At 46.0% G+C, this 139,314-nt stretch overlaps 10 protein-coding genes across 25 annotated transcripts in view; 3 read left to right on the top strand and 7 right to left on the bottom strand.

The window, feature by feature from the left end:
• Positions 1–2,544: 2,544 nt before the first annotated feature.
• mat2b (methionine adenosyltransferase 2 non-catalytic beta subunit methionine) lies at positions 2,545–13,414 on the bottom strand. Of its 2 annotated transcripts, none has more exons than XM_086178985.1 (7): positions 13,150–13,414; positions 12,304–12,498; positions 5,849–5,963; positions 5,609–5,761; positions 4,893–5,089; positions 4,710–4,823; positions 2,545–4,384 (listed from the first exon to the last, which is right to left on the bottom strand). In XM_086178985.1, exons 1-7 carry the CDS (start codon positions 13,177–13,179, stop codon positions 4,211–4,213), a joined length of 978 nt encoding a protein of 325 aa, XP_086035111.1. In that variant the 5' UTR covers positions 13,180–13,414; the 3' UTR covers positions 2,545–4,210. The 2 variants fall into 2 exon arrangements, with proteins under 2 accessions (XP_086035111.1, XP_086035110.1); XM_086178984.1 differs by lacking the exon at positions 13,150–13,414 and adding an exon at positions 12,763–12,945.
• Positions 13,415–24,390: 10,976 nt separating this feature from the next.
• slc23a1 (solute carrier family 23 member 1) lies at positions 24,391–52,531 on the bottom strand. The gene is made up of 14 exons (XM_086179050.1): positions 52,481–52,531; positions 42,889–43,062; positions 42,472–42,629; positions 41,276–41,364; positions 41,128–41,195; positions 40,567–40,748; positions 40,358–40,478; positions 39,059–39,215; positions 38,645–38,792; positions 27,894–27,999; positions 27,569–27,698; positions 26,263–26,406; positions 26,045–26,140; positions 24,391–25,547 (listed from the first exon to the last, which is right to left on the bottom strand). The coding sequence occupies exons 1-14, from the start codon at positions 52,529–52,531 to the stop codon at positions 25,315–25,317; spliced, it is 1,857 nt and encodes a 618-aa protein (XP_086035176.1). The 3' UTR covers positions 24,391–25,314.
• Positions 52,532–54,214: 1,683 nt separating this feature from the next.
• pwwp2a (PWWP domain containing 2A) lies at positions 54,215–61,321 on the bottom strand. Its single transcript, XM_086226071.1, has 2 exons — positions 60,365–61,321; positions 54,215–59,752 (listed from the first exon to the last, which is right to left on the bottom strand). Exons 1-2 carry the CDS (start codon positions 61,288–61,290, stop codon positions 58,003–58,005), a joined length of 2,676 nt encoding a protein of 891 aa, XP_086082197.1. The 5' UTR covers positions 61,291–61,321; the 3' UTR covers positions 54,215–58,002.
• A 1,364-nt stretch (positions 61,322–62,685) lies between these two features.
• oatx (organic anion transporter X) lies at positions 62,686–69,714 on the bottom strand. Of its 5 annotated transcripts, XM_086226075.1 has the most exons (17): positions 69,444–69,714; positions 69,115–69,200; positions 68,767–68,783; positions 68,619–68,683; positions 68,467–68,549; positions 68,269–68,398; positions 68,016–68,119; positions 67,763–67,917; positions 67,495–67,663; positions 67,279–67,402; positions 66,590–66,705; positions 65,322–65,376; positions 65,022–65,181; positions 64,553–64,661; positions 64,064–64,142; positions 63,358–63,485; positions 62,686–63,256 (listed from the first exon to the last, which is right to left on the bottom strand). In XM_086226075.1, exons 1-17 carry the CDS (start codon positions 69,444–69,446, stop codon positions 63,109–63,111), a joined length of 1,731 nt encoding a protein of 576 aa, XP_086082201.1. In that variant the 5' UTR covers positions 69,447–69,714; the 3' UTR covers positions 62,686–63,108. The 5 variants fall into 5 exon arrangements, with proteins under 5 accessions (XP_086082201.1, XP_086082200.1, XP_086082198.1 ...); XM_086226074.1 differs by having other exon boundaries at positions 68,619–68,783; positions 69,444–69,708; XM_086226072.1 differs by lacking the exon at positions 69,444–69,714 and adding an exon at positions 69,260–69,336 and having other exon boundaries at positions 68,619–68,783; positions 69,115–69,160.
• Positions 69,715–72,885: 3,171 nt separating this feature from the next.
• Positions 72,886–86,236, bottom strand: LOC147248048 (deoxycytidine kinase 2-like). Its single transcript, XM_086226196.1, has 8 exons — positions 85,995–86,236; positions 74,705–74,823; positions 74,537–74,620; positions 74,302–74,411; positions 74,042–74,189; positions 73,845–73,960; positions 73,624–73,723; positions 72,886–73,538 (listed from the first exon to the last, which is right to left on the bottom strand). The coding sequence occupies exons 1-8, from the start codon at positions 86,095–86,097 to the stop codon at positions 73,512–73,514; spliced, it is 807 nt and encodes a 268-aa protein (XP_086082322.1). The 5' UTR covers positions 86,098–86,236; the 3' UTR covers positions 72,886–73,511.
• Positions 86,237–87,748: 1,512 nt separating this feature from the next.
• pfdn1 (prefoldin subunit 1) lies at positions 87,749–89,502 on the top strand. 2 transcript variants are annotated; one of them, XM_086226656.1, is made up of 4 exons: positions 87,749–87,891; positions 88,884–89,050; positions 89,208–89,292; positions 89,359–89,502. In XM_086226656.1, the coding sequence occupies exons 1-4, from the start codon at positions 87,823–87,825 to the stop codon at positions 89,440–89,442; spliced, it is 405 nt and encodes a 134-aa protein (XP_086082782.1). In that variant the 5' UTR covers positions 87,749–87,822; the 3' UTR covers positions 89,443–89,502. The 2 variants fall into 2 exon arrangements, with proteins under 2 accessions (XP_086082782.1, XP_086082783.1); XM_086226657.1 differs by having other exon boundaries at positions 89,362–89,502.
• ttc1 (tetratricopeptide repeat domain 1) lies at positions 89,489–97,062 on the bottom strand. Of its 4 annotated transcripts, none has more exons than XM_086226654.1 (9): positions 96,284–96,764; positions 93,410–93,814; positions 93,278–93,338; positions 92,798–92,910; positions 91,093–91,122; positions 90,954–90,990; positions 90,726–90,874; positions 89,987–90,041; positions 89,489–89,781 (listed from the first exon to the last, which is right to left on the bottom strand). In XM_086226654.1, the coding sequence occupies exons 2-9, from the start codon at positions 93,797–93,799 to the stop codon at positions 89,654–89,656; spliced, it is 963 nt and encodes a 320-aa protein (XP_086082780.1). In that variant the 5' UTR covers positions 93,800–93,814; positions 96,284–96,764; the 3' UTR covers positions 89,489–89,653. The 4 variants fall into 4 exon arrangements, with proteins under 4 accessions (XP_086082780.1, XP_086082779.1, XP_086082778.1 ...); XM_086226653.1 differs by lacking the exon at positions 96,284–96,764 and adding an exon at positions 96,775–97,062 and having other exon boundaries at positions 89,490–89,781; positions 93,410–93,811; XM_086226652.1 differs by lacking the exon at positions 96,284–96,764 and adding an exon at positions 96,775–97,061 and having other exon boundaries at positions 89,490–89,781.
• A 1,752-nt stretch (positions 97,063–98,814) lies between these two features.
• On the top strand, positions 98,815–103,442 carry LOC147248051 (uncharacterized). Of its 3 annotated transcripts, XM_086226990.1 has the most exons (7): positions 98,815–99,157; positions 101,501–101,893; positions 102,015–102,119; positions 102,453–102,752; positions 102,825–102,962; positions 103,059–103,163; positions 103,301–103,442. In XM_086226990.1, exons 1-7 carry the CDS (start codon positions 98,971–98,973, stop codon positions 103,363–103,365), a joined length of 1,293 nt encoding a protein of 430 aa, XP_086083116.1. In that variant the 5' UTR covers positions 98,815–98,970; the 3' UTR covers positions 103,366–103,442. The 3 variants fall into 3 exon arrangements, with proteins under 3 accessions (XP_086083116.1, XP_086083117.1, XP_086083118.1); XM_086226991.1 differs by lacking the exon at positions 101,501–101,893; XM_086226992.1 differs by lacking the exon at positions 101,501–101,893 and having other exon boundaries at positions 102,465–102,752.
• A 2,407-nt stretch (positions 103,443–105,849) lies between these two features.
• On the bottom strand, positions 105,850–126,481 carry LOC147248052 (arf-GAP with Rho-GAP domain, ANK repeat and PH domain-containing protein 1). Of its 4 annotated transcripts, none has more exons than XM_086179149.1 (26): positions 126,215–126,481; positions 125,817–125,896; positions 125,701–125,738; positions 122,293–122,778; positions 121,645–121,743; positions 121,373–121,568; positions 121,196–121,288; positions 120,799–120,903; positions 118,160–118,220; positions 117,954–118,074; positions 116,135–116,399; positions 114,699–114,832; positions 114,546–114,631; positions 114,237–114,419; positions 110,704–110,772; positions 109,968–110,067; positions 109,831–109,887; positions 109,604–109,730; positions 109,335–109,434; positions 109,064–109,265; positions 108,457–108,502; positions 108,183–108,373; positions 107,886–108,095; positions 106,929–107,034; positions 106,107–106,248; positions 105,850–106,031 (listed from the first exon to the last, which is right to left on the bottom strand). In XM_086179149.1, exons 2-26 carry the CDS (start codon positions 125,894–125,896, stop codon positions 105,975–105,977), a joined length of 3,354 nt encoding a protein of 1,117 aa, XP_086035275.1. In that variant the 5' UTR covers positions 126,215–126,481; the 3' UTR covers positions 105,850–105,974. The 4 variants fall into 4 exon arrangements, with proteins under 4 accessions (XP_086035275.1, XP_086035274.1, XP_086035272.1 ...); XM_086179148.1 differs by having other exon boundaries at positions 109,064–109,250; positions 114,699–114,898; XM_086179146.1 differs by having other exon boundaries at positions 114,699–114,898; positions 126,215–126,477.
• A 729-nt stretch (positions 126,482–127,210) lies between these two features.
• Positions 127,211–139,314, top strand: part of csf1rb (colony stimulating factor 1 receptor, b) — a 20,259-nt gene continuing 8,155 nt past the window's right edge. The window contains exons 1-14 of one of the 2 annotated variants that reach the window (XM_086179151.1): positions 127,211–127,285; positions 133,958–134,224; positions 134,554–134,859; positions 135,011–135,147; positions 135,232–135,391; positions 135,469–135,844; positions 136,069–136,184; positions 136,258–136,366; positions 136,444–136,610; positions 136,683–136,783; positions 136,851–136,977; positions 138,154–138,255; positions 138,346–138,456; positions 138,622–138,781. In XM_086179151.1, the coding sequence (XP_086035277.1) occupies positions 127,234–127,285; positions 133,958–134,224; positions 134,554–134,859; positions 135,011–135,147; positions 135,232–135,391; positions 135,469–135,844; positions 136,069–136,184; positions 136,258–136,366; positions 136,444–136,610; positions 136,683–136,783; positions 136,851–136,977; positions 138,154–138,255; positions 138,346–138,456; positions 138,622–138,781 (2,291 nt within the window). In that variant the 5' untranslated portion in view covers positions 127,211–127,233. Of the gene's footprint in view, positions 127,286–133,957; positions 134,225–134,553; positions 134,860–135,010; positions 135,148–135,231; positions 135,392–135,468; positions 135,845–136,068; positions 136,185–136,257; positions 136,367–136,443; positions 136,784–136,850; positions 136,978–138,153; positions 138,256–138,345; positions 138,457–138,621; positions 138,782–139,314 lie in introns of both variants that reach the window. The other variant, XM_086179150.1, reaches the window with a different exon arrangement.

A 139,314-nucleotide genomic window follows, 5' to 3' on the forward strand; every position in this document is an offset into this window, starting at 1 on the left:
CACAACACAACGTAGGAGAGCAGAGAGAAAGTGGATCAACCTCCTGGATACTCTTCAGCCATTGGGTCTAAATGATAAATAATAAAAAGATGATGAATAATCAATATTTAAAATATTATAAAGGATAATATTACAGGTGTATATGTAATATTCATAATGCCTATTTAAGTGAAATAATTATGATATGGATTCCCCTTTCTTTTCTCCTTTCCTTTTTTCATGTCTGACCCTCAGGAGTGGAATTGACCTTTGACCTTTTACTTACTCTTACTGTGTCTCTCTCTCATTTTATTGCTCCTGCTATAGACTAATAACATAATTTAGCCTTAACCCAACCCCAAACCCTAAACCTAACCAGATCCACCTTCTTGCCTAAACCTAACCAAATTTGAACCCCTAACCCTAACCCTAACCCTAACCTAACCCTAACCCTAACCCTAACCCTAACCTTCTTGCCTAAACCTAACCAAATTTGAACCCCTAACCCTAACCCTAACCTAACCCTAACCCTAACCCTAACCCTAACCTTCTTGCCTAAACCTAACCAAATTTGAACCCCTAACCCTAACCCTAACCAGATCAACCTTCTTACCTAAACCTAACCGAATTTGAACCCCTAACCCGAAAACCTAACCGATTTAACCTTCTTGCCAAAACCTAACCGAATTTGAACCCCTAACCCTAACCTCTAACCCTAAACCTAAGCGAATCAACCTTCTTGCCTAAACCTAACCGAATTTGAACCTCTAACCCTAAACCTAACCGAATCAACCTTCTTGCCTAAACCTAACCCTAGTTGGAAACCAAGTCGAAGAATTATAGTCAGGGGAATTGAGATCGGAGGAGGGAGAATGGCCTGTGCCTTGAGTGTCGTCCTCGAACGACGCTCCAAATTTTATAACCCTAACCCTAACCCTAACCCTTAACCCTAACCCTAACCCTCAAACCTATCCTCTACCCTAAACCCTAACCCTAACCCTAACCTATTCTATTCTATACCTAACCCTAACCCTCAAACCTATCCTCTGCTCTCTACCCAAACCCTAACATCCTCCCTTTACGCTTGCCTAACCCTAACCCTCACGCACGCACACGCGCACGCGCACACACACACAAACACTCACCCACACACTTCAGCACACAAGTGCTATCCACCCCATACTAACTTGCAAAATTCATACCCAACAAAGTACTACCAATACACTCCAAATCACCCCAAACATGCTCCTAGATACTTTCCACAGGACACTTTTCACACAAAACACTTTGTCAAATTTTCACTCACTCCCATTCACTTGAATGGGGGAATTTAAAATCCACATTACTCAGGCTAGGAACATCCTACAGACTCGGGACTAGGCTCGTTGGAAAGCCCGTGCCCACATTTGGGGGGGGGGGGGGGGGGGTAGCCAGACTCTCAGCACTCTGCCCCCTACAGCTCAAAAGTGCACCGCCAATCAAGCTCAAAATAGGGGCTTATTCGCCAATAACTCCGCCCCCTTTGCTCCAATCAACTTGAAACTTTAACCAATCACTCCACCGACCATCACAACCCTATGCACCAACTTTCAGCCTCCTACACCTTACGGTTACAAAGTGCACCACTTTGGGTGGGGTGGTACTCTTACCTTATACTTAACCCTCACCCTAAACCCTAACCCTAACCCTAACACCTAACCCTAACCTTATACCTAAACCCTAACCCTAATTTAATCTTTAACTGACTAAGGTTCACCACAACCGATTTTAATATTTTCCCGTCACCTTGGTTACTAAGCTACTGCTCAGAAATGAGCTCATTTCACACGTGGACATCTGGATCCTTGGAGGAAAATCCAAACTTCTTCAGTGAGCATTTAACTCTGGAAGATGTGAGATCTTTATAAACACGTGACACTGTTTAGAAGATAAAAACAGTTTCAGGGATCTTTTGACCCTGATCTTTTGGAGAGGATCAACACAAGGACCGAGAACTATTAAATGACAGTCGTCGGCCCGTGCATTTCCTTTGGCTCCCCATTTCAACTGCCGAATCGTCAGAGGAGGTGGGGGGAGCCATCGAGAGAGATTTTTTTACCCTAACCTCTTTGGATAACTGCTTGGAACTCTCCCATTGAAATACCTTGGAGACCTTCATCATCCACTCCAACACCATGGAACTTTGAAGACTCTTTTCTTTCACTCCTCCTCTCGAAATGGAGTGGACAGGGATTGGAGTCGGCCTATAAAGGACAGGGAGAATGTAAACCATGGATGAGGATCCTCCTTCCCACTCAGCTTTACCTTCTCTTCTCTTTATTTCCCCTGCCCCCCCCCCCCCATTTGAAGGACCTTCAACACTTTCTCTGTTCTATCTCCCCCCCCTAAATGGGGAGATCCACTTCTTTCCACTCTTTCCATTTTGCACTAAGACTACTGACATCAGGCCATATATTTTGCAACATTAATACACACAGTTCACTTATACTTGGGTAATATTTTGTCCTTATTTTACATCTCATTCTCATGAGGGTGCATGACACTTCAGTTGACAACATATATTTCAATGGTATTTTTATTTCACATAAAGTACTTCACTACCATGTTAATGACATGTGCATAAACAGAGGCTGTTTGACCGTGACATAAGATGTAACCTAATATATAAAATCTTCATAAAAACAAACTATGATTTATGAGCTACAATGATTACATTCACTTATGACTCATGATCAGAGTAATGATCAGAACGTATAATACATTTCAATCATGTCACATCCACATTTGTAAAATTTAGATAATCTGTACCGGATGCTGTGGTTTATCTCTACTATTGACTAAAGTGGATTTTTCTCTCAGAGAACAAAACTTAAAACAAATTCTCTTTTCTGTTTTGCTCATCAAACCACATGAGAACAGAAACAGCCAAGCATTTGAAAAACATTAGCATGCGTCATTCTTGTAATAGCATCACCGCCATCCTTCATTTACCATGCACAATAACATCAATTAAGAAATCACGAGACAGAAGGCTTTTATGATTATCAAGCTCCTTGCTTGGTTACCAACATTAGTGTGGAAGTTATTAACCCAGTTTTATGTCTGCCTTACTTGTAATATTTGTATTGGACATGTATCTCAGGGTTAGACAACCAGTATACAGGTAGTGGTCATATAATTGTCATATCATGTAAAAGTTGATTTATTTCAGGAATTTCCACCACCAAACATTTCTAAAAATCCTTTTACGTATTGCTCTGAAGTAATATTCCAATATTCTGAGATATTCCATTTGGGATTTTCATTAGTTGACAGTTGTCATTAAAATTAAAAGAAAAAAAACACTTGAAATATATCAAACTGTGTGGAATGAAAGTATACATAATACAAGTTTCACTTTTTCAATGGAATTCCTGAAATAAATCAACTTTTTCATGATATAGTTATTCTAGTTATATGACCAGCACCTGTACTGTTGGCAAATGTAATGAGCTATCCTGACACTTGGAACATGTTTACCTGAAGGAGCTGATGAATGCCATCAGTCATCTGAGGAATTTACTTTAAACTTCTTGACTTGGTCTTCGGTGTCAGTTATAATTGGACATCATGCCAGCCAAGCCTGGAAAAAATGACTGCAGACTAATAGCAGGGACATTTATGTCTCTGTCACATTAAGTCCCTCACCTTGACCTCCTTTGTGGGCATGGCCTAAACTCCCTCCATCTTAAATTACTGTAGCTTCACATGTTCACTGGTCCACTTCAAAACCTGGAAAATAACACCTCATGACTGTCCGTTTACGTCACCTCACTGTTGCACAAAAGATGTTGGGATATTGAGGAAACACAAAAGAAAGTGTCCAGGCTACATTGGACATCATCAACAAACATCCTTGTTTTTCATTATATCTACAACCTTCAACAAGTGTTCTTATAAATAAAACAATCAATAAAACAATAAATTAAACCCGAAATTAGGACTAACATCTGATAACACATTTTGAGCTCTCAACTGGCACATGGTGCATGGTTCTTCTTTCAAACGACCATTAACATTTAACTTTATTCATTTCAAAAACATTTCACATGAGGCTGTAACCATGTAGCTCTGATTTGATTTAAAGAAAGAAAGCAGATGGCAGAACAGGCGATTCCAGATGCAGCCTAGCAATTGGCTCGGACCTCATCCATTGAAGATGATGTCACGTCGGAGGGGGTGACAATGACCATTAGTGAAAGACAGTCTGTCGCCATCGTTTGTCAGGAGTGAACGGCCACAGGCAGTCGGTGATGGCCGAAGTGAAAGGTCGGGGAGCAACACTCAGGTTCAGCAGCTCCAGGCGAGAACAGTTCAGTTGACTGTTTATCGGCCGAAGCACAGATGTCGCAGGTTGCTCCGTAAGCTACGGACACAAAAAAAAACATTCATATTCAAGGAGTTCTACACCTCCATCATGCCAGCTTAACCTCTGACATCAGCTCAAGGCCACATGGAACATCTGGAAAAAAGGATCCAGAACAATAACCTTCTAATCTTGAAGATTACAACAACAGGCTCATTAGAGGTCGAAGTAGACTGACTACGATTAATCTTTATCAAGAACAATTCTGCTTTGGCAGTTTTGTACAACTCATGGTAATCATCAGGTAAAGTGTACAGGCTTTAGGTTGTCATGGGTTTTAATTGTCTGGTTAATGAATGAAAGAGGATCCAGTGTTGAGACTTACAGGAATGAGGTGGCTGGACGGCAGTTTGAAGGCCTGAGCGATTGCCACAGCCATCTCATATTTGGTCATCTGCTCTTTTGCTGAAAAATGAAAAATTCCCTTGATGGATGAATCCTGTAACAGAGACAGGTGTTGAGACATGCCCAGACATAGAAAGGCAGCATATCACAGATAGACACCTACCTGTCTACTTCTTTCGCACAGCTTCCTGCAAACAGCTGCAACATCTCGGGCATCCGTTGGAAATCTCTGCTGACAGTGATCCAATGTGCAGCTATCCGTTGCCCCCTCCTGTACTTTAAGCCACAACGATGTCACGGCACTCTCCATCACTGACTCCACCTCCCCATACAAGACCGGCACTCGCAACACCGCCGCCCCTGAAGCCCAACACCAAACACTCAGAGGATGACAGTGACAATCCCTCCCCACCCAAATACATATCTGCCATCAAGCATTGTGTAATCATATTATGGAGAACATTTTCCAGAGTCATTGACCATAATAACACCATGGCTTTGTAAAGTGTTATGGCATCATTGCATGACATGGCAGCAGGCAACCTCACAGACACTAAACTTCTAGTCTATAAAAGATGTTTGTACCCTACAGATTCAACATCACCAACCTGTACACACACGTGAAGACACATGATTCAGATTTTTTCAATGACATCATTTACAGTCATACTGGTCAGGTTGATTTTGTGATCATCATGTTTTTCATCATTTACAATGGGGCACTTGGGGACAGAGAGACATTCGCCATCAGCAGATATTGTTGATCAATGTATGATCAATCAGTTCTTGTCATCATAATTATTTCTCTGAGAAGACAGATTAAGCATTACAATATCCCACCCCCACTTGACTTGAAACAGAGACAGTTAAAACATGTACCTGGACAGTGTCTCAGAGTCTCTCTCTCTCCTTCCATCTTGCTGCGTCCATACAGGTTTAGGGGGTTGGGACAGTCGTCTTCGCCGTACGGAGGATTTCTTCCGTCAAACACATAGTCACTGCTGATGTAGAGGAAAAAGCTTCCCGCCGCAGCTGCACACAAACATAGTTATGACATCCAGTGATTTAATCCCAATCTCTTAGTATAGGTTAGACAGGTAGCTCAAAGTCATAGGTTACCTGCCTCCTTGGCAAGCGTGCCTGTGGCGTGCACGTTCAGATTGACAGCTGCCTCAGTATGTCTCTCCACCACATCTGGACGTCTCTCTGCTGCACAGTGAACGATTACATCAGGCTGATGGAAAAGAGGGGACATGTATAACTCCTGTACCCTGGCCTGGTGCACACACCCATGTATATGCCACATACACACAACATAAACCTGTGACTTAACAGTTGAACCAGAAGTAGCATTAAAAAATCGTGAAGCCGTTTCTGCGGTCAGAGTGCCAATTCCATGCAGATGTATGAATCTGTGTCAGATATAATGTGAAGTCACCAAAGTTGCATGTTTCCAGGTCCGAACCAGGCAGCAAATTACAGTTCACTTGGGGTTTGTCAGTAACACCCACTAACTCATGTGTCCCTATTTTCATACAGTACCAGACTTCATTAGACTCATTTTGTTGACAACACCATGTCAGCAGGTAACAGGTCAGCACAAATAAATGGAACTGGTATTGATGTCAAGCTGACATTCACTGCACACCTCCTCCTTGATGACAGAACTTACAATATCTCTAAGGGAGAGCTCAGCCACCCTCTGGAGGAGACTCATTTCCACCACTCATAACCGCGATCTAGTCCTTTCAGTCATTACAATTCCACAATTTCATTTCGCAGACGCTTTTGTCCAAAGCGACGTACAACACAAGCAAGAATTCAGACTTAAGGAAAAACCCATAGTAAGCGCAAAAGTGCTTCAGTTGTTCATTAGCCAAAGCTCATGACCATAGGTGAGGGTAGGAACATACCACAACCGGTAAATTGAGAGCTTTACCTTTAGCTTTAGCTTCTAGCCTCTAGCTTTACCTCGGCTCAGCTACCTCTTCACCACAACAGACTGATGCAGAGTCCACATCATTGTAGACGCTGCAACAATCCACCTGTATATCTCACGATCCACCAGTCCCTCACTTGTGAATAAGACCCCAAATTACTTGAACTCCTCCACTTGGGGCAGGGTCTAATCCCTGATCTAAACATAGCACTCCATCTTTTTCCAGGTAAGGACCGTAGACTCAGAATTGGAGGTGCTAATTCCCGGCTGCTTCTCACTCAGCTGCAAACCAATCCAGCAAGAGCTGAAGGTCATGGCCAGATGAAGCCAGCAGGACCACATCATCTGAAAGAAGCAGAGACCTGATCCTGCAACCACCAAACCAGATCCCCTCAACACCCTGGCTGCACCTAGAGATTGTGGCCATAGGCATGGAGCACCCCCCTCAGGATTCCCAGAGGGACACAGTAGACAGGTTGACCAACTCCCATGCACCCTCAATGACCCTGCCTAGAGTGTATAGCTCCACGACAAGTACGAAAACCACACTGTTCCTCCTGGATCCGAGGTTCGACTATTCGATGCACCCTCCTCTACAGAACCCCTGAATAGACCTTACCAGGAAGGCTGAAGAGTGTGATCCCACAATAGTTGGAACACATCCTTCAGTCCCCCTTCTTTAAAAGCAGAGCCACTACCCAAGTCTGCCAATCCAGAGGCACTGACCCAGATATCCACACGGACATGCTGCAGAGTCATTTCAACCAAGACAGCCCCACAGCATCCAGGTCCTAAAGGAACTCCAGGCAGATCTCTTCCATCCCCTGCGACCGAGGAGGTTTTTGCCCACCTCAGCAACCTTAGCCTCAGAGATAGGAGAGCCCACCATAGTGTCCCCTGACACTGCTTCCTCATTAGAAGATGTGTTGGTGGGATTGAGGAGGTCTTCGAAGTATTCCCTTTCCAGGTCCACAACATTTCGAGTCAGGTCAGCAGCACACCGCCTGCACCATGCACGGTGTTGACAGTGCACAGCCTAACTGTAGTAATCTTGTAGTAATATAATGGGCAGTTATGCTGATTTCACCCCCTCGCAGGTGGACTATCTTGTGGACAGCACTGAAGCAGCACTCCTTGGGACACTTGATGCCGTAGCTCCCCTGAAGAAGAAGGTTATCAACCAAAAAAGAATAGTTCCCTGGTACAGCCCAGTGCTGCATGCCTTAAAACAGAAGACCAGACAACTGGAAAGGAAGACACATTCCAGCCAGCACGAGGAAGTCCGCCAAGCCTGGGAGGAGAGTTTATTAATATATAAAAAAGAACTCCGTAATGCTAGAAGCGCTTACTACTCGTCCCTGATAGAAAAGCATAAGAACCACCCCAGGTTCCTCTTCAGCACCGTGGGCAGGCTCACCAAGAACCATAGTGCTGTTGAGCCATGCATCCCCCCAACTCTCAGCAGTAACGACTTCCTATCTTTCTTCACTGAAAAGATTGTGAATATTAGAACAAAGATTGCCAGTAATGGAGGACAAACTACAGTCCCCACAGAAGCACCTCCCAGACTTGGTGCTCACTTGGACAGCTTCTCCCCCATCGACCTGTCAGAATTAACTTCTGCAGTCACTTCCTCCAAGTCAGCCACTTGTCTGCTGGATCCCATCCCAACAAGCCTCCTTAAGCATGCCTTCCCTCTAGTCAACACTTCTATATTGAACCAAATTAATCTTTCCTTAGTCACAGGTTATGAGCCACAGGCCTTTAAGGTGGCTGTCATCAACCCTTTACTTAAAAACCTTCTCTTGACCCAGATGTGTTAGCCAACTATAGGCCGATATCCAACCTCCCCTACATCTCCAAGATCCTTGAGAAGGTTGTCCTGGAGCAGCTACATGAACATCTGCACAGCAACGAGCTCTTTGAAGCCTTCCAGTCTGGATTCAGGGAACACCATTGCACCGAAACAGCACTGGTCAGAGTCTCTACTGATCTTCTTACAGCTTCAGACAGAGGTCTCGTCTCTGTCCTTTTGGACCTCAGTGCTGCATTTGACACCATCGACCACAGCATCCTGCTACAGAGACTAGACCATGAACCTGGGATTAAAGGAACTGCCCTAAAATGGTTTAAGTCCTACTTATCAGACAGGTTTCAGTTTGTTCATGTTAATAATGACCATTCAGAGTACAGTAGAGTTACATATGGTGGACCACAGGGTTCAGTTTTAGGGCTGATTCTCTTCACTCTTTACATGCTCCCATTAGGTGACATAATACGGAAGCACTCAATCAACTTCCACTGTTATGTGGACAACACACAACTCTACTGGTCGATGGAGCCAGACGACACAAGCCAGTTTACTCATCTGCAAGACTGCCTGAAAGACATTAAATCCTGGATGTCTTCTAACTTCTTAATGCTAAATTCAGATAAAACTGAAGTCATCGTGTTTGGACCTAAACACCTCAGGGACACACTCTTGAATCGGATCACTACTCTAGATGGCATCACCCTGACCCAGAGGACAACTGCAAGGAACCTTGGGGTCATTTTTGACCAGGACCTTTCCTTCAGCTCCCACATAAAGCATGTGACCAGGACCGCCTTCTTCCATCTGCGAAGTATTGCTAAGATTAGGAATATCCTTTCCCAGAGTGATGCTGAGAAACTGGTGCATGCATTTATCACTTCTCGGCTGGACTACTGCAACTCTCTCTTGTCAGGATGTCCTAAATACTCTCTAAAGAGTCTCCAGCTGGTCCAGAACGCTGCAGCGAGGGTTTTGACAGGAGTTAAGAAGAGAGAACACATCTCTCCCACTTTAGCTTCTCTCCTTCCTGTAGGATCTAGAATCAACTTCAAAATCCTTCTGCTGACTTATAAGGCTCTCAATGATAAAGCCCCATCCTATTTGAAAGAGCTCATTAGTCCCTCCTGTCCTACCAGAGCACTCCGCTCCCAGAATGCAGGTCTGTTAGTGACTCCCAGTATCTCTAAAACAGACTGGGAGGTAGAGCCTTTAGTTACCGGGCTCCTCTACTATGGAACCAGCATCTCTCCATGGGTCAGAGAGGCAGACACTCTGACTACGTTTAAGTCCAGGCTTAAGACTTTCCTTTATGACAGAGCCTTCAGTCAGGACTGGTTCAGGTAGCTCTGAACCATTGATAGCTATGCTGCTATAGGCTTAGACTGCTGGGGGACACATCAGGTTACATGGAGCCCTTCCCTTCCCTCCTCTCATCTCCTCTCCCCCTCTCTCCTCCTCTCCTCCCTGCACATTTTTGGAACTGTCATTACCATTACTTGTTGCACTTTAGTTTGGCCTTGGTGTCTCGCAGTCTCTCTGTGTTTCCACAGATCCACCAGAGCCCCAACCGCTGCCTGCATCGCCCCCCCAACCCCCCCCCCTCTTATTCCCTACTGTCACACCGGCCTCACTCCCCTCCCATGAACCAGTCTACCATCCAGTCCCCCATCAAGCTGGCTTGCTCTCCCTGCCTCCCCTTCCATGAACCAGTCTACCATCCAGTCCCCCATCAAGCTGGCTTGCTCTCCCTGCCTCCCCTTCCATGAACCAGTCTACCATCCAGTCCTCCATCAAGCTGGCTTGCTCTCCCTGCCTCCCCTTCCAGAAGCTTCCTTCTTCAACTGTTATTAACATTTCCATGTTTCTCACATTCTGCATTGTAAACTGTTTTCTTGTCTGTACCAACATCTCCTGCACATCTGTCCCTCCTGGTGAAGGATCCTCCTCCCCTCCTCACCCTGAGGTTTCTCAGATTTTTCCCTGTTAAAAGGGTTTTCTATGGAGTTTTTCCTCAGTCGATGTGAGGGTCTGAGGGCAGAGGATGTTGTTATGATGCCATGTGAAGCCCTTTGAGACAAACTGTTTGTGAAAATGGGCTATACAAATAAAATTGCCTTGCCTTGCCTAACTGAAAGCCGTCCGGAAGTCATTCTTCATTGCTTCGTCAAACTGCTCATGTCCAAGTTTTTGCCTCAGCAACTGCCAAAGCCACACACAGCTTTGCCTGCCAGTACCTGTTAGCAGATTAAACTGCAACAAGCAGGCACTGAGCTGAGAGACAACAAGTATAGCCACCCCTGCCTGTCACTTCTTACTGCTGGCAACACCAGAGTGGAAGAAAGTCTAACCGCTTTTCAAGAGGACTGCTTCTACAGCCCTTGCCATGCATTAAAGTGAGTCCAACTATATCTAGCCAGAACTTCTCAACCTCAACCACCAGCTCAAGCACCTTCTCTACTAGAGAGGTGAAATTCCACCTACCCAAAGCCACCTTCTGCAGCCAAGGATCAGACTGTCAAGGTCTCTGCTTTCGGTTGGGACCCATCTCACTTCATGCCTGACCCCTTTGGCCCCTCCCATCAGTGGTAAGCCCATTGTAGGAGGGACCCATGTTGCCTCTTCAGACTGTGCCCGGCCTAGCCCCATGGGTCCACGATACATTGCAAAACAAGATAGATGAAACTCTACTGTGCCAATAGTGATCCAAAAGGGCTTTCATGAGTATCAAAAAAGCCAGCACAAACAATCTTTCAAATTTCTTCAATTACTTAACAGGTTCTGAAACTTTTTAGAGTTTTTCCTGTAACTGGAAATATTTTCGGAGGGTGGGTCTAAAAGGTGGGTCAATGTTAATTAACCAGCACAAAAACTTCTGCTGTAGTAGAAGCAGTACCACCAGCAGTAGAAGTCTGTTCTACTGCTGGTGTAAATTACTCACATCACTGATCCATCATAAGAGCAGATTGCTGTTTTTACGTCACCAATCTCAGTTCAGTCTCACTGTTCATCCACTGATGCTAACACAGGAAAATAGGAAAATATATGAACCGTGCTTAAGGTGGGCCTGAATGCACTACAAAGCCATGAATTTGCTGTGTTGGAGAGGCTCAATGGATCTGGTTCAGAGGAGGAAATCGAGAAACTGTATCTCTCAGGTGTGTATGTGACGTGTTCTGCAGGGACGCTGATGTGCAGCAGCGGAGAACAAGTCACAATCCAGGTGTTAACTCCTGTACGGGAATGTATCTGCGTGGGAGAGCGGATCCACAAGTGGGACACAACAGAGAGGTCCTTGGTCTGATCAGTCCAACGTCATTTATTCAGTTCAGCTTTTATCTGCCAATGGGGGGCTCGTCCTCAACTATTTCCACATTGCATTAATTTTGGACCCTGCTCTAAAATCACAGTTTTGGAACTTCTTAATTACCCAATGTCCCCTGGGCCTCTTTTAGGGGGTCTCTGAAAGCCTACAAATAGCAAAGTCGTTGAAGCTTTGCTATGATAACATAATGGCCAGTGTAATGGAATATATGGAGGTTTGGAGGCATTTAATTGATGATGGTAAGTATTAATTGGTTCCAGCACACTGTTCTCTTCTGGTCACTTCAAGCATATTTCATGGCGGTAATCCAGTTCTGTCATCTATCAGGATATTTGAGAATCTGATAAGATGTTTACCCCTTTCCCAGATTTAAAATAGTTAGCTGCCACAATCATTCTCCTGCAATCATTTGAACATCAGCATTCTTGCTAGTTTGGCTGCCTTTTTATTTGGACATTTGCCAATTTTGGCTTATGGGAGGTGCAACAGTCCTAGCCTACCTTGTATTCAAACAGTAGTCCTTTAACAGCTTCTTCATCTGTGAGGTCACAGCGAAGGAGACGAGGCCTGGCTCTCCTGTATCCAGTCCCAATAACAAACCAGCCATTGTCCTGGAATTCCCTGCAGACAGCTCGACCCAGAAGACCAGTCGCACCGGTCACCATGACACGGTCAACTGGGACTAGCTGATCCTCCTGAAAGAAATGGTGAACACATACAATGGTCATAGGTCAAAGTCATGTTTATGAAGTTTCCACTAGTTTCCATAAATGTCTCTAAATGTCTCATTTCACTCTGCAAAAAAATCAACACAGCAAAAATGTACATTGCACATAACGTTGAACAGTTTCAAATGCCACAGTTTTTAAAACAATAAAGGTCATAGGTATATTTCCACGATGTTCCGGGACCTTTTCCAGGTGTTGTTCGCCCTTGGGTGCTAGCAGGTGTGCATTTACCTTTGCCAACTGCACACGGCCCGGGCTGAAGTTCAGCCTAATTTCTGCTCCTGCGCGCTTCATTTCCTCTCTTTGCTCAAATGGTAAGAACACGATAATTGATCAACCGCCATTCCTCCGATATTTTAGCGCACCATTTCATGAGCTTCTCCTCCGCTTCCGCTCAGCGCTGATCATCTGTTTGCCGTAAAGCAGCTGTCGCGGTGAAGCTACATGTTACCATACAAGCTAGCCCCCTGCTACTTATAATTTCCCGACACGTCACGTCTCGCTTGGGTTAGAGTTTGTTAATTGATTCGGGGTTTTTTTCGCAGCGGAGAAGCCCAGGTTTGGTTACTGTGCTCCGTTTGAACTGACACCGGGCTTCGGATAAAAACACAGACTCACCCCTGACAGTCGAAACCCGAATCCAGGCATCTGATCCAGCACCAGATAACAGTCCAACCTAGAATGAAGTAGAGACCAGTAGAAGCGAACAGAAGCCAGTATAAACCAGTAGGATCAAACAGAAGCCAGTATAAACCAGTAAAGTCAAACAGAAGCCAGTAGAAGCACAGCAGCAGCAGGGAAGGCGTTTTCTTCTTCTTCTTTGCTGTTTAACGGCAGCTTGCATCCAATAGTTGCATTTCTGCCTCCTGCTGGATCTTCACACCACTACTCCCACTACACTCTGACGCAGTCCTGTGGCTGTTAAAAACTCAAATAGCCAGCGCTTGCCCCCCTCCCCCCCTCCTCCAGGATGGCTACAACTGTCACCTCCCCAAGCCCCACTTCCCGCAACTGACTGATCAGCACCTGCCTCTCCCGGTTGTAACATCTACACGAAATAAGCACATGCTGCACCGTCTCTGGCAGCTGACACACAGAGGACAAGCCATCCGGGTGTTTTCCAATTAAAAACAGTGAACTATTCAGAAGTGTGTGTCCTAATTTCAGCCTAGAAAATGTGACTTCCTCCTTCCTCCTCCACCCACCCCCCTTGCCGACACCCGTAGACTGTGAGACAACTCCACTAACTGAAAATAAATGTCTCCCCTTGCTTTCCCCCTCCCATCGCTGTTGCCACTGTTGCAGTATTTTCCCAAACACTACACTTTTCCCCTCAGACTGTGACAGACTCAGAGTGACATCCACCTGTTCCCGTTTTACCGCTTCTTTTGCCAGCCTGTCCGCCCTCTCATTTGCCCCAATCCCCACATGTGCAGGCACCCACATAAACGAAACCCTCACCCCCCCGTCCAGGACACATCTCTAAGAGCCAGCTTCTTCTTCTTCTTCTTCTTCTTCTTCTTATTTTTCTTCTTCTTCTTCTTCCTCTGGCTCAGTGTAACAGGTGTTCCAACTTGAGTCTGAGGACTTCTGGGGTTCTTTACAAATCCAAGGGATAATATAATGTCAGTTTGAGTGAAACATTCTCACATCATCTCAACAGAACAAGCTGGTGGTGGACGATAGAACCTGTTATATTCTGACTCTGAACATCAGCTTTAATCATTTCCATATCAGATTGAAAAATATCCATCCATTTCTATACTGCTTATACGTTAAGGGTTGAAGGGGGGGCAGCTGACACTGAGTGAGAGGCATGGACAAGGTTACCAGGGGAAGTGGGGATCGAACCAGCGACCCTGCAGTTACTAGACAGCCACTCCACCTCTGAGCCATGCCAACCCTACTGAAAAACATAATTAAACCATATAATAGCAAGAGCAACTCCCTGGACAACCAGTAAAAAAATAAAAATTCAGAAGAATGTAACAATTTGCCACCAGACAGCTAAGATACAATCACTAGAGGGTGCTGTCTCCTCCCCTCTCTCTCACACTCACACACACACACACACACACACACACACACACACACACACACACACACACAAACACACACTCAGACTGTGTTAGTTTGACATACATTAGCGAAAACAGCAGAAAAATCTAAACTGCATTTCCTTCACTTAACAGTCATGCTGTTGTTACCATACCAACAGTGTCAACTATCTGTCACCATGAAAACAGCTAAAAGTCATACCAATCAATCATTTATAGTTCCATCTTACAAAAAAGAATAATATTAAGAGATGAAAGGACAGCTGTAAGGAAACATGGGCTCTGATTGTGAACATGCCCCCATTTGAGGGCAGCATTACATCTCATTAGTAAAAAATGGACCACAATTACTCCTCCAGGATAAACAGATACTACTTTTCCAATTACTTTGTTTCTTTGTTCCCAGAATTCCAACTCTCAGAGGATTACAGGGTTCTGGTGAATCAAACTAAACTGAACAGTATACACAGTATGACTGAGCGATTTTTGCCTTGCAATTTACATAGCTGCCAGCAGGGCAGAGCAGCTCAATATTGTGCATGATCCTCAACTCACTGTAACTCACATACACACACACACACACACACACACACACACACACACACACACACACACACACACACACACACACACACACACACACACACAGGCATGTCTGTCAATCACCTCCCAGAATAGAAACCTGCAGCCTGACACCGAAGCTCTCTCTCTCTGCATGTCTCTATGTCTCTCGACCATTGCTTGCACTTTGTCACCAACACTCCATCTCTTGCGCTCTAGCTGACGGGAACATTCTGCCACAGGACCAGAACGCCATTCAGACTTGGTCACACTGGTATGGAAATGTTCCTTTCCTTTTAGTTCTGGACAGACACTCAGCCCAGAACCTGTATCAGGAGCAGCCTCTCTGAAGGTCTGACCCATAATCAACACAAACTTGAAAGGTGAGCAGCTTAATGGGTTAGATAGTTTGGATGTTTTCTATCATAAATATCTAATAGATTTTGAAACATCAGCAACATGAGTTCTCATCCAGGTCAAGGGTCAAAGGTCAGAGGGTTTATTATGTTTTGCCTCCAGACTTGGAGAATACACGATGAGCAGCAGACTGGACGGCAGAGGGAGGGGCTTGTCTTTCCTCAGCGCTCACCGCTGCCCTGAAGTTGACCTGCTGCCTCCAACCCATCCACAATGTTCCTCCAGTCCAGTGGACATAAACACTGAGGTCACCTGCACAGGTGCAACTGAGCTGGATTATCTGGATGTCTCCCCATGCCGGCATTCTGAGGAAATGGAGCATGACAAGGATGAAGAAGAGAGTATCAGTGGTTGGTCAGAGGAGGATCTCTCCCTCCACTTCTCACCATCTGTCATCCTTCCGTCTGACGAAGAACAGTCTGATCCAGAAAGTGGCTTTGAATGTGTTGCTGTTACTGTGGAGACCCAAGTGAGATAGTCTGTCATTGTCACTGCAGAGGGTCACGGCCCTAAGCAATCACATAACTGCCCCCACATTTCCAAATGTGCAGATGAAAGCAAGTATATGACCAGCTGTTGTTTTGTCACCTGGTCTACAGGTCAAAGGCCAACAGGGGGAGCGGCTAAAGATGGTTCCCAAACGCCAGATCCAACTGAAAAAGAGGGACACCGAAAGCAGCAATACAGATAAAAGACAGGTAGTAGCTCCTCATGAGCAGGTGGATGCCCTGCATAGCAGCGGAAGCCAACTTTTACCTGTTTGTATCTTGTCAGGTGATACTGAAGGACAGCCTTGGTGAAGGGGGGGGACCTGACAGTGACTTGTCCAACAATAAGCTGCTTTGTCACCCCATCAATCACCGCCCTGAGCTGTTGTTACGGCAACATAGCATGCCCACTTCCTTCCACTCTCGTACAATGATGACCAATGAGACTGACAGCTTTGGGGTCTACAAAGGCCTGGTAGCAGGGGCCAGCCAAGGTAAGCAACAAGACTCCAGCGCCCCTCTTGAGGAAACTCATTCAGACCACTTGTACTCCCAAGCTTGTTGTTTTGATCTTAACCCATATTTCATAATCATAGGTGGGAGGAGGGGCAAAGACTGGCAGACTGATCCAGAGCAGAGGATTTCATTGCTGCATGTACTATTTTGAATCAAATGCTAAAGATGTGTGTTCTCTCTGTTTGTCATTAAGTCATTTAATGACTGTGGACGTTCTAGTCTCGGCTCAGGCACGGGGTCTTTCTGTGTGAGTCTGCATGTTCTCCCTGTGCCTGCATGGGTTCTCTCCGGTACTCTGGCGTCCTCCCACAGTCCAAACACATGCAAATCGGGACTAGGCTAATTGGATACTCTAAATTGACCGCAGGCGTGGCTGTGAGTGTCAATGGTTGTCTGTCTATATGTGTTGGCCCTGCCATGGACTGGTGACCAGTCCAGGGTGAACCCCGCCTCTCGTCCGAATGCCGCTGGGATAGGCTCCAGCGCAACCCTTAATAGGATAAGCAGAAGAAAATGGATGGATGGGTAGATGGAATGACTGTAGACATACATGTTACTTACATGCTGTGATACAGTGTCAACGACAGCAGTAAATTCAAGTTTCTAAATTTCTTGACCATGAACACAGTTATGTTCCTCAACATTTAAAGTCTGAACAAAACCAACCAAAACAAATTACAACAGCAAAAATTAAACAAAATTGTCAGTCCCTAGACAATCTGACACTGTATGTCTGTATTTCCATTCAAATATAGATGTGAAGAAAATATTATAATTAATGACACACAGAGACGTCAGAGTAAAGTGTAAAGTGTAAATTTGCCTATTAGAATAACAAGTAAGCAGCGTAAACCATGTACAAGTGTTCGAGGATGAATGGTTGGAGAATGTGGCCTGATGAACAGCTGATCAGTTGTGTCATTAGTTATGGAAAGGCTCAAGAAGGACATAATTCTATTGATCAAATAAAGTATCAATTATCTGCTGCCATTGGATTCAAGGATCTTTATTGTCATGCCACTCACATTTCCATGTTTGTGGTACAAAAATTAGAACTCAAGTCCCAGGATAGCAAGAGATAGAATAATAGTAACAATACAGTAAGAACAGGATAGGTATTTAAATGTATCAATATAAGTGAGGTATAAAATCTAAATGTAAACTTTCTGTGTAAATAATGAAGCCCTGGAGGATATATATATATATATATATATATATATATATATATATATATATATATATATATATATATATATATATATATATATATATATATGTGTGTGTGTAGGGGGATGGGTGGAGTCCTTCATGATGCAGAGGGCCTTCCTCTTGCATCGTGAGGTGTAGAGGTCTGAGATGGAGGGAGGACTGCTCCCCACAGTTTTCTGTGCAGCCTTACCACCCTCTGCAGACGGTCCTCAAAGCGGGCATAAAAGAGGTTGAGTGCCTCTGGCAAGGAGGGGTCCCTTGGGCATTGTGCATCCCTGGTTTTGTAGTCCGTGATGCACTTGATGCCCTTCCACATGCGCCGGGGGTCATTTGTGTTGAAGTGACCCTGGATTTTCTGGGTGTATGTGGCTTTAGCACCCGTGATACCTGCCTTCAATTTTTTCCTTGCCTCTCTGAGTGCTGATGCCTCACCTGCCTTGAACGCAGTGTCCCTTTGTCCATTGGTTGGAGAGATGCCCTGAGAGGTGAGATGCAATGTTCACCCTGGACTGGTCACCAGTCCATGACAGGGCCAACACATAGAGGCAGACAACCATTGGCTCTCGCAGCCACGCCTACAGTCAATTTAGAGTCTGGATTAACCTGGTCCCCTCTTGATGTCTTTGGACTGAGGGAGGAAGCCGGAGTACCGGAGAGAATCCACGCAGGCACAGGGAGAACATGGAGACTCCACACTTCTTGTTGTGAGGCGGCAGTGCTAACCACTGCACCACTGTGCCGCCCTGGTTGGACAAGTGTACACAGAGAATTAGATGTGATGCAGCAGTCTGTGTTTGTCCATCAACTGATCTGAAGAAAATATTTTACTAGATTAGTGTGTTGAGGATTTCATTGTGAGGTAACAAGACATTAATGTCTGAAAGCAATTAATGATGCTTCAGATACAGACACAGAAAGTCTTATTGACCCCTGAAGGTCAAATCAGTTTCTTTTCCACAATCATATACACACAGTCAAACTGCACAGATGAAACACAAGAAATGGTGTTTGTGGAAATTTTGGCAAAACAGATAAAACATTCAAGAATAGCAAAACAACAAAAAACAGAATAAATATTAAAAAAGCAGGGAGGAACAAAAACATAAGAATAAATAGAATAGAGTGCCTAAGGGTATTGCACATAGATAATTACGTTCCATGAATGTACATTGTATGAAATTGATGCAAGGTTCTTCACTCAAGGTTGCAACTCAATTCATGTATGACTTATTCTTGATTGACCATTGTCATCTCACAAGAATGTTCATGACATCATGTCACACAACCACCTGACATTCAAACGGCCTGCAAGTGCCAGGGGTTCACCAGTTGGTTAATATGAGTTTACAAACCCTATTCATCATTCAGCCTTCTGCTTGTTGTGTTTCTTTCAGGGTGTTATTTGCGTGGAAATCTGGCACCCAGACGACTTCACAAGTCCTTCTCACTGGATGAAACCAAAACCAAGATGGCTTCATGCATCATCAAGAATGTCCTGACCAAGAAGATGCAGGGGGAGCAGAACACCTCCTCAGATAACCATAACTCTACAAAAAGCAACACAAAACCCTCCAATGTACAGACACAAGCTGTGGCAGTCTGCATCCTAACCCCAACTGATGACCAGAAGAAGGGGAGGGAGGGGGGAGGAGCCAGGAGAGCTCCAGTTCATGTGGTGAGAGACGTGAGGAGTTTATTGAAGAATACCTACAGCTCCTCATTCAATAACAGCAAAACCCGGACACAAGCCGAAGACTACAAGCCAACAACCTTCAAGGTGGTTGGTCAGGGCAATAGCCCTCCCCCCAGCTACCAGCAGGCTGTTGGGGTCAAAGGTCACCAAGGGGCACAAATGGCCTCCAAAGGATTTGTGGCCAAGGTGGCTGCATATTTGTCTCAGGAGCAGGAAGAGCGCTGTCCATTCAGTCGTCCAATCAGCCAACACAGAGGAGTCAGTGGACCAATCACAAACAGAATGAAGGTGGATGATGACACCTGGCCTGAGCTCAGCCAAACAAAGAGAATCGCTCCACCTCCTCCTTCAACTATCCCCCACAACATCACCCAGGGCGTCAAGCAGCCCCTCAATGCCCAGGGACAAAGCTCTGTCCCTGGTGTGTCCACTCCATCCTTCCCTTGTTCCATCCAGCCAGTCCTCAGCTCCTGCTTCTACAGCCCCAGCACTCTGCCTCCTCACCTGGGAAAGCTCAACTATGTCCAAAGCCCCCTGAGCTACATCCAGACCCAGCTGGAACTCCAGAACCTGCCCCCACCTGATGCCACTTTCCATCTGCTGCACACGTCACAGTCTGAGGGGACTGGGAACATCCGTGCAACAGATCACTTGAAAGGTGTCACCAGGAACAGAATCATCAGTGCAGGAAACTCAGAGAGCAGCTGCAACTCACCCAAGCAGCCATCTGGAACCCAACGGCCATCTATATCACAGCAGCAAGTTCTGGGTCCTTTACCTACTCAGATACAGAGGGAATTTCTCCATGATGTCACTGGTTCTACAGCTGTACCCAGAACCCTGTTCAATGGCCCCACCCCTTGTCACATGATGTTAGACCCTCAAAGTGGGAGGTGTTTCTATGTGGACACACCTCTACAGCCACAGAGGAAGATGTTGTTGGATCCTGAAACTGGTCAATATATTGAGGTCCTCTTAGCTTCACCTTCTCCTGCCCCTAAAAAAAGTTTCCTTGCAGTGTGTGGGACTAATTCAGCCCCCACCATGCTAAACCCCACCCCTGCCATGCTGTCAGTAATGCAGTTCCAGCAGCCGCTGGGCATGTCCTCCCTGTATTCTTCTCCCTGCCTTCCGTTCACTCTATGTCCATTCTCATTGAACTACACTCACACAGCACCATGAAGACATCACAGTGGGTATGAAATTACATTTGCCAGCTTGTTGTGAGGACTTGCCTTCTCTGCTTGTCGTGTCTTGACTAAGAACCAATAGGAAGAACTGAATACAACATCAGGTATGTGAACTGACATTCATCAGCTCTAAATTCAGGTCCTGGGTGATGGTTCATGGGATTAGTGAGAATGTAGAAGTAGTTTATTAAATCTGCACACAGCTGAGCTTCTAAGTCATAAAACCTGACAATAATTTCTCATAATATAACTTCTGGTTCTTTGGTGTCCAGGTCAGTGACCTGAAATTAGGTGTGTGGTTCCCAGCAGCTGAAGATATCTGAGGGTTCAGTTCTAGCATCAGATCCACCAGTAAACACCAGACTGGGGGATGTTGAAGTGTTGGAGAGTTTTAAAAAATTTGGGTTGCTAACAAGTGTTTAAAGGAGCCTACAGATTTTGTGGAATTCAGTCAAGGTCATCAGTGGTAGTGACCTTGAAGTCATGTGACCGTGGTGTGGTTCCTTCATAGGCTAACATTGGCTTAGCACTGCTAACTGTTGCATTCACGCTTCCAGCATCATCAGAATGATTCATTAGTGAGGATGATCTTGATGAACTGAACCTGGAAGATCATCAACTTTTGTTCACCACAGAGCTTATTTACTGATTCATTCACCCACAATCACATGGAGCAATCCTATTGGCTGAAATCGAATCAATCACATTTGATCTATTAAGCCCAAAATCACAAATTGCCTCAATGATCTTTATCATGTGTACATAATGCTACATCCTCTGTACTTAGACCCTTGCTCAGGGTGAGGAACAACTTCATAAAAAACAGGGGAAACGGAAAAAGGCAGAGACCTCAGAGAGTCACAGAGAAAGGTTCCTTCTCAGACTACCTACTATAAATACAGTAGATGTCGGAAGTACAGAACAGATTAACACAACCACAAAATACAAAACAGGGTGACTATTCATCATTTTTAGAATAATTTGTTACTAATAGATTATAAATTTGTCAAAACTTTCCTTTACTGTCAGATGACTCGGTGTGGCCATCTGCACTTGATCAGAGTAGCACACCTATGCCTTTGCTTTCCTGTCTCATATCATTTCCTGTTCACCTCCAGCTGTTGATGGTGGCCGTTACATCCTGACTATCCATCTGTAGCCACGTCTCTGTCAAACACATCACACTACACCCACGGATTGTCTTGTGATTCCTTGTCATCATCCAGCAGCCCTGGATTAGTGGTAATAAAAGAAGACCATCCTCTCTATCTCTTCTGTCATTGCTTCACTCCTCCTTTGCAAACTTATGGGTCTCAAAATGTCTGAGGATGTCTTTTTCCACAATGACCAGCCTCATTCTTACTGGCTGTAGACTATGTGACAATTCTATTGTGCAAGGCTAGACAAATTTAGCCCATGACATTTAGGGAGGGTGGAGCTTACATAGATTACTCATAACATTTAGAGAGGAACATTTAGAAACACAAAAGATTTAGCAAGGGAAGATTTGAATAAGGTTATTACTATCAATTATGAGAAAGGGTGGAGCTTAAGTAGTTATATAGATATTGAATACTTTTACTCTTATTACATCCATTTCAGGGATTTACAGACATGTCCTCAATGTCAAAGGTTCCAAGATTTTTGCTTTTCCCCTCATTTTTTTGCCAGCTCGATCCCATTTCCAAGCAGTCCTGGGCAATGCTTGAAATCCTCTGCTGCTCTGAGGAGTACAGCAGACAACCACATGCTTCCTCCATCAAGATTCAGATTCAGATTCAGATTCAGATAACTTTATTTATCCCCGAGGGGCAATTAAAGATCACAACTCAAAGCCTGATACAACTATCACAAGCCGTCACAATTATTACAGATTGAAAGTAATAATGGTACACTTAAGAAATTTAACAACAGCACATATACATTTGTTGTGTATGTACGCTAAACTTGAGCAGTCCGTTGACCCAATGGAGGCAAGTGAGAGTGAGGCGTCACAGCAAGAGCCGCGCCAACCAAGCCCGGGCGGGGCAGGCTGCAGCCAACAGGCGCTGCCACCCCAAGGGAGGTGCAGAGGGCAGAGGCGGGGGTCAGGAACACACGGGGGAGGGGGGGATAGTACGTGCCATTTGCATCACCAAGGCAGAAGGAGTTCTCCTGGAGGATAAACAGTGGGCAGATGACCTTCAGTAGCCGATAAGGTTGCTGTGTTTGGGTTTGGGCAGAGGAGCACACATTCCAATCCGTCTTCTCTTTCAGTCCAGTCCAAATTGTAAGTTAAAAATTTTCTAGTCTTCAACATCACTCTCCTCTTCGCAAAGCGGCCAACTGCTCCGAGATGGTTTCCATCCTGCGTTTCAGTTCAAGAGTCTGTTGTTTCAGTTCAAGAGTCTGTTGTTGCCCCGCTTTGCCAGCCTCAATAATTGCGTTGTAAATGACGGTCAGTTGGATAGGAGTTGAGACAAAGAATGATAGTCAGACAGAAAAGAAGAGGAGGAGAGAAGACGAGTGCGACTGCTCTCGCCGAGTCCCAACCCAGACTATCTATCAAATGGGGTGTTATTGGCTGCATGTTTTCAGCTGATGGTGAGGAGTTTCACCAGGGTGTATTATGTGTGAGGACCACACTATTCACCACTATTCCTCTTGTGCTAGAGCATCAAACACAACACACATCCTCAACAGCACAGGCTAGGGAACTGATAATATGTGTTAGCTTTAGCAACAATGCTCAACCACGGTTCATATGGCAACACACGTGCAACTAGGTGACTGCCCATGTATGACAGTCTGCGCATTGCCGTATCCATCCATCCATCGTCATCTTCCGCTTATTCCTACACATTAAGGGTCGCGGGGGGGCTGGAGCCTATCCCAGCGTCAACGGGTGAGAGGCGGACAGGTCGCCAGTCCATCGCAGGGCCAACATAGAGAGACGAACAACCATTCACACTCACATTCATACCTATGGTCAATTTAGAGAATCCAATCAGCCTAGTCCCCTCTTGATGTCTTTGGATGGTGGTAGGAAGCCGGAGTACCCGGAGAGAACCCACGCAGACATGGGGAGAACATGCAAACGCCACACAGAAAGATCCCGTGCCCGAGCTGGGACTTGAACCCGGAACCTTCTTGCTGTGAGGCCACAGTGCTAACCACTGCACCACCGTGCAGCCCCATTGCCGTGTCATTAGTAGGATATACAAAATTTAAAATGGGTTAATTGTTTGTTCCATCTGATTAATTTAATATTTTGGTCAATATTTGAAAATCCTGTAATCTGCATCAAGCTGAAGATGATCCAAATCTGCTGCTACATGTTTATGTTTTCAACTTGAGCTGTGGGAACATCAATGGGTCCGTACCAACACAACACAGCCATTCATAGTTTGAGTTTTCTGTAGGAGCCACATTGACAGGACGTCTGCTGAGATGGTCCGAGGCTGTTAACAGGCAGATGTGACTGTAAACCTTTGAAATAAAATTCTGAAAAATGATGACGATGACTTGGACTACTCAGGTCACTTGATATCCTCCCGAAGTCTACATCTATCTCATCATAAATATATCATCATAATCTCAGATAAATAATGCACTACTTTCTGACTACAGAAAGAAATAATGGTGATGTTGAACTATTCAGTGATAGTGTTTATTGCAAGTTCATAGTTTTCACAGAAAGACGATGACATTATTTCACATCAGATTGGTTTTCTTTGTTGTTAGTTCACTTTTAAAAATACTTCTGCACATTTCATGCTAATTTTTCTTCGGAAGTTGACAAACTAAATCCCTCAAAATATGAGCAGATGAGAAGTGACATTTTCTTAATTTCTTTAGTTTCTCTTCCAGCCTCTCACAAACTTTACAGTAACAGGATACATATTCATAAAAAATCATGATAAGAAAACAAAAAAACATGAATGTAAATTGGCATGTGTTAATAGTTTTACCCCAAAAAAAGTAATTTACAAAATTAAATCTTTTGTTACAATTCTAACTATTCATGATGTGAAAACTGCTCTATAAATGACATGAATTCTGAGAGACAAACACATGGTCCTGTACTGGGTCCCAGTATCTTTCAGTGCTGGGATGTAAGAAGAAAACTCACAAACATGATGCTTTACTGTCTTGTTATACTGATGATATTCTTTTATACATGACAGAGGAAAAATGCTCTGCTGACCTTTCATATTTGAGCATCATATAAATAATTCAGGTTTATTTCATGTCAATGTAAAACACTTTAACATTACTTCTTTAATAATAAAAAACCTTAAAATGATTACTTGTGACTTGATTTTTATTGTTAACTTACAACATAATATTTTGCTTTCAATAGGGCGATATGAAGCAATTAACTGTATGCCTTTTGAATATTTTAAACCTTTAAAATCACCTTTCGAGACCTTTTAAATTCAAAATAAAAATGTTTTCATTGTTGATAAAAATCATGAACATATTTCAGTAGAGCTCCTTCAGCTTCTGAGGTCACAAAGCCAAGGATGGCGGTCAACCCTGTAATTACTTTGTATTTCCCACGGCAACCAAGGCAAAAAACTTTTATATGGTCCTACTTGAGTAAGAAAAAATAAAAATAAAAAATTAACAGATTTGTAGTTGGTATGAAATAAAACTGAATTTAAAGTCATTCACACCTTGGTCGATACTTCAGCTTCCTCGTCTCGTCTTCTTTGCTCCCCCTTAAACTCCTCCTCAGGTGAGAGGTCATCAGTTGTACGCCAACCCCTGAAGGTGGGACTAATTGGAAACCGTCTTAGCCACCAAACCCGTCGGACAGCCTCCATCCCCAGAGGAAAGTCATAGGATGAGGAGGAAGACGATGAAGATCTCCACTCGACTAGACCACGTTCTTGTCTGGAACCTAAATATACATAAACAAGAATTATCTGTGAATCATAAAAGTCACGAGGTCACTGAAGTTCATTAAAGGTCACAGGAACATAAACGCAAATGTACAGACAGTTGAGTTGTGTGCGTGTGTGAATGCATCACCAAGCATGTGTGCATCACACATTTGTCAGGAGACCCCTGACATTGGCACTGATCTGATGTGTGCGTAATCAGAATCAGGCACTCATGGAAATATAATTAATTTTGCTCTGGTAGGGGATGCATGTTCATTTAAAGCAGGTGGGAATCACAGATTTACATATATCATTTATACATGTGTCCTGGCAATGTGATTGTTAGGTGAATCTGAGGGTTGAATTGAACATAGTGTTAGGTATCAGTTGGTTAAGATTTGGGTTAAGGGTTCACTCTCCATACAAACATAAATTGATAAAATGTCCTAATGAGTGTAGAGGTGCGTGTGTGTGTGCGTTTGTGTGTGTATGTGTGTGTGTGTGTGTGTGTTACCTGGAATTGTGTTGTCAAGGCAGAAAGCCAGAAAACCTCCAACAAACATCTCAGTCGACAAAAGAACCGTTAGGATCTGATCCAGTTCAGAAAGACCTGAACACAAAGTTGAGATATCAGATCTACATTTCAGGACTTACCACAACACACACACACACACACACACACACACACACACACACACACACACACACACACACACACACACACACACACACCTGTGCTAATTGAGTTTGGGTGTGTATCCAGGTATGTGGGCAGAGTCAGGCCAAAGAACATTGAGAACCCAAGGACAAAAAGATTTCTGGATGAGTTGAGATCCACCAGCTGCAGGTTGGACAGCCCGACAGCTGTGATCATACCTGAGAACAGGGTTAGGGTTATACATAAAATCAGATGGTTAAATCACACATACACATTGATGGCTACATTACACATACACCTGGTCGATCATGATGTAGCTGGATGGAAATACCGCCATGTCCCACAGCAACTTCGAGAGATTATTTCCTCTCATAGCCCTCCCACCTCATCTAGTCAAGTCAAGTCAATTTTATTTGTATAGCGCCAAATCCCAACAAAAGTGATCTCATGACACAATACAAGTAGAGCAAGTCTAGTACCTCACTCCTTCAATGAATTTACACCCAACAATTCTCCATCAGCAAGCACATCCTGCAACAGCAGCCACCAGAACCTTCCTTTACCAGGCAGGAAGGTGGAGCAGATCCAGGCTCAATGGGACAGCCTTCAGCTTTGACCAGTTGGGGGGGGGAAGCGAGCAGGTTAGCGGTGCAGAGACAAAGACAGAGAATGGAGGAAGATAGAGATATAGAAGGAAAGAGAGGGACAGAGATAGAGAGAAAGGAGGAGAGACTGATGGACAGATAGGGATGTAAGCAGTTGGTGCTATGGGTGGCAGCTTAAGCCTCTTAAGGGTCTGTAGCCTCCTCCAGCAGCACCCAGGATCTGGGATGTGGGGAGCCCAGAGGCTCCAGAGAAGAAGACCAGGTAGTAACAAGTATGAATTTAGCACCAATGGAATCACTTCCTTAAATCCAGGTGTGGCCTGATCAGACAAACACCTGGAAACTACAGTTTTCCTTAGTGGAGTGTAGTTGATAACAAATTTTAAAACTCGAATTCCCAAATTGAGATAAAAGTGAGTTCTGTGGAAATACAACTAGATGTTCAGCTTCAATTCCATAAATTAGGACAAGGTCAAGGATGTGGTTGTGACAGTGAGTGGGTTCATGAACAGACTGATGGAAACCAATTGAGTCTAGAAGAGAGAGAAATGAAGCACCCAGACTGTCGTTATCAACATAATTCTCGAACAGGTCAGTACCATTCAACCTTTCTCAAGTGTTTGCATGATAATGAGGGACTTCACCAGAAGCAACCCCAACCAGGGATCATTCTCTGTTCCACAAATACGGGTCTTGGATGGTTATGTCCCTAACACACCAGATCACACCTGAGAAATAAAAACTAAATGAACAGTCAAACATTCCAGTGATTCACCAAACAGAGTGCAGAACATTCCTCCAAGGATCGGATCTGGCAGAGAGGCAAAGAGAGCTGAGAATTTCCCAATAGATCCCAGCAGGAACATGATGCCTGCTCCATACTGCACCACCCGCCTGCTGCCCACCTGCACACAATTCAAACATCCACATTATTAACTGACTGGAATGGTCTGGTCTAGGGCCTAGCTGACGTGCACAGGGACCAGCTGATGTGTACAGGGACTAACCAAGGTGGACTGGAGACTAGCTAAGGTGGACTGTAGAACAGCTGAGGTGGACAGGAAGCTGTCTGAGATGGGCTGTGGACTGGAAAAGCATACCTTAGTGATGCCCAGGACACCAATATTTGGGCTGGAGGAGGTGGAGCCATTTCCTGTCCCTAAGAGACCAGCGATGATGCAGCAGACACCCTCAGTGAAGATTCCTCTGAAAGAAACCAAACACTGTCAAATAGCGATGAGCGGGTCACCAGTGTCTTTCAAGACCTGAACCTGCCCAACCCTTTATAAGAGTAAAAATGCACCACAAAAAGAAAAATTAACAGTCCAGAAACCAGCAACCTGAAAATTTCTGAATTTATGATTTATTTGTGTGTGTGTATGTATGTATGTGTATATGTGCAGACAGACAGATAGCTCAATAAAATGTGTGCTGTCCATGTATGAGTACATTCATTTATCCTTTATGAATTACAGTGTTCCAATTGTTGGACCTGGTTTTCTCATCAGAAACACAACTGTAAATGTATGAAGACTCAGGATAAATGCATATTATTGATGACAGGACAAAAGTTGAACATGTCTCACTAGTCCAGGAATACAGTAACCTGATGTGAATATGAATTATGCTGCTGTAGTTTTTGTTGGTATAACTAGGAACAGTGAAAGACAGGCTTCAGGAGGATGGACTCTGACCGTGCTCCATGCAGCTGCTACTAGGAAGCTGGGAAATGATCAAACCAACACTGATCTACTCTCCCACATAAAGCACTGCCCAAAACCAAGAGGTGCGTTTGTGTGGGGTTGCCCTCCATTAGAGTGTATAGTGCAGCCAACTCTATCAACACCACTTGTCCTTAGTGCAACGGTTAATTGAGAATGGACAAAACATCATTCCAGCCTGGAAGGGTCACTTTTCAGCCAATTCCTTGTGTTTGCCTTTTTAGCCAGTGTCAAGTGTCAAGATTTTGAATAGGTAGATATCTTATGGTCCTACAATATCCTCCAGCATCAGTCCCAGATATGCAGCCAGCGTCAGTGGGCCAAAACTTCCTCAAAAACATGGAGGACCCTGTTGTGTCTAATAACACTGCTACTTGCCTAGTTGTTGATTTGTAGTAAAACTGGTGTTGAATTCCTTTCATAATTTCTGGTTCATAGATATGTCATCGTCGTCGTCGTCATCGTCGTTGTCCTCCTCTTATCCAGTGGGTCCAGGTCACGGAGGCAGCAGCCTCAGCAAGGAAGCCCAGACTGTCCTCTCCCCAGCCACTTTCACTAGCTCTTCTGGGGGAATCTCGAGGCATTCGCAGGCCAGCCGAGATATATAATCCCTCCAGCATGTTCTGGGTTGGCCTCGAGGCCTCCTCCCGGTTGGGCATGCCTGGAACACCTCCCGAGGGAGGTGTCCAGGAGGCATCCTAACCAGATGCCCGAACCACCTCAACTGACTCCTCTCACATGGAGGAGCAGCAGCTCTACTCAGAGCCCCTCCCGAATTACAGAGCTTCTCACCCTGTCTCTAAGGGAGAGCCCAGCCACCCTGCGTAGGAAACTCATTTCGGCCACTGATATTTGCTATCTCGTTCTTTCGGTCATGACCCAAAGCTCATGACCAAAGGTGAGGGTTGACTGTAGATTGACTGGTAAATCAAGAGCCTTGCCTTTTGGCTGAGCTCCCTCTTCACCACAACAGACAAATTAACGCCCGCATCACTGCGGACGCCGCCCCAATCTACCTGTCAATCTCCCACTCCATCCTACTCTCACTCATGAACAAAACCCTGAGATACTTAAACTCCGTCTGAGGTAGGACCCCCCCCCCCCCAACCTGGAGTGGGCAAACCACCCTTTTCCAGCTCAGGACCATGGCCTCAGACTTGGAGGTGCTGATTCTCATCCCAGCAGCTTCACATTCGGCTGCAAACTGTCCCAGCAAGAGCTGGAGGTTGTAGCCTGATGGAGCTAAGAGAACTACATCATCCACAAAAAGCAGAGACAACATCCTCCCACCACCAAACTCGACCCCTCCACCACCCGGCTATGCCTAGAAATTCTGTCCATAAAGGTTATGAACAGAACCGGTGACAAAGAGCAGCCTTGGCCGAGTCCAACCCTCACCGGGAACAAGTCCGACTTACTCCCGGCAACGCGGACAAGACTCTCACTCCTCTGGTAGAAAGACCGAATAGCCCTTTGTAAGGGGCCATCCACCCCATACTCCCGGAGTACCCCCCACAGGGTGCTCCTGGAAACACGGTCATAAGCCTTCTCCAGATCCACAAAACACATGTGTACTGGTTGGGCAAACTCCCATGCCCCCTAACCAAAAACTACACTGCTCCTCCGATTGAGGAGGTTCAACTATGGCCCTGACCCTCCTCTCCAGTACCCTGGCATAGACCTTACCAGGAAGGCTGAGGAGTGTGATCCCCTGATAGTTGGAACACACCCTCTGGTCCCCTTTCTTAAAGATGGGGACCACCACTCCGGTCTGCCACTCCAAATGCACCGCCCCCAGTGTCTACGCATTGTTGCAAGGCAAGGCAAGGCAAGGCAATTTTATTTGTAGAGCCCGTTTTCACAAACAGTTTGTCTCAAAGGGCTTCACATGGCATCATAACAACATCCTCTGCCCTTAGACCCTCACATCGACTGAGGAAAAACCCCATAGAAAACCCTTTTAACAGGGAAAAATCTGAGAAACCTCAGGGTGAGCAACAGAGGAGGGATCCCTCACCCAGGACGGACAGACGTGCAGTAGATGTTGTTACAGACAAGAAAACAGTTTACAATACAAAATGTGGGAAACACAGAAATGTTAATAACAGCTGAAGAAGGAAGCTTCTGGTAGGGGAAGCAGGGAGAGCAAGCCAGCTTGATGGGGGACTAGATGGCAGACTGGTTCATGGAAGGGGAGTGCAGGCCGGTGTAACAGTAGGGAATAAGAGGGGGGGGGCGATGCAGGCGGCGGTTGGGGCTCTGGTGGATCTGTGGAAACACAGAGAGACTGCGAGACACCAAGGCCAAACTACAAAGTGCAACAAGTAATGGTAATGACAGTTCCAAAAATGTGCAGGGAGGAGAGGAGGAGAGAGGGGGAGAGGAGAGGAGAGGAGGGAAGGGCTCCATGTAACCTGATGTGTCCCCCAGCAGTCTAAGCCTGTAGCAGCATAGCTATCAATGGTTCAGAGCTACCTGAACCAGTCCTGACTGAAGGCTCTGTCATAGAGGAAGGTCTTAAGCCTGGACTTAAACATAGTTAAAGTGTCTGCCTCTCTGACCCATGGAGAGAGCTGGTTCCACAGTAGAGGAACCGGTAACTAAAGGCTCTACCTCCCAGTCTGTTTTAGAGATACTGGGAGTCACTAAAAGACCTGCATTCTGGGAGCGGAGTGCTCTGGTGGGACAGTAGGGACTAATGAGCTCTTTCAAATAGGATGGAGCTTTATCATTGAGAGCCTTATAAGTCAGCAGAAGGACTTTGAAGTCAATTCTAGATCCTACAGGAAGCCAGTGGAGAGAAGCTAAAGTGGGAGAGATGTGTTCTCTCTTCTTAACTCCCTGGCTCCATCGACAAGTAAAGTTGTGTGTCATCTGCATAACAGTGGAAGTTGATCGAGTGCTTCCGGATTATGTCACCTAATGGGAGCATGTAAAGAGTGAAGAGAATCAGCCCTAAAACTGAACCCTGTGGTACACCATATGTAACTCTGCTATACTCCGAATGGTCATTATTAACATTAACAAACTGAAACCTGTCAGATAAGTAGGACTTAAACCATTTTAGGGCAGTTCCTTTAATCCTAATGTCATGGTCTAGTCTCTGTAGCAGGATGCTGTGGTCGATGGTGTCAAATGCAGCACTGAGGTCCAAAAGGACAAGCACAGAGACAAGACCTCTGTCTGAAGCTATAAGAAGATCATTAGAGACTCTGACCAGTGCTGTTTCAGTGCTATGGTGTTCTCTGAATCCAGACTGGAAGGCTTCAAAGAGATGTGTCAACCAAGATAGCCCCACAACATCCAGAGCCTTGAGTTACCCAGGGCAGATCTCATCCACCCCTGGAGCTCTGCCACTGCGGAGTTTGGGCCTGCCTGGTCTGCGCTGCGTCTTCCCTTGCCACCTGATCCAACTCACCACCAGATGGTGATCAGTTGACAGCTCAGCTCCTCTCTTCACCCGAGTGCCCAGAACATGCGGTCGCAGGTCAAATGATATGACGATAAAATTGATCATAGACCTGCGACCTAGGATGACCTAGGATGTCCTGGTACCATGTGCACCAGTGGGCATTCTTATGTTTGAACATGGTGTTAGTTGTGGACAACTGAACACCACTTGGGTTAAGGTCGGGCTTGCCGTTCCTCCCAATCACGCCCTTCCAGGTCATGCTGTCATTGCCCACGTGAGTGTTGAAGTCTCCCAGTAGTACAATGAAGTCCCCCAGCCGGGGCACCATCCAGTACCCTTCCCAAGGACTCCAAAAATGGTGGGTACTCTGCACATAAGCACAGACCACAGTCAGGACCCATTCCCTGACCCGAAGGCACAGGGAAGCAACCCTTTCGTCCACCGGGGTAAACCCCAACGTACAGACAGAGAGTCTGGGGGTGACCAAAAAGCCCACCCCAGCCCTCTGCCTCTCACCCGAAACAACTCCAGCAATAGAGAGAGTCCAACCCCTCTCAAGGACTTGGGTTCCAGACCTGGAGGTATGTGTCGAGGTGAGGCCAACTATATCTAGCCAGTAATGTGCAACCTCTTCCACCAGCTCCGGCTCTTTCTCCACCAGAGAGGTAACATTCCGTGTCCCAAAAGCCAGCTTCCATGCCTGGGGATCAGACAGCCAAGGCCCCCGCCTTGGACTACCACCCAAGCCACACTGCACCGGACCCTTCCAGTTCCCCCGATGGGTGATGGGTCAATGGGAGGATGAGTTCATGTTCCCTATTCGGGCTAGGCCCGGCTGGGCCTCATGAACCAAGGCCCAGTCACCAGGCACTCGCAGTCAAGCCCCTACCCCAGGCCTGGCTCCAGGGCAGGGCCCTGGTGCCCCTCCAGGCTGGGTACAGAAACTCTTTGGTGTTACTTCCATAAGGGGTCTGTTGAACCGTTCTTTGTCTTGCCCTTCGCCTGGGACGAATCTGCCTTGGGTGACCCTACCAGGGGACAAAATGCCCCCGACAGCATAGCTCCTAGGGTCAGTAGGGCACTCAAACTCCTCCACCACGATAAAGTGACGGTTACAGGAGGAGCATAGATATGTCATTACTATAAATACCTGAACAGATCAAACTCCCTCTTAGGATATTCAAAAGCTGTGAAATATCCTTCTTTATGCGTACATACGGCTGTTCATCCTTTTTCTCTAAACTTTAGATGTATTATCAAGAGTCAAAGGAGACAGTTGAGGTGGTTTGAGATCCAGTGAGGATGCCACCTGGGCACCTACCCAGGGAGGTGTTTCAGGCACGTCCAGCTGTGAGGAGGCCATGGAGCAGCCCCAGGACCAGGTGGAAGAACTAAATCTTTACACTGGCCTGGGGATGTCTCATGAGCCCCAATCAGAGCAGGTCAATGTGGACAGGGAAAGGGAAGTTTGAAGTTTGGGGTTCCCTCCCGGAGTTGCTACCCCTGCTGTGCCATTTCAAATAAATGGTTAAAGATGGATGGATGGATGGATGGATGGATGAATGGATGGATGCATATCAAGCTGTCAAAGCCTGAACCTGGGTCATTAAGAAGGCCCAATCAGATGTGTCTTTGAGATGTTCAGTTTACAACCTGATAAAAGGCTGTGGTCATCTGACAGCATTGCAAGTGTGGGGATAATTGTGTTGGAGGAGAGCAATAATGCCATCAGCCAGAAGGGCTGTCCCACATTATCTCTTGCTGCAGTGATTCTAGTCAGCTCTTGTCTCATGATGTGAGCAAACTGCTAGCGCAGCATCTCTTGTGTCTGTCAACAGCTTAACAGTCTGTCAGGTGGCCATTGATCTTGACTTTGGCAGATAGGTCACTCATCAGAGATTGTAGGCATCAATTAAACGGATCATTAAATCACATCCTTTTGATCAAACGCTTATTGTGCATCAAAAGTGATTGGAGGACTATTTATTTAATGGATTTCTTACCTACTCAGTGAAACCCTGATGGTAGGTGGCAGGTAAATACTCTCAATAGGAGAGGGCCCTAAAAGGGATACTAGGTATTCTATAAAGGCTGACCATGCCATACTGTAAGTCCAACGCATCCTACCTAAAATGAAACTGAGTCTCCCAGACACTTAAATGATCAATACGAATAGACAACAATGAGTCATTCGTAAAACATTATAAAAATGGTGAATAAGCAGTCATACCATCACATATAACTTGGATTTTTATGTTTCCTGCAGTCTTCTCCTCTGCTGACCACATTCTCCCTAGTTGGTGTGCCCTCTCTGGAAAACTTGATCATTCTATCTCCGAACATCTCCAGCACCCATGCTCCCATCTTGGAAGCATGGGTGCCAGTTCCATGTCTTCTATGGTGAATCCATGTCTCCTCAGCTCTCGCCATACCTCCTGTGCACTGTGGTAGGTCTGGAATCCCCTGTCCAAGTGGATTCTTGGAAATGGTGTCTGCAAGTGAATCCCATTCAATAATAGTGATTTCTTTATCCCTTTGTTTCTTTACGCTTCTTGGCAACTTCGATGACATAGTCCTGCTTGAAATAGTTCTATTACCGAGCTGATTTTTTTCTTTTTTCCCCTCCATTTTCTTTTCAACACCAACTCCTTGAATGTAAATTCTTGGAAGTTGATGATGATGGGTCTTGGGGACCGATCAGATGGAGGTGTGTGCGCAAGGGTCCAGTGGTCCTTGCATTTTCAAGTCAAATTCTTCTGGTATCGTACTCGCTAATGATAATCCCTCTGAAACCACTACAGTCAGTTATGGCGTTCCACAAGGGTCTGTTCTTGGACCAGTCCTCTTCACCATATACCTGCTTCCTCTAGGTCAGATGACAAGGAAACACTGCATTAATGTTCACTGTTATGCAGACGACACACAGCTGTACTCATCAATGATCCACATGGAACAAACCAGCTGACTGAACTGGAGGTCTGTCTGAAGGACAGAAAAACATGGAGGACCCATAACTTAATTTTATTAAACTCTGACAAAACTGAAGTTATTGTGGTGGGCCCAAAACAACTTAGGAACTCCTTATGTAATGAGATAAAGTACACTGGATGGCTAACCCTGGACCCAAGCACTACCGTAAGGAACCTGGAAGTTCACTTTGATCAGGATCTGTCCTTTAAATCTCAAATTAAGCAAATCTGTAGGACGTCTTTCTTCCATCTACATAACATCACGACATCCTGTCTCAAACACAAGCAGAAAAACTAGTCCCTGCTTTTGTCACTTCCAGGCTGGATTACTGCACCTCCCTCCTATCAGGCTGGACGGATAAGTCTCTAAAGACTCTCCAGCTGGTCTAGAACGCTGGTGCCGCGTGTTGACTAGAACTGGTAGCAGAGACCAGGTCTCTCCTGGACTGCTTCTCTGCATGGCTCCCTGTCAAATTCAGAATAGAATTTAAAATTCTCCTTCAACCATCAAAGTCCTCAACAATCAAGCTCCTTCATCCCTGACAGAGCTCCTCGTCCCCTATGATCCAGCTAGAACCCTTCACTCCCAGGATGCAGGGTTACTGCTGGTTCCTAGAGTTCTAACAGTAGAATGGGAGCCAGAGCCTTCAGCTATCAGGCTCCCCTCCTGTGGAACCATCTCCCAGTTTCAGACCAGGACCCAGACCCCCTCTCTAGGTTTAAGAGCAGACTTAAGACCCTCCTTGTTGATCAGGCTTATAGTCAGGACTGCTTAGGCTGGCCCTTAGATCTGCTGCTATAGGCTCAGACTGCTGGGGATCTCCCATGATGCACTGGGCGTCTCTCTCCTCCTCCTGTCCTCAGACGTGTTACTAACTCCTCTTATTCTCCCCACATCCCAGATCCTGGGTGCTGCTGGATGAGGCTACAGACCAGAAGAGGCTGCCTGTAGCCACCCAAAAACCCGGTTGGGACTCGGCGAGAGCAGTCGCACTCGTCTTCTCTCCTCCTCTTCTTTTCTGTCTGACTATCATTCTTTGTCTCAACTCCTATCCAACGCAGCTGTGAGCTCTCTACCTAAAAACTAATCATGGAATTGATCAGCTGGTCTCTCAACGCTATTGACACCATATTTTCGACAAGGAAATCAGGACCGGAGGAACCTGCCTGTCCGCATGGAACCAACCCTGCGGGCTACATTCTCGATTCCTGGGGGAGATGGCGTACCGCGTGCTTGACGCCTCTCTCCGTGGAGGACATCGAGGATCTCTACTTATTTGGGTTCATGGTTGTGGGGCTTCTCCTCCTCGGACTTGGAGGTACCCTCACATACCGCAAAATTGGCAGGACGACGGCTGCCACCCGATCTGGATCTCCACAACTGACCCTCATTTAGAACGCAATTATTGAGGCTGGCAAAGCGGGGCAACAACAGACTCTTAAACTGAAACAACAGACTCTTGAACTGAAACGCAGGATGGAAACCATCTCGGAGCAGTTGGCCGCTTTGCGAAGAGGAGAGTGATGTTGAAGACCAGAAAATTTTTAACTTACAATTTGGATTGGACTGAAAGAGAAGACGGATTGGAATGTGTGCTCTTCTGCCCAAACCCAAACACAGCTTCCTTATCGGCTACTGAAGGTCATCTGCCCACTGTTTATCCTCCAGGAGAACTCCTTCTGCCTTGGTGACGCAAATGGCACGTACTATCCTCCCCTCCCCCGTGTGTTCCTGACCCCCGCCTCTGCCCTCTCCACCTCCCTTGGGGTGGCAGCGCCTGTTGGCTGCAGCCTGCCCCACCCGGGCTTGGCTGGCGCGGCTCTTGCTGCGACGCCTCACTCTCACTTGCCTCCATTGGGTCAATGGACTGCTCAAGTTTAGCGTACATACACAACACATGTATATGTGCTGTTGTTAAGTTTCTGAAGTGTACCATTATTACTTTCAATCTGTAATAATTGTGACGGCTTGTGATAGTTGTATCAGGCTTTGAGTTGTGATCTTAATTGCCCCTCGGGGATAAATAAAGTTATCTGAAATCTGAAATCTGAAATAGCACCACTTGGTCATATCACCATCTGTCCATCAGTCTCTTGCCGTTTCTCTCCCTCTTTACTTCTGCCCCTCTCTTTCCTTCTGTATATCTGTCTTTCTCCATTATATGTCACTGACTCAGCCCCGCTCTCCTGTTTTCTTTCCCCCCCCAACCGGTCAAAGCAGAAGGCCGTCCCCATTGAGCCTGGATCTGCTCGACGTTCCTGCCTGTTAAAAGGAAGGTTTTCATCGCCGCTGTTGCAGGATGTGCTTGCTGATGGAGAATTGTTGGGTGGAGGTTCATTGAAGGAGTGTGGTACTAGACATGCTCTACCTGTAAAGTGTCATGAGATAACTTTTGTTGTGATTTGGTGCTATATAAATAAAACTGACTTGACATTAATTTCTTGTCCCCAGTGTCCCCAAATTCTTGTCTCGATCTGTTCATTCACCATTAGCTTTCTTTGTCACATTTCTTTCATCTTCAGTTTTGGAGTTCCATCCATCCATCCATCCATGCATTTTCTATTGCTTATCAACTTAAGGGTTGTGGGGGGTGGAGCCTATCCCAGCAGCCCTCAGGTGAGAGGCAGGGTTCACCCTGGATGGGTCACAAGTCCATCACAGGGCCAACACATATGGACAGACAACCAACCATTCACACTCACAGCCAAGCCTACGGTCAATTTAGAGGATTAACCTCGTCCCCTTTGCATGTCTTTTGACAGTGGGACCCGGGAAGCCAGATTACCAGAGAGAACCCATGCAGGCACAGGGAGAACATGCAAACTCTGAGTTTTGGAGTTGTTTTACAAAAAGAGAAGTGCAGCCACACAATCTTGATGTAACCATTGTGATGAAATCTGTTACGCGGAGAGAGTGGCAAGGGTCTCCCAAAGCTTTTACACTCTGCCACTCAATAAGGTGCACCCACTGGTGGTTGGAAGTGTGACTGCATATGGAGTGACATTAATGATAAAGGGCAAGTGAATGGGGCAGCTTTGAGATTGGGCCCAGCTGTCAGCCATTGCGCTCTTTGGTCCCACCCACAAGTGTGGGACAAAAAAAAATATTCCAAACAATGTTTTCTTTTATTGTTGAGGCACAAAACATTGATTTTAATTAAAGACATTAACTCTGTCTTCTTCCTCCCCTTTTCTCTCTTACAAAAACACACACAGACATACATATATACACTCATTCACATGCACACTCATCATTCTCATACACACACACAACCTAACCTAACAACCAAACCCTAACCCACATACACACATCCTTGTACTGGTATCTTTTTGAGGACTTTCATTGATGTAGTATATTCCTTAGCACCTTACCCTAAACCTAACCATCTCAGATGACTGCCTGACCCTAACCTTCACCCTAAACCTAACCAGAACCTTATTTTAATCTCAAACCTAAAACCAAGTCTTGACCTTCAAATGTCCATTTGACAATGTGATGACCAGCTTAAATGTCCTCACGTTCCAAAAATGTCCTCATTCTGTTGGTTAAATACATATTCTTGTCCTTAAAATGTAGTAAGTACAAGAACACACACACACACACACACACACACACACACACACACACACACACACACACACACAAACACACAGCGCTCACCCTGTGGCCAGCCCTGGAGGCCATGGGTTTACCCATGCAACATCTGCCATGTCATATGACACTTCTACCTGTTTGCTCCCTGTCTCACCTGTTGATAGCATGGACTGGTGGTGGTGTGGCTCCTGACAGACGAGCACAGGCATAATAATCACCAATCGACTCTATGATACCCGCCAGGGTGGCACTCAGCATCCCCAACACCCCGGCAACTGTTACCACCGGCAACCCCCACTGGCCTGTTAGAGGCAGGAGAGGCACGAGGTCAGTTTTACAACTAATGCTAGGCTGTGCATCATTATCATAATCTGTGACCTCACATCTTACTGGTAACCTCTGACCCTTGACCACTTTATTGTTTAACTTCTGGTTACAGCTGAAACACAGAACACCTGTCAGCCAATGAGGACAGACCTTCACATGACACATTTCTTGTCCAACATTTACTTGAGACTTGCTGACTAATGACAGACAATGCATAATTGTATCAATTCAGTGTTCTTACAGGGGTAGGGCATCCTGAACCAGGGCGATGATGCCATGATGTCACCACGGGCATCTGTCCGCGCTTTGTGGCCATAGTGTTCAGGGTCGCTTGGCAGCAAGTTGGTCAGGGTGAGGATGTAGCAAACTAGCCAGACCACCATGATAGCAAGGATGATCTGAAAGAAAACAGCAGAGGGGTCATTAGAACAGAAATACATGGAAGACATAGGGGACCAAAACACCAGTTCAACTGGAGACAGTATGACATAGCGCCTGAAAGGCCAACACACCACTTGACAGTCAGGATGATTCTCTTGCTACCAAGGTTATAAAGTAAAAACTACCCAGGATACTGTCATACAGCTCAATTACAAATTTAAGCTGGTGGTATTTATATTTGGAAGCCTGAGCAGTGTCATAGTCATCCTGCTTGGTATTGCACATCAAGTTTTTTTATTGTGGTTTTCAAGTATTTTTCCACCAGAGTGAACCGAGCAAGGGGTCACCTATTTTTGTTACATGTTTCCCTTTTCTAGTTTCTGCCTTGCTGCCTGTGTTCTTTCCATGCTTCCAGTCGTTTGGATTTTTTTGGTCAGCTCACTATCTGTCACCACTGGGAATAAGCAAGTACACCTTTATCTGTATTTATAAACCCACCAAAAAGATCTGTATCCCTATCTGTTCTTGAAGGGGCGAGCTTACTCTGTACACAGAGAAGATTAATACAGGATTACAGACTCAGCAATGAGAAAATGTTTCCATCTTCTGTGTGATGATGGAGGCAGCTGCAGCATACAGAACCTCTCTGCTGGGTCTGTGTTTGCAGGTTTCTCAAAAAAAAAAACAACAACACCCAAGCACAAATAATGGCACCTTGTTATTTGTTGGTTTCTCCACCTCATCACAACCGCAATATCAGAACCAGATACTTGTATCATCTAAGTAACCAACTCATCCATTGTTGCTACCACGTTGTAATTTAGTATCTTTTGTTGGTGGTTGTTTTCAGTTTTTTCTATTGTTGCATATTTATGATTTGAACATTAAATACCTTTGAACACTTTTCATGTGTCCCTCTCTACTACTGCTTTTGAAAACCTGACAGGTAGTCTGGTATAGACTGTTGGTAAGTAGCCTGTAGATGGCTGAAATTTAAATTTATCAAAATTAAAATTAAATTATCTGTGATATTTGTCAGCTGTCACATCTGGAGGAGGAGCTGCTTCCTCCATCCAGAGACTCAGACCAGATGAAAGCATCATCAAGTTCCTGGTTCTTTGTGTAGATGTGAACAAAAATAAAGATATTAAATTTTTACAGGAAACATTCTGAAGATCTGGACTCTGGTGGAAGTCAGTCCCTTCCTCTTGCTGTAAACAGGAAGGGGAAATGATGTCGCCCTCAGGTACTGAGCAAACAGTACGATCAGCAGAATGCACCTGCAGAAAGACAAAAAAAGATAGACAGCGGTCAAAGAAACAGATGAATGGACATCCAGGAAGAACAGGTGCACAACAACAAACTCACAGTGCTGACAGGCCCCAGTGAGACCCAGCTCTGTCTCCAGCGGTGGTGAAGACTGACAGGCCAATCAGTGAGATGGTCGGCGTTATGGTGAGTGGGCCAATGTACTCCAGCAACAAACCTGGCAACCCACATAGTCCAATGACCAGCTCCACAATACTGGACACAATTATGGCACCCTGGATCTGAAACAGGCAAGCACACAAAACTGATGCTAGCTGGATGTGGGGAGTGGTCACCTCTCCCGCCAAACGCTCCACCTCTTGTGAATCAATTCATGTGAGAGAAAGTGAGAGAGTGAGAGTGTGAGATGTGTCATGGAGGGAGGGAAAGTCTCTCCCAATTTGTCAGACAAACACTAGCCTTGTAACAAAAGTGTTCCTTGAAAAAAGGGGTCAAATGTGTCCTTACGTAGCGTTTAAGCAAAGAATTGTCCTGTGACCTCTAAAAAGGTCTCTCATTCAAGTTAATAGACTCAGGAGTTGCTGTTCATCTCCTAATGGGGAGGGGCCATGAAATACCATGTGATGCAGACACCGGTGGTTGTCTTCAGTCACAACTTACCTCTCTGATACGTGGCTGCCAGATGTGTGAGGTGTTAAGTGGAAGACTCCAGTTCCCATAAATCTCCACTGAAGAAACAACAACACCACCATCCACATTTATATTCTCTCATGTTGTTCGATTTCAAATACAAGTGACAGTGTCTCACCATCACTGGGACATCGCCAGCGGTCCAGACTGAGAATTGCTTGCGCAGGAATCAGAAAGGCAAATGCACTGGCCTGAAACAATGGCAGTCTACAAGACAACAGCAATAACAGCAATGCCAAAACAATAACCACAACAACAATAATGTAATCACCAGCAATGACAACAGTGACTCCAAAAACAGCAGTTACAACAGAAATGAAAACAACAAGTACAATGACAGTAACAAAATGATATGTATACAAATATCCTTTGGGTATGTCCAAGGAAGCAGAGTAGAAGCCTAGGCAGATAACTTCAGGCTTATCAGGACTTCCTGTATCACAAAGGCAGCTGACGTGTCAGCTAAATAAATCACTAGTAACATATGCGGAGAACTAACCTGCTCTGGAGCAAGACACAAGCTCCATCCACTGACCAATCAAATGTCATGACGTTGTCATCATCTTTCATCCATTGATAATTTGCCATCAGTTTGGAGATGATGGGAGGGGCTCACAGGAGTTTGCGAGGAAATAAACTATTGGTGTTTCATCTATGAACAACACTGATGACTGGAATAATTTAAATTAACCAGTCAGAGGAAGGAATTGACCTGTGACATAATCACAGTCTGACACTTGATGAATTAAGACCCAGCTGCAGCTGAAAGAAGGGCACCAATAGTGATTGATGTCAATCAAAGGTGTTCCGGGTCTGGACTGACTGGTGTCTGAAGATCTAAGACTGATATTAGAGGTCAGCTGACACGAGTTGCAGCTATCCTTCCTGCTTCGGCCACAGCAGCTGTGGTTTATGGATTCATATGCCTCATATTTGTGAGGATTAAGTGAGTTAAATGAATTTATTCTTCTAGAACAAAAAATGCAGCTCTCCACCACTACACCTTGGTCATGGTCATGTAGCGCTGGCCCTGCTCCTTTCATGTGAACACCCACACAAACTGGTAGGAAATGCTAGTTTGATGTTGTGAGTTGAAAACCAGTGTCAGGGTACAGCCGATCCTTGACTGGACAGCTCAATTACACATGTAAACTGGTGGTATTTATATTTGGAAGCCTGAGCAGTATCATAGTCATCCTGTTTGGTATTGCACATCAATTTTTTTATTGTGGGTTTCAAGTATTTTTCCACCACAGTGAACCGAGCAAATACACAAATTGAAAATACTGCAGAAATGTGGATTTTGCATCTCACCTGACTCCCAGCGTAGTCTGAATCAGGGTCGTGATCCCAACAGTGGTGAAAATGGTGCCAATCAGCTGACTGATGGTGTTCTGGTCTCGACCCACGCACATGGCCTCAGCCAGGAGGAAGGGTACCGCCACAGTACCACTGAAGCATGTCAAGTAGTGCTGAGGAAAAGCAACATCAGCATTAACCTTTCTGTTATCTGATTGGACAGCACATCTCTCTGTGGCCTGTCATTGGTCCACCTAGTTGGTTGGATCCAGCTAAGACATTTGGTTCTTTATCAATGATTGAACTTATTTTTCAGTCATCTGAAGTTGAAAGGATTTCAGTTCTAGGGTGTACAACTAATGACTGATTTGGTCAAATTCCACCCTAATCCCAATCTGATCTCAATCTATTACCTAGGTAATCCAAGTTTACCTGTAGGCCCAGTAGAATACACAGGTACCAGGGTGGGACATCCTCTATTGTGTAAATCATATCTGAGCCCAACCCCTGCATGCCTGTTGGCTGTTTAGTCTTTTGGTCTTCTCCCACTGGCAGGTTATCCTGGTCTGCCTTGTGGCTCCGCCCCTCGGCCAAGTGATGCTGAGTCTGATTGTAGAGACAGACACGTGTTATGGTCTTTAACACACTGACTGAGCAACTCTATCGTCTTACTGAACTGACTGGATGTTACACATCAGGGACAAGAGCATGAGATGCGGGAGATGCACGCAGGGTTTACTTTTATGAGAGATGGCCAGCAAGCTACATGCTATTGTGCTTACTAAACTAGCATCATAATAGGACAGCCATGGACTAAAAAGTAGTGGGACTGTTCTTAACCCGCTGCACCATGAAGATCTTGCATTTAAGGAGTAAAATGGGAAACATGTTTTAGCTGTACTGGACATTGCCATTTTATGTACCAAGCTGGAAACACCACTTTGAGACACCAAGGACTCTCTTGATAAAAATAATTTGGAGCTTAGTTTATTCAGCTCCAAACAAAAGCAAAATGATACAAAAACAAATGTAATATTAAAGCTGCAAGCAGCGTTGTTAGGGCCTGAGCCCCTGCGCGGCCTATGGCCGCGTCCTTGACACCGGCTCTAATCCAACGGTGTAATTGGCAAATCCCTAGGCCTTGTAGTTTAGGAGATACGAGCCTCAGTGCGCTGCCCAATGTGAGAGCAGAGCTGAGAGCCGGCCCTTTAAGAGCCCCTCCCTTCTCTGCTCGCTCTCTGCCATCTCTGTCAGAGCTGAGAGCAGAGCTGAGAGCAGAGCTGCCAGCTGGCCTATTAAGAACCCCTCCCCCACTGCTCTGTCTCTGATCTGTGCTAGAGTGAGAGCAGAGCTGCCAGCTGGCCCTTTAAGAACCCCTCCCCCACTGCTCTGTCTTTGATCTGTGCTAGAGTGGAGAGCAGAGCTGAGAGCTGGCCCTTTAAGAACCCCTCCCCACTGCTCTGTCTTTGATCTGTGCTAGAGTGAGAGCAGAGCTGAGAGCTGGCCCTTTAAGAACCCCTCCCCCACTGCTCTGTCTTTGATCTGTGCTAGAGTGGAGAGAGCAGAGCTGAGAGCTGGCCCTTTAAGAACCCCTCCCCCACTGCTCTGTCTCTGATCTGTGCTAGAGTGAGAGCAGAGCTGAGAGCTGGCCCTTTAAGAACCCCTCCCCCACTGCTCTGTCTCTGATCTGTGCTAGAGTGAGAGCAGAGCTGAGAGCTGGCCCTTTAAGAACCCCTCCCCCACTGCTCGGTCTTTGATCTGTGCTAGAGTGAGAGCAGAGCTGAGAGCTGGCCCTTTAAGAACCCCTCCCCCACTGCTCTGTCTCTGATCTGTGCTAGAGTGAGAGCAGAGCTGAGAGCTGGCCCTTTAAGAACCCCTCCCCCACTGCTCTGTCTCTGATCTGTGCTAGAGTGAGAGCAGAGCTGAGAGCTGGCCCTTTAAGAACCCCTCCCCCACTGCTCTGTCTTTGATCTGTGCTAGAGTGAGAGCAGAGCTGAGAGCTGGCCCTTAAAGAACCCCTCCCCCACTGCTCTGTCTTTAATCTGTGCTAGAGTGAGAGCAGAGCTGAGAGCTGGCCCTTAAAGAACCCCTCCCCCACTGCTCTGTCTTTAATCTGTGCTAGAGTGAGAGCAGAGCTGAGAGCTGGCCCTTAAAGAACCCCTCCCCCACTGCTCTGTCTCTGATCTGTGTTAGAGTGGAGAGCAGAGCTGAGAGCTGGCCCTTAAAGAACCCCTCCCCCACTGCTCTGTCTCTGATCTGTGTTAGAGTGGAGAGCAGAGCTGAGAGCTGGCCCTTTAAGAACCCCTCCCCCACTGCTCTGTCTCTGATCTGTGCTAGAGTGAGAGCAGAGCTGAGAGCTGGCCCTTTAAGAACCCCTCCCCCACTGCTCTGTCTCTGATATGTGCTAGAGTGAGAGCAGAGCTGAGAGCTGGCCCTTTAAGAACCCCTCCCCACTGCTCTGTCTCTGATCTGTGCTAGAGTGAGAGCAGAGCTGAGAGCTGGCCCTTTAAGAACCCCTCCCCACTGCTCTGTCTTTGATCTGTGCTAGAGTGAGAGCAGAGCTGAGAGCTGGCCCTTTAAGAACCCCTCCCCCACTGCTCTGTCTTTGATTTGTGCTAGAGTGAGAGCAGAGCTGAGAGCTGGCCCTTTAAGAACCCCCCCCCCCACTGCTCTGTCTCTGATCTGTGCTAGAGTGAGAGCAGAGCTGAGAGCTGGCCCTTTAAGAACCCCTCCCCACTGCTCTGTCTCTGATCTGTGCTAGAGTGAGAGCAGAGCTGAGAGCTGGCCCTTTAAGAACCCCTCCCCACTGCTCTGTCTTTGATCTGTGCTAGAGTGAGAGCAGAGCTGAGAGCTGGCCCTTTAAGAACCCCTCCCCCACTGCTCTGTCTTTGATTTGTGCTAGAGTGAGAGCAGAGCTGAGAGCTGGCCCTTTAAGAACCCCTCCCCCACTGCTCTGTCTCTGATCTGTGCTAGAGTGAGAGCAGAGCTGAGAGCTGGCCCTTTAAGAACCCCTCCCCACTGCTCTGTCTCTGATCTGTGCTAGAGTGAGAGCAGAGCTGAGAGCTGGCCCTTTAAGAACCCCTCCCCACTGCTCTGTTTCTGATCTGTGCTAGAGAGAGAGCAGAGCTGAGAGCAGGCCCTTTAAGAACCCCTCCCCACTGCTCTGTCTCTGATCTGTGCTAGAGTGAGAGCAGAGCTGAGAGCTGGCCCTTTAAGAACCCCTCCCCCACTGCTCTGTCTCTGATCTGTGCTAGAGTGGAGAGCAGAGCTGAGAGCTGGCCCTTTAAGAACCCCTCCCCCACTGCTCTGTCTTTGATCTGTGCTAGAGTGAGAGCAGAGCTGAGAGCTGGCCCTTTAAGAACCCCTCCCCCACTGCTCTGTCTTTGATCTGTGCTAGAGTGAGAGCAGAGCTGAGAGCTGGCCCTTTAAGAACCCCTCCCCCACTGCTCTGTCTCTGATCTGTGCTAGAGTGGAGAGCAGAGCTGAGAGCTGGCCCTTTAAGAACCCCTCCCCCACTGCTCTGTCTTTGATCTGTGCTAGAGTGAGAGCAGAACTGAGAGCTGGCCCTTTAAGAACCCCTCCCCACTGCTCTTTCTTTGATCTGTGCTAGAGTGAGAGCAGAGCTGAGAGCTGGCCCTTTAAGAACCCCTCCCCACTGCTCTGTCTCTGATCTGTGCTAGAGTGAGAGCAGAGCTGAGAGCTGGCCCTTTAAGAACCCCTCCCCACTGCTCTGTCTTTGATCTGTGCTAGAGCGGAGAGAGAGGAGGATTAAGAAAATTGTAGTGTGTAAAAGCTGAATAACTCGGCATACGTTGGTCAAAAGTCACACATAATACCATAGTTTTATAGGGATTTTTGTCAGGAATACAGTGGTGTGTTTTTAAAAGCTGTGGGATGTATGGTGTAGACGTGAGAAGCATTTGTTTGACAGTATGTACCCTGAGAGGACACGCTCTCCCCATAGACTTCCATTGTAAGCGTGAAACGTGTCTCCCCCTCTTTGAGGGCTTGTAAAATGGGAACCGAGCGCGTAGTATATTAACCTGTAAAGATTTTGAAGAGCACAGTTGGGAGAGTAATGTGTGAAAGTTTGGAAGCCCTGGCATTTACAGTTTAGGAGGAGATAGATTTTGTTCGGGGAGTAAAAAAAGTCCTGATTTTGACAGTTTTGTCCAATTTGTGGACATTCTGTTGTAGACAGGTGAGGGGTCAGAGTGTAAGAATTGTTGGTGTTGATGAGACAAGTCCAACGGTGTTGGTCCCATGTTTGTGGGAGTTTCGTGTGCGGAGTTACAGCACTCGAAATTATAAAAAATTATCTTTTTTTTGTGTGGCTCCCTAGGTGGCGCTATAGACTTTTGTGGTGTTTTGATTTTTGATTAGTGAATGTTTAACCAGACCGGACAATTGTGCCGAATTTCAGCGAATTTCATGCATGTTCAGGGGGTCAAATTAGATTATGCGCGTTACGCGCATTATGCACATATAGCGCGCGCTCATTGACAGCAAGAACAGTCCAGGACCAGGTTTTGAATGGTGTGGATGTGAAAACCGGCTCCAGGCCGTCTGGCCCAGTTGCCTCATGGGTGTTGGGGGGACCTGGGACACTGGTTAGTGGGTGTTTTTAGTGTTTTTAGTGCTGCTAATGTGTTGCTCTGCCAAGCAAACTTAATAGGGTCTTCGCCTTAACAACGTGGCTTACTTAGACAATTGGAGATCCGTCTGGGGAAAGCCTGGTCTGATTGGGAGAGATGGCGTCCATCCTACTTTGGATGGTGCATCTCTCTTATCTAGGAACATAGGCCAATTTATTAGCAATACTAATCCCTGACAAGCAACCAGAGTTCAGACCAGCAGGCAGAGCTGCAGTTTAACACACCCCTCTGCTGGTTCCTTGGTGTTGTCACCCACCCAGCCTATAGAAACTGTGTCTGCCCTGAGGCTTTATAAGCCTGCACCCAAATCTGGAGGAGTAACTTATAGCAACTAAGTTAAAATTAAAACCACTGCTCCAGCAAACCAACCCAGTAAAACTATTAAATGTGGTTTGCTTAATATTCGATCTCTTGCATCCAAGTCTCTCCTAGTGAACGATTTAATTACTAATTATCAGATTGGTGTATTAGCACTCACTGAAACCTGGGTGCAGCAAGATGAGTATGTTAGTTTAAATGAATCTTCCCCTCCTGGTTACATTAACTACCATGTACCTCACACCACTGGCAGAGGAGGAGGAGTAGCTGCAATCTATCAGTCAAATTTGGTGCTTAACCCTCGACCTAACAGTTCATTAACTCATTTGAGAGCCTTATTGTCAGCTTTTCCCACCCAGACTGGAAAGCAGAGAAACCACTCTTACTTGCTGTGGTGTACCGTCCTCCTGCCCCTTATTCTGAGTTCTTAGAAGAATTCCCTGACTTTCTCTCTAACTTGGCATTGAACTCAGACAAAGTCATTGTAGTGGGTGACTTTAACATCCATGTGGACGTCAATGATGATTCTCTGGCCACTGCGTTTAAGTCGCTTCTTGATTCTGTTGGCTTCTGTCAGAGGGTAAACAAACCCACTCACACTTTTAATCACATCCTTGATTTAGTACTCACTTATGGAATAGAAGCTGACCTAATCATAGTTCTTCCTCAGAACCCTGTCTTGTCTGATCACTCCTTAATTACATTTGAATTTACTTTAACAAATTATATTCTACCTGGGAAAAAGTCCTGCTTCAGTAGAAGTCTATCTGACACTGCTGTTTCTAGATTTAAGGAGCTTATTCCAGCAGAGCTTGCTGCCACATCTTGTAATAATATATTGGGCAGTTATGCTGATTTCACCCCACCCAGGTGGACTATCTTGTGGACAGCACTGCAGCAGCACTCCTTGGGACACATGATGCCGTAGCTCCCCTGAAGAAGAAGGTTATCAACCAGAAAAGAATAGTTCCCTGGTACAGCCCAGAGCTGCGTGCCTTAAAACAGAAGACCAGACAACTGGAAAGGAAGACACATTCCAGCCAGCACGAGGAAGTCCACCAAGCCTGGAAGGAGAGTTTATTAATATATAAAAAAGAACTCCGTAATGCCAGAAGCGCTTACTACTCGTCCCTGATAGAAAAGAATAAGAACAACCCCAGGTTCCTCTTCAGCACCGTGGGCAGGCTCACCAAGAACCATAGTGCTGTTGAGCCATGCATCCCCCAACTCTCAGCAGTAACGACTTCCTTTCTTTCTTTACTGAAAAGATTGTGAATATTAGAACGAAGATTGCCAGTAATGGAGGACAGACTACAGTCCCCATAGAAGCACCTCCCAGACTTGGTGCATACTTGGACAGCTTCTCCCCCATCGACCTGTCAGAATTAACTTCTGCAGTCGGTTCCTCCAAGTCAGCCACTTGTCTGCTGGATCCCATCCCAACAAGCCTCCTTAAGGATGCCTTCCCTCTAGTCAACACTTCTATATTAAATCAAATTAATCTTTCCTTAGTCACAGGTTATGTGCCACAGGCCTTTAAGGTGGCTGTCATCAACCCTTTACTTAAAAAACCTTCTCTTGACCCAGATGTGTTAGCCAACTATAGGCCGATATCCAACCTCCCCTACATCTCCAAGATCCTTGAGAAGGTTGCCCTGGAGCAGCTACATGAACATTTGCACAGCAACGAGCTCTTTGAAGCCTTCCAGTCTGGATTCAGGGAACACCATAGCACTGAAACAGCACTGGTCAGAGTCTCTAATGATCTTCTTATAGCTTCAGACAGAGGTCTTGTCTCTGTGCTTGTCCTTTTGGACCTCAGTGCTGCATTTGACACCATCGACCACAGCATCCTGCTACAGAGACGAGACCATGACATTGGGATTAAAGGAACTGCCCTAAAATGGTTTAAGTCCTACTTATCTGACAGGTTTCAGTTTGTTAATGTTCATAATGACCATTCTGAGTATAGCAGAGTCACATATGGTGGACCACAGGGTTCAGTTTTAGGGCTGATTCTCTTCACTCTTTACATGCTCCCATTAGGTGACATAATCCGGAAGCACTCGATCAACTTCCACTGTTATGCAGATGACACACAACTTTACTGGTCGATGGAGCCAGACGACACAAGCCAGCTTACTCATCTGCAAGACTGCCTGAAAGACATTAAATCCTGGATGTCTTCTAACTTCTTAATGCTCAATTCAGATAAAACTGAGGTAATCATTTTTGGACCTAAACACCACAGGGACACACTCTTGAATCGGATCTCTACTCTAGATGGCATCACCCTAACTTTGAGTACAACTGCAAGGAACCTTGGGGTCATTTTTGACCAGGACCTTTCCTTCAGCTCCCACATAAAGCATGTGACTAGGACCGCCTTCTTCCATCTGCGAAGTATCGCTAAGATTAGGAATATCCTTTCCCAGAGTGATGCTGAAAAACTGGTGCATGCATTTATCACTTCTCGGCTGGACTACTGCAACTCTCTCCTGTCAGGATGTCCTAAATACTCTCTAAAGAGTCTCCAGCTGGTCCAGAACGCTGCAGCCAGGGTTTTGACGGGAGTTAAGAAGAGAGAACACATCTCTCCCACTTTAGCTTCTCTCCACTGGCTTCCTGTAGGATCTAGAATCGACTTCAAAGTCCTTCTGCTGACTTATAAGGCTCTCAATGATAAAGCTCCATCCTATTTGAAAGAGCTCATTAGTCCCTACTGTCCCACCAGAGCACTCCGCTCCCAGAATGCAGGTCTGTTAGTGACTCCCAGTATCAATAAAAACAGACTGGGAGGTAGAGCCTTCAGGTACCGGCTCCTCTACTGTGGAACCAGCATCTCTCCATGGGTCAGAGAGGCAGACACTTTAACTACGTTTAAGTCCAGGCTTAAGACCTTCCTCTATGACAGAGCCTTCAGTTAGGACTGGTTCAGGTAGCTCTGAACCATTGATAGCTATGCTGCTACAGGCTTAGACTGCTGGGGGACACATCAGGTTACATGGAGCCCTTCCCTCCTCTCCTCTCCTCTCCCCCTCTCTCGTCCTCTCCTCCCTGCAGATTTTTGGAACTGTCATTACCATTACTTGTTGCACTTTGTAGTTTGGCCTTGGTGTCTCGCAGTCTCTCTGTGTTTCCACAGATCCACCAGAGCCCCAACCGCCGCCTGCATCGCCCCCCCCCCCCTCTTATTCCCTACTGTTACACCGGCCTGCGCTCCCCTTCCATGAACCAGTCTGCCAGTCCCCCATCAAGCTGGCTTGCTCTCCCTGCCTCCCCTACCAGAAGCTTCCTTCTTCTTCTTCAACACATTTTGTATTGTAAACTGTTTTCTTGTCTGTGACAACATCTACTGCACGTCTGTCCGTCCTGGGTGAGGGATCCCTCCTCTGTTGCTCACCCTGAGGTTTCTCAGATTTTTCCCTGTTAAAAGGGTTTTCTATGGAGTTTTTCCTCAGTCGATGTGAGGCTCTGAGGGCAGAGGATGTTGTTATGATGCCATGTGAAGCCCTTTGAGACAAACTGTTTGTGAAAACGGGCTATACAAATAAAATTGCCTTGCCTTGCCTTGCCTTGCCTGAAGTACCTTCTGGCTCAGGCCCTAATTATCAAAGACAATAGAATCACTGTCTTCCAAGAGTGGTAAGAACTTTGCCACATTGGTCTTAATTTCATTATCACCAACATCTGACTTGCCAAAGTTAATGATAATGTCAGTCACTTCATTACAGGAGGTTCAAAGCTTTGTATGGCAGAGAAGAAGCCGGTGACATTATCAGTCAGGCAGTCACTAGTTAGAGGAATTTGATCCACAAAAGTGTTTCCCACACTGGCAAAAAAAAAAAAATCTTTTCATCCAATGGAGGGAGAGGGACTTGAGGACTTGGACGACAGCAAATCACTCCTATCAGGCTGGACTAATAAGTCCCTAAAGACTCTCCAGCTGGTCCAAAATGCTGCTGGAGCCTAGGAGTTCTCTTTGACCAGGACCCTTTAACTCCCACATTCAGCAAACCTCCAGGACGCCTTCTTCCATCTACGTAACATCGCTAAGATCAGACACATCCTGGCTCAAGAAGATGCAGAAAAACTAGTCCCTGCTTTTGTCACTTCCAGGCTTGATTACTGCACCTCCCTCCTACCAGGCTGGACTAATAAGTCCCTAAAGACTCTCCAGCTGGTCCAGAACGCTGCTGCCCCCCTGACTAGAACTGGTAGCAGAGACCAGGTCTCCCCTGGACTGCTTCTCTGCATGGCTCCCTGTCAGATTCAGAACAGAATTTAAAATTCTTCTTCTCCCATCAAAGTCCTCAACAACCTGGCTCCTTCATCCCTGCCAGAGCTCCTAGTCCCCTATGATCCAGCTAGAACCCTTCACTCCCAGGATGCAGGGTTCCTGCTGGTTCCTAGAGTTCTAACAGTAGAATGGAGCCAGAGCCTTCAGCTACCAGGCTCCCCTCCTGTGGAACCGTCTCCCAGTTTCAGTCCAGGACCCAGACCCCCTCTCTAGGTTTAAGAGCAGACTTAAGACCCTCCTTGTTGGATTGTCAAGAAAAAATTAACAAAGATGGTTGACTGTAGTTTCGAGGAATTTTGGTCAATTTAGACTGAACGTGAACTTGGGTTAGGGGTAACCACCTTATAACCAGAGTTAACTTCACCAGTGACCAACATTCTTTATCAACAAACTTTTTTCAAACTAAGACAGGTGCATTCTCTTCCTTCACAAGCTGTTGTCTCCCAGTTGATTGACATGACCCTTGGTGCAACAGCTTGACAGACATAGTAAAAGTAGCTAAGGGGGGAGAACTTACTGGTCAGCCACCTAAATACATCAATAGCAAAATGGCATCCTGCAAATGTCTCCAGAAATTTTCTTGACATGCTCAGAGTTTATTTGCCTGGAAAATGATGTGGACAAGTGACGCTTTGAGTTAAATGAATAACCTGCAGAAGCGTGAAGCCACTCTTGGGGGCTGCCAGCCACTAAACCTCACCACACACAAATCCTCTTTAATCATTTCTTCAATAATCAATGATGACTTTACCTGACAGTCATCATCCATTTCTCCTGCAGCTGTCTGGTGTCCAGGGCACATGTGCGGTGTCTTTGGAAGAGAGTGCATGAGATGGTTAATGATCATCTCTGTGGACTTTCACCTGAAACGCAAAACAGGTGTGTCAGCTGATATGGCTGCCATAACTGATTACTGATGGTTAGTGCTGACACTTGACAAGTGTAAAATAGGCATAACTAACTATTTGCTTCTGGACAACAAATTTTCTTTACAGTCACAGATAACAGTACAGAAACATCTGCAACATCCTTTAATTGGCAGCTGTAGGCTTTTCCTCAGTTAGTATCAGGTCACATCACATGACATCTTCAAAGTTTTTGACATTCGGGTTTTTTGTTCTTATCTGTGTGAACTCTACTGTTTTTAATAGCGTTTGTTTTGGGGTTTTTTTGGGGGGGGGGGTCCCAATGTACCTGAACATGGCCACATGCTGCTTCATGCCATGTGCCTCCTCCAGTCCAGAACAGTCCACCATGCCAGACTCTTGGGTGGCAAATACCAGCAATGGCTGCAACCCAATGAGCTGTATGACCATGGCATGAAGATGTAGAACTTTCATAGTCCCACTGAAAAATATTAATTGAGTCATGGCCTCAATACTCCATCTAGTGACCATGAAGTCCCTGTGGACGGAGAACACTGTGGCGCAACCAGAATAAACTGATTTCAACTGACACAACACCTCTGACTATCTGGATGCTGTTGTGTTCAATAGAATTGGAGCAATAAGAGGCGTATGAGGCAAGCAGCCACTGCTTTTTCATGGCATTCTCATGGGACTTGTGTCATTGCCATTTGACCTTGTGGCATCTTCTTTACCTTATGGATGCAGTGAATGTGCATATAGTTTTGTAAAATCCACAACTAATAAAAGGGAAATAAGACACTTTCACATATGCAAACTTTATTGATCATCTGCAGTTTTGACAATAACAATGATCATGTGATTTTCATCACTTTCATCAACATTTGGTGTGCGTTGTATCATGTGTTCACTTGCTCCAGAAGTTAGCTGAGCAACAGAAAATACAGTAGCTACAGTATCTGGTCAGCCAGATGGTAGCTAGAGCTCGAAGCTGGAAACATCTGGTAGACTTCTTCCACTTTGGCAGCTGAGAGAATGAATCAGAAATATTTAACATTTCAGAATAACATTTAGATGAACTAAAGCAGCCATGGCGACACCCACCATTGATTATCTGGTAGACGTCTTGACCAACTGGAACACAATGTTAGAGACTGTTCACATGAATATATTTGGTCTGTCATGAAAAGTGACATCCACATATTAAGTGACCTTTTCAGATTTTAGAGAAAAAAATTTGTCCAACCAACACAACAAAAGCATTTTTGACCGATCACAAAGACTATCTCCCCTTGTTGCTCATACACTGTAGCTCACCAGTCCTTGAGCTTGATTGACTTAATCAATGATATCAATAACAAAGCTGATTTCAGGAAACGAGAATAACCCTTCAACACAAGGAGTAATTGATCTGAACATGTATCCATGGAAATGGCTTCTGATAAAGAAAACTGTGACAAGATCAATATTGGTTGATACATATCATCTTTATAAATATAAACTCTTCAATTTCATAAGTTATTGATTGATTTTGTTCATGTGATTGGCTGGCGATTGGTCAGCAAGGCAGTGCAGGATTCTCAGTGTCAGCAACTCTTCAGAGAGGCGGTGCTGCAGGGAGAGAGAGAGAGAGATGCGTCATCGTTGATGTCAGGAAAGACGATTGTCTCATCATCAACCAGTAGACTTTAGAGGAAACCCTGATGTCTTGCATAGGAATCACACTACAGTAGCCTTTTTATTTGAATATTTCAACACCACCACAGTGGTTTTGCTGTATGTTGGTGGCCAAAATGGTGGCCATTCCTCGGGGCACTAAGCGCTGCCACCTCTGATGGTCAAGATGTTCCACCTGGTTTTCCCAGTTTTTTTTTTTTTTTCATTTGGTTTGTTGTTTTGAACTCTCTTTCCATTTTTGTTGATACCGTGGCAACAGACAATCAATCAGAAGCACTTCAGTGTCAGTAACGCCAAGTAGCACCATGGCACCACGACACTCCTCCCCATGCTCACACGACCAGTCACTCATTTACCTACAAACTCACATTTCCAAGTTGACTCAATGCCCCACAAAAACATGACATCACTTGCTTGTTGTAAGAGACGTATAACATTACTCTGATGATTCACTGAAAAAAAGCACGACTTCACAAATATTTTTTTAAATAAATTGGGTTACGCAAACATCTTCTGCTTGAACAGGTCATTGCAGGTGCATCATGGCAAGTGTTGTTTGCAGCTGCTTCCAAAACCGTCGAAATAACCAACACCAAAAACCTATTCCAGGATTTATCAAGCACCAATATTCAACAACTTTCTACTGCAGATTAAAACAAACCAAAAACTATCTAATCTTCAAGGACCTTTAGTCATCAGGCTCTTCACCTGCCTCGCTGTCCTTCCACTGGTCCACAAATTCATCTATTTAAATTTGGCTTCTACAATTTAGCAAGAAATACCTTAAAATTCTCTTAGCATTTCCCCCCAAAATGTTTGTCAATGTTTAACATGTCCTTGTCTTTCCAGTGGTTGGCCAATTTATTTCACCAGCAACTAGCCCCATCCTAACAGGATTTATACATTAGTATTAGCCAGTACCGGCAGGTGCTTGTGCTGCATTTGACCAGTGAAATTACTTTCCAGTATTTAGTTAGTACCTGTAGGTATTTTCCCACTCTGGTTGTCATTGATGTTTTTGGAGAAAATCCGCAACATGACATAGTAAAAAAAAACAAAAAAAAGTTTCACAGATACATGTTCAACTGTGATATTGCTGATATTTTGGGATAAACACACATCTGGAGACCCATTTACCAAACATCTGTTTGCAGGTGAGAAAATCTGAGGCAGCTGAAGTAACGCCACCAAGAGTCCTCCAGGAAAATAAGCACAGAAGAAGAATGACGATGACCATTCAAAGACAAGTTTTACCATTTATTCAGATTTCAAACATCAGAAAAGAACACGGACACGGGTCGATTCTGGTTTCCGGTTTTTAGTCCAACAGTTTTAGTTCAGAATCTCTGATCTGCAAACAGACGGTAAAAAGAGTCTGACAGCAGAGAGGGAATGCCATCTTCCTCCTCCTCCTCCTTCAGAGAAGCTGTCAGCAATGTCTCTGAGCTCCCGATTAGACAAAGGTCTCCTGATTGGCTGAACAGTCACATGATCAAGCCTGACTCTGGCTGTGTCTGACGTCACCTGCCTCTAAAGCGCTGCAGGGATGAGGTATTTTTGTAGTCCAACAGGAAGTGGTCATCTCCTGGTTCCTCCCAGCAGCCAATAGGATCGCTCCATGTGATTGTGGTGATTGAACCAGTAAATCAGCTCTGGTGAACAGAAGTTGATGATCTTCCAGGTTTAGTTCATCAAGATCATCTTCACTAATGAACCCTCTGATGATGCTGGAAGCCTGAAGGCAATGGTTAGCAGTGCTAAGCTAACGGTAGCCTAGGAAGGAGCGACACCAGGGTCACATGACTTCAAGGTCACCACCACTGAGCTTCAGGCTTCTTCTGTTTCCCCTGATGACCTTTAATGACCTCCACGACCTCTGTAGGCTCCTCCAGACTCTTGTTAGCAACCCGGGTTTTTAAGACTCCACCACTCCAACATCCACCAGTCTGGTGTTTACTGGTGGATCTGATGTAGAACTGGACCTTCAGATATCTCCAGCTGCTAGGAGACACACCTGATTTCAGGTCTCTGATCTGGACACCAGGGAACCAGATGTTTGAATAGGAGAACTGATTTATTCAGCCGACCGCTCAAATCACAGCCCCTTCTTGTACCAAGTACAGGTATGTGGTAGAGAAAAACTGGGGGTAAATAAGTGGATAGCATTTTAGCTGACTGTTGTAAAGTCAGACGGAGTACAACGTGATAACTACGACAGACAACTGAGCCGGCAGCAAATTGTCAGCAGGCCATCATGAGCACTGCCAGCTTACTCACCAGCTGCCTGTGAGCAGCTCGGCATACCAGCAGTGTCTGCTAGCCTGATGATATTGATTTCTCAGTATAATCTGATACTCAGGAAGATTTGGCAAGGTTGAGCCAGGCTCTAGTAAACTTGCCTGGAACTGACTGCAGCTAGTCAAAGTGAGCTTGGCGAGGTATGCTAGGTAGTACACATGGCTGTTGGCCAGTGGACAGCGTAGGACAGCAGCAACAGCCATACACTGGGATTGACGCTCAAACAGGCTCTGTCATTGTTAACAGTGACATCCGAAATTGGCAGTACACCCTCAGGATATGAGCGCTCCAATCTTTGTGACTGCAACAGAATCATTGATAATAGTTGGGGGGAGCTGCCTAAGGTGCCGCGACCACATTGTTGTCACGTGATTGAGGATAAGTCTGTTATTCTCAAGAGCATTTCAAACATGCTCGCCGCCTGCCTCTCCTGACACTCACCTTAACATCCCTTCATTTGACCTTCCAGCGCCCTTGGCTGGCAAAAGCAGAGACGACTACTGTTTCAGGGAGTCGTGGGGCCTGCCGGGCCATGGCCAGCTGATCATTGCAAGTGATATCAGACACAGCTCGAGCCAATCAGAGGTTTTGATAAACATGATACCTGACCAGACAATAATTCACTTCCTGTGTCAATCAGTATGTTACCTGCTCAGACTTGATCCTGGACCTTAACCAGACTTCACAGACCTGATCTTGGACCTGAACCAGACTACAGAAACCCTTATCCTGGACTAGAGAAACGTCACCCAGACTTTACAGACCTGTTCCTAAACTACAGACACCCAATGCAGGTAACTCACTCTGTTGATCAATCAGTGTCAAATGACTAATCAGAGATGCAGCCTTGATCATGTGATCAAACCAAGAACACATAAGAGTCTGGACCCTGCTTGGGCCCTGGCCTCTGAAAAATGCAGTCTTTAAATCTGGATGTTAACAGTCTTATTTTCAGGAGAACCGTCACAACAGGAAGAGACACATCAGCACTCTAGGTTCACTCCACCGGACGGACCCGGGTCACATGCTTGATGTATCGCAGCGTCCAAACAGAACTCAAGCTGTCGCTGTTGATCAACATTTTGAACACGGCTGATGACATCACTGTGATATCATGAAGATGTGTCCGATATAAATATGATTTTGTGACCATTGGTGAACTGAACAAGCAATGAGTGGAAACCTGCCACTGACTGACACCTGCTGAAGCTGAGATGAGGCCCGCCTCCTGCTCCCCTCAGCATTGTCAGGTGACGCAGAAGCTACACCTTCTCTCCCAATAGGAAGAACAGCACAGGAAACAGAAACAGAAATGTCTGTCTGTTGGTGTCAGTTTCAGTCTGAGCTTGAGACGGGCTTCTCACATTTCTTGTAATGGACAGGGCTGTGGCCAAGAGGGTGGGGCAAGACGGGGAGCCAGGAGTAGCTAGTGCTACGTTTCAAATTGTGTGAGCAGAGCCCGCACTTCAGGTGTCAGCTGTTTGGCAGCGCTGGCTGCTTCAGCAATGGCGCGGCGGTATGGCCCCTTCCTCTTCCTGTCAAACCGGGACTGGAAACTCTCCAGGAAGGGGGATAGCTGGGAGAGCGGCAGGAAGGAAGTGGTTGGTGAGCCAAACCAGGAGACACGTGCCTCCTGACGCACTGCTAGCCCTGTGTCACCACGCCGTGCCACCGTGATGCCAAGCACACGTGCTGGCCACCAGGGGAAGCCATAGATCTTTGCCCAGACGATATCCCCGACACACACCGTCCGCCCATCAGGGAGCAAACACTTGGACACGGACTTCGAGAAGACAGACGACGACGACGACGCTGAGGAGGACGAAGATGTGGAAGACTTGCGACGCCTCTTCAGTTCACCTGCTTCCTCTTCCTCCTCCTCACCGCCGCCGGCCTGCGTCTCTTCAATATCAACTCTGGGGGGGGGAGGGGTGGATGACTGAGGGGGAGCAGGGGGAGAGCAGGAGGGGTTGTCTCCAGGAGGGGGGAGGTCAAAGGTCTCTGAGGAGCTGCACTCTGAGTGGGAGGAGTCTAAAGAGGAGGAGGGGCAAGGCCCCTCCATTTCCTGCTCCGTCTCCTCCTCATCAGCAGGTTGCATTTCCTGCATCTCCATGGCAGTGGAGTGGGGCACTGGGGCAGAGGGAACGGGCGGGGCTGGATTTAATGTGGGGGCGGGATTTGAAGTCATCTGTTTTGGCGGTGAGGGGGAGGAGGAGCAGGGCGCCTGACTGTCATCTGTACGGTACCTTTGTGGTTTGAGGCGCATTCGTGGCGGAAGCGGGGTGTGTGAGCTCGGGCTGACGTTGGTGGAGCTGCAGTGTTGCAGGCGGCGAGTAAAGTGGACCTTCTGGTTGTGGTTCTGCAATGCAGCAGCTCGGGTCATGGCCTTGCTGCAATCCTGGCTTTGGCTCTGGTCAGTGGACCGGCGATGTGGTGGTTGAGAGCTCCTGGCCAGCTTCTTGAGGACCTGTCTGGCTTTGGAGCGGTCCACAGCAGAACCTTTGGCCAGAACCTTCTTAGAGTTCAGCTTCAGGCGCATGTGGTTGGACGTAGATGATGATGATGATGATGATGATGATGATGCTACGCCCCTAAGGACACGGCGAGAAGAAGATGACGATGATGTTGATGACACGCGTAGCCCTGATGGCGTTCGTCTGTCACCAGCACCACGCCCTCCTTTGTCATCACTCCTCAGTCTTTTAAGCTCCAAGGAGATTGGTTCATCCACCACCGCTGGCCTCCGCCGCCGAGAAGTATCCTCGCCCCTCAGATCTAGTGGACCCCGCCGGGCCTCTCTGTGACCAGCTGATGCCACCACACCTTTACACTTGTCACAAAGCACCTGACGAGGGCGGAGCTTGATGGCATTCATGATAGAGGTTGGCTCCTCAGAGCGGTAGCGCCGCTTTGGCCGTTTGATCTTGCGTGGTGGCGGCTGAGGTAATGCCTGGTTGTAGGTGTCCCTGATGAACAGTGGAGGGGGGTACGGCGCCCCCTCCTGAAACAGCGGTGGTGGTCTCGAGGTCCAGGGATGAGGAGGGGGTGTGCTAACAGAGACCTCTTCCATTTTGGAGGGTGGATCATCATTTTGTCTGGTTTCAGGTTGGAGGGACATCTGAGGCCGACTCCGGTCGTCCCGTCTGGGAAACACAGTGATGGGGATGCCGTAAGGTCCAAACCTGCACACAGGACAGAAACTTAGAGACTCCATACCCTCATAGTGACACCCCTGTTAACTTTCAAAATGAAATATCAACGTAACACAGGTGACACCTTTGAAAATAATAAAATAACTCAGTTGTCTTTTGAAAAGAAACCTTTCATCTTCTGACATCTCGGCAACTTTGTGCGTCTTTCATTCTCTTTCAGTAGAATTTCATGTGTTAGAGCGTGACAGCAAGGAACAAGACTTGTTGTCCAACTGCTTCATAACCATAATGGATAAGGACACACAAACAAAAGGGTTGTTTTCTTCTGATCAGCTGATTAGTCAAGATCAAAGCTGAAAAGAATCACGGTACGGATGTCATCATTTCACCAACTTCATTCAATGGCCGCTCACATTACCAGAGTCAGAAACAAGGATAACAGCAGTTTGCGTACCCAGTAGGGTGTTTAATCGGAACCTTGTTACTGCGGTACTACAGTATTACACTACACTGATGTGATACTGTGTTCTCACAGTAATATGTTTGGAATATTTGGTTAAATGTACTAAATAAACATACAGTCATTGCATACAAAACACTTGTTTTACTGCACATTACTGGACTATGACGTCATGCCTTTACCTTTTGGATACGTCCATCAGCACACCCGAGAACACCTTCTCACCCAGCCGAAAGGAAACCACCAGCGCGTCATCGATGACGTGGTCCAAACAGACACGGACCTCAGAGCCCAGACTCAGTTCCTGCGCACAGCCCAGCAGCGGAGCCGCGCAACCGGGCTCCGCCTCTCCGGGGGGCCTCTCCTGCTTCACGGTGTCCGTCATTAGCCGTCTCTTTGGAGACCGGCAAGGGGGGGAAGAGTCCGGCAGGCCGAGACCCTGAAGCTCCTCACAGCTCACTGGATTTTTACTGTACGCCGTCTCCGTCTCAATGCCAGGCATCGAACTCCGTTCCGCGGTACCGTCAGACAAGGCGTCTTCCGCGGGACCGGGCGTCAAGTCTGGTTGGACGAGAGCCGTGTAGCCTCGGTCTCGGCCCGCGGATTCTGCCCGATCCGTCGTCACATTGGTGGTCGGTTCAGCCGGTTCCGCCAGAGACAGCCCAGCCTCGGTGGCGGGCGGGGGAGCCGGGAAGGAGTGCAGGAAGACGGCAGAGGGTTGCGGGTCCGCCAGGATGCTGCGGTATGCCGCCTGCCCAGACATGTTACCACCACCTTCTGGATCTCCCGGTACTCCGCTAAGTCGGTCCACCGCGAAATTATTCACAGGCTCGTCGTTGCCGGTGGTATCAGAAAGGGCTTTTCCCGCCGCGGGCTCCAGCTCCGGCCTGACATGGCGGCGTTCCTCTGAGTCCCCACCATCCCCCAACCGGGGGACAGCTGCCTCCTCCGCCGTGCGGTGCTCCCGTGCCCCGTCGTTCTGCTGTGAGGCACCGCCGTGTCCTGGGCCAGCTGGAACCGGTTCCAGCGAGCCCTCCTCGTCTGTCGCTGCGGTTGATGTTGTTATTGGGACCGCTGCAGCTCCTGGCTCTGCAGCCACGGCCGCCATTTTCTTCCGCTGTGTTCCTGAGCTGCGCCTCGCCCTGCCCCCAGAACGCTGCCAGCTGCGCAGGCGCACTGCTAGTGGCTAGAAAGCTCGTCAATCAAATCAAACAAGCCAAATGCCCCTTTTTGGTTGGCTGATTTAGTTTGACCAGATTTTGTACATGAATCGAATGTCTGATCGATAAACAAATCGAAATTAATCTACTAGACAGCCTCATAGTATTTATCCAGTCAACGTGAATTTAATTATATGTCATGTTAAATGTATCAAATAAACATGTACATGTTGGCAGCAGTGTCTTATCAGTCAAATCTCAGATCAGTAGCTGAAAGGTTATATTAGACATCCAAGTTCCGGCTCATCCAACACGTATAAACAATCAGGTTCTTTGACCCGACTGATGATGTCGTCACTGGACTGTCCAACATCTCCAGTCAGAATCATGTGGAGCCCTGCAGGGTGAAGGTGTGGTTATGATGGACAGGTCATGACCTCTGACCCTCAGACACAGCATGTGTGAATGAACACTGCACCAATATCAAGGCCACAGTAGGTGGTGACTGTTATACACACCTGAGAACAAACTGGCTGGTTCATCTTCAGGATGCAGCTTTGAAGCTTCATCCTGCTGGGGGCCCCAGCTGAGCCTGTCCAAGCTGCTGCAGTCAGCTCTGCTCTCCTACGCTCTACTCTGTTCTATTTGGCTCTAAACCACTCCACTTTACTACAGTCAGTCGACTGCTCTGCTCTAATCTGCTGTATTCTGTTCTGCTCTGGTTGACCATGGCTCTACTCGACTACAGTCTACTCTGCTCTGCTACGTTACACAGTAGCCGTTTTCAGACTCAAAGACCTATGAACTGCCATAGCGGAGTATCTGGCTTTTTGGCCAGATAGATAATGTGACCACGTTATACTGTAGTTTCCCTCCAGGGTGACACAGCAGGCCACAGGAGGCGTAGTCTAGTGGTGGCCTGTTCAGATCAAACTTGCTGGTAAAAAGACCAGTGTTGGAGGAGGGTAAATTGGCGAAGCACATCTTTGTAAAAGAAGTGATTTTCAAATATAAAATTAATTTGTGACTTTTTAAGGTTTTTCTCACTCCCACATGGAGACTTTACTTGTATATTATAACACATAAACAGCAGATAGGGTCCTGGTCCCTCGACAACGAGAGCCTCCATCCTCCTCGTCTGCCAAACTGAAGTGCTCCTAAGTGGGCCTGGTACAGCACCACTGGCCCCCTGGAGAACCACAACACCCATCCATCTGTCCTGCTCAAGGTCCCCAGACCACAACAGCCACTGGCAGATGGTGGAATCTGCTGCCAGCTGGAAAGTCTGTCATCAGCCCCCATCATTTTGACCAAACTGGACATCAGTCGGAAGAATCTTCATGCTAATTGTTTATTGCGACAGTGTTGTGAACAATTTTCGTTCAAGCTGAATGAGGCAAAAGCATCAGACCCACATATTTTTCACTATTTGCAGAATGTTATTAGTTTTGCATCCACTCTTTTGTAATTTAATCATTCAAAAACTTGCTTCACATTTGTTGTTCTTCTACAACCTTGTAAATCACTTTTAAATAACTCTTCGAAAAGTGCTACATGAATGCAAACCATCATGATCAATACACTGCTATGTTTTTATTGTTGTGTGATTAAAATGTATCCTTACACATTCAACCCTATATTTCGGTCACCTTCATTAATATCTAATCAAACAAACAATCATCTGAGTTCACTGATTAATAAAACTCCTAAAACATTAAGTCCAACAGGATGTCGGCACAGACGGTGATGCAGTGTCATCTGATTGGTCAGAGGGCGTTGAGGCCGCTCCCTTCAACTTCTTTCAGCTCCTTCAAAGATACACCTTCCTTTGGGATCACATGGTCATCTTCAGAAGCCACATCCTCTTTCAAGGTTACATTATCTTTTGGCTGGTGGGCCAGGCTTCCTCCAGACCTCCAGAGAGACAGATGGAGTAACAGTTACTGCTCAGGTAAGGGTTGTTTTTTGGCATCACAATCTCTATAGTGCAAATGCTGCGAGTAAACTTAGCTAACCATTTCTCCTCCACATCCTCAATGGTGTCAGGAAGTGGAATATTCAGTGTTTCTGGTAGGAAGCAAGCAAAGCCGCCAGCAAGCACAGCTGCTCCCCCATACACCACACTGGGCAGAGCAGGGAGTACCTGGGAAATGGAGTCCATCAGCATTGTTAATGGAGCCACATTTCTTCCTTTGGTCTTGTTTTGGACCTGCCTTTACTCAAAAAAATTCTATGCTGATGATGTGATATTCTAAATGAAAGATTAGTACACTGATGATGTGATATTCTCCATGATGAATCTCTGTACTGGAGATATTTATTTAATTTCAGATAAATTGTGAGTGGAGGGGGCGGCCCGGTGGAGCAGTGATCAGCACTGTGTCCCCCCAGCAAGAAGGTTGTGGGTGGAGCCCCGGCTGGAGCACGGGGTCTTTCCTGCATGTTCTCCCTGTGCCTGTGTGGGTTCTCTCTGGTACTCCAGCTTCCTCCCACAGTCCAAAGACATCAAGAGGGGACCGGGTTAATCCAGACTCTAAATTGACCGTAGGCGTGGCTGGGAGAGCCAATGGTTGTCTGTCTCTATGTGTTGGCCCTGCCATGGACTGGTGACCTGTCCAGGGGGAAGGCTGCTGGGATAGGCTCCACCCCCACCACCCTCAACAGGAATAAGTGCAAGAAAATGGAGGGATAGATAGATTTTTATTAAAGAGATTATCCCACCTCATCCAGGATAAGGACTGCAGGTGCTGCCATGCTGCCAATTCTGGCCATGGTGGACACCAGACCCATTCCTGTCTGCCTGGAAACAACACATGTCACATGATCAGGACCCTCAGGGATTGGTCAGTTTTCACTGACATCATCAGCTGTTTGAAGATTTATTTGAACAGGAAGCATTCAGTGATGATGCCATACATCACAAATACAAACATGGCGAGACTCGTCCATAAAGTCCCGCCCACCACTCCACAAAACCAACACTACTGCTACTGACAGTCACCCTCACCCACTGGGAGTGAAAAATAGTACCTATCCCTGCACAATGCACACTCAAGTCAGTCTCTGTCTCTCTTGCTCTCTCTCGCTCTCTCTCTCTCTCTCTCTCTCACACACACACACACACACACACACACACACACACACACACACACACACCTTCATGAACCTGAATAATTGACCTTGATGATGTTATTGGAGAGACTCTCTCACCTGATGACAGTAGGGTAGAGCTCTCCTGTGTACAGGTAAACAGTTGTGAAGGATGCAGAGGTGAAACCTTTACCAAGACACGCTAGCGTTGTCCTGACAACTTGCATGTCTGGGAGAGAGGGTGGGCATGGATCACCTCACAGATTACTGCGTATTACTGTGTGTAGTAAGTGGTGACACTGTGTGTTGGTGTGCTAGTGTGCATTACAGTATATTACTATGTGTTATTGTGGACAGTAACAGACAGTAACACTAATCATAACCCTTATTTCACTTCTTACACTCTAAGTCTGTGTATATTTTTATTTTAATATGCGCAAATTGTAAAATGAAGGAAACAAACTATGTATTACCCTGTGTTAGTGTGTTTTATTATGTATCTTTGCTCACTTTGTGTATTCCTCTACATTGGTGTGCATCACTGTGTAATATTGAATATTACCTCACATATTAGAGTGTTCTGTGTTACCTGAAGGGACAAAGATGTTGGCAAAGATGATGAAGGCGGACAGGAAGAGACACGCTGCCTGGGACACTCTCCTCCCCAGGTAGCTGAGCATGCCCAGAGCCAGAAGCTTGGCAGGAAAATCTACTGCTCCAAAGATGATCTGCATCAGGTAAATACTTACCTGGACAACCAATCAGACCATTCATTAAAACTCTGTTTTGAGAACTGGAGCAAGCTCTATGGAGTTTCTGGTTCAGTGTAAAAGCTGCTGCAATGTTTGGCATGGCAGACAGACCTGCTGGAATATGATGGAGAACTCACCCCAAACTTCTGCAAGTCCATGGCCAAACCATAGTAGGCGAAGCTGGTGGAGAACCTGCGAAAACCAGAAACACACAGTTTAGTGCTGTTATCGTACGATGAAATAATCAGTGGTATGAAGCCCAGTTTACACAGAAACTCCAATCATATGAGTCTTCGATTGTTCACTCAGTTCTAAAGAATGCTGGTGTTTACACAGCATTCTATGTTCCCCGCCGATTTAAGAATGTCAGCTCACTTGTCAGGTGACCCTCAGCTCAAGGATCTCAGGATTTCAGACTGATTGTCCAACTTCTTACAGTCTGAAATCTGTTGTTGTTGTTCCTTGGGTATTTTCTCGATGTTGTGAATCACACAAATGCACAAGCCACTTTCAGACTGCTCTCTATGGTCCAGTATTGCAGCTCTATCATTAACCCAACCTTGCCCCAACTTCTGCTTCCTGCCAACCAGACCACAACTGCATTGTTTCTCCACAGGTTCTGCCCTCTTCCAAGTGTCCTGCAGAAACACACCTACATGTCTTTAATTATATCAAAGGCTTGATTAGTGCAACATTCTCATCTATGGAACTACCAAAGCCCTCAACTAACTACAAACTGCCCTGAACTCTTCAGCATCTGATCAAGAGATCACACCATGCTGGATCTCTGGGTCCTGCTAACCCCGACAAGGCCCTGAATGACCCATCTCCCTCCTACCACTCCAACCCCCTCCATCACCATGTCCCCTTCTAATTCCTGTGGTCCCATTATGCTAACCTTCTGCTCACACTGCCCATGGAGTGTTAGGACCTTCTCGGTCACTGCCCCCTCCCTGTGGACCTTACTTCCAGGCCTCATCCAAGATGCCGCCTCCCTCTCCTCATTCAAAACGCATGTTGCCAGACCAGCTAACCACAAGCCCACCATTTTCCTTTGTTTTTGCTTTTGTTAAGTTTGCTTATTTTGTTTTAGCTCTGTGCAATTTATGAAAAAAAGCTTTTGGTACTGAGGAAAGTGCTAACCATCAGTATGATGATAATGTCAGAGCCAGAGCTGTGCTCACCCACATCCAAAGACCTCCCTTCACCCCTGACTGCCTCCTCTGGTCATAATCTGGCCATCACAAGCCATCAACCACTTTAATGTCAGCATACTGTAGGTTGTTGTTGCATCTCAGATCTGTCAGGATCCATTGTAGGTGCACCGTCCACCGCCATGAATGTTGAAACATCACCTGACTCAATCCCCACGACTCAACTTGTTCTCAGAAGTATATTTTCTCACCAAACGGCGATGAGACAGATGGAGATGCGTCTCATCCCTCGTGTTCTCAGCAGATCGTACGCGGTGAATGTCGAACGACTGGATTCAATCTCTTTACTCATGTGAGAATGCAGGACCTGTTGGTCACATGGTGCCGATCTCAGTAGCTGATTGGGTATCAGACATATGAGCAAACAGCAGAGCTTCAAGCTGCACACGAGAAACAGACTTACACAAATCATTTGTTGCAAGATTAAAATATACATTTACAAAATTCCCATCTCTCCTCTTCTTCTTAGCTCTTTAACCTGATCATATCAGAAGAAACATCAAAGACCCTTTTTTATTTTTTTAAGTTCATCCATTCATTTTGTACAACATTGAGTGAGGGTATTTTTCATCAAAATCTAATTTTCATACACAAAACTTTTTGTAAAAAATTGTTAAAAATTGATTTGATATTTGTATTTAGAAGGCTTAGGGTTTTTGCTCTAACCCATATAGTAACTTTGATCAGAAACTATAAAAAAAACAACAACAACAACAACAGCAGTACTGGTCCTGGTACTTCCAGACCACCAGAGCGTCCATCCTCCCCCTCAGTGGGCCTCCTGGCTGGAGGAGTTTACAGAATAAAATCCCATTTCCTGGAAACCTCAAAATAAAATCACTCTAAATTAATCTTCCATTTTAAGAACTCTTCATGTTACCTCCAGAGTTAACTTGTCAATCATTTCTGGCTTTCCATTTATTCGAGCAACTCTGTGAAGAGTCTTTAAGGCATCCCCAGACCTTCGCTTCAGAACCAGCCAACGGGCTGACTCTGAATACCACCTGACCAGTTAGAGAGGAAGATTAAGGTGAGACCAATCAGAGAGCAGATCACTCTAAAGTACCTGACAGTTTTATTTTAAAAGATTACTGACCAGCTGTAGGCAAAGAACAGGAAGTGGGGGGCACAGACGGCCACCTGCAGCTTCCGCCAATCGCTCAGCCAATAGGCGAGCCCTGCCAGGATCATCTGACCAAAAGTGAAGAAGAAGGAGGTGAGTGTGCCCACTAGGGTCCTGGCTTTGGTTGGGATCCATTCCACCTCTGGTGATGGACAGACAGACAGAAAGACAGGTTGATCCAAAATGCAGACAGGTAGCTAGACAGGCAGACGGGTACAAGGACAGACAGACAGACAGGTACTCAGTGAGACGCCGTTCAGGATGACACCGGAGACTGCCATCCCACTCAGAAACCTGAATATGCAGTAGGTTGAGTAAGAGGGAGAGAGGGCGGAGCTACAGCCAAGGATGGCCAACTGCAGGTACGACCAAATAAGGACAGACCGCCTCCCAAACCTGAGAGAGGGAGATTCTGATTGGTTTGAATGTGAACAATTGATAGAGGAAACATCAGGCTTCTGGTCCAAAATGTTCTTTGAGCAAATGATTCTCACCTGTCAGACAGGCCGCCATAGATGACAGCTCCGGTTAAAACTCCCCCCATATAGATGGTCTGAATCATCTGTTTCAGGGGTCGCAAAGAACACACCAGGTCCCACTGGTGAGAGACAGAAGAGAGACAGTGACAGTCTCCCTCAGCTGTGGTTCCGGCCCCCCACCGGATCACTTTGAGGTTCGGCTGGATCACAGCTGTTTCCTTTTACAGAGGCATGGCGAAACAGACTGGGGCAGGTTTTTCCCTGTTACCTCTGAAACAGTGGTGGCAAGGAACTCAGAGCGGTCGAATGTCCATCCATTCACACATCCTTCAGTCGGCAGGTGGCTAACATTGGCAGAGGTGTTAGCAGTTAACAGCTGCCACTGAGGGGTCACGTACCTGGAAACAGGTGAGTTTACTATCGGCACAAACAGACGCATCTGGACAGAAGAAACTGATGGTGATACCTCCGGCAGCGGTCCAGTCTATTTCCTGAAGAGTCCAGAGGGATGAAAGCTTTCAGCAGCTGCTTTTCCTCCACCTGAAACAGCTAGGTGTCATTCAATTAATCAGTGCCAGTAATGAGGTAATCAGATTATTTGAAAGGCAGACATGTTACCTGGTGGCCAGACAGGTTATAGATGCTTTGATTGGCTGGCAAGCTGCAGTGGTGGGCAGGGATTCCTGAAACAAAGTTGTTCAGCAGGTTCTGACTCGCCATCAATAAACCAGGTAGACTGATGAGAGTCACATGGAGCCACTGGTACCTGCCAAACCCTCCAACCTCGCCATGGCAACAGGGAGAACAAGAACCACATTACATGCCTGCATTATCACCTCTCTTCTGATAATCAGATTACACAACACTGTAAGATTGACAGCAGTAATCAGATTACTAGATTACAGTAAACAGTTTACATGACAGAGTAATCAGATTACTCGATGATGGTGTACAGATCACGAAATTTAAAATTGTAGTTATAGTTTGATTACAGTCATCAGCTCCCAAAACAGTGAATCAGTCGCATTATATGATAAAATTGAGATCATCTGTCCAAGCAATCAACAAACATCAGAGTAATCAGATTACAAAATAACAAGCCCGCGTTGCTCACCTGGTCCAGCAGGTCAGCAAAGCCCATCTTTGAATGTTTTCTAAACCTGAATGTTCCAGAAGAAATTCAGCTCCATCAGAAAGAACCTGACAAAAACAAATATGACTTCAACCAAAGTCTCCAGTTACGTGTTCTGGTGTCGGACCTTCCTAAATTATTCCAAACATCACTCATGTTACTGGCATGTCAACGGCGTGGAGTTCTCTACAGTCAAGGGTGAAATACTTGCATGGAGTCTGGTGAGAGTTCTTAACGGATTAGTGAGGCTGCATCTGGAATCAAACAGTGCAAAGAGGCTTTTCTGGTTAAATGAGTGGAATGCTACTCACCATCCGCAGGCTGACGGACGACTGGACATGAACAGGAAAGTCAGCAGTTTATGGCGATGGCAGTGCTCAGTGACACACCTGACCTCTCTGTTGATCTTGGCTTGACTGTCATTGAGCTCTCCGTTAATGGTTGAGCTGCTCCAGAGGATCAGAACATCTGAGATAATCAAGAGATCAAATGATCGTCTTCCTGAAAAACTTTACATTCAAAAGTCAAAACAGACTTTTCTTTGGAAATGAAGCTGACAGAAGCTGTTGGGTTCCGTATCTGTAGGTTTTAGATTTAAGAAAAGTAAATTTGAGTCAAAACCTTGAGTTTCATCAGTTTGGACTCTAAATTCTAAATTAAAAACCAAACTTCCTGTTCACATTTACACTATAAAAGCATGACAGTCATGTCCTGCTGGCGTCCATCCCGCCGTCTGCTGACTTGTCTGTTTGTTGTTGTGTCCTTGCTGCTTGCTGAGAGTTTCTCTGCAGGAATTCATCTGACTGCGTTTGAATCGACAAACATCTCAGCAGGTTTCAGAGACTGACCATGCAATCATGTCACCATGGCAACAAACGTATGTTAACAGATGTAGAACATGGATACAAAGCACATGAAAGCCTAGGTCACCAGCAGGTGGTCTCCGACATCAACTTTCCAGAAGGAACGCTGCTCCACTTGGAGCTGCTGGAGAGGAAACCAAGGTGGTTCTGGTTCTGGCTTCAGTTCTGGTCCAATCTCTGATGAACAGAACCCAGATTCCTCTTTTCTAGAACAGCAATCATGGAGGTTTGTGGGAGCTGTTCTACCAAACCAGAGGAACAAATCTTCCCTGGAGGCTCAAATGTATCGGATGATGGTGTTGATTGGTTGTTGTGGTGAACAGCTGAGTGGGGCATCACTGTCAGAGCTGCTGCAGCAAGGAATTGTGGGACGGCATCGTCTCCTCTCCTGGCAGAAAGACACTCCAGTGTATCCATGTGAGGGGAGCTAACAGAGGAAGCTGGAGCTCCTTCCTGAGAGTTCTAGAAAGTTCCAGCAGCTCCAATCATGGCCTCCACACAGACACATCCAGGTCACGTGACTCTGATGGATCCTTCCATAGCTGAATAAACTGAAACACAACCCATGTGAAAAAATTAGGCTTGTTAATGCTGATGATTGCCAGGTGGGACATCCTTCAGCAGCCTGTAGTTCAGGGCAGGTCAAATGTGGTTGTGTGTGTGTGTGTGTGTGTGTGTGTGTGTGTGTGTGTGTGTGTGTGTGTGTGTGTGATGTATGTGATGTATGTGATGTGTGTTGCTGAGATGAGCCAACTGCTGCTGTAACTGCTGTGTATATCCACCCGTGAGCTAATGCTAATGTAGCTATAAGCAGGCTGCATGATACCATCAGCAGGCAGCAGAAGAAACACCCATAGGGCTTCTTCGTTGAGGCCGGAGACTTTAACCACACCAAAATCAAAGACCCTAACTCAGACCCAAACCCTGATTCCCCAGATTTTATAAGAATGTGGACATTAAAACAAGGAAGGGCAAACACTAGACACTACACCAACATCTCTGGAGCATACAAAGCCTGCCCCTCCCTTCCCCTCAGACACTTAGACCATCTTTCCCTGTTCCTGACACCAGTTTACAAGCCCCCCATCTGCAGGTCTAAACCCTAGTACAAGCCAGTGCAGTGCTGGGCTGAGGAGGCCACACTATCCTTTCTGGACTGTTTTGAGGATACCATATGGGAGCTCTTCCAGGACCCAAACACTGAGCTCCACACAGCCTCTGTACTGGCATACATCAGTTTCTGTACAAACAATCTGACACCATGGGAACAGGTGTAAATATTCCCCAACCAAAAACCCTGGTTCAACAGCAATATCAGGGCACTACTCCAGGCCAGGGATGCAGCACTGAGGTCAGGAGACAGGGAGGCAAACAAGACGGCCAGAGCAAACCTGAACAGAGGCACCAGGGCTGCTAAGACAAAGTACAGAGAGCAGATAGAGGCCAACTTCAGGGAAAACAAACCCCCGCTCCATGTGGAAAGGCATTCAGGACAGCACTGACTACAAACAATGCCTCAACCCAACCCCCCCCCCCCCCAACTGACTTCTCCCTCTTTGAAGAGTTAACATCTTCAAACAATCACTGCAGCAAGCCACAGTCCCAACTTGCCTGAAAACAGGGCTGAATGATTAGCGGCCTGTGGCCCTGCCACTGGTGATCATAAAAAGTATGGAGAGACTGGTGTTACAGCATGTTAAGGCCCATATCCAACCAGGTTGGACCAACAACAGTTTGCCTACAGGTCCAACAGATCCTTCGCCCTCCACAATGCCCTCAGCCACATGGAAATCCCCAACACCTACACCAGGATGCTGTTTGTTGACTTCAACTCGGCATTCAGCTCCATCAGCCCGTCAACTGATCAACAAGCTGGAGACACTGCAAATTGGTGCCTCCCTCTGTCTGTGGATTAAGGACTTCCTCAGCAACAAACTCCAGCAGGATGTCAGGATGGGCACCTCCACATCTTCCACCATTGTCCTCAAAACCGGTGCCCCTCGTGGTTGTGTTCTGAGTCCAGTCTTGTACACACTGTACACCCACGACTGTGTTCGCCACCCAGCACCATAGTCAGATTCGCAGATGACACAACCACTGTGGGGTTGTTCACCAATGGTGACGAGAGATCACACTGGAAGGAGGTCCAAGTACTGGCAGCCTGGCACAGGGAAAACCACATCAACCTCAACACCAGGAAGCCAAAAGTCATCATTGACTTCTGGAAGTTGAGGACCACACTGCACACAGGCCTGAAGAGCCACAGGGCAGAAGTGGAGCGGGTCAATAGCTTCAAATTCCTCATACTTCACATATCAGAGGACCTGGGCCAGACTGTGAACACCACCCTCATTAAAAAGGCCCAGCAGCTTCTCTTCTTCATGAGAACACTGAGGAGGAACAAACTCCCCCCACCTCAACTGAAAAACTTTTAGCACTGCATAGAGTGCCCTGACACATGGCTGTACAATGTGGTATGGGAGCTGCACTGCATTCGAGAAGAAACTCCAGCAGGTCATCAAGATGGCTCAGTGGATCAACGGCTCCTCACTCCTACACCTTGAGGAGATCTATTCCAGCAGTCTTCTTTGATGGCTTTTGAAGATCCAGGATGACCCGCACACCCAAGGACACTCTATTCTCCAGCCTTCTCTCTGGCAGACTCAGAGTCACGAGAGCCCACACCAACAGGCTGAAGAACAGCTTCTTCCCATGGCTGTTAAAAGACTGCTGCAGGAAGAATACTTCCCTGGAACTGCACTTTAGCACCCTATCACTTTATTGTTATTACTACAATGTGAACATATACACACACATTATATATACTTATATACACTGTATATTGTGACTGCGTCATAGCTATGTGTGAGAGATGCTGCCAAACAGAATTTTGTTGTACACCTGTGTACAATGACAAAGCTTCTCATCTTATTTTAACTGATCATGCATCAGCTATTGATTTAGATGCTATTTGTCACTCACTGACCATGCACTGGTCAAAGGTCATCCGTTATTCATTACTGTTGGGCAGGCGAGAGCAGGAAGCATGTATGAACCACAAAACGTGTTTAACAGGCAGGTTCATGATGAATAAATCAGCTGCAGGGTCAGAGGTCATCCGTGAAACACTGTTTCTCTGTTAAAGTTGAACATCAGCAGAGCATCTCAGTTTAATCAGTGGTAAAAATGACAGAATCAAGTTCAACCACAGTTTGGTCACGTTTGAAAATTAGCGAATAGCATTGACGAGTACTCATAGCTGTACAATAAGGCACTGAGTAAAACTCCTTTCAATAAAGTTTCAAATAATTGAATTCAGTCATTTGAGTTTATTTAAACAAAAGCAGAAGATAATTCCTGCTGTTCGTGATGCATTCACTGACCTGCTCCAAACGACACACAGAAAATGAAAATAGATTTAAAATCAGCAAAGATTAAAAAAAAACAGAAAACATTGGATTTTCCAAACAGAGAAGTCGGCCGCTGACATCACTGCTGCGTTTCGTCGATGATTTTCTACAAGGTGAAGAGGAACTCTCGGATCTGAGGGACAAAACTAGGCTGATGAGGACAACAAAAGTAAATACAATGTTCCAAAAAAAAAAAAAGAAAAAAAAGAAAACCTGACCTTGTTGACAATGACTTCCTGTTTGATGTGGTCATTCTTAAAGTCATCATTGACGTCCAAAACGAGAACAGGTAGATGGTTCAGGTACTCAAAGTCCAACCTGCACATATGGAGGGTTGAGACAAGTCTGTTTCTGGAGGTCCTCTGAATGCACCATGAATACCATCATTGGTGCACAGGTGAGCCCAGTGGTGCTGTCATTTGGTGCCAAGCGCTGGTACCTGAGGTTCCTATGGAAAAGCCAGCTTTCATGTTTGAAGTGCAGCTGCTCCAGATACTCCAGAGGAAGCCCATCCTCCTCCTGCCGACCACGCTGGATCAGCCGCTGCATGCAGCACTGAAACACACGCTAGTCATGTAGGAACTGTAGTAGTGTTATCTGCAGAAGTATAACATGTAGGAACTGAGGTAGTATTACCTGTGGCGGTGCTCTCAGGTAGATGATGGCGTCAAGCGCAATGTCATCTTCAAACTGGTTCAATAACCAGGTGTGCCAGTCCTGATAAACACTCCACTCGGTTTCTGTCAGGTTACCACACTCAAAGAGGTTGGATGCAAACACATACCTGACGCACGCACGCACGCACACGCGCACACACACACACACACACCAGATGAGGCTGTCATCTCTAGGGCTGATCAGATGTACTAGTCACCTGTATCAGGCGTAGGTGTCACCTGTCAGAGTAGACGGAGCGTTCGTAGAATTGAACAGGGTTTTCTGCTTGCTGAAGTTTGGCTGACAGACACTGAAGCTGAGAGCAAACTCTGCTGAGACACGCGTAATTCTGACAGGTGAGACAGGCAGGTAGAGCGTTAGTTGCAATTAAACAGGTTACCTAATAACACAAGACCAGGAGGCGTACAGAGCATGGTCAGGTGGGTCAGCATCACATTGATCAGGGGGAGGTACCTGGAAGGTGTAAGACCAGCGACCAGGTTTGTTGTAAAGCATCTGCAACAGGTTCCCTCCGCTCTTCTGAGAAGAGCTCAGCTCCTGAATAAGACACAGGCCAACATCACTTCTTTATGCTGTCCATCAGTGATGTCATCGTGTGACATTGCTACCCAATGTATTTACCTGGTAAATATTGTCACTGTCATTCTGGACGTTGCACCATTTTCCAATAGGTTCAGGAATCACTTCCCAGTCCTCAGACACCCCATGAAGGAGACGCACAAAGGTGGACTTTCCTGCAGCTAAGACAGATGGAGGGGTGAGAGAGAGACAGATGGAGAGGGGAGAGATGGATGGAGGGTGAGAGAGAGACGGATGGAGGGGTGAGAGAGAGACAGATGGAGAGGGGAGAGATGGATGAAGGGTGAGAGAGAGACGGATGGAGGGGTGAGAGAGAGACAGATGGAGAGGGGAGAGATGGATGGAGGGTGAGAGAGACAGATGGAGAGGGGAGAGATGGATGGAGGGTGAGAGAGAGACAGATGGAGAGGGGAGAGATGGATGGAGGGTGAGAGAGAGACAGATGGAGAGGGGAGAGAGAGACAGATGGAGAGGGGAGAGATGGATGGAGGGTGAGAGAGAGACAGATGGAGAGGGGAGAGATGGATGGAGGGTGAGAGAGAGACAGATGGAGAGGGGAGAGATGGATGGAGGGTGAGAGAGACAGATGGAGAGGGAAGAGATGGATGAAGGGTGAGAGAGAGACAGATGGAGGGGTGAGAGAGACAGATGGAGAGGGGAGAGATGGATGGAGGGTGAGAGAGACAGATGGAGGGGTGAGAGAGACAGATGGAGAGGGGAGAGATGGATAGATGGAGAGGGGAGAGATGGATGGAGGGTGAGAGAGAGACAGATGGAGGGGTGAGAGAGAGACAGATGGAGGGGTGAGAGAGACAGATGGAGAGGGGAGAGATGGATGGAGGGTGAGAGAGAGACAGATGGAGAGGGGAGAGATGGATGGAGGGTGAGAGAGAGATGGATGGAGGGTGAGAGAGAGACAGATGGAGAGGGGAGAGATGGATGGAGGGTGAGAGAGACAGATGGAGGGGTGAGAGAGACAGATGGAGAGGGGAGAGATGGATAGATGGAGAGGGGAGAGATGGATAGATGGAGAGGGGAGAGATGGATGGAGGGTGAGAGAGAGACAGATGGAGGGGTGAGAGAGAGACAGATGGAGGGGTGAGAGACAGATGGAGAGGGGAGAGATGGATGGAGGGTGAGAGAGAGACAGATGGAGAGGGGAGAGATGGATGGAGGGTGAGAGAGAGACAGATGGAGAGGGGAGAGATGGATGGAGGGTGAGAGAGAGACGGATGGAGGGGTGAGAGAGAGACAGATGGAGAGGGGAGAGATGGATGAAGGGTGAGAGAGAGACGGATGGAGGGGTGAGAGAGAGACAGATGGAGAGGGGAGAGATGGATGGAGGGTGAGAGAGACAGATGGAGAGGGGAGAGATGGATGGAGGGTGAGAGAGAGACAGATGGAGAGGGGAGAGATGGATGGAGGGTGAGAGAGAGACAGATGGAGAGGGGAGAGAGAGACAGATGGAGAGGGGAGAGATGGATGGAGGGTGAGAGAGAGACAGATGGAGAGGGGAGAGATGGATGGAGGGTGAGAGAGAGACAGATGGAGAGGGGAGAGATGGATGGAGGGTGAGAGAGACAGATGGAGAGGGAAGAGATGGATGAAGGGTGAGAGAGAGACAGATGGAGGGGTGAGAGAGACAGATGGAGAGGGGAGAGATGGATGGAGGGTGAGAGAGACAGATGGAGGGGTGAGAGAGACAGATGGAGAGGGGAGAGATGGATAGATGGAGAGGGGAGAGATGGATGGAGGGTGAGAGAGAGACAGATGGAGGGGTGAGAGAGAGACAGATGGAGGGGTGAGAGAGACAGATGGAGAGGGGAGAGATGGATGGAGGGTGAGAGAGAGACAGATGGAGAGGGGAGAGATGGATGGAGGGTGAGAGAGAGATGGATGGAGGGTGAGAGAGAGACAGATGGAGAGGGGAGAGATGGATGGAGGGTGAGAGAGACAGATGGAGGGGTGAGAGAGACAGATGGAGAGGGGAGAGATGGATAGATGGAGAGGGGAGAGATGGATAGATGGAGAGGGGAGAGATGGATGGAGGGTGAGAGAGAGACAGATGGAGGGGTGAGAGAGAGACAGATGGAGGGGTGAGAGACAGATGGAGAGGGGAGAGATGGATGGAGGGTGAGAGAGAGACAGATGGAGAGGGGAGAGATGGATGGAGGGTGAGAGAGAGACAGATGGAGAGGGGAGAGATGGATGGAGGGTGAGAGAGAGACAGATGGAGAGGGGAGAGATGGATGGAGGGTGAGAGAGAGATGGATGGAGGGTGAGAGAGAGACAGATGGAGAGGGGAGAGATGGATGGAGGGTGAGAGAGAGACAGATGGAGAGGGGAGAGATGGATGGAGAGGGGAGAGATGGATGGAGGGTGAGAGAGACAGATGGAGGGGTGAGAGAGACAGATGGAGAGGGGAGAGATGGATGGAGGGTGAGAGAGAGACAGATGGAGAGGGGAGAGATGGATGGAGGGTGAGAGAGACAGATGGAGGGGTGAGAGAGACAGATGGAGGGGTGAGAGAGACAGATGGAGAGGGGAGAGATGGATGGAGGGTGAGAGAGAGACAGATGGAGAGGGGAGAGATGGATGGAGGGGTGAGAGAGACAGATGGAGAGGGGAGAGATGGATGGAGAGGGGAGAGATGGATGGAGGGTGAGAGATGGATGGAGGGTGAGAGAGAAACAGATGGAGGGGCGAGAGAGACAGATGGAGAGCGGAGAGATGGATGGAGGGTGAGAGAGAGACAGATGGAGGGGTGAGAGAGACAGATGGAGGGGTGAGAGAGACAGATGGAGAGGGGAGAGATGGATGGAGGGTGAGAGAGAGACAGATGGAGGGGTGAGAGACAGATGGAGAGGGGAGAGATGGATAGATGGAGAGGGGAGAGATGGATGGAGGGTGAGAGAGACAGATGGAGGGTGAGAGAGACAGATGGAGGGGTGAGAGAGACAGATGGAGGGGTGAGAGAGACAGATGGAGAGGGGAGAGATGGATGGAGGGTGAGAGAGAGACAGATTGAGAGGGGAGAGATGGATGGAGGGGTGAGAGAGACAGATGGAGAGGGGAGAGATGGATGGAGAGGGGAGAGATGGATGGAGGGTGAGAGATGGATGGAGGGTGAGAGAGAAACAGATGGAGGGGCGAGAGAGACAGATGGAGAGCGGAGAGATGGATGTAGGGTGAGAGAGAGACAGATGGAGGGGTGAGAGAGACAGATGGAGGGGTGAGAGAGACAGATGGAGAGGGGAGAGATGGATGGAGGGTGAGAGAGAGACAGATGGAGGGGTGAGAGACAGATGGAGAGGGGAGAGATGGATAGATGGAGAGGGGAGAGATGGATGGAGGGTGAGAGAGAGACAGATGGAGAGGGGAGAGATGGATGGAGGGGTGAGAGAGACAGATGGAGAGGGGAGAGATGGATGGAGAGGGGAGAGATGGATGGAGGGTGAGAGATGGATGGAGGGTGAGAGAGAAACAGATGGAGGGGTGAGAGAGACAGATGGAGAGCGGAGAGATGGATGGAGGGTGAGAGAGAGACAGATGGAGAGGGGAGAGATGGATGGAGGGTGAGAGAGACAGATGGAGAGGGAAGAGATGGATGAAGGGTGAGAGAGAGACAGATGGAGGGGTGAGAGAGACAGATGGAGAGGGGAGAGATGGATGGAGGGTGAGAGAGAGACAGATGGAGGGGTGAGAGAGACAGATGGAGAGGGGAGAGATGGATAGATGGAGAGGGGAGAGATGGATGGAGGGTGAGAGAGACAGATGGAGGGGTGAGAGATGGATAGATGGAGAGGGGAGAGATGGATGGAGGGTGAGAGAGAGACAGATGGAGGGGTGAGAGAGAGACAGATGGAGGGGTGAGAGAGACAGATGGAGAGGGGAGAGATGGATGGAGGGTGAGAGAGAGACAGATGGAGAGGGGAGAGATGGATGGAGAGGGGAGAGATGGATGGAGGGTGAGAGAGAGACAGATGGAGGGGTGAGAGAGAGACAGATGGAGGGGTGAGAGACAGATGGAGAGGGGAGAGATGGATGGAGGGTGAGAGAGAGACAGATGGAGAGGGGAGAGATGGATGGAGGGTGAGAGAGAGACAGATGGAGAGGGGAGAGATGGATGGAGGGTGAGAGAGAGACAGATGGAGAGGGGAGAGATGGATGGAGGGTGAGAGAGAGATGGATGGAGGGTGAGAGAGAGACAGATGGAGAGGGGAGAGATGGATGGAGGGTGAGAGAGAGACAGATGGAGAGGGGAGAGATGGATGGAGGGTGAGAGAGAGACAGATGGAGAGCGGAGAGATGGATGGAGGGTGAGAGAGAGACAGATGGAGGGGTGAGAGAGATAGATGGAGAGGGGAGAGATGGATGGAGGGTGAGAGAGAGAGATGGAGAGGGGAGAGATGGATAGATGGAGAGGGGAGAGATGGATGGAGGGTGAGAGAGAGACAGATGGAGGGGTGAGAGATGGATAGATGGAGAGGGGAGAGATGGATGGAGGGTGAGAGAGAGACAGATGGAGAGGGGAGAGATGGATGGAGGGTGAGAGAGAGACAGATGGAGAGGGGAGAGATGGATGGAGGGTGAGAGAGAGACAGATGTAGAGGGGAGAGATGGATGGAGGGTGAGAGATGGATGGAGGGTGAGAGAGAGATGGATGGAGGGTGAGAGAGAGACAGATGGAGAGGGGAGAGATGGATGGAGGGTGAGAGAGACAGATGGAGGGGTGAGAGAGACAGATGGAGAGGGGAGAGATGGATAGATGGAGAGGGGAGAGATGGATAGATGGAGAGGGGAGAGATGGATAGATGGAGAGGGGAGAGATGGATGGAGGGTGAGAGAGAGACAGATGGAGGGGTGAGAGAGAGACAGATGGAGGGGTGAGAGACAGATGGAGAGGGGAGAGATGGATGGAGGGTGAGAGAGAGACAGATGGAGAGGGGAGAGATGGATGGAGGGTGAGAGAGAGACAGATGGAGAGGGGAGAGATGGATGGAGGGTGAGAGAGAGACAGATGGAGAGGGGAGAGATGGATGGAGGGTGAGAGAGAGATGGATGGAGGGTGAGAGAGAGACAGATGGAGAGGGGAGAGATGGATGGAGGGTGAGAGAGAGACAGATGGAGAGGGGAGAGATGGATGGAGAGGGGAGAGATGGATGGAGGGTGAGAGAGACAGATGGAGGGGTGAGAGAGACAGATGGAGAGGGGAGAGATGGATGGAGGGTGAGAGAGAGACAGATGGAGAGGGGAGAGATGGATGGAGGGTGAGAGAGACAGATGGAGGGGGGAGAGATGGATAGAGAGGGGAGAGATGGATGGAGGGTGAGAGAGAGAGACAGATGGAGGGGTGAGAGAGACAGATGGAGAGGGGAGAGATGGATGGAGGGTGAGAGAGAGACAGATGGAGGGGTGAGAGAGACAGATGGAGAGGGGAGAGATGGATAGATGGAGAGGGGAGAGATGGATGGAGGGTGAGAGAGAGACAGATGGAGAGGGGAGAGATGGATGGAGGGTGAGAGAGAGACAGATGGAGAGGGGAGAGATGGATGGAGGGGTGAGAGAGACAGATGGAGAGGGGAGAGATGGATGGAGAGGGGAGAGATGGATGGAGGGTGAGAGATGGATGGAGGGTGAGAGAGAAACAGATGGAGGGGTGAGAGAGACAGATGGAGAGCGGAGAGATGGATGGAGGGTGAGAGAGAGACAGATGGAGGGGTGAGAGAGACAGATGGAGAGGGGAGAGATGGATGGAGGGTGAGAGAGAGAGACAGATGGAGGGGTGAGAGAGAGACAGATGGAGAGGGGAGAGACAGATGGAGGGGTGAGAGACAGATGGAGAGGGGAGAGATGGATGGAGGGGTGAGAGAGAGACAGATGGAGGGGTGAGAGAGAGACAGATGGAGGGGTGAGAGAGAGACAGATGGAGAGGGGCGAGATGGATGGAGGGTGAGAGAGAGACAGATGTGGGGAGAGATGGATGGAGGGGTGAGAAAGACAGACAAGAAGATTTAGCTCCTTTGCCAGGAAGCTGAGACCCAGGCTAGTTAGCTTAGCACAGTGACAGGTAGTGGGTGGGAAGTGTTAGCATAGCTCCGTCTCTGCCTGCATTAATATCAGGAAGGTTGAGTGTAACCTCGGTGATGAATACCAGTTTAACATGAGGAGACGTTGTAGTGGTAGAATCAGACACGTAGCCGGAACTACTTTCCTGACTGGGCGCAGTGATTTGACGCAACACCTCCAAAGCTCCACTGGAACTTGGGTCAACAGAACCAAACGTTTGTTGAGGACTAGAAGAGCGACTGCTGCTACTGATGATGAGGAGGAGGAGGGTTCCTGCTGGACACACCAGCATCCTGGACCAGAGCTAGCTGATGCTAACACTTCCACCCACTACCAGCCATTGGGCTAAGCTAACTAGCCTGGACCTGAGCTAGCTGATGCTAACACTTTCCACCCTCACCAGCCATTGGGCTAGGCTAACTAGCCTTGACCTGAGCTAGCTGATGCTAACACTTCCCACCCACTACCAGCCATTGGGCTAAGCTAACTAGCCTGGACCTGAGCTAGCTGATGCTAACACTTCCCACCCACTACCAGCCATTGGGCTGAGCTAACTAGCCTGGACCAGAGCTAGCTGATGCTAACACTTCCCACCCTCACCAGCCATTGGGCTAAGCTAACTAGCCTGGACCTGAGCTAGCTGATGCTAACACTTCCCACCCACTACCAGCCATTGGGCTAAGCTAGCTAGCCTGGGTCCAAAGACTCTGCACCTTAGGGAACCCTAACAACTTCAGTCTGGTAGCCTTAACTTCCCATCTGATTAAAGCCATCGAGAGGATAACCCTGAACCACCTCAAATCCTGGTGAGCAGTGATCTGGACACCCTTCAGTTTGCTTATTGACCAGCATCGGTGTGGAGGATGCAGTCATTGACCTTCTCCACCGCTCACTTTCCCACTTGATGATAGAGCCATCACTGGATGCATGTCACAAGGGGCAAGCTAAAGAATGGGGGGGTCCATGACATCCTTCACTGAGTGGTGTGGACAGATTCATCTCCACAGCGGCAAGAAGACAGAGATGGTGACTGAAGCAGCTCCTCCAGTACCAGACTGCTGTCCCCACATCAGGAAGGAAGGAAGGAACCCCACCGCAGGTCCTTCATGCCAGCACCCATCAGACGGTACAACACCCCCTCGTCTCCTGCCCAATCCACCCCACACCCAGCAACTCTGAAATATCCAGTCATTCATATTTATCCTCACATAGTTTTTAAATGGTTTCATAGTTCTTGATATTTCCATTTTGTCAAAAATATATGAGTCTATTTTTCTCTTTTGTATATAATGGGCGCCACTTGTCTACCTCTCCTGACTGCTGCTGCTGAAACAAGTAATTTTCCGATGTGGGATCAATAGTTAATCTTTTTTTTTTTAATAAGTCGTTTTATTGAAAAATCAGATAGCATCAATAAATCAACAGCATGGTCACAAAAGATTTTTCTTTTTTCTTTTTAACTCTTGGAAGACACTCAAAACCACCCCCTCCCATCCCTCCCCCCACCCTGACTGGACCAAAACAATATATAAACAAATAAATAAATAATAGAAATAAATTGACAGAAACTGTACCAATAATAGACCTTAGTTTTTGTGTTTGGTAGACATAGGTAGATGTCAAAATAAACAAATTAAAACAGTGAATAAATTGCTCAACCTGCCTTCAGAGACCTTTATGGACAACAAAGTGTACCTGTGTGTGTTGAAATTATGAGTCCGAACCCACAGAATCTTTAATTTACTGCAATGCCTGTGGGAGCTCTTGGAGGCCCCTAAATTATGAAAAAAAGGGTTCCCAAACTGATTGGAATTTGTCTGAGCACCTTATAGCAAATTCGATCTTTTCCAAATGCAAAAATAGCATTACAGCCTTCAACCACTGAGAGACAGTAGGTGGCGCACTTGACTTCCAATGAAGGAAAATTTGCCTTCGTGCCAGCAGAGTAACAAATGCTATAATGTTCCGTTGGTTCTTGGTTAAGTTTGATTCCTCGTTGGGTACCAAATCATGCTATCATTGCACAGGGCTGTAAAGTAACTCCAAAGACTTTTGACTTATCAGACCACAAACATGTTAACAGATGGCAAGACCAGAACATGTGAGTCAAATCTGCCACATTAATGTGACATCTAAGACAATTGCCGTCAATATTTGGGTGAATGGAAGAGATCCTTGCTCGACTCCAATGCAAGCAGTGGACAACCTTGAACTGAATGAGACTTAGTTTTGCACAAGACATGCTACTGTTCACTCTTTTTAAAGCGCCAGTCCAAGCGTCTGCTGAGATTTCAGTTCCAAGTTCGTTCTCCCAGTGATTTCTGATCTTGTCCAGGTTGACAGTGTCCGTTTTCATAATGACTGTATAACAGTGTGTAGGAAAACCCTTCAGAAAAAAAGGAGCCTTCAAGATTAACTCCAAGAGTGATTCACTCGGGAGGGTAGGAGATTGTGAGCTGTGGTTTCTAGCAAATTGGCGAGCTTGAAAATAGTGAAACAGGTCCTTTAGCTGAAGCTCATACTTGGAACGCAACTCCTCGAAACAAGAAAAGGATCCATTCATATACAGATCACTAAACCTCTTAATTCCTTTCCTATGCCATATGGTAAATGTGTGGTCAAGGTTGGCTGGTAGGAAGTTGTGGTTATTACAGAGTGGAGTGTAAGCCAAAAGAGTATCCTTCCAGCCAAGATGCTTTCTGAATTGAGCCCATATTTTGAACGTAGGTGTTACCACGGGGTTGGACGGAAACCTGGAAATCTTCATCGGAAGGCTGGATGAAACCAGAGCAGGAAGGGATGATGATATGCATGACTTGTACTCCCTTCCACACCAGTCTGTATCTGCAGACTGAATCCAATATGCTATTTTGTGGAAATTTGCTGCCCGATTGTAAACTCCGAAGTTTGAAAGGGCCAACCCGCCTTCCAACCTCGATCGTTGTAAGAAGCCCTTCTTAATTCTAGGGATCTGACCTTTCCATATAAATCTAGATATAAGTTTGTCAAGTTTACAGAAAAAAGACTTTGGAAAATAAAACAGGAATGCATTGAAATAAAAATAAAAATTTTGGCAAAACATTCATTTTAATGCAGTTCACGCTGCCTGCCATAGTTAAATGTAGAGCATCCCATCTTTGCAAATCTGAATTCAATTTAGAGATGAGTGGTGCAAAATGTTCATCAAAGAGGTTATTAAATGAAGGCGTGATATTGATACCCAAGTATTTCAATCCTGACCTGGAGATATGCGATGGTAGAGCAGGGTCTGGGATTTGCACAGCGAGCTTATTTATGGGGAAGCATTCGCTTTTCGTTAGATTAAGTTTATATCCAGAGATCTGACCAAACTTGTGTGACACTGAAATAATTGTATTAATAGAATTCAGTGGATCTGATAAGCAAAGCAATAAATCGTCTGCATACAATGACAGCTTTGATTCAAATCCCCATCTTCTGATACCTCTTCTTGAGGGCGTTGATTTGAGAGCCAGAGTGTGAAGAGTAGAGGGCTCAATGGGCAGCCCTGTCTGGTGCCTCTTGACAGAGGGACATTTTGAGAGCGGATGCGATTTTTGATAACTGAGGCGTCGGGAGAAGAGTAAAGCAGTTTAATCCACTTGCGGAACGTTTTACCAAAACCAAATTTTTTTAGAACACAAAAAAGGAAATCAATTTCAACGCGATCAAATGCTTTTAAAGCATCTAAAGACACCACAATTTCTGGAACACTGCTTGATGAGGGGCTGTATCGCACATTCAAGAGGCGTCTTGTGTTTGAAAATAGATGTCTGTTTTTAATAAAACCTGTTTGGTCAGGTGATATGATATGTGGTAGTGATTTTTCCAAACGGGTAGCTTGTAGTTTGGACAGGATTTTTATATCTGTGTTTAAAAGGGATATTGGTCGATATGACCCACACTTTGACGCATCCTTGCCAGGCTTTGACAAAAGAGTTATGGTTGCTTCATGAAGAGACTCGGGTAATTTGCCTTTTGACATAGCATCATCAAACACATCTAAAAGCGGTGGGGCTAGTTGCTTCGAGATTCTTTTATAAAAATCGATTGGGAAGCCATCAGACCCTGGAGACTCACCATTTTGCATGGCTGAGATGGCAGAGCTGACTTCCCCCAATTGTTTCATCCAGGCATTCCTTCTGATTAGAAGATAAGGTAGGGACTTCTAGATTTTTGAAAAAGTTGTGAAACAGTGTTGTGTCCTTTACAGATTCTGAACTATATAAATCATAGTAAAATCTTTGAAAATGTTGATAATTTTTAAGGGGTCTGTTGTGGTCCTCCCTGTTTCATCTTCAAATTCTGATATAATCTGAGCCGCCGACTTAGACTTAAGTTGATGTGCCAAAAGGCGTCCTGATTTTCCTCCCTGCTCATAATAGAACCCTCGTGATCTCATAATAAGTCGTTCCGTTTCAGATGTAGATATTAGGTTGTACTGTGATTGCAATGATATTCTTTCCATATGAAGTGATTCACTTGGAGATGTGGAGTTTTCCTTATCTAATTCAAATCTGGCTTCAAACAACTGTTGTTTTTGTTTCTTTCTTTCCTTATTAATATAAGAAGAATATGCTATTATTTCTCCTGTAAGATAGGCTTTCAAGCTTTCCCATAGCAGTGTCAAGAGTTAATCTTACCTCATCTTACGTCTTCATTTGTCACGTGTAAATTGTGCAGTGACATTCGTACAGCATCGACTGCAGCGAATGGGGACCAGCTCCAGATCTGCCAGCACCTTGGTGAGGAGCAGCGACAGGAGGAATTCACCTGAGCGACATGTTTTTGATGGTGGGGGAAGCCCGGAGCATCAGAAGCAAACCCCCAAACCCACGGGGAGAACATGCAAACTCCACAAGAGAGGACCTGGGAAGGCCGGGACTCGAACCTCCGACCTTCCTGCTGAGGCAACAGTGCCAACAACGATGCCACCACATGAAAATTGGGGCGAATTTTTCAAAATACTCAAAAAAATTAAAGGGTGGCCAAATGGACCTGGAACCTGCGACCATACAGCCACCTTCCACCCTTCGCCAGCTGATGTTGGTCAGGAAATGAACCGCTCCTCAGCGGTCGGCGAGTGGTCACTGATCACAAGTGTTTGGGGAGATGACGTAGGTCCCTCAACAATTACTTTAGAAAACATCCTTTGTATGTGTGGAGGAAGGTTTGGCGCCAGCTCTCCTTCAACCGGAGGGCGCCTCACTGTCTCTCTGGCTACCGAGGCGCGAGGGGAACTCACCGATGTTTCCCTCAACGGAAATCTTTTTGTGTCTGCGGGAGAAGCTTCCTTTCAGAGGCGGACTGGGGGACTGCCGACACGGTCTCTTCGGGGGGGTCGCCATGTTGTTCAGGTCTTGTTGCTGATGATTGTCGCGCGGGAAAAACCGGCCCACCGCCAGCTGCTTCTTCTACAGTTGAGTCCCGCGCGCGCCCAGTTGGACTTCCTTCCGTTTCCGGGAGTGGAGATCTGACCCAAACCCAAGCCGCGGTCAGCCCATCCATCCCTCCATCCATCCCTCCATCCATTCATCCACCCATCCATCTTCCATCCATCATCATCCCTCCATCATCCCTCCATGTTCCCCCTCTCCTCCTGTTCAGGGTGGTGGGGGTGGAGCCTATCCCAGCAGCCTTCCCCCTGGACAGGTCACCAGTCCATGGCAGGGCCAACACATAGAGACAGACAACCATTGGCTCTCCCAGCCACGCCTACGGTCAATTTAGAGTCTGGATTAACCTGGTCCCTCTTGATGTCTTTGGACTGTGGAGGAAGCTGGAGTACCAGAGAGAACCCAGCAGGAACAGGGAGAACATGGAGACTCACCCAGAAAGACCCCGTGCTGCAGCCGGGGCTCCACCCACAACCTTCTTGATGGGGGCCACAGTGAGGACCACTGCTCCACCGCGCCGCCCACTGTCAGCTCTCCTCCTGTTAATCATGTACTTACTGCAGGGAATGATTGACACCTGAATAACTGACAGGTTAGACAGCGTCTGCATCCTCTGGCTGCCGTGGTCACGCCTCTCTGTTGCCAATCTCTGATGAACAGAACCCAGATTCCTCTTTGCTAGAACAGCAATCATGGAGGTTTGTGGGAGTAAAGGAGGAACAAATCCTCCCTGGAGGCTCAAGTATATCTGATGATGATGTTGATTGTTTGTTGTGGTGAACAGCTGAGTGGGGCGTCACTGTCAGAGCTGCTGCAGCAAGGAATTGTGGGACGGCATCGTCTCCTCTCCTGGCAGGAAGATGCTCCGGTGTATCCATCGTCCAGAGATGAGCTGAACTCAACATTTCCCCACACACTGGTTCCTTTAGCAAGTTTAACTCTGGTGCCGGTGCCGCAGGCTCACAAATATGTGATCAGGCATTTTAGGGAGGAAGAGAACGAGGAGGGAAATTAAAAATCCCTGATGACTAATTTGTTGTGCACTTTTCAAGGTTTTAAACTTTACAAGGCCTGTAGCACCACAATCAAGTGGAAGTTTTACTCAGGACGTAATAATAGTAGCAATAATGAAGCTGATGATGTGGATCCATAATGAGCTGGGAGGAAAAGCCTCTAAGATGAAACATCACCAATATTTGACTTCCTGTCTGGAGCTTAACAGTTTTACAAATCAACTGGATCAGAGTTTTGGCTCCGGACAGCTCAGATGGTCTAAATGGCAGCCGGTGCTGCCGGGGTGGAGCCTGACAGTCTGACAACAGCAGTAGCTTCATCGTCACCTTCATCAAAAACCATCTGGTGCTGTTGGTTCACTATCACCATGACAACCGAGATGCCTTACAGCCTTGTGTTCAAGAAAAATATCAAACTTTTATTCATATTTTTTTTTACCAAGTATCACACAAAACGACTAAATCCTATTATATTTAAATGTTCGTGGGTAAGGAGGCCTAGTCGTATTTCGGCACATCAAGACTCTTTATTTTTGTATTTTGTTACAAAATCCACTTTATTTTCTGTATCTGTTGGAACCTGTGGAGGTCAGTCACGTAGCTGCGTGCGAGGAATCGTAGCAGAAGTAGTCAGAGGACCACTTCCACTTCCTCATCCTTGCACATGCGCAGTGCTTGTGTAGCGCCTGTAGCAGAGAAGATGGCGGCGCCCGTCGACTTGGAGCTCAAGAAGGTAAAACATGTTTTCATCGCCTTTGGATCCGCGAGCCCGATATCACCTGCTGTCACGTTACCGCCATGTGTGCCCTGTCGTGTTCTGACGTCACACTCGAGAGCCTTTCCGTTAAATGTTAGCATGATGAGCTAATCTCAACACATGCACCCGACACAAACGAAGGGCCGTAAATAACTGAGATTAAAAAAAGATGCGAGTCAACTGTTTCGACCATTCACGGATTAACGCAAAAAAACCCACACGTATGGCCACCCGTGGCGCATGCGCTGTTGGTGCCTTTAACAAGCACTGCGGCTTCTTCCATGTCGTTCATGTCAATCGCCTGTCCGTCTCACTGCTCGTCTCCCTCCTTCCCTCTCCCATCCATCCATCCATCGTCTTCCGCTTATTCCTGTTAGGGGTGGAGCCTATCCCAGCAGCCAGTGCTGAGCACTGCACCACCGCGCCGCCCCTCACTCTTGTAGTTCTTTTATATCATTCCGTTTCTGTCCTCCGTCTCTTCCTCCCTCATGTCTTTACTGTCCGTCTCTCTCTCCATCTCATAATCGCAGCGTCCATCAGAGGAATCACAATTAGACTTTTGTGTGAATTATTGCAGTCAAGATGGATGATGTGTTGTTGGCTCCATCACCATGAGCTCATTTGAAGGAACGGAGTTTTGTTGCCTGGTCTGCGACGGATCGGAAGCCGCTACTTCAAGTCCAGTTTACACCACAAACTACCGGCTCCTGGCATGACAGTATACTACTACATAATACTACTATCGTCTACATTTAGTAGCATCATGAGTGCTTGATTCCAGGACACAACTGTGGCTCCTCCCCCTCCTCTGCTTTCAACGCAGGTGGGCGGGACTATGACGGGAAACAGGATGTGAAAATGAGGGCAATGTTGGTCGACACATCAAAGCAGATGAAACCCACATCACCTCATGTCTGGCCAGAGTGGGACTTCCCTCTGCTCCTTAACATGTGACCTTTCACCCTCAGGCCTTTTCAGAGCTGCAGGTGAAGATGATCGACACACAGCAGAAGGTGAAACTGGCCGATCTGCAGATTGATCAGCTGACACGTGTTCAGAAACACGCTAAGCTAACTCACACCGAGATCAGCTCACTGCCTGACAACACACGACTGTATGAAGGCGTTGGACGCATGTGAGTCTCCCTGACAACCATCAGGATGTTTGTCTCAAGTAGTAGTCAGGTGACCAGCGAAGAACTAAGTTTGAGACAGAAGTTACCTGTGCACGCTGGCCAGGCTCCTACACCGTAAATAGCCAGAGCCTACAGAAACCATGACGATGTGTTTCAGGTTCATCCTGCAGTCGAAGGAGGAGATAAATAATCAGCTGATGGACAAACAGAAAACAGCGGACGAGAAAATCAAGGAACTTGAGGTACCAACACGCTCTGACTAGCTATTGTTTGATACCGTAAAGCTGATTTTGTGCGTTTTCTTCCAGCAGAAGAAGGTCTACCTTGAACGTAGCGTGAAAGAAGCAGAAGACAACATCCGAGAGATGCTGCTGTCCAGGAGAGCCCAGTGATTGATCTGTTATCAGTGATCAATGTGTGTTTGCTGTTCATAATAAAGTGTTCGGACTCTGGTGGTGGTGAGTTGGCACCTTTTATTGATCAGTTCATCACACGGAGGAGAATCAGAGTCAAAGAAATCCATCCGTTTTTATGTGTAAACACTTGCAGGTTCATCGACATGTTGCTACACTGGATGTGATGTCATCACCGCCGTCAGTAATGTCATCTGTTGTTGTTCTGGACAAAGTTGATGGAGTAGGAACCCGAGGCAGTGTCCTGTGTCACCTGAAAGTTGTTGGTGGAAAGTCCAAAGGGTCTCAGGATCGTGTTGCCCAAGTCCTTCAGTTTACCTACAGCAGAGGTCAGAGGTCACAGCACTGTCTGTTGTCCTGGCTTTCATTGATCTTTTATTTTGTAAATCCTTAGTGTATCTTGCAAAATTCGTTAGATTTAAAGCAAACATGGCTCATTCCAATAGTAGTTAAGCTTAGCGAGGACTTGATGTGCAGTTATTTCTGGCTGGCATGACAGGAGCTGTTCAGGTGCTGTACGTACTCAGCATCTCCTCCTTCAGCTTCTCGTTTCTCTCCTGGATCTGCGACGGTAACCTCTGAAAGACAGGTGACATTATCTGACTGGCGTTTGTGCTCAGACACCTGAACCTTGCTGGACAGTTTGACATCATAGTTTCGAAAAAAAAAAAAGTTTGTGTCCACATGAAAATCAACTTCATCAAGAGGACATAGTCTCCAGGCTACTGCTTGTCATAGGACCCTCATCAGCTGAAGCCCCCAACACCAATAAGAACCGCTGCAGCGAGGAAGAGGAGAGACAAAGCCACAGGTCTTCATAATGACAGGGCAATTCTCCCTCTCAAAGGTTCGTGTCACCTCCAGCACAATCGAGGCATAACACTAGAGAGCTGCAGGAAGAGGGACTGCAGCACAGAAGAAAGGTGAAGGACAATGGTGTGAAGCGAAGCTACGCCCGCCGATGAGGAGAGCAGGAGTCGTGACGAGATCCATCACCTTCAGATGGAGGTGGCAACACAAACATGTAGAATTTAGGTACTGGTGGAAAATGGGACGTTGTGTTCAAGCTAGACAGGCCTAAGACAGACCACCCTAATCTCGTGGGACCTTCCTGACAACACGGTGATGCGCATGGCCACTTTGTCTAGATCTGCAGGTCCTGCCCAGGAACTAATGACATCACCTGCTGGTTCTTTCCTCTCACACCGGCGCTTGTCAGTATTGGTCAAAAACAGACATGTTCCAGCTGTCCCTTCACTCACCACGCAGGCCTGCCTGGCACTGGTTTGGTTTGGGTCTCGTTCCAGAACTTTCCTGTAGTCCTCTAGAGCTTCATCCAGCTTCTCAGTCTGCTCGTAAAGCTCCGCCCTCCTCAGCAGTGCCCGAACGTAATCTGGATTCAGCTCTATTGCTAGTGTGACCAGATAATTGGTAAATCGACAACTGATTAATATTCAAGCAATCAAGTGTAAAATGATGTCATCACTCACCTCTGGAGCAGTCCAAGATCGCCTGATCCTTTCGGTCCTGAGGAAGATGGGCAGGGTTACTTTTGGGATGTTCTAGCATTGGGTGGTGACCTGAGGCTAGCTTTACCAAGTCCATGTAACAGATGAAGCAACACCTTACTTTGGTAGAAGCTCCGGCATCCCCCTGTTGCTATGAAGAGAGATTTGTGTCAGTCTTTACAAGAAGGAAAAAAAATTGAGAGCAGAAAAAAATTTAGTGTGGAAAAAAGTTGAGAGCAAAACTTTTCTCTGAGGACAAAAAAAAGATTTGAGAGCAACAACTGACAAGACGATCAAAAAAAGTTTATTAAATGTACAAAAGTAATGGACGGATGGATGATAAAGGAATGGATGGATGATGGATGGAGGAATGGATGGATGGATGGATGGAGTTTGCCCACTGCGAGCAACACTCGTTCTCCTGGTCCTCCTGTTCTCCTCTCGGCAGTGCCACTCATCAGAAACCCCGCTGACTCAACAATCAGACAAAGCCTCGGCCGACTGTGCTGCGGTTCATTCTATCTCTCTCTCCGTAGTTCCCGTGAGAAACTCCTCACCCAGCTGTCAATCTATCCCAGACTGACCAACAGGGACAGGGTCCCGCCCACAGGATTCCACCCAATGGCGAGCAAAGAAAAAAAACAAGAGCAAAGACTTCGGTTTTGAGAGAGAACTTTTGAATTAGCGGGCAATATATTTTTAATCACACATTAATAAACTTTTTTTGATCGCCTTGTCAATAGTTGCTCTCGAACCTTTTTTTATTCAGTGTGAATAGTTTTAATCACCAATTTTTTTCTGCTCTCAATTCTTTCTCTTCTCATGTAATCCTGACACAAATCTCTCTCCATACGTTGCTGCCATGTTTCTGAATCTACCACATGGGTGCGCCCTGCTAACTTACCTGTGTAGAGCGTTGGGGCGCATTAGTTCCGCTTTTGACGTTCTCATGTAAATTAAATAATAACAAATCGATTTTCATACATACACATTGTCCTGAACTGTAAATTTGAATCAATTGATCAATCAAACAGAATTCCAATAGAGAAAACTGATGATTGACGTGTTGTGGTGTGAGAGCCGGACACACACACACACACACACACACACACACACACACACACACACACACACACACACACACACACACACACAAAGAGGTCAGAGAAGGAAGCAAAGACACGTCAATCACAAATCAATTGGCTCAAAACAGTGACTATGAACTTTTGAGTTGTTTAACCAGATAAAGCCAAACATTTATGAAGTTAGTTGTGCGAACTCCACCCCCCCGCCCGGAGTTGGATTTCACGTAAGTGATCTTGAGCTCGGCGGAGCCTTTTAGATGTGGAATGCAGCGTAACCCATGGTTAGCATGAGGCTAGCCAGAAGTACTAGGGTAGCATGTCTCACAGTGTAAACACGTCGCAAGCGTCAGTCGTAGCATGACACCAGGTTGCTAGCATGTTATTGGCATATTGCTGTTACCAGGGGTTACTGCCTTGGTATGTTTCCTATTTCTGGTGTTCGTGCCTTAGCATGCTGCTGTTACAGGAGTAAACATCTTGTTACCCTGTAGGTGGTACAGGATTTAATGGGTTCTTGGAGTGTTAGTATTACAGGAGTTAGCACACTGTTAGCTCAATATTCTCAGATGTTAGCATGTTACTGTTACAGGAATTAACATTGTTAGCATGTTGCCATGACTTGATGGGAGCATGTTGCTGTTTCAGGATGTTAACATGCTAGCATGTTGCTGTGACCAAATATCAGCATAGTATAGGAGTGACAGGAGTGCTGCCTTTACCACGTTAGCATATGACTATTACCAGGTGCAGTCTTGCAGCAGCTCTGTTGGAGAAAAGCACAGCTCGTTCTCTCTGGAAACACACCGGACACAACACCAAGGCCTCAGTGTAGCTTTGCTCTGCCTCCAACCAGCCTGAAGAACATACATGAGAGCAAACATTGTCTTAATCACATGAACAGAATAAAAATTCAACCCATAACAATTACATTTTTTTTCATTGTGTTTTTTAGTTTCGGAGACCCCCATGCGTAGCAGCCTAGGGCCTTGGCTAGCAACACTGGTGCAGCTGGACTGGTTCCTTGTGGGTTAGGGTTAGATTATGAGGGTATGTGTCAGGAGGAGAAACCACCAGGAAAGCTTTTCATGGTGACTTGGGTGAAAAAAGTGGACAAATAAACATCTTGCTACAATAATACCTCACTGCTGGTGAACAGACGCCAGCAAACAGCAGACCGTCACGTCCACACCCGCCTCCTACAGCGCGACCCAACAAACTCACCTCCAGCTTTAAACTGATGGTTTCCTTTTTCCTTCAACGTTAAACTTTGCTGCCGTCGACTCTGAAAGAAGAAGGACAGAAGTCAGTGTTCAGATTGCTCCAGGGGGGTGCCGTGAACAGGTGAGGCGTTACCTCCTTCTCATCCTCTGTCAGCTCCTTCTGCTCCTCCCTCAGATAGTCGTCATCAAACTCAACACCAACGTCCGCCTTTATGACAGCATCAGTGTCACCCCCCATTGCCTCATCCTGCCTCCCCCCATTCTGTGTCCTGTCCTCCAGTGTCCACTCATCCCGCAACCCATCACCTTGTGTGTCCCCCAGTTGCTGTCCTATCTTGCTGTCCGTGTTCCGTGTCGTGTCCGTCAGTCTGTGTGAGCATCCACCAGCAGGCCGCGTCTCTCTGTCCACACCTGATGGCTCCAGAGTCTCCTGGCAGTCATAGAAGTTGTCCTTGACATCTTCGGCGTTGTCGTCGTTGTCCTCCTCCTCCCCCTCGTCTCGCCGTGTCTGCACGTTGCTCATGTTGAATTTGATCTACTGAGGACCACAGTGGTGGTTAAAGGTTCTCAACATAAGGCCCGGGGAACCCCAGAGGTCCTTCAGACTTATGGTGTGTATAGTTAATATTTCCACAATGCTTGATGACTCAGTTAACAAAAAACCCTTTAAAAGCTGAATTTATATATTCGTTATTATATTTGGTTCATATATATATATATATATTCACAAGTTTAAATCTTCAGTCACGTCTACACTGTCACAGAAGAGAATCAACAGATTATAGTAACCCATATTAATTAAACCAGAACACCCACAGAGCCTGGATACAAAGTCAGACAGTTGTTCAAGAAAAATTGTGACAAAGTGTGAACAAGTGAAATCGTCACTCGTCAGACATTATCAGGACACTTTTTCTTGAGTTAATTTGTGTTTTTTGGTCAACATGGGTTGAGAGAATAACTGAGGATACTCGCTCATGACCTTCAACCACACACAAAACAGTACAATATAGCAGACCGCTGCCACATGCACATCTTAACGATACAAAGTACTGGCTTCAGAGGACTAATCATTATCAATCCAGCAGGAAAAAGGACTGCAGGTATGACCACCTTACTTGAAGCTGTCATTTAGCACAACATGTAAATCCAAAGTCCAACTACTCAAGTACAAAGTACTTCAAGTACCCTCACCTGTACCACTGGGGCTCCAGCAAGAGTAATACATGTCCACATGGTCTAACTGCACCGGACACAACTTCCATGCCCTCTGGCTCCGCCCACAAGTGCAACAGTTGTGGTCAGAGGTCAAACCTGTACATATCCTCAGGTTCCCTGTCGCTTCCACATCATGTTTCATTAACCCAAACATCTAAAATCATTTATACTGATGTAGCTAAAAAGACTTGAACTCAACTGGAGAGAAGGAACCAAAGTCTCCACAACAGTCCAGAGGGGTGCACTAGGAAGTGAGATGTGTTGAGACAGAAGCCGGGGTTGTCAGTGTCACAAAGGTGGCTCTCTTTTAACCTGACTTGATCACCGTGGCAACTGATGCGGTAAACCTAACCTGGTCCGGAGCAGGTTATGTTCCGAGGGTTAGAGTAAATCGGCCATAAAAGAGTTAGGCTGAGAGTAAATCAGCCATAAAAGAGTTAGGCTGAGAGTAAATCAGCCATAAAAGAGTTAGGCTGAGAGTAAATCGGCTATAAAAGAGTTAGGCTGAGAGTAAATCAGCCATAAAAGAGTTAGGCTGAGAGTAAATCAGCCATAAAAGAGTTAGGCTGAGAGTAAATCAGCCATAAAAGAGTTAAGCTGAGAGTAAATCAGCCATAAAAGAGTTAGGCTGAGAGTAAATCGGCCATAAAAGAGTTAGGCTGAGAGTAAATCAGCCATAAAAGAGTTAGGCTGAGAGTAAATCAGCCATAAAAGAGTTAAGCTGAGAGTAAATCGGCTATAAAAGAGTTAGGCTGAGAGTAAATCAGCCATAAAAGAGTTAGGCTGAGAGTAAATCAGCCATAAAAGAGTTAGGCTGAGAGTAAATCAGCCATAAAAGAGTTAGGCTGAGAGTAAATCAGCCATAAAAGAGTTAGGCTGAGAGTAAATCAGCCATAAAAGAGTTAGGCTGAGAGTAAATCAGCCATAAAAGAGTTAGGCTGAGAGTAAATCAGCCATAAAAGAGTTAGGCTGAGAGTAAATCGGCCATAAAAGAGTTAGGCTGAGAGTAAATCAGCCATAAAAGAGTTAGGCTGAGAGTAAATCGGCTCTAAAAAAACGCCACCTTTTCACTCAAGCAGTGAGACCAACACCTGCGTGTGGATGAGCTGATGAATCTGGTTCCTTCAGAGGGTTCCTGAAGGGGGCGCCAGCACTCACAGGTCAAGTACATCAGAAACTGACGACCTGACGCCATCGCTGCTCTTCTCCCAGCATTCCTCTCTCCCCTCCTTGGCAGCAGCTGTGCTGCTTTTTTGCTGTCATAATTGTTTGATGTTCCTGACCTCCATCATACTCACTTGTTCTTCTGGACTAAAGGAGGCGGCACGCGATCCGTTGGTTTCCTAAGAGTCACATGACGCGTTACACACCCCTTCTTATGGGGATGCCACAGAGCCTGAAGCAGAAGCCTTGATTGACAGAGAGAGATCCCACCCATCGTCCTGATACCAGTGACCTCTGACTGGGAGTTCAGGGTTTGAAGGAAAGCCTGGCTAGGAGGAACCTGCTTCCTAGTTCACCTCTCTGGACTAGAGATGACTAGAACCTGGAGAACTGAACAGCCTCTGAGAAAACATGCGGACTGCTTCCAGAACGGCTGGTCCCTCTTTGTAGAAACCCTTCAGAGCTGATTCCTCCACCCAAAAGCACAAGCGCACATTTAATGCATCAGAATTAACACATTCTGCTGTTTTTGTCTTTATTTACTTAGAGTTAGGAATATTATTATTATTTTCAAGCTGTAACGAAGCTACCAAGATCACGTCACGTGCAGCATGTCCCCTCAAACCTGATCTGGTCCAGATTGTTGGTCCCGGTGTGTTACATGTTGTTCCTTTTCCGTTATGTGTGGGAGCGTCATACTAGCGCGCTGTTGGTGTTGGTCCGTAGACAGTATCATGATGCTAACTACGGTGCTAACTACGGTGCTAACCCCACCCTCCTGAGTGTACTAAGCAGTTCTGTATCAAAACAAAAATAAGAAAACACAGCCGTTTTTCCCGAATTAAAAACAGCTTCTGGAAAGTTCATGTTTGCAAGCCGCCCGCTGATATGCAGTGAGTTTGGAATCGGAGAATGTCTGAATGTACACATTTAAACCTGTCTAGAATTTTTTGGGAGCAGCTTACAGCTAGCAGCTAAGCTAACTGACATTGGCGGAGTAAAAACTTATTGTCAACCATCTGCGACGTCGCAAACCAACGTGACTCCGAACGTCTATCTGCTTCACCCAGAATCAATTTGTTACAAATAGTGAAAAAAGAGGATTTGTCGGCTCACCTGCTAACACCAGTTTGCCGACCGAGGATTCGCGAGGATATCACTTCCGGGTCATTTGTTTTGCAAGCGAGCCGGTGCCAGAGAGTTGTTGTTTTTTATTTTATTTTTTTTAACTTTTTCAAGTTATTTAAAATAGAGGTGATTATGGCGCATTTTCCCATTTAAACCTAGGAGATGTTGAAGCAGCTGCTAGAAATAAAAGAAAAAAAACAAGAATAATAGAGAAACAGGAGAAAAGAAAGAAAACAGCACTGTGCGGTCTCCTTCTTGGCGGAGCAAAATGTCCATTAAAGAAAATCCTCTTTGGGCGTCCAAGTTCTTCTCCTTTAATTGAACTCCCACTTTAACAGACATCCAGGTCAAAGGGCGGAGCCTAATTCGTCTGGTTAATAACGGCTCTGTAAGGAGAACCAAGGTTCAGGAAGATGCACACAATCAAAGAAAACATGTTCCACCGTTTCAATGTCACTCTCACAAAATCCACACGAGTTGTTGTCCTAATTAAATCTATGTAAGAAGTGGCTCGACGGATAAAAGTCATTCCTATTTTAAAAGTGACCTCTTCAGCTTTATGAGGGATTGATGAGATACATATCGCTTCCTTATCTTTCTTGCCTCCACAACACTGTAATCATGTCAAACATATTTTATTTTTAGTTGGTAAGGATGGGGCTGCACGGTGGTGCAGTGGTCAGCACTGTGGCCTCACAGCAAGAAGGTTTTGGGTTCAAGTCCCGGTTCGGGAACGGGATCTTTCTGTGTGAGTCTCCATGTTCTCCCTGTTCCTGCTGGGTTCTCTCTGGTACTCCAGCTTCCTCCCACAGTCCAAAGACATCATTTGGGGACGAGGCTGATTGATTCTCTAAATTGACCGTAGGTGTGAATGGTTGTTCGTCTCTGTGTGTTGGCCCTGCGATGGACTGGCCACCTGTCCAAGGTGAACCCCGCCTCTTGCCCGATGATGCTGGGATAGGCTCCACCCCCCGTGACCCTTTCTAGTAAGAAATAAGCGGAAGATGACGATGGACGATGGTAAGGACGGTGCCACAGAATGTCTAAAGAGGAGATAGGCACTTGAATTACTTCCCATTTCTGAACTGGTTGCAGTAACACATCTGTCCATGTGAGGGCGCTCCACTTTTTTCAGGATATAATTTATTTGTCAAGTAATTTGAAAGCTGAATTCAAAAGTTGGGGCTAAGAAAATACACGTTGCTGAATATTAGCATATTTTTCAAGACTGTACAACAAGCACTGCTCCCAGTAACCTCCCCTTCCCGACCCAGGACAATCTTGTGTGCAATATTTAACACTTTGCTGTGCAATAGCCATCACTTATGCTGCTAATATTCATTGTAGTTGTTTGTAGTTATGATAGTGTAATATAGTTTTTTACTGTAGTTTATTGTAGTTTCTGCTATTTATTGCTCTGTACTTTTTCTGCTGATGCTTCTCTGTTTCTGCTGCTGTAACAGTGACAATTTCCCCACTGTGGGACGAATAAAGGGTTATCGTATCTTATCTTAAGTTTACTTATCTGTTCTAAAAGATTTAAAAGATGCTATCACAGATGTCGTACTGCTTCACGGCCATTTCTGAGTCACTTTGGCACTTCTGTAGAAATGTCTTCCTTTTTACTCATGGCCACGGCCTGGATAACGCCAGAGCCCGTCGACCTATTAGACATTCGGTGAATGCTCCTGTCTCTGCTCTGGTCTCGCTTCAGATGCCAAAAAGCAGGATCTTTGGTCGTAATCAGTCACAAGTCAAGTCAGTTTTATTAGTGTGACACCAAACCCCAACCAAAGTTCTCTGCTGACTCTTTCCAAGTAGAGCAGGTCCAGCACCTCCCTCCTTCAATCATTCACAATCAACTCTTGCACCTGTGGATTCTGGTTCTGGAGTGTTCTGTAAAACTCCTCTCTTATCTGTTTGTTTGTGCTTCCTGGTCCTGAGGTGTGTGTGTGTGTGTGGGGGGGGGGGGGGCAGCCTGGGTGACAACCCTCTGAGCGCCTTCCTGTCCTCAGTTGAGCAGCTGGAACCCCTGACAGATGCAGAACTCCTACATGCCCTTGATGGAGCACGTGTGGAAGGACCAGCAGTTTGAGTGAAGGGGGTAATAAGGGGGTAATTCCTGCATACTCCCAGGAGTCTCTGCTGTCCCTTTGTGATGCATGGCAGCAGTGCTGATGCTCCATGTTGGTTAACTGCTGCTGCCACCGCTGTTACGCCCCTGCAAGAGGCCCTGGGTCTTGTTTTGAGAAGCTGGTGGATGTGAAAGTAGAAGAGGCTGAGGTGTCATTGCAGCTTGCTTCCTGTTGCGGGTCTCTATTGTCTGTCAGACTTTCTGTCTCAGCAGCTGAAGAGGACGAGACCCTGACAGGTAAGGTGAATTGTCACGAAGTCAGAATCTTACCAGGACATTCTGGGTTCTGGGCCAGAGTCAGAACTCTGTATTTGATTAAAGAGATTACAAAGTAATATAAGTTGGAAGAAAAAAGAGATGGGGGTTCTTGTCTGTACCAGAAACAGAAAAAGAACCCCCAACAACTGCGATCAGGAATCAGTGGTACCACGACGGTGGTTCTCAATGCAATGAATCAAGCCAGCGTTCACATAGAAGGGGCAGAGCCAGCACAAGAGACCATCAGCAACATGGAGGTGCAGCAACGTCCTAATTCTTGTATGTGGCAGTTGGACAGATGCAGAGAAGCAGATAGACGGGGACAGAGAGTGTGAGAGGGACGGAGGATGGGAGAGTTAAGAGACACAACAAGAACAGCACACTAGCGGCCAGTAATAACTTCTACCAGCTCCTGAAGCATCGACTTCAGCAGGATATCAGCATCTAAGTACTTGTACTGATACTAGTACTGTCAACATGCTGATGTTGCAACTAGGAAGGCGAGGCAGTTTTCTTTGTGGCCTGTTTTCCCCACCAGTTTGTCTCCAGGCTTCATGGCATCATAACAACATCCTCTGCCCTCAGAGCCTCACATCGACTGAGGAGAAACTCCATAGAAAACCTTGAACAGGGAAAAATGGGAGAAACCTCAGGGTGAGGAGGGGAGGAGGATCCCTCACCAGGAGGGACAGACGTGCAGGAGATGTTGGTACAGACAAGAAAACAGTTTATAACACAGAATGGAGGAAACATGGAAATGTTAATAACAGTTGAAGAAGGAAGCTTCTGGAAGGGGAGGCAGGGAGAGCAAGCCAGCTTGATGGGGGACTGGATGGTAGACTGGTTCATGGGAGGGGAGGCAGGGAGAGCAAGCCAGCTTGATGGGGGACTGGATGGTAGACTGGTTCATGGGAGGGGAGCGCAGGCTGGTGTAATAGTAGGGGGTAAAAGGGGGGGGGGGCGATGCAGGCGGCGTTTGGAGCTCTGGTGGATCTGAGGAAACAGAGAGACTGAGAGACACCAAGGAGGAGAGGAGGGGAGGGGAGAGGAGAGGAGAGAAGAGGGGAGGGGAGAGGAGAGGACAGGACAGGAGGAGAGGGGAGGGGAGGAGAGGAGAGGAGAGGAGAGGAGAGGAGGGGAGGGCTCCATGTAACCTGATGTGTCCCCCAGCAGTCTCAGCCTGTAGCAGCATAGCTATCAATGGTTCAGAGCTACCTGAACCAGTCCTGACTGAAGGCTCTGTCATAGAGGAAGGTCTTGAGCCTGGACTTAAAAGTAGTCAGAGTGTCTGCCTCTCTGACCCATGGAGAGATGCTGGTTCCACAGTAGAGGAACTGGTACCTGAAGGCTCTACCTCCCAGTCTGTTTTATTGATACTGGGAGTCACTAACAGACCTGCATTCTGGGAGCGGAGTGCTCTGGTGGGACAGGAGGGACTAATGAGTTCTTTCAGAGAGGATGGAGCTTCATCATTGAGAGCCTGATGAGTCAGCAGAAGGATTTTGAAGTCGATTGCTCTGCTCATGCTGTGGGGGGGGGGGGGGGGGGGTCCCGCAGGACCGGGGTCCTCTCTGCCCCGTCTCTCTGTGGGTTGCTTCCGGGTGGGGGTTCCTGCTCCTATACTTTCCTATGGGTCCTGTCATGGGTTGGACCTGTGGCTGTTTCCTGGGGGAGGGGTGGCCTGGGGTCCCTGTGTCCTGGGGGTTTCTGGGTGCTCTGGTGGCCTGGTCCTGACCTACCTGCTATCCTGGACTGGGGGTGCAATGTCCTGGCCCCCCCACATCAGCTTCAGCCAGCTACCCACAGTATCTAAGACAAACCGTAGCACACACACATACACACACACATACACACGCGCGCATACACACACAAACACTCATGCGGCGCACAACTGACCCATCATCACACACTCAGACATTTATCTAAAAATTATATTAAACCAAATGGTAACCCTGCACTGGAAATTCTGCTAGCAATGTTTTTCCCTTTTTTTTTCTTTTCTCCTCTCTGTTGTTGTTGTTACTTTTTCTTTGTTTGTTTGTTTTTTTCTGCTATTTTTGTTCTTGTTTTTGTCCCCCCCCCTGTCTTCCCTGTCCTGTCCCTGTTCTCTGTCTCTATCCACTCTTGTCCTCAGTCCAGTAGCTTCACCAATGAACCAACACCATTCCTAATAAAGTTAAACACAGATGGTGACAGGAGGAGTTGATCAGGTTCCTCCTTTGCAGAGTAAAACTGCTTCAGAACAACAACAAAAAAGAACAGCTCCCACAAACCTCAATGATTGCTGTTCTAGCAAAGGTGACTCTGGGTTCTGTTCATCAGAGATTGGACCAGAACTGAAGCCAGAACCAGAACCACCATGGTTTCCTCTCCAGCAGCTCCAGGTGGAGCAGACTTTCCTCTGGAGGGTTGACAGCTACAGTTGTAGTTCTGCTGCTGGCATGGACGCGTGTGGAAGGACTTCAGCAGCCTCTCTGGTGCTGACATCATCACATCAACAACAACCAGGAACCAATCAGCTGTTAGGAGGACGGCTGCTGGACGGCGGCGTGTCGGTGGTGTCAGTCATCATGAATGTCGAGGCTGTCTGGAGCCGCTGGAGCCTCCTGCTGCTGCACATGTTTGCTACATACATGAAGATTATAGACGTGTTGATCTCTGACCACCTGCTAGCACACGGCTACGGTTCGATGGCCGTGATGTTGCTCAACAAGAGTTTCGTCCTCTTCTCCTTGACCCTGTGACCTTTTCCATCAGGGTCTAGGGTTTGTTTATACTAAGAAGAGAAGGAGGACGTTTTTGAACGTACTCTCTGACTATTGTGTTTCCTCCTCAGAGCGACTGAAAATTGAGAGGCGGAGCCAGCAAAGACGTAAGAGTGGACTTCAAATGGCAGCCCTGTTGTCTCTGGTTGGGCTGATGATGATGATGAGGAATGACGGTCAGTGGGTTGTGGGTCTCCTGGTTCTGATAGTACATGTGAATGTTTCTCTTCCAACAAATCAACCCCATCTCTGTCTCAGCCATGTTTGTCTGGGTCATTGCTGCCACTTAAAACCAGATGAAGACATTTCATGTGATTTGTACATGAAAACTTTGTTTACAAGTTTAAACTGAGTAATTCCAAACAAAGTGGGAAGGGAGATGAAGTGACCACGCCCCCTTAGGAGACAGGGTGTGTTAAATTCCAGTGCATCATCTTCTGTTATAGAGCACTTTTGGGTTCTGTTTCTGTGGTAACAGAACTTCCTGTGTGTGTGACCTTTGACCCAAGCTTCTACCGCAGAACACATCCCAGTATTGGTCCACAGTGGCGAGGCTACAAAGCTGACCTCTGGCTTGCAGGAGGCGGGGATGGAGGGCAAACATGACATCAGGTGGACACATCGCCACCTGGTGTTGTCGCTGAAGAAAAACTTAACGACATGTCATCACAGACGCTGCGAGCTTCAGAGTGACGGCTCGCTGAAGTTCAGCAAAGTTCAATCTGCTGATGCAGGAAACTACAGCCTGGAGGTATTTGACAATGACGGAAGGAGACTGCTGAGGAGAGACTTCTTGTTGCAACTGGATGGTGAGTCCAGATGTCTCATGAAGAGAAGATGCAGCGATCATCTGAAAGATCTAAATTTATCACTGTCTGCAGGTGACAGCGAAAGCAGTGGCAACGGCAGCAGCAGCAGCCTGCTGTCTCTGCTGCGCTGCTCTCCACTGCTGCTGTTTCTCATGATAATCGCCTTCCTCATCCTCAGGAATAGGAGAGGCCAGAGGAAGAGGACTCCAGGTACAGCAGTCAATCAGGGACCGTCTGCACGAACTGATACAACTTGATATTTTCAATCAGTCAATAAAGCTGGGACTAATCATGTCCTCTGATCAGGGCTGATGGAGGACAACGTTTATGTGGTGATGCACGGTCACCTTGGCAACAAAAGGAAAGAGGACAAAGAAGAGAAGCAAGAGCAAGATGAAGATTCCATTTATGGTGCATGAATGCATACAGACACACTCTCTCTCTCTCTCTCACACACACACACACACACACACACACACACACACACACACTCATCCCCACTCACACACACACATGCACTCATGCTAACAGCTGTCTGCTCTCCTCAGTTACCTGCCATCCTGCTGGTTCCAGGGAACCGCAGCCGCTGTCAGTGGACAGGGAGGACGTGTGAAACTAATCCAGAACTCATGTCTCAGGTCAACTTCTTTTAACAGATCGTAGTTTCTTGGCAATAAAAATGTTTTATGCCTCAACTGTCTTGTTTTTATTCCTTGGAAAATCAGGTTCAAGTTCAGATCAATGATCATCACATGACCATGATTTACGTTCCAATAATGAAAGACAGCTGTTGATGAGCAGCAGTGGTGAGGGTCAGCTGGTCACAGCAGCGTTGAGGAGGAGGAGACAACACAACGAGCCTCCGTCTTCCTTCCTCCCAGTCAAGAATTCAACAACCTGATTTCAAGTGTTGTTGGGACGTCATTCTGTTGTTACTGAAGGAAAATAGAAGGCAGTAACAACAGGAATGGTGTCCACCCTTCCATCCAGGTTCGGGTTACATCCAGTGCTTAATTTGTAAATCGTAAGGTGCCAGAACGCTAAGTACATATGAGGGCTCAGGGGTGAGAGAGGGGCTCAGGTCCTGGAACCTAGACAGAAAACAACATACAAATGCCCACTTGCCATGATGTGGGACTTACAAGCCTCCATTTCAAATCATATCCATGGTATCAACGTTATGACGATAATTCACTTATTAGCCTCCTCTTAGCAGCACAGGTGAGTGCCCACATCACCACAGGTGGACTTAGAGTCTACAGGTAGCAGTTCGTTTCTCAACAGGTCCAACTTGGAAAACAAACAAAAAAGAGCTCACAATAAATCACACAAATCCTCCATTATTATTATTACGGTATTCAAAGATTGGCACGGCGGCCTATTATTAGACGGTCTGCTCACCATTTAGTTGTCCAAGACACCCCACATCATGTTAGACCCGGCTTGGCTAGCTGGAGGTGAACCAGGCTAGCTGGAGGTGAACCAGGGCCACGACCACCACAGTCCGATTCCTGTGGGGTGGGGCACCCGCAGCACTGGTAGGGTTAGTTTGCTGGTGTTATTAGTAAAAGGCTGATCAAGAAAGCATTTACTCCTAATTAAAGCTTGAAAAGCTTTATTAACAATAAACATATTTATCGATAAATATATTTAACAATTAATGTATTTATCAATAAACATATTTAACGATAAAAGTATTTAACATAAACATGTTTATCAATAAACATTTATCAATAAATATATTTAACAATAAAAGTATTTAACATAAACATGTTTATCAATAAAACATTTATCAATAAACATATTTAACAATAAAAGTATTTAACATAAACATGTTTATCAATAGGCTGCACGGTGGTGCAGTGGTCAGCACTGTGGCCTCACAGCAAGAAGGTTCCGGGTTCAAGTCCCGGCTCGGGCGTGGGATCTTTCTGTGTGAGTCTCCATGTTCTCCCTGTTCCTGCTGGGTTCTCTCTGGTACTCCAGCTTCCTCCCACCATCCAAAGACATCAAATTGGGGACGAGGCTGATTGATTCTCTAAATTGACCGTAGTTATGAATGTGAGTGTGAATGGTTGTTCGTCTCTCTCTGTGTCGGCCCTGTGATGGACTGCCGACCTGTCCAGGGTGAACCCCGCCTCTCGCCCATTGACGCTGGGATAGGCTCCAGCCCCCCCGCGACCCTTAATGTGTAGGAATAAGCGGAAGATGACGATGGATGGATGTTTATCAATAAACATATTTAACAATAAAAGTATTTAACATAAACATGTTTATCAATAAACGTATTTATCAATAATAGGTCTGCTGGGATAGGCTCCACCCCCACCACCCTTAACAGGAGAAGAGGGAACCACACGCAAGCAGCCAGGCACAGACTCACAGAGGACCTGAGTGGAAGTGTGTGTGTGTGTGTGTGTGTGTGTGTGTGTGTAAGTTGTTTCCCATTTTATTTTGTTCATTATTGTTAGATTTAGTGTTGATATGTGTGTGATGGACGTGTACTGGACATTCATGAAAATATGGAACAAATCGCGTCCGATATCAGAGCATACAGGATGCGACATTTAAATGCCAAATAAAGATTTTAGCGGCTAGTTTAAAGTGGCTGTGGCTTGTGCTTATAGCGAGTAGCTAGTAAACAACTAGTGGCTGGTTGATAGCAAGTGGCTACAGCTAATGGATTGTAGATCGCTAGTGGGTACAGCTAGTGGATCGTAGATCGCTAGTGGGTACAGCTATTGGATCATAGATAGCTAGTTGCTACAGCTATTGGATCATAGATAGCTAGTGGGTACAGCTAGTGGATCGGAGATCGCTAGTGGCTACAGCTAATGGATTGTAGATAGCTAGTGGCTACAGCTATTGGATCGTAGATCGCTAGTGGCTACAGCTAGTGGATCGTAGATTGCTAGTGGCTACAGCTAATTCATTGTAGATCGCGAGTGGCTACAACTAGGGTTAGCGATAGCTCGTAGAAAACTAGAGGCTACAGCTGGTGCCTGGTTAACAGTTAGTGGCTAGTTAACAGCTAGTGGTGAGCTGATGGCTTGTAGCTCTGGGAATAAAATGTGATGTCATGAAGAAAATGACTAATAAGTTTATTGATTTTTTTCAGTGAAATCAATCAAACAGTAAAAATAAAACATTTAATTTGAATAATATGGTTGAAGTTAGACTCAGAAACACCGAGATTCTTGTTCTTGTCCTTGTCTCCCTTCATCAGAGGATGGTGATCTCCTCCTCTCCCTCCTCTGGTCTCTCGCCCTGCTCAGGCATCTGCAGACGATCAGTGAGGTCACTTTTACAGACACATAATCAATGAATGTGGGATTTGTCATGTTGAATGCACACCAAGAAGAGAAGCGTGTGGTGGATGATGAACTCTCTGGTCAGTTGGAGCAGCTCTGGACCCAGACTCTGAAACAGAGTTGGGACCAGAACCAGTGCCAGATTGTGAGCTGACATCTTGTTCACTGGCGACGAGAGTTGGACCCTGAAGTTCACAAGACACAATGTTGAAGGGATAATGCACCCAAAAATGACAACTAATTCATCATGAACTCACCCTCATGCCAATGGAAGGTTGGTTGTAGTTGTTTCTGGTTTCACAAACCTGGTGTCATGTTTGGCAGGTCCAGTGAAAGGACTCATGGACTCATTTTTATGGAGTGCCTTTCTACCGTTATCAAAGTGCTTAACAGTGTTGATAGTCTCATCCACCCATTCACACTCACTCACTGATGGTGGAGCTGCCACGCAAAGAGCCTCCTGCTCATCAGGAGCAATTAGGGGTTTGGTATCTTGGATGGCTACATTACCTGCAAGCCATGCCACCACGACCAGGGTGACTACAAACATGACATCAGGAAGGCCAAAACAACTTGGCATGTCAAGACTTCCAGAAGGTTAGGGTTACTTCAGATGAGCGCAATATAGGCGTTTTATGGTTTTATCAGGATTTTTTTGTTTGAAATGTGATAACCTTTCACTTCAGTTGTTTGGGAGATTAATGCAACATCTTTTCCTGTGAAACCAGCAGAGTTTCGTGCCCAAAAATTTCCACCCAACTTCCATTTCTCATGAGGCTGAATAGTAATAATGACGGAATTTTCATTTTGGGGGGAATTAATCCTCTCATGTAATTGTTTGTGCAATTCAGAAAATTAAGCTTACATGTACAGGTGCTCAAACAAGGCACTCAGTGTTGCTCTGTTATCGTCAGGCAGACGTCGTAGCACTGCCCGGAATGCTGAAAACCTGGAGTGTTCATCTGAAATGACTGAGAAAAAGATGATTATTTCCACTACTGTTTTACTACTTAGTCCTTCCAGAAAAATGCAGTTTTTTGGGATTTTTGTGGGTAAAAATCCTTGAATATGCGGCACGTTTTCTTAAAAAAACGCGATGGAATTTGCAGTGTATTTATGCTATTTTATGTCATGAAATCGCGGGAATTTTCAAAAACTGTGTTTGATGAATAAGAAAAAAAGTGATTCCCCAACACTCTGTTCTCACTGGACTGCTGCTTTAATGTGAAGAGTCGTTTCTAATGACTTCCTGTGACGTGGCAAGCATGCTACGTCACAGGAAGTGCTGGGAGTCATTAAGTTCTCCTCTGGTTTTATTTCAGACCTCAATAAACACACGGCCCCACCTTACAAAACTTTGATGAGTCATACAAGTTCCAAGCTTATTTTCGATGGGAATGAGACGGATTTACAGACTTCATCCTCTCCTCTTCATGGGGTTTGCAGCTTTCGGATGTCACTTCACAACATTCCCAAGGCAACAGGAGGAAAAAGGCTGCTCTTGTGTGCAGCAAACGCAACATTTTTCAACTTTCTGCAAAGATATGTGTGACTGTTATGCAATCAAAATGCGGGGATTATGAAATCATGCAAGCCCCGCATATTTCACGCATTTTGTGTGGAAAGTGCAGCGTCTTTGAAAAAACGCGGGCCCCGCATACATGAGTAGATTTTGACTGATTCTGCATTGAATTATGGTATCGCATAAGCACATTTGTCTGGAGGGACTGGCTATCGGTCCTACCACATGATGGCCCCCCTGGTCCCCCTGCCTGTTTGTCCTACCACCTGGTGGTTCTACTTGTCAGTCCTGGGTACTGACCTGCCGCCTGCAGCAAGTCCTGTTTGTATCTTTCAGGAATCAGTGCGTCCTGCTGACGGATGTATTGTTTTAGGGCTGCAGCCACATCCAACACCCCCTGCTCATCACTTTCCAGAGGGGCAGAGCTCGGAGATACCGTCAGAGCTTCCACCAATCGAGACACTTTAGCAGCAAGGCCACAGCGGCGATACACACCCTCCACGTTCAGCCCTGAGAGTTTGTTCAGCAAAGTCATTTCCAAGAATAAGAAGAAGGAGAAAAAAGTTGAATCAGTTAATGTAACAAAGATTTTCTTACCATAGGTCCTGATGTGTGAGATGCACCGTTCGACCACCGGTGCCACAGAACCTGTCATTGCCATGTCAGTCACTGGGTACAGAGACTGGACAGGACGCTGAACAGCGTTCTGATTGGACACTGCTTTCTTTAGATGGTTGAACCAGGTGTGACAGCTGTACTGCTCCTCAAAATGTAGCGACACACACCTGCTGAATGACAACACACCTGTGGTGAGCTTGGACAATCACAAGACTGGAAACATATAGGTCTTCAGAGCGATGAGTGAACTCACCTGTCCCGGGTTGCAATGGTGATGGTATTTCGAGCTGAATCCATTTCTGTCAGACAATATCAAAATATTTACTTTCTAACATCCATCTTGCTCACCTCAGGCATCACCCCATCACTCTGATGCCTTTCCTTTCGCCCTTCAGCTTGTCAATAAGCATTAAATAAGGGATGTCTCTTCCCGTTGTCCCGCAGAACAAGGAGGAAGGATCTCGTATCTCGTACATCACATGCTGAAAAAGATGCAACTGGCAAGCTAATTTTATTAAATAAACTACAAGACTAAAATTTTTGGAACCTGCAGCTACATGCCTGAATGATTCATGTTGTAAAGCAGCCTACACATCTCATAGGTCACAGTAATGGTTGATTTGTGCGGGTTTCCCAATGACCTCACCGGTATTTTATTTTGAAAATCAACAGGATAATACACTGTCTGACTTCCTGTCTATATGATGATGTGACATAATGTCACTGTATCAGAATGAAATTCATGGAACTCTCTAATGTGATCACAATAATTGTCCAGTGGCAGTGATCCACGTGTTGCTAACAGACCTGTGATGGTAAGACGGGATGTGCTGCTATAATCAGTGTAGGAAGAGCGTTACCGTGGTGCCTGAGCATGCTCAGTTCAATCCGCAGAGGCTGCTGTGTGTGCCTGTGGACGGGGTGAATGCTGATTCCATCATCCCAAAGCAGCAACCAAGCATTAGAAAGAAGAGAGGCTCCATGCACGACAACACCACACACTTTACTGATGGCAATGGCCCCGCCCACCTCTGCATAAGACACGCCCTGTGGGAGAATCACCTGTGAACAAAAGTTTGTCAGGTGATTACGCTCTCATCCTTACAGAAATGCAAACAATGTCAGACTCACCTTCAAGATGTGAAGCATGTGAGTCATCAGGTCATCGCTGCTGTCGGCTGCACAGATCAGCTGATTATCCCGCGTCACAATCTCAAACTGATGAGCCGGCCTGAGAGGAGCCCGATGTGAGTATTACCGTTTTCGTACTTCTACAGTACTATGACTGCCTCTTTTATCACAATCATTATGAATGCCCTTTAGTAATACCTTGTTAGTACTGTGTTGTTGTAGTAGCAGTTTTATAGTGGTACAACAGCAGCAATAACAGAAGTATTTACCCGTCTTTAACAAAAACTGCCAGAACTTCACGCAGATCGAGGACATCACATGCTGCTGAGTCATTTTCGAGCGAAAAGAGGAATCGATCTTCTTCCAGTTTACCATGAAGCTTCTCCTCTTCCTCGCCTGTACACGTTTGCAAGTTTGAACGATCATATGACCGGCAGTTGTTGGGATTTTAGACTCCTCACAGTTAAACACATCATCATCAGCCAGGTGTTTGTACCTGAAGGGGTGAAGTCAGGTCTCCTATTGGCTGCCTGGGGCAAGAAAGGTGGCACCTCTGAAGAACGAGAGAAACACAATCCTGGTTGTACTTACAAACTGTGTACTTACGCTAGCAAGGTGACATGTGCGCGTTACCTGTGTACTCGTTGAGTCTGAGCAGCTCTGTCTGCAGAGGTTGACCCGCCTTCTCAGCCAACTGAATAGGAGACGGGCTGTGGGGGTCAATGGGACACACCTGGACACAGGTGTTGAAACAACTGGTCAAAATCATGTGACCTTGTTTCACCTCTGATCCAATTGCCTGCTACGCCCACAGAGACACCTGAGCTGGCATCTGTTCAAACGTGTGTGTGTGTGTGTGTGTGTGTGTGTGTATAAGTCAATTTTATGAAAAACAACTGAACTTAACTCACTTTTTCAATAAACTTAATTCTAACTGAGTCCTGCAGATTCATTTATACATTTTAGGGGGAAAAATAGAAGTAAAAATATGTGGCTCCTAGTTTAATTTGTAGAAGATAAGGAAGTTAGCAGCTGCTAGTTTTTAGTTTACTGCCATTGAAAAAAACTCTATTTGGGTCTCGTTCAGCAGCAGCATCATAAAATCATATTGTTATTTATCTAATCTATCTTTCTATGATCAAAGTCAATTAAATAAAATTTATTGAAATCACTACAAATGAAAATAGGAGAATAAATGATGGATCAAAAAATTTTAAATTAGCAGACTTCAATATTTCTAAATGAGAAGATAAAGGTCAGTGATATGTAGTGAATGACAATAAATTAGCTGCTCTGGGACCATCAAGGAACCCTGAACCACCTTTTGAGAACCCTAATCTTAAAGACATCAAGAAGAATAAGATTAGACCTTTGCTCCAGAGCAGATGAGAAGCATTGTTTCCTCAACATCATCACCATGAACCACCTCACACAGTCTCTGAAACAGACACAGACACACACAGACACACAGACACACACACACACACACTCAAATTAGCATCTAGTTACATCCAGACTGATCTACTTCACCTTCAAAACTCATCTGAGACTGTGGCCGTATTCACAAAAAGACCACATAAATACATCTTAACAGCTTTCCTTGACCACGATGGAAAAGGTCACAGGGTCAAGCAAAGGCGGTAAGGAGTTGAGAAAAGATGGCAGAATGGCAGACGAATCCAACCACACTTCTACCCAGTGATGTCACGGACTGAAGGATTTCCATGTTTACTGATGCGTTTGAGATCTGCACTCATCAGCAAGAATCGTGGGAGGAGCCAGGAAGTCGCTTCAGATCTCTCAGCGGTGGATTCCCTGACTGCAGCTTCTCCTGCTGTTTTTCTTCTCCACTTCACATTTTTACTGAGCTGCTGCTTTAAGTCTCAGTCAATGATGGGGGGGACTTGGACCTTTTCATGTCATATATTTGGAGATGTAATATTTATGCTGGGGCTGTCATCAGAAACACATTTTGTTAAATTGCATTTAATCAGAAAATGTAAATGTGTCTACTATGGACCTTAAATTTGGTTTCCAAGCCAGAGTCAGAGCAACACAGTATGACTGTCTGTGTGCACGTAGATGGCGATGACAGAACCTCCAAGTTTCAAATGGTTCATTTCACCTTTAAAGCTGTCGAAGTGGGACAGACCTCAGCAGCAGCAGCCTGCCATCCAGTCCTGGGTGAGGCTCGAGAATCCCTCCTAACCGGTCAGTCCCTCCAGAAAAACGCCATTATGCAATCACATAATTCAACGCCGAATCAGCCACAATCCGTGCGTTTATGCGGGGGCTGCATTTTTTTCATAGACGCCGCACTTCCGCCGCATAAATCGCCCATTTTCATGCAAAATGCGCGAAATATTTGGGGCTTGAGTCATTTCATAATCCCTGCATTTTCGTTGCAAAAAAGTCAGTGGAAAATTGTTGCGTTTGCTTCACACAAGATTAGCCATTTTCCTCCTGTTGCCTTGGGAACGTTGTGAAGTGACGTCATCACAAGCTGTGAAGTTCTGTTTCAGAAAGCTGCAAACCCCGCGAAGACAACATGATGAAGTCCACAAATCCGTCTCATCCGCCATCAAAAATAAGCTTGGAACTTGTTTGACTCTGCAAGGCTTTGTAAATTGGAGTGGTGTGTTTTTATTGAGGTCTGAAATAAAGTTAGAGTTAAATTACTGGAGTCAGCAACACTGATCACACACTGTCACATGATCTCTACAAACTATGATCACTATATAGTTTAATTACTGTGTAACAACTGATGTGATTGGCTCACGTAGAGCATAGTCAAGTCTTGTAGTCATCCTGTTCTGGCCATTCACATTAACATGTTTGGTTTAAGTGGTCATACAATAAATATGACATGTATGTTACATAAGTTAAACTAGTTTCCTTAAATAACAACTCTGGACTCTACAGCCCCACTAAAAAGGAAATCTATAAATCCAAGGAAACAAGCACCTCGGTACGATTCTGAAACCTGACAGCTAGTCCCTGCTTTTGTCACTTCCAGGCTGGATTACTGCACCTCCCTCCTACCAGGCTGGACTAATAAGTCCCTAAAGACTCTCCAGCTGGTCCAGAACGTTGCTGCCGCGTGTTGACTAGAACTGGTAGCAGAGACCAGGTCTCTCTTGGACTGCTTCTCTGCATGGCTCCCTGTCAGATTCAGAACAGAATTTAAAATTCTTCTTCTCCCATCAAAGTCCTCAACAATCAGGCTCCTTCATCCCTGACAGAGCTCCTAGTCCCCTATGATCCAGCTAGAACCCTTCACTCCCAGGATGCAGGGTTCCTGCTGGTTCCTAGAGTTCTAACAGTAGAATGGAGCCAGAGCCTTCAGCTATCAGGCTCCCCTCCTGTGGAACCGTCTCCCAGTTTCAGTCCAGGACCCAGACCCCCTCTCTAGGTTTAAGAGCAGACTTAAGACCTCCTTGTTGATCAGGCTTATAGTCAGGACTGCTTAGGCTGGCCCTTAGATCTGCTGCTATAGGCTCAGACTGCTGGGATCTCCCATGATGCACTGGGCTTCTCTCTCCTCCTCCTGTCCTCAGAGGTGTTACTAACTCCTCTTCTTCTCCCCTCATCCCAGATCCTGGTGCTGCTGGAGGAGGCTCCAGGCCTGAGGAGGCTCCAGCTGCCACCCATAGCTCCACCTGCTCACGTCCCCGTCTGTCCATCAGTCTCTCCTCCTTTCTCTCCCTCTTTATCTCTGTCCCTCTCTCTCCTTCTGTCTCTCTGTCCTCCTCCATTCTCTGTCTTTGTCTCTGTCCATCAGTCTCTCCTCCTTTCTCTCTCTCTTTATCTCTGTCCCTCTCTTTCCTTCTGTCTCTCTGTCTTCCTCCATTCTCTGTCTTTGTCTCTGTCCATCAGTCTCTCCTCCTTTCTCTCTCTCTTTCTCTCTGTCCCTCTCTTTCCTTCTGTCTCTCTGTCTAACACCAACCCCACCTAAAAAAAATCGAAAGGACATAAGTACCAACTAACTTCACTTTTAAAATGAAATCATATTGAAGTTGCTGAGACTGTACTAAAATTTGTGGCTTTTCAGTGACAATCGGGTGAAAGAGACAAATGTAGCCTTCTAGCTCTATAGACCACTATTCATTCTGCTCTCGCCTTATAGACACCTGTCCCCTGTAGACATCTCACCCCTAGAGACAAGTGTCCCCTACAAACACCTGTCCCCCATAAACTTCTTCTTCTCCTTATAGATGCCTGTAACCTATAGACACCTGTTTCCTATGCATGCTTGCCACCTAAAGATCTCCTCAGGATGTCCCTACTTTAGGCCTGTATACTGGATATTTCCACATCTGTACATCAGTCAGTTTGGGCAAATTCAAATTTCCATACAGACTGTTGAGAATGTGTGGCCCACGTTTCACTCTTTGGATTTCTTCAAAAATTTCAGTGATTTCGACTGTACATTTGATATCTGAGCCTGTTTGATTGCATTCATATTCTTGATATAAAGATTTTCATTGAAAAGGAAACTAAAATGAAACGAGAAATATTTAAAATACTATAAACAAATGTGAATTGAATTTCTCTATTGTGATGATGATTGACAACTAATATCAGACATAAGTGTTTGTGTACCACAATATTTTTCATAATATTCTGGTTATTTTGATATTTATCATTGGAGATGTTTATTAAGACGATAGATCAACACGGATCAACAATGTTTCAGAAATAACAACCAACCAGTGTCTGGCAAGATATCTATGTTAATTTGCAATATCAAAATATTGAAATATTGATGAGATCAAATAAGCATCTAATGGGAGCCCATGGGAGCTTTGCTATGACCAGATCAGGACATCTTCAGTTAGAAAACATTTTAACCAATGAAGCAGAAACTTTTCGGTCACCTGACTCTCGTGATTAGGGACTCACCCGGTCCAGTAGACTTTGAGAGTACATCAGGGCATAGACTCGCCTGTAGCACCCCTTGCTGTATTTATCCTGGATGAACTTTGACCTCTCTTCATCGGAGGACTCTGGACGCAGCTGCTCTGTCACGGGAACCGCTGGAGCCCACACCTGGTTGGCCAGCTGGTTACCATAGGCAACAAACAGCTAGGAGAGAAGAGGGCTCAAAGGTGGACAAGTGAGCTCCCTTTTTGAGTGGTTCAGTCCCCCTCAACTGTATGAGTGTTTTATTCCTCCCTCACCTGCATGAGTGGCTTAGCCCCCACCCCTCACCTGTATGAGTGGTTCAGTCCAGACCTTGTTGTCCATTTTCAGACTGTGTATTTTGGACAGGTTGCTGCCCAGAGTCCGATGATGACCTGAGAACAGAAATCATTGGCATTCCGCATGACAATCAATGGATCGAGTAACAATGTCAACTCTCACCTGCACAGCTGGAACAGATGACCAGCAGCAGGTTGACTGATGCCCACTCAGGGTTGGCACCCTTGCAATCGCCACACACTTTGTTGTCAGAATTTTCCCACAGGCGCGATGCCACCTGGCTGCAGGACAAAGCACTGCAGATGGATGAGGACAGACCATTGAACCAGGTGGACAGGTCCTTCGATGACTCAACAGATAGGCTACAGTGAGGGGGCAGCGCCACAGATTGATCAGGATGGAGTCACAGAAAAGGAAAAAAAGGAAAATTACAGTCATTAAAGTAATTTGTGGTTCCTAGAGTTCTAACAGTAGAATGGAGCCAGAGCCTTCAGCTATCAGGCTCCCCTCCTGTGGAACCGTCTCCCAGTTTCAGTCCAGGACCCAGACCCCCTCTCTAGGTTTAAGAGCAGACTTAAGACCTCCTTGTTGATCAGGCTTATAGTCAGGACTGCTTAGGCTGGCCCTTAGATCTGCTGCTATAGGCTCAGACTGCTGGGATCTCCCATGATGCACTGGGCTTCTCTCTCCTCCTCCTGTCCTCAGACGTGTTACTGACTCCTCTTCTTCTCCCCTCATCCCAGATCCTGGTGCTGCTGGAGGAGGCTCCAGACCTGAGGAGGCTCCAGCTGCCACTTGTAGCTCCACCTGCTCACGTCCCCATCTGTCCATCAGTCCCTCCTCCTTTCTCTCCCTCTTCATCTGTGTCTCTCTCTTTCCTTCTGTCTCTCTGTCCTCCTCCATTCTCTGTCTTTGTCTCTGTCCATCAGTCTCTCCTCCTTTCTCTCCCTCTTTATCTCTGTCCCTCTCTTTCCTTCTGTCTCTCTGTCCTCCTCCATTCTCTGTCTTTGTCTCTGTCCATCAGTCTCTCCTCCTTTCTCTCCTTCTTTATCTCTGTCCCTCTCTTTCCTTCTGTCTCTCTGTCCTCCTCCATTCTCTGTCTTTGTCTCTGTCCATCAGTCTCTCCTCCTTTCTCTCCCTCTTTCTCTCTGTCCCTCTCTTTCCTTCTGTTTCTCTGTCCTCCTCCATTCTCTGTCTTTGTCTCTGTCCTGCTCTCCTGCTCTCTCTCCATCCAGCAGACCAAAGCAGAAGGCCATCCCCAGTGAGCCTGGTTCTGCTCGACGTTCCTGCCTGGTAAAGGAAGGTTTCATTGTCACTGTTGCCTGATGTGCTTGTTGGGAGTAAATTCATTGAAGGAGTGTGGTACTAGACCTGCTCTACTTGTAAAGTGTCATGAGATAACTTTTTGCATTTGGCACTAAATACATAAAGTTGACTTGATTTGACTTAAAGGTGTTTGGGGATCACCAGGGAACCCTCAAAGCCTCCCCAGATCACAGGAATGCCCTCAGCATTTTCTGGGTCAATCATGGGGACTTAAACCAGTGAGACATGATCAGAATACCTCCAATGGACCACATAGACAGATAGGTTTGTACCTGAGGATCCGGTAAGGAGTTGTCAGAGTGAATGAGTGGCGACCAGTAGATTTGACTGAGGCCACATTCAAGGGTACACAGTAGGAAGCCACACCCAGCTGGAAACCCTCCTTGTTGGGGTAAATCCAGAGGTCATGACCACAGACAGCAGCATAAACTCGGCTTCGAGGATCTTTGATGGTGATTGGCCCATGGAGTTCTGGTGGGCTTGGACTTGCCTGACCACGAGAGGCCAGCAAAGAATTGACCCAGTTGTCCTGAACCTCTTTGACACACAAACCACAAAGAAGACACATCAAATTGTGTAGTATATAGTATATTATAAATCATGCCATCAGAGTCCATCAGAGACCATGAGAGTCCAGCTGAGCCCAGTAGAGACTAGCCAAGCCCAATAGAGTCTAACATAACCCAGGACCAACAGAGTCCAGTAGAACATAACAGAGCCTAGTAGTCTACCAAAGCTCTGTAGAGTCAATCAGAGTCCATTCATCTAGACCAGGGGTCTGCAACCTTTTTTATCAAAAGAGCCATTTTGCCCCGTCTTTCGCCGAAGAAAAACAGTCTGGAGCCGCAAAACATAACACAACTTATAAACTTGTAAAAGTTTTAATATTATTTTAAACTTTCCCTTTAACAAACACTTACACAATGTTCCAACCACTGAATAAAACAAACAGAAGTGCAGTGTGCATGTGTGGGCCAACTCTGAAATAAATAAACGTGAACTGTGCAGGCCTATTTGAGTCCCTCCTATATTTTGTCATTGCAGAGAGGTATTTCTCTAATTTTCTGATCAATTACCCCTTTGATTTTGAAGTCGCACAATAGATGCTCTGATATTTTAGGAACATTTCTTTGATGTATTCCCTGTCTGTGAACGGCTTACATCTCTTCACAATCTCCTGAGCTGCCACACAACTAGCAACTGTAGTTGACGGTGGAGAGGCGATCCACTTCTTGAACGTGTGTTTGCTCTGTTCAGCTCTCCGTTGCAGTCCTGAAATTGCTCTCTTTCGCTCATCTTCGCTTGGGTATTTTTCAGCGAATGCTGAGTGCTTGTTTTGAAAATGCCTTTCAACATTACATTTTTTGTTGTTCGATAATTTGTTTCCACATATCAAGCACACTGGTAATCCAGCGTCGTTAGCAGTGAAGGCAAATTCATCCGTCCCCGCTGAGTTAAAATCTCTCTTTTCATCTGAGATTTTTCGTTTTTTATTCATGGTTACTGAATGAGTCGCACACTCAAGAAGCCGCCTGCAGGCAAAGGTGAGGGCTATTGTCGTCAATGTGACGCATATTTTAGTTGACAAATTATTTTTAAAAAAAAGTTTACAAAATTAGATGTTAAAATAGGCTATATAACCATAGTAGTAGTAGTAAATAAATTGCAAAAATAATAATGTATAAATAAAAACTATATTAAGAAATAACCATTATTCATTTTCATTAAAAAAAAAAAAATTTCATGTTTGTTTGTTTTTTGTTGATGCCAAAGGGAGCTGCAACAAGGAGGCTGAAGAGCTGCATGCGGCTCTGGAGCCACAGGTTGCCGACCCCTGATCTAGAGTCTAGTAAGGGGACTCAAAGCACTTAACAATGTCATCTCATTCACATTCACACTACGATAGTGACAAAAGCCACCAACCTGCTCATCAGTAGAAAATAGTGGTTCAGTATCTTGCTAAAGGAAACAGGGAGGTGAGTCATTGGGGGAAGTGAGCCAAGTAAAGTCTAAACGAGCCAGTAAAGTCTACCTAAGTCCATTAGAATGTAGCAGAGTCCAGCAGAATTCACTAGAATCCAATATACTTACCATCACTGTGAGCCATGAAGTCAAAATGTTTCTTTTTGAAGTAAACAGAGAATCTTTGCTTGTCTTGTTTCTTCACATTGGTGATACTGGACACATGAAACATCACCTCACTGAAGTGATCCTGGTCAAGAAAAGAAATGCTCCTCTCATTGAGTCAGACCAGATGGAGATGACGGATGGTCAATTAAGTGAGAACACTGACTTACCGTGCGTTTTTTCCACAGAGACATCAGCTGTCCATCTAATGTTGCCCATAAAACATTGTGCCTGTTAGAGAAAAAAAAAAGTTTTTTTAACCATCAATCAACTGGTTGATCAATATGTTGATCAATCTTCCTAAAATAATATGACGCCTGATCTGATCTGGCGTTCCTCAGGGATCAATCCTGGATCCCCTGTTGATCCAAATTTACATGATCTTTTATTGAAGTACACTTGTTTTTTCAAGATTATTGTTGAAAATTTATTGTAACAAATATCTAATACAACAATTTGTATTTTCATTCATAGTAAATTGCTCGGGGCGGCACATTGGTGCAGTGGTCAGGTCATCACTGTGGCCCCCCAGCAAGAAGGTTGTGGGTGGAGCCCCGGCTGCAGCACGGGGTCTTTCTGGGTGAGTCTCCATGTTCTCCCTGTTCCTGCTGGGTTCTCTCTGGTACTCCAGCTTCCTCCACAGTCCAAAGACATCAAGAGGGACCAGGTTAATCCAGACTCTAAATTGACCGTAGGCGTGGCTGGGAGAGCCAATGGTTGTCTGTCTCTATGTGTTGGCCCTGCCATGGACTGGTGACCTGTCCAGGGGGAAGGCTGCTGGGATAGGCTCCACCCCCACCACCCTCAACAGGCGAAGAGGGGGAAGATGGAGGGATGGATGGGTGGATGGATGATGGATGGATGAATGGATGGATGATGGATGGATGGATTAAATTGCTATTGTAGAATGAGGTCTTTATACCTCCACAGGGAGACATGTTGCATCAAGAGTAACACAGTAATAATAGTTTTTTTGGCCCCTCCTCTAATTTCGTATGTAAAAATGTCAATTATTTAATTATTTAAATTATATCCTTCGTCTTTATCTGCTTTTCTTTAAATTGATGATGATATTTAATGGAGCATCTTAGTACTAAGTAAAGAAAAGCACTTAATGGACCACAAATCAGTCCACATTCTTTACAGTTCACTGATACTACCATATTTGAGTTACTGTGCAGAGATTTGGGGCAATACTTATAAATCTACACTACAACCACTGTTGATTCTGCAAAAAAGAGCATTAGGATTATTCACAGCACTGCTTACAGAGAACACACTTATCCCTTATGCTCAAAATCAAAAATACTGAAACTCTCTGACCTGGTATACTGTCAAACAGCACAAATTATGTACAGGGCAGCAAACAACCTATTAGTACCAGTAAATATTCAAGCATGTTTTTTCAGAGACAAGGGCAATATAATCTGAGGGGCAACTAAAACTAAAACATCTGTATGCACGTACAACTTTAAAAACCTTTTGCATCTCAGTATGTGGCGTGAAACTGTGGAACAGATTAGCGGGGGATCTCAGACAATGTCCAACCATGAGCAAATTCAAACAGATGGTGTTCACAAGGTACAGGGAAGAAGAGGGGTATGACCAGTACTAGGGTTATAACATTCTGTCATAATTGTTGGCAACACCCCCCACCACATAATAAATTCCATGGACTTTTTGACAAAATCAGACAAATCAGTCTAGACCCTGAAGAAACCATGATTTCATAGGATGTGTCATCCCTGTTCAAGAGAAAACTTCTGAAAGACAACACTCTAGCAGAAAGGACCAACCTCTCACCTGAACAGGTGTATGACCTTCTCGACCTTTGCCTCAACACCACCTACTTCCAATACAACAATAGTTTCTACAGGCAAAAACACGGCTGTGCCATGGGATCTCCAGTATCCCCCATTATAGCAAACCTGTTCATGGAAGAGATGGAGAGTGTAGCCTTGAGAACATACATACATACTAACCCTAACCCTATACCCACTGATAACATTGGTTCAGATACGTAGAAGATACCTGGGTCACCATCAGGAAGGGTGAAGTTGGGCCTCTTACTGAACACCATAACTCGGTGGACAGGAACATCACATTCACAAGGGAGGATGTCAAAGACAGCTGTCTGGCTTTTCTAGACTGTGCAGTACACGTTGAAAACAATGGGGAACTTAACATTGGGGTCTACAGGAAACCCACCCACACGGATCAGTATCTCCTGTTTAGGGGTGATCCGAACCCTCAAACACAGAGCACAAAATATCCCTTCTAAAACAGATGGGAAAAGAAGGGAACACAACCACATCCACTCAGCTGTCCAAACTGGGCTTTCATTAAAACTGCCAAGAAGCCCAGGGAGGATAAGAAAGATGAAGCCCAGAGAAGAGGAGTGTTGTCATCCCTTATGTGCCAGGGGTTTCAGAGAAGCTCAGAAGGATCTTTAACACCCATCAGATCCCTGTGCACTTTAAGCCCAGCAACACCCTGAGGCAAAAGCCTGTCCATTCTAAAGATAAGGTTCCAAGGCACAAACAGAGTAATGTTGTTGATGCAGTCCAGTGTAACGAGGAGCGCTCTGACCTGTACAGGGGAGACAAAACAACCACTGAACAAATGCATGGCGCAACTCAGGAGAACCACAACCACAGGCCAGGACTCAGCTAAGTGGTAGGAATTAATAAGCCGATGCTTCTTACGACTTATTTTCAAACATACAAAGTATCAACTAAAGCGCTAAGGTGTGATTTATATCATTCACATATTTGAAATAAAGCCTTCATTCATTCATTCATTCATTTACCTGAAGCCCTTCCACACATCTAACCAGCTAGCTCGGGCTATGGTACTCAGTTGAGCTGAACTCCTGCCGCTTCCTTTCTTCCTCGACACTCGAATGGTTGCAGCTCTGTAACACAAACACACTTCACACACTGACGTCTCAGGACAACCAACTTATTGTCCTTCCTGTCATGCCATGGAAAATGATCCTTGACTTTGCAAGCTCACCTTTAACTTCTCAAAACTTCAATGCAAATAATCTACATCACTGCTTGTTCATGTGGAATACATACTGGGATACTTGTCTGTGCTGATGTCACACATGTTAGTTCCCAAAGCATGCTGGGAACATGAGTGGAACTGGACTGAATGAATGTCAGTGAATATCCTCCCAAGGTTAGCATTTTGTGTGTATGTACCTCGGAGTCTTGTGTTTTCCTGGTTTTCTTGATTGGCCGGGAGGAAGAGGAGGGGGCCGGGCTGGTCGTGAGGGTATCACATGACCCGATTGGCTGAATTGAAACAAACACAGTAGTTCATTTGTAACTTTAGTGGTAGAAGCAGTATTAGAATTACAGTGAATACTGCAAACATACTTTTTGGAATTTAAAGATGTATTCAAAGCAGGATCTTCTGTCATTTGTCCATCAGCTCCAGAGGGTGTGAGGCTTGTTTCTGCATTGTCTTCCTCATTGGATGACTCTGTATCAGCTTTTTCTTGACCCACCCAGCAGGCCAACACAGTGGCGTAAGGATTCTCATCTTTCGTGGTGTTTGTACACACACTTAAACCTGGGACAGAGAAGGTAAATGGAATGAGACTGGCTGGAGATGAAACCAGAAGACGATGGAGCAAGCCCAACATTACCTTCCTCTGCAGGCTCAGCAGCTCCCTCTAGAGATGGAAGCATAACACCTGCAGTCTTAGCTATTGTTGACATCACCAGCTGTGACAATGCTCCCACATCTGGAGACATTAATACAACACAGTAACCATGATGGTGCTACCAGTCCAAGGTCCTGGAGAGGCTACATCTCTCATTTCTTTTGACAAAAGCCATATTGGTCAATGTACCTCATCATCAACTGTCCTATGATCTATCATTGAGAGGTCTTTTTTAAAATTAAGTCCCAGCCATATCAGAGGGGGGGGGGGGGGGGGGGCAATTGACTCACTCTCTGTCAACTTTGTATTGTGAGAACATCTATCATGGTAAATGCCATATACCAGTTAACAACAGGAAGGAACTTGAGACAGGCTTAAGAACCAAAACTAAGGTCTTACAAACTGTCGCTTTGAAAAAAAAAAAGTGAAGGATTCTGGAGTTTATGTGAGTCCCCAGCAGGAATAACATCAAATTATTTGCCTGCCAACATGGGCAACAACTGTTTTATCACTGACAAGTCAAATATCTAAATATAATTTTTAGGTGTCTATTTATCCTATATGCATGTATCATAATCTATATTTGTAGGTTGAATTGAAGAATTGAATTGAGTTGAAGGTTAAATTTACCTGTTTGATCGTCAGCCCCAATAATTGACTGTGAAGGTGATTGAGGTTTACCGTCTGTGGGAGTGGGAGCCTGTGGGAGAGCCAAGGTTGCGCTGGAATCAACAACAGAGCTAGCCACATTGGTAACCATGTCTGCTAAGCTGGGTATGTTTGCTTTTGAGCTTATGATGCTTTCCAGGCAACCCACACCTGTATTACCAACAGGCACACTTGTGGCCTTATCAGAGTCTAGCATTACAGCAGTGGAGTTATCTACAGTGCTAGCAGCCTGTGCTAAGCTACGTATTTGGGTGGTGATGCTATTAGTCATGCTATCTCCAGATAGAGGGACTGGGGGGCCAGGGGGGGTGGAGTCACTGATGGAGGCAGTGACACCAGCCATAGATGGGATGTTGGTGGCAATGATTTCAGTGACGCTCAACAGGGTTGGGCAGATAGGACCGTGGCCTGATCCCCCAGGAGGACAAAGAGGAGGAGCGTCTCCATCTGAGGGCAGAAAAAAGTGACATCATCAGCATCATCTTCATCCACCAATTGGATGAGCATCTGTCAATCAACTTCATCAAGAGTTGTCCCATCAAGGAAGAATGTCCCTACAAGCAGTGACAGTTCGTTTACAATCCACTAGATGGGTACAATGTTGAAAACAAGTTCTCAGCAGTCAAAGTCGATCAGAGGTGTCAGTAAAGACTTCACACACAAAAACACATTAACTGTTTGTACTCGGTGTTTTGATCCTTGACTCCGCCCATTACTGTTATCCACCTCTGTGCAGACAATTACACAAGCCCGTATTCAGCTTGTTTTGTATCTGATCTGTCATCTTTTGATGAATGAATTGATGGAACAAGTTTTATACTCTTCCAGTTCTTCAGTTGATAGTACAAAGTCTTACTGCAATATGGCCGACTCAGCACAATGAGACCTGAAGGTCCTTCAAGGTGCTTCAGCAAAATGAGGTTTAGTTTGATTTGACTTTAATGTATATTAATCCAGAGGTGGCACAGTGGTGCAGTGGTCCTCACTGTCACCTCACAGCAAGAAGGTTCCGGGTTCGAGTCCCGGCTCGGCACAGGGTCTTTCTGGGTGAGTCTCCATGTTCTCCCTGTTCCTGCTGGGTTCTCTCTGGTACTCCAGCTTCCTCCACGGTCCAAAGACATCAAGAGGGACCAGGTTAATCCAGACTCTAAATTGACCGTAGGCGTGGCTGGGAGAGCCAATGGTTGTCTGTCTCTATGTGTTGGCCCTGCCATGGCCTGGTGACCTGTCCAAGGGGAAGGCTGCTGGGATAGGCTCCACCCCCCAGGGATAAGCGGAAGAAAATGGATGGATGTGAATTAATCCTAAGATGTTGGATCCATCACAGTATCGTGATGTAATGATTCAATTGACTAAATATCTACATTTTATTGGCATTTAAAAAATATATTACATGGTTATTTTTTGCAAACTAATTTATAATGTTTTCCAGTATTTCTGACAGAAATCAAGCAAAGTTGATAGTTGCCAAATTAGCTCATGAAAATTCATCAATAATTGAGTTCAGACTGTTTTTGTTATCAGATGAGTTTTGTTTGTCTTCTGCAGTTCTCCGTCTGACCACTGGATGCCCCTGTGTTGTCTGACATGGAGAGATCTTTCATTCATGTTTGACAACACATGAAGACCAAAATGAGCCCACATGACCTAATGAGATTACCAGCCTAAGTCAAACTGGTTTCAGATAATAATCAGATTGCAAGAGGAAGATCCACGAACTTGTTTGACTGTTCATGGCAACCATGGAAACATCATAGTGACGAGAGAATGTACAAGTGAGTACATTATAATTTTCATCATGGTTGATTATTCCTGTTCTGGGAAGATTCAAATGTTCCTTGACAAGACAGCCGTCCAAGTGGATCACATCATTGTCCACCTGCCATCTAAAGTATCCAATCAGGGCACACCCTGAATGAGTGTTTGTGTCTTCTTTTTGTTTGCATGTCTTACATTCTTTCATCTCCAAGGAGGTGGCAGACTGCTCGGACAAATTAATCTGATTAGTCCACTAAGATCTGATGACCAAACTGTTGACAAAAAAATAATGGAAGGTGTCGTTATTTCACAGTCGAACAATCAGATATTCGATTGTCCTCCTGTTCTGTTGGCGCTCATAGAGATACAAAATTCTCAGAATTCAGTTTTCAGAAAACATTTCCACAGAGATGAACCATGATTCAGCACGCTGCTTCCCATCTGTCCACCAAGCTTCAGAGCTTCACTGCCAGAAGAATCTGAATCCTGATTCGCTGTTGGTTATATGATCCACCTATAATTGACCTGAACCCCAGAGGCTCCACTCATGGCAGCAAAGGAGCAGGCACTTAGGACCAGATGGATAGAGGCCAGGGTCTAGACCACCAGACCGGACCACAGGAGCGGGCCAGGGTTGAGACCCCTCTGAGACAGTTAAGTGCATAGTGGCAGGGGGTAAGATGTATGCAGGAAGAGCCTCCATGGAGCACCAGAACCAAACAGCTGCACAGTGGACCGGAACATCTGATCTGAGTCTGGGCTTAATGTCCCAAGATAAGAATGAAGACCCTCGTAAGGGGATGGAGAACGACCCAGCTAGGATCCTGGGGGACTTCCAGGTCCAGACTGACTAACTGGTGCTGGCTAACCAAGCAGACCTGGTGCTGATGGACCACTGACAGAAGAAGGTGATGGTGATGGATGGAGCATCCAAAAGACAGCAGCACCAGAAGAAGGAGCACCAGGGGCTGAATAGATACCAGGGGCTGAAGAGTACCAGGAGCTGGAAGGGGAACTGGAGGAGATGTAGGAGGTGCCACTGGGGGCTGGGACCTCTAAACTGGAAAAGTGGCTCCAGCAGGTTCCAGGTCTAACATTGAGGTCTCAGAGCAGTAGAGCTCAGTGTTAGACCAGCTGACATACTGTAGGATCACCAGACTCCAGACCTCTGGTGGAGGAGCCCAGCTGGAGGACACCACCACCACCACCATCCATCAGGGGTATCAACAGCATGTAGGCGCCTATTTGAATTGACATGTAATCAAAGGCAGAGAAATAAGGCTTCAACAGGCTATGTGCAGTTCCGCTCACTCATGGATACACCTTTTGGTAAGGAATCATTTTTTGTCACAACGACAGCATCAAGGACAACATCAGCAGGAGGAACTCCGTCAGCACGGTGCTGCTGGTATCGGTGAATCGCCGTCAGTATGGTCAACATCCATCATCATCGCCATGAAAAACCTTGAGACGGCATCACTGTACATTTCTGTTAACAAAATATGTGTGTTTTTGCTTGGGTTTCTTTATGTATGTGCGTGTGTGTGTGTGTGTGCGCGCGCGCGTGTGATTGTGTATGTTTAAGTGTGTGTGTGTGTGTGGGGGGGGTACCTCCACTTGGTTGACCTTTGTTTAAGACAACTGGATCTCTGTAAAGTGGAGAGAAAAATGCCTCTGTATTACCTTCTATCTTTACGAGGACATTTTGACCAATGTGTGCAGGTTACCTGTCCAAAAAGGAGGCGGAGCCTAAACTATCCCGCATGTAACAACTTCGAGGCTTTGGGACGGGAGGAGGCGGCGTCATCTGGGGAGACATCAGTGAGAATCGCTGTCTCTTAGCGATCAGATTCCCTAAAAATACCTGATCGCAGCACCGTTCAGAACAATCACAACACACAAATGAACATTTGTTCACCTGTCAGACTGTGTTATCATCTGTTTGTCTCTGATATGAAATAAATACAAATTACATCATTTTTGGATGTGTTTTCTTCATATTTTTTCGTTAACCCTCATCAACCTTTCACCTGAAGCCCTTCAAGTTCAACTGTTTATCGTTAGCATCGTCTGGATGTATGGCTTCTTTGACCCTGAAAAAAGGCTTAGACGACTAAAAATTTACCTTGAAGTCCCCTTGAGTTCCAAAGATCCTCTGAGTGGCGTCTGGTTCTCTGAATGGCGTCTGGTTCTCTGCGTGGCGTCTGGTCCTCTGAGTGATATCTGCTGTTGGTTTTTCTGCTTCACAGGTGAAACATGTTCAACCTGCTCCACCTGTCTGTGGGTGTGTCCCAGCCGCTGCGTGCGTTTGAGTGTTTGTCTGTTGTTTTTTTTTTGTGTGTATGTGTGTGTATGTGCAAGTGAGTTCGTATGTGCGTGTGTGTTTGTTGTTTATGTATGTGTGTAGGTTTGTGTACTTGTGTTTTTGTGTGTATGTGGTTCTGTGTGTGTGCTGGTGTGTGTATGTGTGTGTTTGTGTATTTGGGAATGTGTATGCATGTGTGTGTGTGTGTGTGATTGTGTGTGTGATTGTGTGTGTACGTGCTTGTGTTTGTGTGTTGTGTAAGATGTAATGCAAATTAATGAACTTGTGTTGCCAACTAGCCGTGTGTGTGTATTGAACGAATGTCTCTACTCTCATGTCTATGTGGACACAAAGTTGTATGCACCTCCATCTTGTGTCACCTGATCCTGGTGCGAATGCCACTAGCCAACAACTGATAGTTGATAAATAGGAGCTCTTTCAGCTGAATCAGGTCATCTGGAGGATTTGTGACCTTTGACCTCGGAAGATTGCCTGTGTATTGGCATTACCCATTATTCAGCAAAGTGACAAGACTAAGACCTTATAGCAAATCAGTGTCAGATAGCTCCGCCTCCTGATGCAGGTGAGTCTGCAGAGGCAGCAAGACATGCCAGATGTGTGTTGGTGATGCTGCCTCCAGTAAAAGCTCTAACCTCAAGATGGCAACTCCAAGTTCAGATGTTAGTTTGTCCTCAAGATGGTGGTGGTTTTGTGTGTGTGCGTGTGTGTGTGCACGTGTGAATGTTGGTGGTGGGGGGGCAGGTGGGTGGAGCTTCTGTCCGAACAGAGATTTGTCTCCTTCAGTCTCTATCTGTATGAATTTGAAGGAGAAGACAAAGATGCTGCTTTGTTATCTGTTGCTGTCGATCATCTTCAGTAGCTCAGCTGAGGGTAAGAGCCTTTAATTAGGAATTAACCCTTCATTAACTGAGTCTGAGTAAATTGGTTACTAATGTCATTGAAGGCTAATTCAAATTTCAAGCGGAGAAGGAACAAGGTTAATAAAACAGCTGTTTATCGCTATCAGGTTGACAACAGAAGCTGCTGATTTTTTGTTTGATTTTAAATGACTGGTTGATTTTATAACCCGATAGTCCTGGTGTGATATAAACATGTGAGTGGTAACCACTCGAAGAAGAAGTTAGACGAGGAAGTGGAACGCAGGGATGTGTGTGTGTGTGTGTGTGTGTGTGTGTTAAAAATGTGTTTCCTGAGGTTTCATCACAATGACCCTGGAAGCCTCCCAACTGCAACTTTTGATCATGTTTACAATTCAAGGCTGAAAACTCAAAAAATCGTTTCTGATAATTATGTTTGTAATTAATTGATCAAAGCAGATGAAAGAGTAAATCAATAATCATATGTTTATGTTGTTAACATGAACGTCAAATTATCTTTCTTCATCTCACCAACAATCATAGCGCTTTAATGAAACAGTGTTGTTGTTGTTTTTTTTGTGGCGTTCCATCATGTCTATATGAACTTCTAAGTCCAGGTGAAATAACATTCTGGGAACCTGATAGTTCTTCAATGTTTCTTAAACCCTGTAATGGCATCAACGTTGAGGCATAACATTTAGTTCTCGAACATCTGATTTGATCAAGTAATCCTGGGGACTCGGGGATCCTGCATTACCAGTTTCAGAACTGTCTCAGTTGTGTTGGTAACATCAAATGGTGCAACATAAGACTGGTATGTCCAATTACTCCACACATATTTTCATGAAAAACTTTTGTGCTGAGACCAAATTCTTGACAGGAAGTGATGCACCCTGACTCACTGACAAGAACAGTTTCCAGCAGGCTTCAGGCAGTGTCCAGTTTTTTATTTCTGAATGTGGAAGTGAATTGTTTTCTCTTTGCCATGCAGGCGGACAATCAGCTTCCACCAAGTCTGCCAGCCGTTAAGTTTGATGGTTTGAGGCAGGTGGAACCAATTTAATTGCTCAAGGATTTATTACAAATAACTGAAGACTTAACTTCCAAAAATGAGCATAAGGAGACTTGAAATAACTCCGATGGAACAGGCACAATGAACAACAGGCGATAAAACAGGAGGAAAGGAAGAAGCAGATAGGACAAGAGACCCTGGGAGCAGAGTTGTGACTGACCAAGACTAATGAACCCAACAAGGCACAGGTGAAGCTCGTAAAATGCAGGAAACCAACAAAGACAGGACGTGTAAAGCGCACGAAGACAGAAGGCAATGATAACAAAATAAAACTGGAACTGACTAAACTCATCGAATAGCCAAAGTACTTTACACACAAGAAACACAAACTACATACATACTTAGGTACCCAAGAAACAGCACCAAGGAACGAAGTATAAAAATTAAAAGTCAATAATACAAACTAAAAGTTGATCCAGCTGTCTTGGGACCTGTAGGGTCCTTTAAGGGACTTCAAGGTCATTCAAGGATCTCAGCAAAATGGTTTTATTTCATTGGAATGATTGTGACATGAAGTGTTCTTGTCTTTGAGCAGCACCATCATAAGGTGGCGCATCTGCTTTAACCTAGCTTTCCATTATGGTGCCTGAGTTAGCAGGATGGGTTTGATGTCAGCAGCAGCAACCAGCCACAAACTGCTGATGGAGGTTAAACACAGTTTCACTTCTTGTTTTCTATCAAACACAAAGGTCTAATTGTGAAACGCTGATGTGAATGTTCGACTGTCACATGAAGCCTCATAACACAAATGAAATAATGTCCAAGCTGAAGCAGCTCTCCTCCAGTAGGTTACTATTTATCAACCATCTGACAGCCCCTGGACCAACTGTATGAGACATTTGCCTCCTTCAGGAAAAGTCATTGGGTGTGACTGTCAGGGGTGCAGAAATGTGATCAGAAGCAAGGCAGTGCTGAACTGTGTTGAAATATCAGCCCTGGACTGAGCCTCTTCAGTCTGGCGGACCTCCTGTTCTGACACTCCTAATCTATACACTCAACCGACAGTATGGTAGTAGTCAGTATACCTGACACAAATCACATGCTTAGTTTGTTTTCTGTTTTCAAAAAGATCATAAAAGGTTCCCAGATACAGGTAGATGTCTCAAATTGAAACATTAATAAATGACAACAAGATAGAGATGTTTGTTGAAGGAGTAACTCACTGTTACTCTAGGCAGATACAAGCACTCTTTACATTGTTAAGCCCCCTGGCCTGACCCACCTGGGCATTCTCCTGTCTCTGTCCCTCTCCATTGTCCTCATGGGGCACCTGTTTGGCAACAGCACTCGCAGCGGATGCACTTGCGCCACTGGTCCTTGATCTGCCAAACAACTGTGTGATTCTAATGTACTTGGCGGCCTCCACCTTGGCAGCATTCTTTTTTTCCCTTAATTTCTCTGCACCTCTTTTGGCACGCATGTGTGAATATCACGGGGTTGTTAGGGATCACGTGATTTGCCGGTGTTCAGATGGTGACAGCCAACATCCTTTAGATAACAAAAGAACACCATCACCATCATGATGGTGTCACCTGAGAGCAATATGACCACATGTGACAGTAGCTGTGTCTCTGTTCAACATAACAAGTCTAGTTTAGTTGTCTGCACCTGAAAAGATGTTATAACACGTTAAAGTAGAAGTTATGTACCAACGGTTGAGTGGTAATGTGACGGGACTCGTGTATTCATCTTCTCTTCTACTCTCCTTTGAAACATTCTGGGCCGATTTATTTCACTTGTTGTCACTTGTTTTTCCATGATATCAGATACTTGAAAACTGTGACTCTACTTCAAACTGTGACCTCTGACCCTTCATACTATCACACCTGCCACGCAACAAACAAGAACCGACAGACAATAAGTTTCTTCAACATTTCACACAGGCATGTTGCAGGCCTACGCTATTTTGGAAAGAATGCACTTCTTTGCCGTGACTGATTTAATTATCCAACCATAAAATGCCTGCAGCACTTTCCCTGTTTAGGGTCACTATGATTTTATATAAATTACTATTATTTAACTTTATTTAAAATATACAAAAACAACCCAAGAAAAGCAAGTGATTTTTCATTCATAATGTTTCACTATGTATTCTGTTCTCCTTGCAATTATAGCACCACTACAGTAACACCAAGAACGCACCCTGAAATTTTTTGCATGGGATCCAAATGACGAGAAACATGAATGTTAACCTGCACAGGTGCCAGGGTGGGTTTCAGGTCATGATATACCATAGTATGGGTTTGAGCTTTAATCAGTATCAACCAGCGTATTCACTTATATTTCATCCAGTTAAATGGTCTGTAGTCAGACCCACGGTCAGTCCTAATGTCCCATAGTGGGGTTCCAGTTTGATGATCAGAGGAAAAGCCTGACACGTCAGTCGTCTTCACTGCAGGTGATCCCCCTGACAACCCGCCTGCTGTCATGACGATGGGTGCCACTAAGTATCCTGTCCAAACAGACAACAACCCTGTTGGTGGTGACAGTGTAGAAGCCCCTCCCCCCTGCCAGTGTTCCTCCCCCCAACTGATCAGGGATCAGCAGCAGGAGGTGCTGTGGAGGAGGGAGGTACTGGATCTGCTCACTCAACTGGTCCAGGTCCAAAGAGAAACTGCAGCAGGACAGGCTGAGTTGGTCAAACTGCTTGGCATGCTGGGAACTCAGGTGGGTGGAGTAATATTCCAACATAATTCTGTTTTTTTTTTAGTTTAAACAGTGACGTTATTTCATCGTGTTTAGATATAAATTGGATTGCACTGAGTTTGTAACATTTTAAACTGGCTTGATTTTAGAGTTTAGTTTCATTTATTTGAGAGCAACTGAGTAAGCTGGGGAACCATTGACTAGACATGTCTGAGTCAGTCTGAACCAACCATTGAATAGACACATCTGAGACAATCTGAACTAACCAGTGACTAGAGTAGTCTGAGTCAGTCTGAAGTAACCAGTAACTAAACACGTCTGAGTCAGGCGAACTAACTAGTGACTAGACTAGTCTGAGTCAGTCTAAACTAACCATTGAATAGACACATCTGAGTCAATCAAAACTAACCAGTGACTAGACTAGTCTGAGTCAGTCTAAACTAACAATTGAATAGACATGTCTGAGTCAATCAAAACTAACCAGTGACTAGACTAGTCTGAGTCAGTCTAAACTAACCATTGAATAGACACGTCTGAGTCAGTCTGATGTAACCAGTAACTAAACACGTCTGAGTCAGTCGAACTAACCAGTGACTAGACTAGTCTGAGTCAGTCTAAACTAACCACTGAATAGACACATCTGAGTCAATCAAAACTAACCAGTGTCTAGACTAGTCTGAGTCAGTCTAAACTAACCATTGAATAGACATGTCTGAGTCAATATGAACTAACCATTGAATAGATTAGTCTGAGTGAGTCTGAACTAACCAGTGACTAGACACATCTGAGTCAGTCTAAACTAACCATTGAATAGACACGTCTAAGTCAGTCTGAAGTAACCACTGAAAAAACTAGTCTGAGTTTGTCGAAAATAGTCATTGACTAGACATGTCTGAGTCAATCTGAACTAACCATTGAATAGATTAGTCTGAGTGAGTCTGAACTAACCAGTCACTTGACTAGTCTGAGTCAGTCTAAACTAACCATTGAATAGACGTATCTGAGTCAATCAAAACTAACCAGAGACTAGACTAGTCTGAGTCAGTCTAAACTAACCATTGAATATACACGTCTGAGTCAGTCTGAGGTAACCGGTAACTAAACACGTCTGAGTCAATCTAAACTAACCAGTGACTAGACTAGTCGGAGTCAGTCTAAAATAACCATTGAATAGACACGTCTGAGTCAATCTGAACTAACCAGTGACTAGACACGTCTGAGTCAGTCTGAAGTAACCAGTAACTAAACACGTCTAGTCAATCAAACTAACCGGTGACTAGACACATCTGAGTCAGTCTAAATATCCATTGAATAGGCACCTCTGAGTCAATCTAAACTAACCATTGACTAGACCAGTCTGAGTCAGTCTAAACTAACCATTCAATAGACACGTCTGAGTCAGTCTGAAGTAACCAGTAACTAAACATGTCTGAGTCAGTCGAACTAACCAGTGACTAGACTAGTCTAAGTCAGTCTAAACTAACCATTGAATAGACACATTTGAGTCAATCAAAACTAACCAGTGACTAGACTAGTCTAAGTCAGTCTAAACCAACCATTGAATAGACACGTCTGAGTCAGTCTAAAATAATCATTGAATCGACACAGCTGAGTCAGTCTGAACCAACCAGTGACTAGACACGTCTGAGTTAGTCTAAAATAGTCATTGAATGGACATGTCTGAGTCAGTCTGAACTAACCAGTGACAAGGCTAGTCTGAGTCAGTTTTAAATAATCATTGAATAGACACGTCTGGGTCAATCTAAACTCACCAGTGACTAGACTAGTCTGAGTCTGTCTAAAATAGTCATTGAATAGACACGTCTGAGTCAGTCAGAACTAACTAGTGACTAGACTAGTTTGAGTTAGTCTAAAATAATCATTGAATAGACACATCTGAGTCAGTCTGAACTAACCAGTGACTAGACACGTCTGAGTCAGTCTAAACCAAGCAGTGACTAGACTAGACTCAGTCAATCTCAACTAATAACTGACGAGACTGTTCTGAGTAGGGCTAAAATAACAAACGACTCTACTAGACTGAGTTGGTCTAAAGTAATCAGTTATTAGACTAGCCTGAGTCTGTCTAAACTAGCTATTGCCTTAAATAGTTTGTCAGTCTGAAACAACTAGGAACTAGACTATTCTGAGTCAGTCTAGACTAACCAGTAACTAGGGCCATAAATTAACCTATGCCCAGTGAGTTAGGTTTAGGGTTAGGAGGTCATTCTAAACTAAACTGTGACCAGACAAGTCTACACTAACTTGTAACTAGAGACAGGTGAGTTTCCTCATGACTAGTCCAGTATTAGTTAGGTGAAACAAACCTCTAAAGAGTCTTATCATAGTCAGTCTGAACTGAACTTATCTTTGTGGTCTGGTTTCAGGGGTCCCAGCAGATCCTGGACCTGCATAATGTGGCCCGGTACCAGAGTCTCCTGGTGGAAAACCTTCAGGCTTTACTTCTGCAGACGTCTCGTATTGCAACCCAGCTGCAGGAAGTCCCTAAGAAGCCCACTACTCTCAGCCAATGACATCCTCTAATCCAGCTAGCCAATGAGATTATTAGCTGTTAACCACTAATATAACTTTTTGGGATATTTGTTTTCTGCTGATCAAATCTGATTTCATATCACACTAATAACTTAGATTATTGATGATGTCACTGACGATTCTTCCTCTGATGTTGTTAATGAACATGTAACATGTATCTGATGGCTTCTTCACCGAATTTAAATAAAGTCATGTTCTATGAGTCATCCAGGGGCAGAGTCTTTCTTTGCCCAAAACACAACATGTGACCTATAAGTATCAACTGTGCTGGGGCTCCCAAAGTAGGAGAGTCTTATGGCTGACTCTCAGGCAACTTCTCAGGTGTGGTTGGAGTTGATCCCGAGGCGGCATGGCCTCAAAATAGGGATGTGTTGTCATTACTGTTGTTTCAAACATACTTTCTGTTTGTTGCAGAGTATCGTCCTACAACGATCCATCTGAACTCTGATATGCTGCTTAACCAAACCGAAGTGGTTCTGAACGCTGGCTCTGCCTTCACCCTCTATTGTCATGGGAACCGTTCAGTCCGCTGGTCAACCAATGCATTTCGTTCACTGTCCGGTCCTCCAGACTTGGTGGAGGTAGCTAAGTCAGACCCCAGACACACTGGGACGTACCGCTGTGGATACACCAACCAGAGCCTGGAACACCTGAACAGCTGGATCCACATATATGTCAAAGGTAAGGCCACACCCTCCAGTGTGTCGGTAATGATAGAGAGTGTAGATATCTCTGATGTCCCTGTAAAAATACAACATCTCATTATGTGTGACACCAGTCACACAGGAATACAGGGATACATCGCTGGAGCATCGACAAACTTCAATGGTTTCTTTCACAGAGACTAAGAATTAAATATTAAATTAATTACCTTCATTAAATGTTCTGCTCAGAGGGTGAAAACCTATGACCTCACTCAGTTCCACTGATACGACAAATACCTTTTAGCCGACTGGCTTCCTGTCTCTGCTGATGACATCATGGCATTTCCCATCATACATTTCTCTCAGATGTGTCTCATCCGTCCAGTGTGTTTGTTACACCGGGCCTCAGCCCCAGCGCCAAAGAAGGACAGGACTTCCTGTACAAGTGTCTGCTTACAGACCCGTCTGTCACAAACCTCACCTTCCAATCAGAAGAGGAAGCAGGCAACAGGGGTCGAAGCCTTCCCAGAGGCATGAATGTGACCCTTGACCCGCGGAGAGGAGCCTTGATCCGGCAGCCACAGAGAACATTCAACGGACGTTACGTTTGTTCGGGCTCGAGATACGGACAACTATTGAAGTCCAAACCTGTTGATCTGATAGTGGTTCCAGGTAAAAGACCTTTCGGTCTGTCTGTCTGTCTGTCTGATTACCCACCTCTCCATCCATCCGTCTGTCTGTCTGTCTGTTTATCTGTCTGACTGTCCACCTGTCCATCCTTCTGTTTGTCTGTCTGTCTGATTTTGCACCTGTCTGTCTGCAGTGCTGCGTAGTCCTCCCTCTGTGTCTGTTAGACAGAATGAATTTGTCCGTCTGGAAGGAGAGACATTTGAGGTTACCTGTCTGACCAGTAACCCCTCACACTTCCACACCATCACCTGGACATGCCCCCACTCACAGGTGAGAGGTCAGAGGTCATCTGAATCTTCGGATCCCAAGAAGACCAGACGAGTTCCCATTTAACGATCATATGGTTTCATCTAGGCAACGAACATCACTGTAAGTCGTCGCTATAGCAACCGCCTGTACATGAACAGCACGCTGACTGTTGCTGCTGTCACTCTGACACACAGTGGACAGTACACCTGTTCTGCTCGTAACGAGGCTGGAGTCTCCATGGCAGCTGCACAGCTCAGAGTTTTAGGTAGGGCAGTGTAATAATGCTGCAATGCTGCTTAACAGATCTTTAGGTTCCTCATTTGATCTCTTCTTTGTTACCAGATCGTCCTTACCTGAGGGTCAACTTGCACTGGCACACTAATGCTAATGCTGATGCTAATGGTAATACCAAGACAATGGAGGTCAAAGAGATCCTGCTGGCCAATGTTAGCGGTTGGCCAATGAAGGAGGAAGGACAGCCAGATGCTAACAACAACAGCAGTTCAATGGAAGAAAGCTGGGACCTGTTTGCTAATGTTAGCACCAATGCTAGCATCAGCAGTCACAGCAGAGTGGAGGTGTATGAAGGTCAAGATGTGACACTGACCTTTGTAATGGAGGCGTATCCTCCAATCAGGAGCCAGCACTGGACGACACCAACACATATCAACCATCAAAACGCAGAGTACAAGCAAAACTACTCCATTAATGGCTACAGGTTAGCATGATGATGCTGCAGGCTAGCATTTTGTCTGTTATTAGTTTCTTAGCTGTTATTAGTGGTGTAGCTGGTTTTAAGGTGGTATTGGTGGTTTAGCAAGCTTCTCATGGATAAATGGTTGGTGTAGCAGGTTGTTAACATGTACCGGTTGTTGTGCAGGTATATTAAGTTGTTGCTAGTGGTGTAGCAGATTTACGAAGGAGGTGTTTTCCATCTTGCAGGTCAGAGGCAAGCCTTGTGCTTCGCTGGGTCCATCAGGAAGAAAGGGGTTGGTATTCGTTCCACCTCGAAAACTTGTTCTTTAGCGGTTCCTTGGATGTTGACCTACGAGTTTTTCGTAAGAAATCTTCATCCTTGTCTAAGTCATATGGTCGTTGATGTGTAAATCTGCAGCTCAATAATTCTCTCAGGTTCTCCGAGAACTGTAATCACTCTGGACAATGGCACGTTGACCTGCAGCAGCTCTGGATATCCTCGACCCACAATCTTGTGGTTGACTTGCATCGGAGTGGAGGACACGTATGTAGCAACGCCACCAACAGGCAGAAATTGGTTACATCTACCAAGCTCGTGATTCACTCTTACCTCCTCTGCAGGTGCAGAGACAGTGCAGCCAGTCAGGTTTCCCCCTCTGATTTTAGCTCAAGGGAGGAGGAAGAGGTGATGATACACCTCCCTCTCCCTTTGTTACCTGGTGATGATGTAACAGTGGAGTGTGTGGCCTACAACAACATGGGAGAGTCTCGTGATGCCTTCGTCCTTCGTAAGTCAGAAGCTTGTTTGATCAGACCAAAAGGAAGTGATGAACGGGTGAATGTCTTCCTTGGTTCTGCAGGGGAACTGCACACATTCCTCACACCGGCTCTGACTGGAGTTCTGAGTGTCGCTGCCGTTCTCCTCCTGCTCTTATTGGTCGTCTCCTACAAGTTGAAACAGGTTCGCCTCCTGGCTGGTGAAAGATGTTCACCGATGGAAACCAGGCTAATCCTCTTCTTTTTCTCAGAAACCCAAATATGAGATTCGCTGGAAGATCATTGAGAGTAGCGACGGCAACAACTACACCTTTCTTGATCCCAACCAGCTACCATACAACCAGAAGTGGGAGTTTCCCAGAGACAAGCTCCGCCTCGGTATGGCACTCAATGTCTTAACCAGCTCCACAGCAGAAAATGAAAACATCATGTCACTAATATGAAAGTACTCTTGAAACTTGCCAACATATTCTAATAATGTCTATAAGGTTGTGTTAATGTTGAAAGAACATTTTAATGATGTTTATCATTTTGAATAAGGAATTTTATTTGAAATGATCATTAAAATGTTTTATAAACTTTGAGTTCAAACCTTAAAGACATTTGTGTAATTTGTAGGTATTGTTATCCATTACCTGCTTGCTGGCTAACTGATTAGGAACTAACCAACATGAGTTCTCAGGCGGTTTGGCTCACAGGTAGAGGGGCCTTCTTGCAAGCATCTGATGTCAGCTGGGATAGGCTCCACCCACTCATGACCCTTAGCAAATAAGCGGTAGAAGATGGATGGATGGATGGATGGATGATTGCTGAACAAGTGAAATATCATAAATGCAATCATTGCATGTCAGTCTGTGGAAACACAATTTGAGATTACTGTGGAGGTGTTGACGGGGGAGAGAGAGAGAGATGGGTTAGGGTTTACTTTGGTGAATGACTGTGAGATAAAAACTGTTCCTTGGTCAGAAGGTATGGCATATCCTGGATTTGATTTTAGTTTAAACATTTATTTTTGCTGTTAAATTTTGTTGACTTGGTGAGAATGTTAATATTTCATTTTACAGGAATACGTATCAAAGATGTTTCACATTTTCAATCCAGAGAACTTTTTCTGATGTTAGATACAGTAAGAATGTTCTTCCATTATTGTCACAGAATCTGTAACCATGACAACATCATCAAAACATTGTCTCAGTGTTGCAATGCAAACTTCATAATACCTTAACTTTAAAGTGTTCTTACAACTTCACAGTTCAAACAGGTTCTGTTGCTGTGGGTTAGGGATTTTTCACTCTGTAGCACTTTGAGAGTTGTGTTTCTAATGTAAAGTGCATTAAAACCAAAATTAGATCAAATTTAATGTATTAATAATAATGCTCTTTTTTCTAAACTTCATGAGAACTTTATCACTTTGACATTGGATGACATTCCCCGCATCATATGTTTATGAGGATTTATTCACATCACCCCAACACTTGAGACAGATTTTCATCTTTATTTGGTCTCCGTGGTTTCATTGTCATCATCAACCCTGCATCTCTCATTCTTTGCCAGGTGCTGTTTTGGGTTCAGGGGCATTTGGGAAAGTTGTTGAGGCAACGGCGTATGGCCTCAGAGCCAACGATGTCACCCGTGTTGCTGTTAAGATGCTCAAACGTCAGTGGAGTTGTCTTCATCATCTTCACTGTCACATCAATTTGTGACTGTAACCATGGTAACCATTTAACTTCCTGTGTCAATAAATAGCCAGCGCTCATTCGGAAGAGCGAGATGCTCTGATGTCAGAGCTGAAGATTCTCAGCCATCTTGGTTACCATGACAACATCGTCAACCTGCTGGGCGCCTGCACTCAAGGAGGTGATGTGATTTCTCAATAAATGATGATGTCACAAAGGCAGAGATGAAAGTGGGAAAGTGGACCAATCCATTTCTAGTTTGATAGTCCAGGAAAATAGTCCCTAATTTCTGATTGATTGATATAACACCATCATGCCTGTGACTTTTCACCTCTTACCCCTCCAGGACCCATGCTAATGATCACTGAGTACTGTAGCCATGGCGACCTGCTCAACTTCCTGCGGGCCCACGCTCACAACTTCATGGCATCAATGTTGAGTGTAGATGAGGTGGAAGACGAGGCATTCTACAGAAACATGGCGAGCCAGCACATCAGGCTCCGCAGGTTTCACTGATTTTCAATATTGAACACCTGCATGCCATTTTCACAAAATCATTTACACATTCAGTTCCTCCAGCATTGCCACATAAGCATGGGTTTGTTCTGATATTTAGAAAGCTTAATGTGTAATTGGCTTGTGGTTCCTCACAACATGTTAAAACCAACAGCTTCATGGCAGCAGCTAATGATTGTACTCACCAATGAGTTTGACTTGATGACTAAGCGGTTGTCTAAAACGGTGTGTGTATACTTGAACCTCAGATTGAGGAGGATCAATGCAGATTCCATTCTGGGTGTGGAACAACTGAACAGCTTTTCAATGTCACAAGGATCCTAGACTTGATTTTGAGTCTTTACAGTCCTAATAACATTCCTGGTCATGTCCTGAGAGACTGTACCAAGAAGCTCACAGATACAGTATCTTCACGGACATCTTCAACACTTAGCTATGCCAGGCTGTTGTCCCCACGTGCCTCAAAGCCACCACCATCATGCCGGTCCCAAAGAAGTCGTCTCCCTCCTGCCACAATCACTAC

Source organism: Aulostomus chinensis, chromosome 15 (genome assembly GCF_037954235.1).
Source record: "Aulostomus chinensis isolate RoL2024-O1b breed Wild chromosome 15, RoL_Achi_v1.0, whole genome shotgun sequence".
Taxonomy (NCBI): Eukaryota; Metazoa; Chordata; class Actinopteri; order Syngnathiformes; family Aulostomidae; genus Aulostomus; species Aulostomus chinensis.

What these genes read in the sequence shown, in the direction of transcription:
- LOC147248051 (XM_086226990.1), top strand. Translation starts at nt 98,971, where the DNA reads ATGTTGGTTAACTGCTGCTGCCACCGCTGTTACGCCCCTGCAAGAGGC. An exon ending in CGTGATGTTGCTCAACAAGA is followed by an intron (nt 101,894 to 102,014) that starts GTTTCGTCCTCT and finishes TTTCCTCCTCAG; the next exon opens with AGCGACTGAAAATTGAGAGG. An exon ending in CTTCTTGTTGCAACTGGATG is followed by an intron (nt 102,753 to 102,824) that starts GTGAGTCCAGAT and finishes CACTGTCTGCAG; the next exon opens with GTGACAGCGAAAGCAGTGGC.
- ttc1 (XM_086226654.1), bottom strand. Translation starts at nt 93,799, where the DNA reads ATGAGCAACGTGCAGACACGGCGAGACGAGGGGGAGGAGGAGGACAAC. An exon ending in GATCTTGGACTGCTCCAGAG is followed by an intron (nt 90,875 to 90,953) that starts GTGAGTGATGAC and finishes TGGTCACACTAG; the next exon opens with CAATAGAGCTGAATCCAGAT. An exon ending in GCTGAAGGAGGAGATGCTGA is followed by an intron (nt 89,782 to 89,986) that starts GTACGTACAGCA and finishes CCTCTGCTGTAG; the next exon opens with GTAAACTGAAGGACTTGGGC.
- mat2b (XM_086178984.1), bottom strand. Translation starts at nt 12,825, where the DNA reads ATGAAGCGCGCAGGAGCAGAAATTAGGCTGAACTTCAGCCCGGGCCGT. An exon ending in GCCGTGTGCAGTTGGCAAAG is followed by an intron (nt 12,499 to 12,762) that starts GTAAATGCACAC and finishes CATTTCTTTCAG; the next exon opens with GAGGATCAGCTAGTCCCAGT. An exon ending in TGTGCGAAAGAAGTAGACAG is followed by an intron (nt 4,824 to 4,892) that starts GTAGGTGTCTAT and finishes TCTCTGTTACAG; the next exon opens with GATTCATCCATCAAGGGAAT.
- pfdn1 (XM_086226656.1), top strand. Translation starts at nt 87,823, where the DNA reads ATGCGCAGTGCTTGTGTAGCGCCTGTAGCAGAGAAGATGGCGGCGCCC. An exon ending in TCGACTTGGAGCTCAAGAAG is followed by an intron (nt 87,892 to 88,883) that starts GTAAAACATGTT and finishes TTTCACCCTCAG; the next exon opens with GCCTTTTCAGAGCTGCAGGT. An exon ending in AGAAAATCAAGGAACTTGAG is followed by an intron (nt 89,293 to 89,358) that starts GTACCAACACGC and finishes GTTTTCTTCCAG; the next exon opens with CAGAAGAAGGTCTACCTTGA.
- pwwp2a (XM_086226071.1), bottom strand. Translation starts at nt 61,290, where the DNA reads ATGGCGGCCGTGGCTGCAGAGCCAGGAGCTGCAGCGGTCCCAATAACA. An exon ending in CTGATGGACGTATCCAAAAG is followed by an intron (nt 59,753 to 60,364) that starts GTAAAGGCATGA and finishes TCCTGTGTGCAG; the next exon opens with GTTTGGACCTTACGGCATCC.
- slc23a1 (XM_086179050.1), bottom strand. Translation starts at nt 52,531, where the DNA reads ATGTGCCCTGGACACCAGACAGCTGCAGGAGAAATGGATGATGACTGT. An exon ending in CAGACTACGCTGGGAGTCAG is followed by an intron (nt 41,365 to 42,471) that starts GTGAGATGCAAA and finishes GTTGTCTTGTAG; the next exon opens with ACTGCCATTGTTTCAGGCCA. An exon ending in CCCAAACTCAATTAGCACAG is followed by an intron (nt 26,141 to 26,262) that starts GTGTGTGTGTGT and finishes CTTTGTGTTCAG; the next exon opens with GTCTTTCTGAACTGGATCAG.
- LOC147248048 (XM_086226196.1), bottom strand. Translation starts at nt 86,097, where the DNA reads ATGGCGACCCCCCCGAAGAGACCGTGTCGGCAGTCCCCCAGTCCGCCT. An exon ending in ACAGTGACAATATTTACCAG is followed by an intron (nt 74,621 to 74,704) that starts GTAAATACATTG and finishes TGTCTTATTCAG; the next exon opens with GAGCTGAGCTCTTCTCAGAA. An exon ending in CTTTTCCATAGGAACCTCAG is followed by an intron (nt 73,724 to 73,844) that starts GTACCAGCGCTT and finishes CCATATGTGCAG; the next exon opens with GTTGGACTTTGAGTACCTGA.
- LOC147248052 (XM_086179146.1), bottom strand. Translation starts at nt 125,896, where the DNA reads ATGACGCCGCCTCCTCCCGTCCCAAAGCCTCGAAGTTGTTACATGCGG. An exon ending in GATGTGTGGAAGGGCTTCAG is followed by an intron (nt 118,221 to 120,798) that starts GTAAATGAATGA and finishes TTTCTCTAACAG; the next exon opens with GCACAATGTTTTATGGGCAA. An exon ending in CAGACTCAACGAGTACACAG is followed by an intron (nt 109,888 to 109,967) that starts GTAACGCGCACA and finishes CTCGTTCTTCAG; the next exon opens with AGGTGCCACCTTTCTTGCCC.
- oatx (XM_086226072.1), bottom strand. Translation starts at nt 69,288, where the DNA reads ATGAGTGATGTTTGGAATAATTTAGGAAG. An exon ending in ATAACCTGTCTGGCCACCAG is followed by an intron (nt 68,550 to 68,618) that starts GTAACATGTCTG and finishes AATGACACCTAG; the next exon opens with CTGTTTCAGGTGGAGGAAAA. An exon ending in CAGTCCTTATCCTGGATGAG is followed by an intron (nt 63,486 to 64,063) that starts GTGGGATAATCT and finishes TCCATTTCCCAG; the next exon opens with GTACTCCCTGCTCTGCCCAG.